The sequence below is a fragment of the Ranitomeya imitator genome, chromosome 4, assembly GCF_032444005.1.
Source record: "Ranitomeya imitator isolate aRanImi1 chromosome 4, aRanImi1.pri, whole genome shotgun sequence".
NCBI classification, from domain to species: Eukaryota; Metazoa; Chordata; class Amphibia; order Anura; family Dendrobatidae; genus Ranitomeya; species Ranitomeya imitator.
In genome coordinates, this window is record NC_091285.1 from 657141431 (window position 1) to 657285609 (window position 144179).

At 44.9% G+C, this 144179-nt stretch overlaps 1 protein-coding gene across 1 annotated transcript; it reads right to left on the reverse strand.

Annotated features, from left to right (window-relative positions):
* Positions 1 to 35813: 35813 nt before the first annotated feature.
* On the reverse strand, positions 35814 to 105809 carry DSN1 (DSN1 component of MIS12 kinetochore complex). The gene is made up of 10 exons (XM_069767047.1): positions 105747 to 105809; positions 77161 to 77394; positions 75212 to 75285; positions 73489 to 73561; positions 68666 to 68753; positions 66261 to 66323; positions 62263 to 62334; positions 51148 to 51295; positions 40155 to 40242; positions 35814 to 40061 (listed from the first exon to the last, which is right to left on the reverse strand). Exons 2-10 carry the CDS (start codon positions 77381 to 77383, stop codon positions 39994 to 39996), a joined length of 897 nt encoding a protein of 298 aa, XP_069623148.1. The 5' UTR covers positions 77384 to 77394; positions 105747 to 105809; the 3' UTR covers positions 35814 to 39993.
* Between the last annotated feature and the right edge of the window lie 38370 nt (positions 105810 to 144179).

Consider the following 144179-nt stretch of genomic DNA (forward strand, 5'->3'; position numbering starts at 1 on the left):
CTACCAACCCATTCGTCTCGGGATGATATGCCGAAGAGAGATTCAACTCAATACTGAGTAGACGACAAAGCTCTCTCCAGAATCGAGACGCAAACTGGGGACCCCGGTCACTAACAATTTTGTCTGGCATACCGTGTAGGCGAAAGATATGCTTAACGAACAAGACAGCCAACGCCCGTGCAGAAGGTAGCCATGGAAGAGGCACCAAGTGCACCATTTTGGAAAAATGGTCGGTGATCACCCAGATAATGGTGCAGTTACGAGACTTGGGTAAGCCCACCACAAAGTCCATCCCGACCATCTCCCAGGGCCTGTCCGCCACCGGCAGAGGAAAAAGCAAACCAGCTGGCCGTTGCCGAGGAGTCTTGTTCTTGGCGCAAGAGACACACGCCCGAACATACTCTGCGACATCACGAGCCATATGCGGCCACCAGTATGTCCTCGCCAGTAACTCAGATGTCCTTTTGGTACCAAAATGTCCGCCCACCCTGGACGAGTGTGCCCAAGAGAGAACCTCCGGTCGCAAACTGGATGGAACAAAGGTCTTGCCCGGGGGCACAGACTCTAGCGAAACCGGGGCCACAGTTCTCAAGCTCTCGGTGGGGACAATAAGCCGAGGCTCCTCCTCCTCCTCCGCAGATGACACAACGGAGTGAGAGAGAGCGTCGGCCCGAATGTTCTTCTCCCCAGAAAGAAAATGGAGGGTGAAATGAAACCGGGAGAAGAATAAGGACCATCTGGCCTGGCGAGAATTCAACCGCTGGGCTGTCTGCAGGTACACCAAATTTTTATGGTCTGTGAAGACCTGGAAGGGAAAACGTGCTCCCTCCAAGAGATGTCTCCACTCCGAGAAAGCCAACTTCATGGCTAGCAACTCCCTGTCCCCGATGGAATAATTCCTCTCTGCTGGTGAGAAGGTCTTGGAGAAAAAGAAGCAAGGATGCTTCCGACCTTGAGCATCCTTTTGGAAGAGGACTGCTCCAGCACCAACAGAAGAGGCATCCACCTCCATGATGAATGGCTTATCAACATCGGGACGATGTAGGATGGGAGCGCTAGCGAAGTGTGACTTTATAGAGTTAAAGGCCTTGGAGACCTCCTCAGACCAAAATTTGGGATTCACCCCCTTCTTGGTGAGGGCAACCAAGGGAGCTACCAAAGTTGAGAAGTGCGGAATGAACTGGCGATAATAATTAATGAACCCCATAAAGCGCTGCACCGCTTTAAGAGAATGGAGTTCCTGCCAGTCCATCACAGCCTGTAGTTTGGCAGGATCCATAGCCAATCCCTGGGCAGAGATGATGTAGCCCAGGAAAGGTAAGGACTCCTGCTCAAACATACACTTCTCCAACTTGGCATAGAGGGAGTTTGCCCGTAGGAGGTCGAATTGACCTCCTACGGGCAAACCACCGATTGACCAAACCGCTGCACGGCCAGCTCTACCCTCACCTACTGTATCCTCACCCATCCCTTGTAGATTGTGAGCCCTCGCGGGCAGGGTCCTCTCTCCTCCTGTACCAGTTGTGACTTGTATTTTTCAAGATTATTGTACTTGTTTTATTATGTATACCCCTCCTCACATGTAAAGCGCCATGGAATAAATGGCGCTATAATAATAAATAATAATAATAATAATAATAATAGGACAGTCATAGGGGCGATGGGGCGGAAGGATCTCCGCCGCCTTTTTGGAGAACACATCTGCATAAGACCAATACTGCTTGGGGAGAGAGGAAAGATCTGCGGGTACCTCAGTAGTAGCAGCCTGAACGCACTCCCTCTGACACCTACCCCCACAAGATTCGCCCCATCCCAGGATTCTGCCAGAGGACCACTTGATATGAGGAGAGTGGTACCGTAGCCAAGGTATTCCCAACAGGACCTCATCAATTCCCTCAGGAATGACGAGCAGAGATATAATCTCCTGATGAGATGGCGACATGGACAGAGTAAAAGGGATGGTCTGGTGTGTTATCTGTGAGGGCAGTGTCGACCCATTCACCACTCATACCGTTACTGGTTGAGCTAGCATAACCAGGGGAATTGCGTGACGTTGGGCGAAGGCAGAAGACATAAAATTGCCCTCCGCCCCAGAATCCACGCAGAGCTCTACCGAGTGGGAGAATGAGCCTATAGTAATTGTCCCCTTAAAGGACAATTTAGAGGCAAACGTCGCCGTGTCTAGTGTACCTCCACCTACTACCACTAGACGCTGACGTTTCCTCGACCGCTGAGAACATCTGGTGGCTAGATGTCCTGACTGCTGGCAAACATGACAGACCTTGAGTGCACAAGCGGTCCGGGACTTAGATCCCGCTTGTGACACTTCCCTGGCCTCATGTGACTCAGGAACCAGGGCCGGAGATTCCAGAGGTTTGGCGAAGGTAGGAGCCAGCCGAAACCTCTGCCTACACTGGGCTCGCTCTAACCTCCGCTCGTTAAAACGGAGGTCAATTCGAGTGGAGACAGTTATTAACTCCTCCAGTGTGGCAGGAACCTCCCTAGTGGCCAGAGCGTCCTTAACGTGGTCAGCCAGGCCCCTCCAAAATATGGGGATAAGAGCTTTATCCGACCAATCCAGCTCAGAAGCTAAAGTGCGGAATTGGACGGCAAAATGACTGACCAAGGAGTCACCCTGAGTTAATGCCAGCAGTTGGAGCGCAGTATCATGGGTGACTTGAGGTCCTAAAAAGACCTGTTTCAGAGTGCTCAGAAACAGTGGAGCACTCTGCACCACATGATCGCCACGCTCCCACAGCGGCGTAGCCCATTCCAACGCCCTGTCCGACATGAGAGACACTATAAATCCCACCTTAGCCCGCTCTGTGGGAAAACGTGCAGCCAGGAGCTCGAGGTGAATAGAGCACTGACTCACAAATCCCCTACAAAATTTGCTATCACTAGAAAATTTTTCTGGCAGCGGGAGGCGAGAAAATGTCGGAGCAGGGGTGGCAATGGACAGGGTTGCTGCAGCCACGCTAGCAGCCTGTACAGCAACTGCGGTAACATCCACAGCTGAGGTTGCGCTCTCAAGAGCCGCCAACCTACCCTCCAGCTGCTGGATATACCGCAAGGATTGCTGTTTGTCCGTCATTACTAGCCAGACCCTGGCGCTAGTGTAATGTTAGGGCTAGCGGAACGCACCAAATAATAAGACAGATAGAGTATGGTGCGTTCGCAGCCCGGGGTCCACCGTGCAGAGATGGAACCTGCTGCCAAGTAATGACGGACTATATGGCGGCACTCATAAGAATACACACGTGGGTTAAACTTCACCCAGCGTAAAGGAAGCGATCCTGTTGCGTCACAGGACCGCGGTACCGCACATAGAGCGCGAGCAAGTAGTCAGCGAACTCAACCCCAACTAGGATTGAAGTCCGATTAGACCCTTGCTGGCACAACACCGCAACTGGGTGTGTAAGGAAACTATATAACAATATTAAAGCACAAGAGTGCATGCGGTGCCGCACTGACGAACGCCACTAACCACCCAGGCTTGGGTAAGGAGAGCACAGAGGAAGTGCACGGCGCCGTACTGGCGATCACAGCAACTGGACGCTGTAATGTGTGATTCGTGCTGTAGGATAAGTCGGGCGCTAGATAGCAACCATACACCTTCCGCGAACAGACATTCAATAGGGTAGGGGTATCCAAGGACGACTTGCACTCACAACATACACACATTAACAATTGTACACTAGCGCATGGCCGTGCGGTCATGCGCAGTTTATATAGTTGCAGCACAGGAAGTGGCCACAGAAACTTTGCCCTTCCAAGACCTGTCAAGAGGACCAATGGAATGTGCTGCAGAGCCTGAGCACATGACCCTCGATCTCCAACGGGAGATCTTGCCCTGGGCATGCTCAGTGTGTGCAGACAAGGACTTAGTCCCAGAGAAGTCCGCTCGCTGCTGACCAGCACTGGCTTTAATGGCAGAAGCTGAAGAAGCAGCAGTAACTCTCTGTACAGAGTGAGACCGAGCAAGATGCTGGGACCGACGTCCCTGCTGAGCAGACTCCACTGCGGCTGGATAAGAATGGGAGACCGCAGCGGAGATGGCTCGAGATTCCCCCTGTGCAGAAGCGGGAACTCGAGACCTAACATTGTGTATGTTTAAAGTACATTTATTTTATGTTGACAAAAAAAAAGAATTTTTCAAATTAAAGCAAAATAATCAAGAAACCCGAAAGGGCTGAGCCCCACTAAATATTGACCCTCTTTGACAGGTCAAAAAACTTAAATTTTATTGCATTAGATTAAAATGTTAATTTAAAGAGATAATAGATTAGAAAAATTCATATTTGCCATTATTGATTTGTTTAGTATATGTTATGCAGCAATGTGTTATCTACTTGTATTAAAGATGGCGCCCAGGGTACCATTAATGGATAATGGGGTAAATATTGAATGTCTCAAATTCAACATGCAGCACATGTTCCCCAACACGTTTCACTGAAACATGAGCATCATAAGAGAATGGGACAATAGTGCTAATGTCCCATCTCCTGATGACGCCGATGCTTTGGTGAAACAAGTCGGAGGGTCGTGTTGCATGTTTGAATTTTATACATTCGATCTTCGCCTCATTATCTATTGATGGTACCCCATGGTGCTATGTTTAATACAAGAAAATTTATGATGCTGAGTCACTTCTCACAGACAAGCCGTGAGTCGGGGAAGTCAAGGAGTCGGAGGTGAGAAGCTAGTAGGGTATGTCATAAACAGAGGGGTGAGGTAAAGGCGTAATCAGGTCACATTCCAGGGTCTGAATTCCAAGAAAGTAGTGAATCAAGACAACGGGGCTAGGCAAAGGGATGGTCAACGTCAAATCCAAGGTCGGGCAACAAAGTTAAGAATATAGCTACTCAGACTACAGAGCAAACACATGCCACTGGAGCAAAGCTACAAATGGCAATGTTCCAATCATTGCCAGTCAGCCAGGTAATCACTCAGAATGGGTGACACCGGAAGGAAGCCTCACAGGCCCGGCCAGATTGGACAGCTGAGTTGTCATTCACAATACTGACAGCTCACTATGACCCTGCCTCAGATTAGGCAGCGTAGCTATCACTCACAATCCTAAAAGCTATGCCCCTGATTCTATAGGGTGGCTGAGCTGTCACTCACAGCATCATTAGGACACTGTGAGTGGTGGAATTGTGACACAATTGCTGCTGAACAAATAACAAACATAATAAATATGTATTATTTAAATTTTTTACCTCACTAAATGAACATGTTAGTCTCCTGCAATAACAGTTAAGTTTTATTGACCTGTTGGAGAAGGCTTATGTAGTGGGTCTCTGCCCTTTTAGCTTTCTTGATTATATTATTATACCCTTCCCAAGTCATTTAATTTCCATATGTGTATATTTAAAAACGCAATCGAAATTAATAGATTTCTTCGCCAATTAGGATTAACTAAGCGGAATCTAACTCCTCAAGAAGTTCTACAATCGCTACCTTCTAATGAGTTTAAGCCCAAGAAGCATTATCTACTCCCTATTTTCTTAGCGGCTGCAAAGCACCTAATCTTCATACATTGGAGACAACCCTCCCCCCCCCCCACAATTGCCAAGTGGTTAACTAAAGGTACCGTCACACTGAACGATATCGCTAGCGATCCGTGACGTTGCAGCGTCCTGGATAGCGATATCGTTGAGTTTGACAGGCAGCAGCGATCAGGATCCTGCTGTGCCATCGTTGGTCGGAGCAGAAAGTCCAGAACTTTATTTAGTCGCTGGACTCCCGCAGACATCTCTGAATCGGCGTGTGTGACGCCGATTCAGCGATGTCTTCACTGGTAACCAGGATAAATATCGGGTTACTAAGCGCAGGGCCGCGCTTAGTAACCCGATGTTTACCCTGGTTACCAGCATAAACGTAAAAAAAAAAAAACACTACATACTTACATTCCGGTGTCTGTTCCCGGCGCTGTGCTTCTCTGCACTGTGTAAGCGCCAGCTGGAAAGCAGAGCACAGCGGTGACGTCACCGCTCTGCTTTCCGGCTGGTGCTCACAGTGCAGAGAAGCACAGCGCCGGGGGACAGACACCGGAATGTAAGTATGTACTGTTTGTTTTTTTTACGTTTACGCTGGTAACCAGGGTAAACATCGGGTTACTAAGCGCGGCCCTGCGCTTAGTAACCCGATGTTTACCCTGGTTACCAGGGGACTTCTGCATCGTTGGTCGCTGGAGAGCTGTCTGTGTGACAGCTCTCCAGCGACCACACAGCGACGCTGCAGCGATCGGGATCGTTGTCTAGATCACTGCAGCGTCGCTAAATGTGACGGTACCTTAAAGTTCAAGATATCTACAGAATGGAAGACCTGTCAAGCTGGGAGTCGCGCTCACATAGTAATTTTCTATCTACTTGGCTTCCTTGGATAAATAGACCCTTTCTCGCTTCTTGATAGCCTTCGGCTTTTGTCGTACCTACACACCCCCCTCTCCCTTTCCGGGTCCTGTTTTTTTCTGCTACCGAGATTCTGCGTTCTCACAATGCTGAAGTGACAGAGCCCGACCTCAAAAATTACCTCAAATTATAACAAACATATCTAAATCAGATAGAGCTCATTACCCATTTTTTGACTTTTCTCGACTGCTTTACCTTTTGCATTCTTTACTCCTAATGTCTCATCTTTGCAGGTTTCCAAAAGATGCGAGTACGTTCTTATGGAACCTTTTTTATAATCACTAAGTTGATAATACCTGAAACTAGTTCTTTTTTATTGTTTACCTGTCTTATGGTCTCTGCCAGTACGACTTCATTGAACTGCAACCGACGCTCCATCTAGTAATAATACTTTTCTGATTTATGGAACATATGTTGATTAATTGGCTGAGCCATAACTTTCTTGTGTTGTATTTTATACAAAATTTTTCCCTAAATAAAGAATTACAAAAAAAACCTAAAAATAAACGCAATCAATTACAGAAAAATATTCACAGCATGGAGAGGAGAGAAAGAAAAGATAGAAAAGGAGGAAAGCATGTGAAGAGTAAATATATGTCAGGGAGAAGCTGTGATGCTACATAAGCTAGTGAAGATCTCGGAACCCTGAGTTCACATCCAGCCTGTATTACTGGGAGAGACGCTCCCAGAAGAGAATAATATGAAATGTAGATTAGGATGCCAACAGAATTTCAGGGTGTCTGACATCAAACAAGGAATACAGATTGTAGACTGAAATTTAGAAAGTTAGTGCAATTTTATTATGTAAAGGTCATCAATTATGTGTATAAATATTTTTTTCTTATTTCTATCTATCTATTTGCCATCCACTGAGATATAAAAAACACTCATGGCTTAGTAATTAACTGCACGTTTTCTGTTCAGTTGGGAACAGAGAACAGTAATGAGATGCTATAGGGTTATAATTATACCAAAATTAATTGGCCTCACGCACCCACTGCTGTGCTGTATGAGGATGAAAAGCACATTGGTACATGGAGAACGCTTGTTCTGCGGTGACTGAATAGCAGAAGTAATATGTATTGTTGCCAGGCTCCAATCTGCCATGGAGAAATCAGCAGTGTATAGGAAATGGCTTGGAAGAGATAATTTGGGGCTTCTTCCAGCTGGTCCCATTCCAGGACTTGTTCTTTGCAAACTGTTGTTTTATCTTGGGCAGTAATTGTCATGGCTGAACCTTTAACTGGCTATTTTATGGGGATGAAATAAGATTCGCCTTCATTTTACTATGGAGGAATACAGCTGCATTTTTTGTATTTAAAGCTTATAAGGAGAATAAAAAACGAAGACGTCTCTAAGGCAGTTGGCAGCCTTACTACTTCCAAATTTCCGACAAGTGTTTTTTTCTGATCTATAGATAGCAAGAGCGAACGGAGAATTTTCAAAGAGGGAGCTCCAAGTGCATCGGTGCACTTCGCACAAATTACACTGCATATTTTTACATTTTTTATCTCTCTAAGGTAAAATATCAGATTCCAGAGATACCATTCATCGTAATGATCAGATCCTACTCAGCTTAGATTTCCTCCAATACAGTTATCATGGCGACTGTCATAAAGACAGCAGCATTTGGAATAATTCTGATTAGATTGGGTCATTTAACCCCTTTACCCCCAAAGGCGATTTGCATGCTAATGACCGGGCCAATTGTTACAATTCTAACCACTGTCACTTTATGTGGTTAGAACTCTAGAACGCTTCAACTGATCCAGGTGATTCTGACAGTTATTTTCCTTACATTTTGTATTTCATGAAAGTGGTAAAATTTCTTTGGTATGACTTATGTTTGTTAAAAAAAAAAAAGGAAAATTTTGCAATTTTCCTACTTTGAATTTTCATGTCCTTAAATCACAGAGATATGTCACATAAAATAGTTAATAAGTGACATTTCCCATATGTCTACTTTAAATCAACACAATTTTGGAACATTTTTTGTTTCCGTTAGGAAGTTATAAGAGTTAAAATTTGACCAGCGATTTCTCAATTTTATCAACAAAATATACAAAACCATTTTTTTTTAGGGACCACATGTTAGGCATCAGAATTCTCCTGCTGTGCCGGATAGATCCCAAGCATTACCTATTACTGCGGTCTCCTATTGAGGTCCGGCTGCTGCTCAGCAAAGACATTGGTCCCAGCATCTTGCTCAGGCTCATGGTATACATTTGGCTACTGCTGGCTCTTCAGCCAAGTCTATGGTAATCAGCGATATGCAGGTGCAGCCTTCCACTCTGGAGTCTAAGTCCAAAGATCACCTTACTGAATTTTATATTTTATTTAGTGCAATCCACCAAACTTAATAGTACACTAGCGCCAGGGTCTGGCTAGTAAATGGCGGACGAGCAGTGACTCCAGCGGTATATCCAGCAGCTAGAGGGCAGGTTGTCCACTCTCGAGCGGACAACTACAGCTGTGGATCTTACCACAGTGACAGCACAAGCAGCCAGCCAAGCCGCAACTATGCTTTCTGCTGCGACACCTCTCCCATCGTTTTCTCATTACTCGCTGCCCGATAAGTTCTCAGGGGACAGCAAGACTTTCTGGGGCTTCGTAGCTGGAGTTACTGACCTCACAATTCCCATCTGAGCGGGCCAAGGTGTGATTTGTGGTGTCTCTTTTGACTGATGGCATTGAAGTGGGCTACGCCGTTATGGGAGTAAAACGATCAGGTGGTCCAGAACACCTCTCGTTTTCTGGGTGCTCTGAAACAGGTCTTTTTGGGACCTCAGATTACCCATGATGCCGCGCTCCATCCCTTGGCGTTAACCCAGGGTTCTTCCATGGTCAGTTAGTTTGCCATGCAGTTCCGGACTTTAGCTTCCGAGCTCGAGTGATCAGATAAGGTCCTTATTCTCATTTTTTGGAGGGGCCTTGCTGACCATGTAAATGATGCTTTGGTCCCTAGGGAGATTCCTACTACTCTGGAGGACACTTTATTTTTGTGTTCACTCGCATCGATCTTCGATACGCTGAGCGAAGATTAGAGCGTGTCCACTGTAGATGTAGGATTTAATTAGCCTCGAACTTCGGTAATCCTTTGAAATCTCCGGCTCTGACGAGCAATCATGTGGAACCCAAGGAGGTCTCTCGGGTGGAATCTATTTCCCGTCCCGTCTGTCCGTAACCAACCTGCTTTGTCTGTAGGCAAGCTGGCCATTACGCTAATAAGTGTCCCAGGCATCAGTGAAACGACCGCGTCTATTGGCTATCAGAGGAGGCTCACTAGACATGGTAGGCTTGTCCTCCAAGTTAACCTTTAAGGTTTCCCTGTCATATGGGCGACTTGCCTCACTGGAGATGCCTGTGTGGATTCCGGGGCTGAGGGCAATTTTTTGTCTTCTACTTTCACCCAATGGCACGCAATTCCCTTAGTGTTGCTCCCAAAGTCACCATCCGGGTGGTTAATGGGTCCATCCTTTCTACTCAAATTACTCATCAGACTATGCCTCTTACTCTCATGATGTCTCCAAAAAATCAGGAGATAATCTCTTTTCTTGTAATCTCTGAGGGCATGGATGAGCTACTTCTGTGCATACCTTAGTTTTGTCACCAATAACCCCGTATCGATTGGGCAGCAGTGAGCATACAGGAATGGAGTAGTTCATATGAGGGACATTGTCTTAAGGCCCAAGTTTTGATTGGGTCCTCTGAGGTCACAACTGACCTAACCTCCCTACCTAGGCACTACTGGCAGTATGCGGACATATTCTCCAAAAAGGCCGCAGAGACACTTCCTCCTCATTGCCCCTATGATTGCCCTATAGACCTCATTCCCGGGGCAGAGCCTCCTCGAGGGCATGTCTACCCTCTGTCTCTCTCGGAGACTGAAGCTATGTCTGAATACATCAGGGAGAATTTGGCGAGGGGGTTTATCAGGAAGTCAGTGTTCCCTGCTGGGGCTAGTTTCTTCTTTGCTGAAAAGGAAAAATAGAGAGTTACGTCTTTGCATTGACTATAGGGGTTTGAACGCAATCACTATTAGGAACAAATATCTTCTGCCATTATTCTCTGAGCTCTTCGATAGATTGTGGGTTCCAGGATATTTATGAAGTTGGACTTGCATGGGGCCTATAATCTTATTCGTATACGTCAAGGGGACGAATGGAAGACCGCCTTTAATACCCAGGACTGTCATTATGAGTACTTGGTCATGCCATTCGGTCTCTGTAATTCCCCTGCAGACTTTCAAGACTTCGTAAATCAGGAATAAACTGTAGGAGAGATCAGCGCAATAGGATCTTATCCAATGGACACAAATTTCATGTAGTTAAGATTGCACTAACCAGATAGATCTATTGGTAAAGCATATATATCTCAATGAGGATTCCAGCTGCAGCAGATCCATGGGTCCGCAAGAGACTGTACCAATATGTCTTTGTACACTTGTAGTTATGTCCTGAGGAAGAGGTAATTTGAACCTTGAAATGCGTTGAATTAAACCACTTTTGTTTATTTGAGCACCTTGACTTTTTACCATTATTGGCAGTGAGAACTAAATCCACAATATCCTCTATCTTGCCAAGACTTCTTAAATGATATATTTCGGGAATTGTTATTCACATCTGTGGTAGTATATCTAGATGACATACTCATCTATTCCCCACATGTTGACACTCACCATAATGATGTGTGTAGAGTCTTTGAGCTCTTACGCACCAATTCTCTTTTTGCCAAACTGGAGAAGTGCGTGTTTGAGCAGGAGTCCCTACCATTTCTTGGGTACATTGTTTTGGCCAAAGGTTAGCTATGGATCCTGCCAAGCTGGAATCGATGTTGAAGTGGCAGGAGCCTCATTCCCTTAAAGCGATGCAGTGCTTTATGGGTTTCATCAATTATTAAAGCCAGTTCATTCCCCACTTCTCCACATTATCAGCACCAATGGTAGCCCTCACCAAGAAGGGAGCTCCTAGGCAGTAGTCTGAGGAGGTCTCCAAGGCCTTTATCTCCCTGAAGTTCCATTTTGCTAGGGCGCCATTTCTGCATCGGCCCAATGTTGATAAGCTTTTCACCTTGGAGGTGAATGCCTCTTCCGTTGGAGCTGGGCAATCCTGCATCAAAAGGACCCTCAAGGTCAGAGGTATCCATGTTTCTTTTTCTCTAAGACCTTTTCACCAGCAAAGAGGAATTATTCCATTGGGGACAGGGAACTGCTCATCATGAAATTGGCTTTTCGGAGTGGAAACACCTCCTGGAGGGATCTCGGCATCCCTTTAAGGTCTTTACAGACCATAAAAATCTCCTATACCTTCAGACTGCCCAATGGCTGAATTCAGGCCAGGCCAGGTGGTCCTTATTATTCTCCAAGTTTAATTTTTCCATCCATTTTTTGCCCGGGGAGAATTTATGTGCCGTTGCTCTGTCCCGCTCACTAGTCTCATCCGAGGATGGAAACGAGCCATGTTTAATTGTCCCTTTGGTGAGCCTTCGAACGGTGACACCAGTGTCTCTAGAGCAGGTACCTCCGGGCAAATCTTATGTACCACCTAATCTGCAGCCGGAGGTTCTCTTGTGGGCACACACCTCCAAATTGGGTGGTCATTTTGGCATCAAAAGGACGACTGTACGTCTAGAGAGGTCTTATTGGTGGCCTCGGATGGTGCGAGACATCAAGGATTACGTGCAAGCCTGTGTCTCGTGAGCCAGGAATCGGTCCTTCAGGCAGACTCGCAGGCTTGCTCTATCCCTTGCCTGTGGCAGATAGGCCCTGGGAGATGGTTGGGATGCACTTTATAGTGGACCTGTCTAAGACCCATAATAATAATAAGGTCATTTGGGTCTTCACCGATCATTTTTCCAAAATGGTACACCTGGTTCCTCATCCTCGTATACCATCCGCATGGGCTCTGGTGGTATTGTTTGTCAAGCATGTATTCCGCCTTCGTGGGATGCCTGACAAGATTTTCAGTGACCGGGGTCCCCAGTTCACATCTCATTTCTGGAGGGAGCATTGTCATCTGCTCAGCATAGAGCTCCATTTGTCTTCTGCATATCATCCTGAGACGAATGGGCTGGTGAAGAGGACCAATCAGACACTGGTCACTTATCTACCACATTTTGTTTCTGCCAGGCATGACAATTGGATGTCTCTGCTGCCATGGGCAGTTTGCTTTAACAATGCTGTCTCCAATTCCACAGAGCAGACTCCTATTCTCCTGAACTATGGTCAGCATCCGCACGTCTCTGTGCCCATGCCCATCTCATCTTCCGACCTGACGGTGGTGGACTGGGCAGTGGAGGCTCATGACATCTTGGATCACATGAAGGATGCAATTAAAGTGTCAAAGGAGAGAATGAGGGCTTCCACTGACGTGCATCATCATCCTGCTCCAGTCTTTGCCCCGGGAGATATAGTGTGGCTGTCAGCTCGTAACATCAAGCTGCGTGTAGAGTCCACTAAATTTGCTCCCCGCTACTTTCAAGGTTCTTGAGCAGATGAATCCTGCAGTTTATCGCCTCAGTCATCCACCACACTTGAATATCACCGACACTTTTCATGTGTCTTATAAAACCCATGTATATGGCCCAGTTTTCTGCGACTCCTGCTGAGGGTTCGGATATGTCTTTGGATGATTTTGAGGTCAATGCTATTGTCGGATCCAAGGTGGTGCGTGGCAACAACATTTTTTGGTTGACTGGAAGGGTCATGGACCAGAGTATAGGACCTGGGAGCCTATTGAGCAAATTCGTGCCCGTGGTGTCCTTCGACAGCTCTTTGGTCTTCACCATAGTGGAGTTTGGAGTGTGACTGTTTGAGGTTGTGGACAGATGTTTTTTATACTGATACCAAGTTCAAACAAGTGCCATTACTACAGTTAATGAGTGGGGGACAGAGGAGCCTCTTAAAGAAGAAATTACAGGTCTGTGAGATCCAGAAATCTTGCATGTTTTTAGGTGACCAAATACTTATTTTCCACCATAATTGCCAAAATAAATCTTGCCAAATCAGACAAGGTGATTTTCTGGATTTGTTCTCTCATGTTGACTCTCATAGCTGTGGTCTACCTATGATGTCAATTACAGGCCTCTCTCATCTTTTTAAGTGGGAGAATTTGCACAATTGGTGGCTCACTAAATACTTTTTTTCCCCACTGTATTTAATTTATGATCTGTGTACAATTATGAATGTCATTTTATAGTGTATCTTGATTTTATCTAGTTTGGATCTACAACATTGTTCATTTTTATCTTATAAGTAGAGATCCCACCTCTGGACAGGCAGTATGAGAGGAGAGTCGATAGAAGGGTTTGCAATATGATACAGCTAAACTAAGTTGTGCTGCCCTCCCCACCACATAGAACTTATCTGAAAGTGGTGAGCCATCTATGCTCTATACCCAGCACGGTCTAATCATGCAGGAGGATAGACCAGGAGATCAGCTCTGTATCCTTACATCTCACACACTGAGAAACCTAAGATATGATGGAGGTGTGTTCTCTCCCTAGTATGTTGCTGCCTGCATGTCAGAGTGTTATACATATTTGTATAGGGCAATTGGAATACCCAGGAATTGATTTTTTTTTTTTAAATGACCAAACCAGGAAAATAGGAATTTAAAAAAATTAAATTACCTCTAGTCACAGAGCTCTACTGTTTATATAATATTTAAAAAAAACACATATCTGATGTAAGAACCTGCATCAATAAACAGCATGGATTTCTAAATTAAATTTCTCTTGAAAATAGCTTTGGATTTTTCCATCTGAAAAATACCCTTCAACAGCATTGTCAAGTTTTCCATGAAGCGTCTCTTTAATTATGTGTTTGCCACAACAGCTGCAGTGAAAAACAGGGATTATTTTTCATCAGCTCTTTAAAATTTGCTGTTTATTTTCATACCTTTTCCTAAAATATCTTCTACAATTTTAAATTTGATCCAATAATGCAACAAATCAAGAAGACATTTCTTTTTTTAAATCTAACTATAGCTGTCACAAATTATCATACAATATTTACATCTCTATATTTTTAAGATGCCGGCGTATTCAATATTGCTCAAAAGGAAGGATATTACACAGAATTTTTCCTACAAAAGAAATTTAGAACGCATTCATGAAGAAGTAAATAAGGGCCAGGTTTGCTGGAGCGCTCGTCCCAGAAAGGGCATATTTCAGGAGGCAAAAAGAGAGATTTATACATCACTATTTCGGGTCTATCACATCTCCACCCTCATTTCCCCTCCTCGTTCTTTCTGCTCTTGCGGCGTGTATGAGAAATTCTCCATAAAAAAAGGATATTTTTAAAACTTGGCAGTCGGAGGTAGAAAGACATAAGCCTTTAATGATCTTTGCAGAAGCTTGCAGTCAACGGATGTGCCTTTAAGTGTCTGCCAAAATTAAACTTACAAGGTCAGATACTGGCATGATCAGCAAAGCAATCATATGTGTATAGGGCGTAAAGGGTCAGCACTATGTAGACATATGAAAAATACAATTGCTCAGAGCAAAAAGCCTCAACGTGATGATTTACCGTGACCTGGAATAATAATTGAACTTTTTTTTCTTCTCGACATTCTTTCGCATTGAGTAATGAGATATGTTATTGGGTTGGATTTCTCATTCCCGCTGCAAGCTTACAACCCCTCCCCTCCGAAAATCGAAAACACCTCATCTCTATAAACGCTAGAGGAGAGCAGCAATATGGTTCGTTTGTGATTCACGCACGGCCAATAATCTACCAACCTCTTGTCACCCGTCACATAAAAAGAAGTGGAAATATTAAGAACACAGCAATTAACCGTGTGCTGTGAAGTTCATGGATGCCCACATTTTTCAAGGATTAGCTTTGCTGCTCCAGGGAAAGCAACAGCTCTTTCAGGCAAAGAAAGCTCAGAGAGTTTATTTAAGGTGCACGGTTTGTCAAAGCTGTGCACTGCATTAATAATCTAGACAACGCGTCGGCACACACACAGCTGGGAACATTGTTCTACATTTGTTTTATTGCTATGCTCAAGATCTTCAAACAGCAAGTCGCCTATGTAAGACTCACATTATGCTCTAGAAAGGACAAGGCTGGGGTTCGTAGAGGCGCTTCCCACATCATGTTTATGATATTAGAGATGAGGCTTATGTAAAAGAAAAACCTATTTGATTCAGAGGCATACACCTTTCATTGACTCTCCCTTTTACTAAATCTTTCATTGGTGTACAATGACTTCTAAAAATGAAGGGCAAACTTCACCGGTGGGGAACCTCCCTTTTCGTGATTTCCATGTTAATGCAGTTCCAATGTCATGGAATACACTTCCATTCAGGATTAAAGAGGTTATCCAGGATCTATTATTATATTTTTACTTTGTGCCTAAAAACTAACAGGCCGTTAGGATACAAAAGAGTCAAATATCAGCCTGTTGTACCCAGTGCTGGCACAGAGAAGTCACTGACCACTCCTGCCAGCGATTCAGCTTCTCCACATCATTAGAGCGGCTCTTCATCTTCCGGACTGCTGTGTCGACGGGACATGACTACCGTTGTCATGCTGATTGACAGCCATCTTTCCGCAGTTAGGCAGTAGGGAACCTGATGTCAATCAGCATGATATCAAAAGTGACGCCTCATCAACAGAGCAGAGTGAAAAAAAAGCTGTTGCTCTGTCGATGTGAAGTCAGCAGAAGCTGGTGATTCACTAGCAGCAGCGTTATGTGACCCTTCTGTGACGGAGGAGATCAGTGACAGACACAACAGGCAGGTAATTAGTAACTACCTGCCTGTTAGTGCTTGGGTACATTGTAAAAAAAAGGTGCCGGATAACCACTTAGGGTGATCTATCACAGATTATTTTATCCAGTATTTCATATTGTAAAATTGGCAAAGAACTGCAAATAACAACTACAAATAAACTTCTTTTTTGCTGCAGAAGAGTTTCCTTGAAAACTTTTTTAAATAATTAGGTTTGCCCATGCCATGAAACCTTTTTCAAATTTCAAAAAACTGACTGTCCCCAAATATAGACTAACTGTGAACAGGCGCTGGAGTCACCAACTCATATACAATCAAATAAATAAGGCAGCACACTGTAGCGTCAAAACTTGCAAACATGAAATATGAAAATTGAATTGCACTACTGCACTAGAAATATGAAAATTGAGAAAGTTTAGTGCATTTAGCGCTAACCTTTCTCAATTTTTCATATTTCGAGTGCAGTAATGCAATTCAATTTTCATTTCATGTTTGCAGGTTTTGGCGGTACAGAGTGCTGCCTTATTTATTTGGTGAAAACTTTTTAGACTTTGTCATCACAATTTTTCAGAACAGGACACATACGTGTATCCTTATAAAATGTGTGCATGGCTGCTGGGACTTGCCGTAGTGATGTGGAAAAGTTCGGAGAGCGCTGTGTTGCGTGAGGTTTGTGCACTGCCTGAAAGTCTTGGCAGCTCCTCTAGGAATCTGTGTGCATCCCGGACATTCTGGGAGCGTTGGCATGTATGAAGAACAAAGAAGAGTATCGAGGAGTTAAGATACTGGAGCCCAGTGGCTGCTAAATAGGACACTAGGACACTGGAAAAACTCAACGAGACCCTGATTTGTCATGGATCTCGACCAATTCTGAGTCCCAGTAGAATATAAATCTTCAGTTAACAATACTAAATAGTAATGAAGCCCAATATAGAAGCTGTTTCCTAGATAGAAAATATGGCCCCGATTCATCAAGACTAGTGATGAGCGAGTATACTGGTTACTCGGGTTTCTCTGAGCATGCTCTGGTGGTCTCCAAGTATTTTGGCGTGTTTGGAGTTTTAGTTTTTGTCAACGCAGCTACATGATTTGCAGCTGCTAGACAGCTTGAATACATGTGGGGATTGCCTGTTTCTTAGGGAATCCCCACATGTATTCAAGCTGTCTAGCAGTCGCAAATCATGCAGCTGCGTTGACAAAAACTAAAACTCAGAGCACGCTGAAATACTGGGAGACCAACAGAGCATGCTCAGAGAAACCTGAGTAATGAGCATACTCTCTCATCACTAATCAAGACCAATGATTATCTCACTCGTCTTGATATGTTGGTGTGTTGGAGTAGACACTCCTGATTCATTAAAAGGCGCATGGCTCCTAATGAATCATGTGAGGCATATAGTGGTATGCACTGTGCACTTCTACGTGCGCTTTACCACAAATCTTACTGTAGTCCTTGTTAGAGTAAGATTTATGGCATAGTGAGAACCACTGATCTTAATGAATTTGACAAGCGAGTCATCATGCCCTGTGTTGCCTCCGCACTGTCTCAAATACTTTTCAAAGCTTTTTTTACAAGAAGTTTTTTGACGAATTTACTCGAGAATGAGTTTGTATTTGTTTTGTCTTTTGCAAATATGTCGAAAACGGTAGGCCATAGAGTACTGCAACCCAGGTGTCAACTTTTATACTCCTTTTTGTGCTGCTATCGGGAGAAACTGTAAAGTAAAATCAGAAATAAGTGTCTATTTTTTCACTTAAAAAAATTTATGACTATATAGTAGATTTGGAGCTCCTTAGGAAAAAATGGGAACTCCAACTGCTAAATTCCCCCATAAAATAGCATTGATATTCACTTTAAAGGGAACCTGCCAGCATGTTTTTAGACCCCAAAGTAGAGCACCTGCAATGATGATTGCTCCCATACCTGTATATTATAAGTTCATGTCTCTATTGTCTCATAATTCATTGGCCAATTATGTAAATTGACTCAAGTGCAGGTGCCTAGCCTGCTCTACAGCCTTCCAGCCTCTCTCACTCTTTCTTCTGCCAGTGATTGATAGATCATTTTTCTCTATGACCCACTCACCCCAGTAAACATCTTGTGCAGGCACCATCATTCTTGGGGATGCCGCATGCGCAGTAACATTCTGACAACGTTGCGTTAATCGTATTATCCATCTGCGCATGCGCCACCCCTGGGAATAATATACATAGACTTAAAATATAAATGTATGACATAAGTCATCATTCCAGGTACTTTACTGTGACAATGTCACTTTGGTGTTTAAGACCCTAATCACAGGTTCCCTCCAAGGGTAAGTGCACGTGGCATAATAAAAATAACAATCTTTATTTATATAGCGCCAACATATTCCACAGCACTTTACAGTTTAACAGATCATACACAACAGTCACAGGTAGCAAAGTTAGGAGAGGGTGGTCAACAGTGTCGAAATCTGCAGAGAGGTCGAGAAAAATGAGCAGAGAGTGGTCACCGTTATGTCTTGCTGTCAAAAGGTCATTGGTCACTTTGATGAGTTGGTGGCATCTTTTATAAACCAATGGAAGCGCTGAGTTTTTCCTGCAGAGGATGTGTGCTGAATTTTACATCTCTCCTGACATCTTTTGTGACAGCTTTGCCTCCCGTGGTTTTATTAATTGTTTGTATCAATACTGATTAGCATCGAGGCAAAAGCCGCCAGAAGACTGATCAGGCATTCTAAGTTGACCTGCCTAAAAAGAACACTGCGTGCACATACCCTAAATATTGAATTGCTGATCATGTGCTGGTCTGAAAGGGAATCTGTCAGCAAATTTTCTCTATATAATTTGAGAGCAGCATAATATAGGGAAGAAAGCCCGATTCCAGAAATGTATCACTTACTGCTTGGTGTTGTTTTCATAGAATCCTTGTTTGTCTGATGTAGATGTAACAGATTCAAGACTTCTGGGCTAGTGTATAACCCCACCCACACCACTGACTGGCAACTCTCAGTGGACACGGGATCTTCCAATCAGTGATGGGGGCGGGGTTACACAGATTAGCTGGACTGCTCAGCATGTGAGATGTAGTCCTGGAGTGATAATCTCCTACTGATAAATTGCTGATTGTATTGACACAACAGCAGACAGTCTAACATCAATTGAATAAGACTTTCTTGCTCTATATTATGCTGTTCTCGGATTAAATAGCAAAAACCTTCTGACGGATTCCCTTTAAATGATGCAGTAAAGTACACTGGCAATTCTCATGGAAATAGTATCTATTACCAGCTCTAAACTAAAAGCCCGTATCATATAGAAAGTGGAAACTTTTTATCGTCTGCAGCAGCGTTAATATGGAAATGCCAAGGGAACGGCCCGGGAAGCTTACACGTTATTATAACTAGAAGACAAACTACCATATGGGGACCTCCGCCCTACAATAAACATTGATTATGGATATTATTCTGTATTTATCCGTGTGGAATATTTTAGGATTTGAATTATTCCCCGTTTGTATGAGAGATGATCATATTTACAGGTTCAGGTATTTCCGGATGATAAACGTAATGCAATCTGGCCCTCATACAGTTTTGTGTAATACATGCAGCATAAAGAAAGGCCGGCGCCAAGAAGCGGATGATTCTAACAAATAGGATTCTTATTGAAGGTGCGGGCGATAATACACTTTGCCCGTTGGCACTCTATGGCTGGAGGTCTATCTAGGGACACACAACAGTTCAATAATATTCATAAATAAAAATAGCGCGGACCTGAGTTCTGCCTGAATTATACTTTCATGAGAAACCGTGCTTTGTATTCCGAGGACTTAAAGATTTGTCGTTTTAACAACCTTGGCAGAAGGAACGAGACATATTCGCTTGACTTCGCTGCTCCGTATTTCTCATGGTACCTCGGGGGAAAGCAGCAGCGGCGAGCTGCACTATGTACTAAACTGTGTGCTACCATCGTACCTTTGTTTTTTCATTATTTTTATGTATTTTCTATGGAGCAGAGATGGAATATTTAAGATGAAGGGATGTATAACATTGATAAACAGGGTCCCTTTGTCCAGAAGCAGCACCACTCTTCGCCGTATGCACCGTCTATGTGCTTGAAAGTATTGGGAAGTCTACTGTATATACACCAAAATATTATACTATTACTTCCCAACATTCACTGTAGGGCTAAGTTCACACTAGGCGTTTTTGCTTAATTTTTTATGCTAATTTTCAGCTACGTTTTACATTACCAGCAAAGCTCAGAAATCTCATGCACACACATTAGTAAATTGCGCTTTGCATGTTTTTTTGGACATAGCGCAAGTCACTTCTTTTAGTGTTTTTCACCCACTGGCTTTAATGGGTGGTGAAAACAACGCTGAAAAAAACCTCACTTATCAGATTGTGCTGCGTTTTTTGTGCCAAAACTTGATTTTATGGAATTAGACTTTTTTTTTTTTCAACACTAAAATGTATCAGCATGCACAAGAGACAAATAAAAAAAAAATAATATGCCAAAACTGCAGCAAACAACGCACAAAAAATGCAAGGAACACCTGCTTTTTTTCTACAGCTTGTTTCCTGACAAGAGATCAGGTTTTACTGCAGAAAAAAAGAAAGTTGAAAAAACGCCCAGTGTGACCTTACCCTTAGGCTATGTGCACACGTTCAGGATTTCTCGCAGAAAATTCCTGAGAAAAACCGGACATTTTCTGCAAGAAAACCGCATGCGTTTTTGCCGCGGTTTTGCCGCGTTTTTTTCCGGACACTTCCCAATGCATTTTGTAGTGGGAAATCCGCAAAAAAAAAACGCAAAATTAATGAACATGCTGCGTTTTTTACCGCGATGCGTTTTTTTCACGGAAAAAAAACACATCATGTGCACAAAACATGCGGAATTCATTCTAAATGATGGGATGCATATTGTATGCGTTTTTTTGTGGTTTTATAGCGTTTTTATCAGGAAAAACAGCGAAAAAACCACGAAAAAACAGCAACGTGTGCACACAGCCTTAATGTACAGCACGGGTCAGATGCAGGCCCACTCCTTACCCAGAGAACGTCGGCTGTATTACACAGCCAGCACATGCCACCAAAAGCATCGATCTTAGCACCTCATTGATTACTCTAGCCTTTCAGATTGGTGTTTATCTATTATTGGTGTACTTTCATAAACTGTTATTTCACCCGGGTACATTGTTTTTGCAGGCTTTTAATTGTGTTTAACCTACTGCAATTGTTTTTTTTTTCTCTATATTTTTCTTATAGAATGTAAGTCCGCAAGGACAGGGTCCTCTCCCCTCTGTACCAGTCTGTCATTGTAAATTTGTTTACTGTAAACGATATCTATAACTCTGTACTTAACCCCTTTCTCATGTACAGCACCATGGAATTAATGGTGCTATATAAAAAATAAATACCGTATATACTCGAGTATAAGCATAAGAATTTTAGTCCATTTTTTTAGGCTGAAATTACCCCTCTCGGCTGATACTTGAGCCATTCCCAGGAGTCGGCAGAGGAGGGGTAGCAGCAGCTGTATAATCATACTCACCAGCTCCTGGCGTGGTCCCTGCACGTCCCAGGTTGACAGCTTCTTCCTGTAGTGAGCGGTCACATGGTACCGCTCATTACAGTAATGAATATGGACCCGACTCCACACCCATAGGGGTGGAGCCGCATATTCATTCCAGTAATGAGCAGTACCATGTGACCGCTCACTACAGGAAGAAGCTGTCAGCGCCCGGAGAACCTGGAACGTGCAGGGACCGCGCCAGGAGCTGGTGAGTACAAGGGGGGGCATTGTGCGATATTCACCTGTCCACGTTCCACCGCCGCTCCGTCTTCCGCATCCTATTTTTAAGTGCAGCAACAGCATATGGGGCAAATGTCTCTATGGAGTATCTTATGGGGCCATAATCAGCATTTGTGCAGCATTATATGGGGCAAATATCTATGTGGAGCATCTTATGGGGCCAAAATCAGCATTTGTGGAGCATTATATGGGGAAAATATCTCTATAGAGCATCTTATGAGGCCATAATCAGCATTTGTGGAGCATTATATGGAGCAAATATCTCAATAGGACATCTTATGGGGCCATAATCAGCATTTGTGGAGCATTATATGGAGCAAATATCTCAATAGGACATCTTATGGGACCATAATCAGCATTTGTGGAGCACTATATGGAGCAAATATCTCTATGGAGCATCTTATGGGGCCATAATCAGCATTTGTGGAGCATTATATGGAGCAAATATCTTAATAGGACATCTTATGGGACCATAATCAGCATTTGTGGAGCATTATATGGAGCAAATATCTCAATAGGACATCTTATGGGACCATAATCAGCATTTGTGGAGCACTATATGGGGCAAATATCTCTATGGAGCATCTTATGGGGCCATAATCAGCATTTGTGGAGCATTATATGGAGCAAATATCTTAATAGGACATCTTATGGGACCATAATCAGCATTTGTGGAGCATTATATGGAGCAAATATCTCAATAGGACATCTTATGGGACCATAATCAGCATTTGTGGAGCACTATATGGGGCAAATATCTCAATAGGGCATCTTATGGGGCCATAATCAGCATTTGTGGAGCATTATATGGAGCAAATATCTCAATAGGACATGTTATGGGACCATAATCAGCATTTGTGGAGCATTATATGGGGCAAATATCTCTATAGAGCATCTTATAGGGCCATAATCAGCATTTGTGGAGCTTTATTTGGAGCAAATATCTCAATAGGGCATCTTATGGGACCATAATCAGCATTTGTGGAGCATTATATGGGGCAAATTCTCTGGAGCATCTTATGGGGCCATAATCAGCATTTGTGGAGCATTATATGGGGAAAATATCTCTATGGAGCATCTTATGGGGCCATAATCAGCATTTGTGGAGCATTATATGGAGCAAATATCTTAATAGGACATCTTATGGGACCATAATCAGCATTTGTGGAGCATTATATGGAGCAAATATCTCAATAGGACATCTTATGGGACCATAATCAGCATTTGTGGAGCACTATATGGGGCAAATATCTCAATAGGGCATCTTATGGGGCCATAATCAGCATTTGTGGAGCATTATATGGAGCAAATATCTCAATAGGACATCTTATGGGACCATAATCAGCATTTGTGGAGCATTATATGGGGCAAATATCTCTATAGAGCATCTTATAGGGCCATAATCAGCATTTGTGGAGCTTTATTTGGAGCAAATATCTCAATAGGGCATCTTATGGGACCATAATCAGCATTTGTGGAGCATTATATGGGGCAAATATCTCTCTGGAGCATCTTATGGGGCCATAATCAGCATTTGTGGAGCATTATATGGGGAAAATATCTCTATGGAGCATCTTATGGGGCCATAATCAGCATTTGTGGAGCATTATATGGGGCAAATGTCTGTATGGAGCATCTTATGGGGTCATAATCAAGATTTGTGCAGTATTATATGGAGCATCTTATGGGGCCCATCATGAACTGTATGGAGCATTATATGGGGCTCCTGATTCAATATGGATATTCAAAAACACTTAACCTACTGATGTCTCAATTAATTTTACTTTCATTGGTATCTATTTTTATTTTTTACATTTACCGGTAGCTGCTGCATTTTCCAGTTTTTTTGTGGCAAAATTAGGGGCCTCGGCTTACACTCGAGTATATACGGTAATAATAATTATATGATTTTCAAATAAAATTGCGATTGTATTTTTTCGGGATATGCCTTTTTCTAGCATAGTTTTCTTTGCTTTTTACTATGCATTGTGCACTCCCCTCTAGTCTCTATTACATGTTGCGTCACCGGAGTTGTGCGTCAGGTAGGTTAGACCTCAGGACTCTCTGTCTGCACCACACTGGTAATAAAACCCTACGGCTGGAGTCACACATAATGGCTATAAAATCTGTCCGATTTTGTCTGCTGAGTATTGCACAAATGTTCTCTGTATGGTGATCGGTATCTCATCCATGTGTAATGCCAGGATGCTTTTTTTTCTCATCCATGTGTTGAGATGTGTTGCACACTCCGGCAAAATGAGCAAATTATTCACATAGCTCAGTTTCAAAACTGCACTAAGCAGCCCAGTAAGAGATACATTGCAGGAATCAGGGTCTCTGCCCCTATCATGCTGCGCTCAGATTCCATAGCATGCACAATGACCTGAATAAGATCTGCATAAACACGTCGGTTCTAAATGCGTAATGAAGGGTTACCTTTATAAGGATGTCTTGTTTTTAAATGCCTGGATGTGCTAATAAATGTTAATTGTTTTTATCCTACATTAGCAACCAAGTGCTGGATTTTTCTCTTTTTTGGTTGGATTTCTTCCTGGGACGCTGCACTTAAAAATGTAACTGTATTTTTAGGTGCGGAGCCTGAAGAAACGCATGGAAAAAATATAAAAAGTGCAGAATCAAAGTTTTTCTGTGCTAAAAAAAAAACACATTAAAAAAAAAAGCGGATTCAAATATTCATAAAAAAACGCATCAACAATAAAGAGGAAAACACAGCAAAAAGCAAAACACCTTGCAATACTCAGATTGTGTATTTTGATGTGGATGCCTGAATAAAACCCGCAAATAAAAACAGCGGCAGAAATAAAAAAAGAGTCTATGCTGCATGTCAATGCGGTGATTAAAGAGGATGTCCACTATTAACACGGATACCCTCTATCCATAGAATAGGTCAATGTCTAATCGGTAGGTGGTGCAACACCCCCGCTGATAAGCTGATCTCGGTGCTGGCGGCAGCCAGAAGTGCTAAGTTATGGAGCTGCTCCTTCTACTGATGGTGGACATGGCCATTGTAAGGATTCATGCTCTCCGGTAGGCATTAGGTAGTGTTCACACAGGCACTGGAATCTTGTGTCCAAACAATCTTTCCCTTTTGGTAGAAGCTTGTCTTTTTGGGGAGGCTTATTCTTTTGATGGGGCCAGAAGTGCACTCGTTGCACCCGGACTGCCAGGGCTACACCCAAACATGCCAGAATCTGCCTTTATCTTGTCATCATCTTTGGCATCCTACCAAGGATGTAGTATGCTTTCTGCGGTTCCTTCATAAGGTATGGATGGAGCTAGGACCTCTGTCCATTGATCTGGGAGCAATTTCCCTCTGTGACCCTCTAAAATAGTCAGGAAAGCCTTGACGTGGTCTTCCAGAGTTATTTTCTGCAAGGCCTCCCGCTCTGTTTCCCTCACATGGCTGCCTTCACTATAGTTGGCGAGAGGTGCTGTCTCCCTGGCCTGGACAGTTTCTGCCAAGAGAGCCATCTGCTGCTGGATCAGAGTGTTGGTTTCTTGTTGGTCCTGCTGTTGCCACTGCTGTATATTAGCCTGGACCAGTTGCTTCACAAGCTCCTCCATGCTTTAACCCTGTGTCCGTGCCAGACAGGACCAGGGAATGGTGCTGAGAGAAATCAATGTGCAGGCTCTGCATCTCGATTTCTCTCAGTGGCAAAGACAGCGCCATTCCCTGGTCCTATTGCCTGGCATCTATGTTGTGGGATACTCCTGTTTCAGGGTTCAATCCAACCTCACCAGATCGGCAGCAGTCTCTTGCAAATACATCTACATACTTCAAGACGGAGTTGAGCCTGTTTGCACAACCGCATTTGGTGAGAAATTTCCTATAGATACTCACCTTTTCAATTGACTAGCTTTCTACGCTTATATAGCACTTTTTTTATTCTTTAGGAACTTTAACACTGCTAAGACTGTGTTCGCAATTAAGTAACTGCCTTTACCCAGGACATTCAATCTTTACAATGCAATTGCCTATGCTCTTTGGGACTTCACACCCGCAGTTCATCAATTGTAGAGATTCTCGCTATCAGGTAGGCATTAGACGTTTATTTTCATTGGTTGCACAGCACCACAACAAAACCATAAACATAAATCCCTGGCCTTGTCCAGGCGCTAATTAAACCACGCGGACTACTCACACATGACTGAGCTAGTCCCAATCCGATCAAACAAGACAGATTTTGTTCATAGCAACTACTAATACTTGTGGCTCTCTGCACACGGCCTGTGCAGTCTCTTCTCAGAAAAGAATTCTGGTCTGTCTATCTTCAGCTCCAAGACACATCCAGTCTGGTCAGGTTCCTTGAACTGACTGACTAGGGTGGAACAGCTAGCTTAGTTTCATGCAGGGCTAGCCAGGTGATCTAATCATCATCAGATCTAGTATTTAACCTTAGCCTTGCTGGCTTTACTACCACATCTACTTTGTTTAAAATGTTAAATGAGGTGAAATGCGCAAAAAAAACTGTAGCGTTTATGCTACTCGGGAACATGGACTAATACTACTGTGTTGTGAATGAACTTTGTATGAGACGGACTGTACAGGACCTGGCTACATAATACGACACCCCTCCATTGAATGACAGGACACAGACGGCACATGGCCAATAGTAGCATAAGTACTAGTACACACAGACAATTATTCACAGAAATTAGTATGCATTAGAGCAAAGCAGTGCCTGTTAGGCTGCCGTCACACTAGCAGTATTTGGTCAGTATTTGTAAGCCAAAACCAGGAGTGGGTGATAAATACAGAAGTGGTGCATATGTTTCTATTATACTTTTCCTCTAATTGTTCCACTCCTGGTTTTGGCTTACAAATACTGATGTAAAATACTGACCAAATACTGCTAGTGTGACGGCAGCCTTATCAGCAAGCAGCTCCTGTACACATCCGCTATACAGAGGAGCACACAGAGCTGCACGTAGAGCAGGTCAGGTCTGCAATTTGTGAACGTGACTGGTCTGCAAAGATCAGCGCTCTTCTGCAATAAGGCTTAGGATGTAAAAAGGAAAAAAAAAATGTCACAGACCATGAAAGAAGCAGAATACATAAACAGAGTGTGAAACCCTGTGCGGAATATACATCGGAAGCCACAAAAACTTCCAACTCGGTATATTTCATGTGTCCATGTTTAATTGGTTGACTCATACACATTACTTAGCATACATTTGATTAGAAAAAATAAAAATATTACGGAGTTTTGATTGTTGTAAAAGATTTAAAAGGAAAGCCCACTATTACCCTGCAGATAAGGATATGGAGGTAATCTGCAGGATAATAGCGTTCTAAAGCTGAGCGGCCACCACACTGAAAGTTCGGCTACCGGAATGACATGAACATTAATCCTCCTGGCACCCTCGGTCTTTCAATCATAGCGACGCGGCTTCGGTCATTGCTCAGTACAGTGAGTGGCGGCTGTAACAGCGCCCAGGCACTGCCTGACAACCGGCTCTCAGGTGCATCAATAGAGTCCACTGTCAGTGTAGGGGTGCGGTTGCAGAGGCCGCTCACTAAGTACCAAGTGTAGATTGAAGCCGCACCTCTATGACAAAGCCTGATGCTACAGAGAGGATAAATGTTCATTTCCTCCGGGTAGCCGGGCTTTCAGTGTGGTGGCCACACGACATCAGAATGCTATATGGGTATGTTTCCACGGGGCGTATTGCTTGAGTTTTTGCTGCGGATTGGACGCTGTGTACATCCACATTGTCCAGATGTTACAGCATAGTGGAGGGGATTTATGAAACAAACACACAGGCGGCAGCCCTGCTTATCCGGACATGTGACGCGTCTTTATACACTGACCATGTCTATTTATTTTGCGGAGACAAATGAATAGATGATAGTACACTATAACTGAAAAACCCGACGTTTCGACCCTTTCGGGTCTTCGTAATGGGGTTACTCACAAGATGAATGTGCGTCTGGCTATTCATTTGTTTTTGGCCCTTATATTGGATATTGAATTGTTGAATAAACTTGGATTATATTTTTTGCAAACATTCTAGTCTCTGGGACTTCCAACAGTCTGTTCCACCAGCACCTCACCTCTAAGACCAGAGGGCACACCATTTTTTCCTTATTATTTCTCTTGCAGAGACGCTCAGTCTCCGCAAGATAAATAACACAGTCTATGTATAGGATGCGGTGTTTCCGCCTGTGTTCAATGAACACGGTGGAATCACCGCGCATACAAGAGGGGGCAGGGCTTTGGGAGAGTATCCACTGTGTCCAATGCGCTGCCAATACGCCCCGTGGACTCATACACAAAAGGTCTTTCACATGTCCGCGTGTCTAGTACATGTGGTGACAGCTTTCGCACACTGGAAACACTTTCACAGGTAGACCCTCTGTGCACGTCAGTTTGTTGTCCACGGACCGTGTCCGTTTAACAGCAGCACGGGCCGCAAAACGTCCTACACACATGCACATTGAGGACATTGTCAGTGTGACATGTACTGGTGCCTAGAAAACAGTACTATTAGCGCTGTTCCCCTGCGCCAGGCCAGGTTCTTAAGACCACTCTCATCATTCTCCCCTGCTATGCTGGTGATCAGGGGAGAATGTTGAGAGTTGTATTAAACTGATAACAGCCAGCGCAGGTTAACCCCATGCATAATACAGTGCGGGGATTCTAAAGGTGGCTGTCCGCAATGCCCGCGCAGGCGCAATCTGCAAGCCTGGCTGGGACGTCAGACGGCCAGAGCTTACTGCATCTGCGCAGGCGCCGGTTTTGAAATGTACACAGCGCTGAGGGGGCGGCGCCGAAAGCGCAGGAAGATTGCAGTGACGGCAGAGGAGCGGTTAGAGCTGGGGAGTGAGGACCCGCCTCCCTGGCTAGAGACAGGAATTGTGGCTAAGTATAAAAACGCATTATTTGGGGTATACTTGAACCTAAAACTAAAAGCCACCTTGTTAGAATGCAGCATTACTGCTGCACAAGGTGGCTCTTTTAGTTTATAACGGCTGGAGGGGGGTGACAGTGGCCCTTTAAGAATCATTGGAGTGAATGCAGTCTTAAAGGTAGTCTATATCATATTTATTGGGGATGTCCATTAATAAGACTTGTGGAAAAGTATTTAAATTATTGAGTACAGTATGCAATTAAGATATCCTGTAAACACCCCCCCCCCCCTTAGCATTTTTTTCTTGGGAAACAGAAGACTTGCCTCTAAAAGTTAGAGCCATAGCTATTCACCTTTTAGTCGCAAAACTAAACACAACAAACTGGAAACTAACAAAAGTACCTGTAATATCAGAATGCTAATATCAGAATGGAGTGGAAAGAGATGATTTGCATAGCTCCGCCTACTGCAAAGGATTCTGGGTAAACCTGCTATTCTTTGTATTATGCTGCTTGCAAGTACTTTCCGTTTCAGGAAAGCATCCACTATGTATTTCCTTTAAGTAGAGGGCTTTTCGGTCTCTTTCGTCCCGCTACATTTAGCCCAACATGGGTCTCTCCCTAAGGTGGCTAGCATATATGTATCGCTTGCTCACCGAGCCCCACTCCATACAGCCAACCAATTCCAGCCCTGTGCTGATGAGGGCCTGAAGCCCGAAACACGTGTCCACAGGTAGGAATTGGTTGGCTGTGTAAATTTAGAAACTAATCTGCAGCATTGCACGCTTGGCGGTTCCAAGCGCTGTGGATTAGACTGGGGTGGAAAGAGATGATTTGCATAGCTCCGCCTACTGCAAAGGATTCTGGGTAAACCTGCTATTCTTTGTATTATGCTGCTTGCAAGTACTTTCCGTTTCACAAAAGCATCCACTATGTATTTCCTTTAAGTAGAGGGCTTTTCGGTCTCTTTCGTCCCGCTACATTTAGCCCAACTTGGGTCTCTCCCTAAGGTAGCTAGCATATATGTAATATCAGAAGTAATTGATAAAGTAACATCTAATAATGCTTTTGAGAAAGCAGCCGCTATCAGGAATACAATGCATAAATATGATCTACATTGGTCACTATGGAACACGCAATACCCCACTGAGTCCCTTTAAGAATTAACCCTATATAATAATCGCCAGTTGGCACTTCCAGCTGAATCCCATAAGGCATCGCGGCAGTGTCACTTGTGCCTGCGCAAGTGACATAGACATCTCTGCTACTCCCGCACATGCGCAGTAACAGTCACAACTGCGCGCTCTACCCAAGCTAAAGCGGTAACGACGCGGCTGTTACTGCGCTTGCGTGGGGGAATAGCGGTGACGTCTATGTTTCACCGCACTCACGATGCGATAGCATCGGACATATTTCTAGTGTAATATAAGAACCAGAAACCTTATTGAATCTTATCTTTGTCAGTAAAGAATTACACAACTTTTGTAAGTTGCTTATTTTTTACAAGGACTTTGCAATTTGACTCATTAACAACTCAAGAACAACCCTTTAAAATTCACACACCAGAATATTTACATGCGGCTGTAGCTCTTTAGAAGACAAGTCCAGCAATACCTTAACCCCTTCCCGACCCATGACGCCACGTAGGCGTCATGAAAGTCGGTGCCAATCCGACCCATGACGCCTATGCGGCGTCATGGAAAGATCGCGTCCCTGCAGGCCGGGTGAAAGGGTTAACTCCCATTTCACCCGATCTGCAGGGACAGGGGGAGTGGTTGTTTAGCCCGGGGGGGTGGCTTCACCCCCTCGTGGCTACGATCGCTCTGATTGGCTGTTGAAAGTGAAACTGCCAATCAGAGCGATTTGTAATATTTCACCTATTATAACGGGTGAAATATTACAATCCAGCCATGGCCGATGCTGAAATATCATCGGCCATGGCTGGAAATACTAATGTGCCCCCACCCCACCGATCGCCCCCGCAGCCCCCCGATCTGGCCGGTACACTGCTCCGGCTCCCCTCCGTCCAGTGCTCCGCTCCCCCCGTGCTCCAATCACCCCCCCGTGCTCCAATCACCCCCCCTGCACTCCGATCCACCCCCCCGGTGCTCCGATCCACCCCCCCGGTGCTCCGTTCCACCCCCCCGTGCTCCATTCCAGCCCCCCCGTGCTCCGTTCCACCCCTCCCGCGCTCCGATTCCCCCCCCCCCGTGCTCCGATCCACCCCCCCCCGTGGTCCCCCCCCACCCCATCATATTTACCGATCCAGCCGGGGTCCCGTCCGTCTTCTCCCTGGGCGCCGCCATCTTCCAAAATGGCGGGCGCATGTGCAGTGCGCCCGCCGAATCTGCCGGCCGGCAGATTCGTTCCAAAGTGCATTTTGATCACTGAGATATAATCTATCTCAGTGATCAAAATAAAAAAAATAATAAATGACCCCCCCCCCTTTGTCACCCCCATAGGTAGGGACAATAAAAAAATAAAGAAATTTTTTTTTTCCACTAATGTTAGAATAGGGTTAGGGCTAGGGTTTCGGTATGTGCACACGTATTCTGGTCCTCTGCGGATTTTTCCGCTGCGGATTTGATAAATCCGCAGTGCTAAACCGCTGCGGATTTATGGCGGATTTACCGCGTTTTTTTCTGCGCATTTCAATGCGGTTTTACAACTGCGATTTTCTATTGGAGCAGTTGTAAAACCGCTGCGGAATCCGCACAAAAGAAGTGACATGCTGCGGAATGTAAACCGCTGCGTTTCCGTGCAGTTTTTCCGCAGCATGTGTACAGCGATTTTTGTTTCCCATAGGTTTACATTGAACTGTAAACTCATGGGAAACTGCTGCGGATCCGCAGCGTGTGCACATACCTTTAGAATTAGGCTATCTGCACACGGTGCGGATTTGGCTGCGGATTCGCAGCAGTGTTCCATCAGGTTTACAGTACCATGTAAACATATGAAAAACCAAATCCGCTGTGCCCATGGTGCGGAAAATACCGCGCGGAAACGCTGCGTTGTATTTTCCGCAGCATGTCAATTCTTTGTGCGGATTCCGCAGCGTTTTACACCTGTTCCTCAATAGGAATCCGCAGGTGAAATCCGCACAAAAAACACTGGAAATCCGCGGAAAATCCGCAGGTAAAACGCAGTGCCTTTTACCCGCGGATTTTTCAAAAATGGTGCGGAAATATCTCACACGAATCCGCAACGTGGGCACATAGCCTTAGGGTTAGGGTTGGAATTAGGGTTGTGGTTAGGGGTGTGTTGGGGTTAGGGTTGTGGTTAGGGGTGTGATTAGGGTTATGGCTACAGTTGGGATTAGAGTTAGGGGTGTGTTGGGGTTAGTGTTGGAGGTAGAATTGAGGGGTTACCACTGTTTAGGCACATCAGGGGTCTCCAAACGCAACATGGCGCCACCATTGATTCCAGCCAATCTCGTATTCAAAAAGTCAAATGGTGCTCCCTCACTTCCGAGCCCCGACGTGTGCCCAAACAGTGGTTTACCCCCACATATGAGGTACCAGCATACTCAGGACAAACTGCGCAACAATTACTGGGGTCCAATTTCTCCTGTTACCCTTGTGAATCTAAAAAAAATGCTTGCTAAAACAATTTTTGAGGAAAGAAAAATGATTTTTTATTTTCACGGCTCTGCGTTGTAAACGTCTGTGAAGCACTTGGGGGTTCAAAGTGCTCACCACATATCTAGACAAGTTCCTTGGGGGGTCTAGTTTCTAAAATGGGGTCACTTGTGGGGGTCTCTACTGTTTAGGCACACCAGGGGCTCTGCAAACGCAACGTGACACCCGTAGACCATTCCATCAAAGTCTGCATTTCAAAAGTCACTACTTCCCTTCTGAGCCCCGACGTGTGCCCAAACAGTGGTTTACCCCCACTCATGGGGTATCAGCGTATTCAGGAGAAACTGGACAACTTTTGGGGTCCAATTTCTTCTGTAACCCTTGGGAAAATAAAAAATTCTGGGCTAAATAATTATTTTTGAGGAAAGAAAACGTATTTATTATTTTCACGGCTCTGCATTATAAACTTCTATGAAGCACTTGGGGGTTCAAAGTGCTCACCACACATCTAGATAAGTTCCTTTGGGGGTCTAGTTTCCAAAATGGGGTCACTTGTGGGGGGTTTCTACTGTTAAGCCACATCAGGGGCTCTGCAAACGCAACGTGACGCCCACAGAGCATTCCATCAAAGTCTGCATTTCAAAACGTCACTACTTCACTTCCGAGCCCCGGCATGTGCCCAAACAGTGATTTACCCCCACATATGGGGTATCAGCGTACTCAGGAGAAACTGGACAACAACTTTTGGGGTCAAATTTCTCCTGTTACCCTTGGGAAAATAAAAAATTGCAGGCTTAAAGATCATTTTTGAGAAAATAATTTTTTCTTTTTATTTTCATGGCTCTGCGTTATAAACTTCTGTGAAGCACTTGGGGGTTCAAAGTCCTCACCACACATCTAGATTAGTTCCTTTGGGGGTCTAGTTTCCAAAATGGTGTCATTTCTGGGGGATCTCCAATGTTTAGGCACACAGGGGCTCTCCAAACGTGACATGGTGTCCGCTAATGATTGGAGCTAATTTTCCATTTAAAAAGCCAAATGGCGTGCCATCCCTTCCGAGCCCTGCCGTGCGCCCAAACAGTGGTTTACCCCCACATATGGGGTATCAGCATACTCAGGACAAACTGGACAACAATATTTGGGGTCCAATTTCTCCTATTATCCTTGGCAAAATAGGAAATTCCAGGCTAAAAAATCATTTTTGAGGAAAGAAAAATTATTTTTTATTTTCATGGCTCTGCGTTATAAACTTCTGTGAAGCACCTGGGGGTTTAAAGTGCTCAATATGCATCTAGATAAGTTCCTTGGGGGGTCTAGTTTCCAAAATGGGGTCACTTGTGGGGGAGCTCCAATGTTTAGGCACACAGGGGCTCTCCAAACGCGACATGGTGTCCGCTAACAATTGGAGCTAATTTTCCATTCAAAAAGTCAAATGGCGCGCCTTCCCTTCCGAGTGCCCAAACAGTGGTTTACCCCCACATATGAGGTATCGGCGTACTCGGGAGAAATTGCCCAACAAATTTTAGGATCCATTTTATCCTACTGCCCATGTGAAAATGAAAAAATTGAGGCGAAAATAATTTTTTTGTGAAAAAAAAAGTACTTTTTCATTTTTACAGATCAATTTGTGAAGCACCTGAGGGTTTAAAGTGCTCACTAGGCATCTAAATAAGTTCCTTGGGGGGTCTAGTTTCCAAAATGGGGTCACTTGTGGGGGAGCGCCAATGTTTAGGCACACAGGAGCTATCCAAACGCGACATGGTGTCCGCTAACGATGGAAATAATTTTTCATTCAAAAAGTCAAATGGCGCTCCTTCCCTTCCGAGCCTTACCATGTGCCCAAACAGTGGTTTACCCCCACATGTGAGGTATTGGTGTACTCAGGAGAAATTGCCCAACACATTTTAGGATCCATTTTATCCTGCTGCCCATGTGAAAATGAAAAAATTGAGGCTAAAAGAATTTTTTTGTGAAAAAAAAAGTACTTTTTCATTTTTACGGATCAATTTGTGAAGCACCTGGGGGTTCAAAGTGCTCACTATGCATCTAGATAAGTTCCTTGGGTGGGTCTAGTTTCCAAAATGGGGTCACTTGTGGGGGAGCTCCAATTTTTAGGCACACGGGGGCTTTCCAAACGTGACATGGTGTCCGCTAAAGAGTGGAGCCAATTTTTGATTCAAAAAGTCAAATGGCGCTCCTTCCCTTCCAAGCCCTGCCGTGCGCCCAAACAGTGGTTTACCCCCACATATGAGGTATCAGCGTACTCAGGACAAATTGGACAACAACTTTCGTGGTTCAGTTTCTCCTTTTACCATTGGGAAAATAAAAAAAATTGTTGCTAAAAGATAATTTTTGTGACTAAAAAGTTAAATGTTCATTTTTTCCTTCCATGTTGCTTCTGCTGCTGTGAAGCACCTGAAGGGTTAATAAACTTCTTGAATGTGGTTTTGAGTACCTTGAGGGGTGCAGTTTTTAGAATGGTGTCACTTTTGGGTATTTTCAGCCATATAGACCCCTCAAACTGACTTCAAATGTGAGGTGGTCCCTAAAAAAAATGGTTTTGTAAATTTCGTTGTACAAATGACAAATCGCTGGTCAAATTTTAACCCTTATAACTTCCTAACAAAAAAAAATTTTGTTTCCAAAATTGTGCTGATGTAAAGTAAACATGTGGGAAATGTTATTTATTAACTATTTTGTGTCACATATCTCTCTGGTTTAACAGAATAAAAATTCAAAATGTGAAAATTGCAACATTTTCAAAATTTTCGCCAAATTTCCGTTTTTATCACAAATAAACGCAGAATTTATTGACCTAAATTTACCACTAACATGAAGCCCAATATGTCACGAAAAAACAATCTCAGAACCGCTAGGATCCGTTGAAGCGTTCCTGAGTTATTACCTCATAAAGGGACACTGGTCAGAATTGCAAAAAACGGCAAGGTCTTTAAGGTCAAAATAGGCTGGGTCATGAAGGGGTTAACATGGCCAGACCATTCATCTGCTGCTGAGAAATCTGTGTTTGAATTGATATGCAAGTGAAGCTGAAGAGCGAAGGTAGATCAGAAGCCTCTGTCACTCCAGCTCTATTCCCCGCTGAGCACAAACTCCTCCCACTTAACAGACCTCTCGTTTATCTGGGAGTCACACAGCATAGGGGCTGTCAATCAAGCAGTAGGTGGCTCTGGGAAACAGAGCTGAAGTGACAGAGGCCTTAGATCCACCAATAGCTCTTCAGCCTCATTTTATATCAGCTTTAACTATTCAAACACTGATTTCTCAGTAATGGACTGCCATGTAGGTTTGGTTAAGTGAGGGCGTGGGAAATGAAATTCTGCTAACAGATTCACAAGTAAATTTACAGGAAGAATGATGTAGATTTCTTGGTTGATAAAATAAAGTAGTCTGGGTTGGTTTATTTTTTTACTATAAAAAAAAAAATGTTTCACCAATATCATACATTAGGTTATGTATTTAGACAAAATTCTTTTAAGTGTACATAAATCTTTAAAATATATATATTTTTTTCACATTTCATTGCCCTAATGATTACAAACAAAATCCGTGGGGGTCCCTTTCCTGACAATTACGGATTGCCTGAAACTTTCCTCAAATCCAAGAGGAGCGTGGTTCAGGAGACAGGGGCACACTGCTCCTACCGAATGACGCACATAGCCCGAAGTTTGGATACAATAGAAAGAATTGGTTATGAAGTCTATGCATTTTACAGAATGTACACCCTGCTCTGTGTGCCCACGTTCAGCTCGGACCTATGAGCGCTCCTGGGCCACGCTACTCACGGGGAAGAGGAAGGAGGTTTAAGCAACCAGTGGGAGTCTCAGGACCTGGACCCCAACCAATCAACTTGTAATCGTTAGGATGAGATGTGAAAATTTTCTTCAAAAGGTCTAGTTACTTTTTAACACAGATGTCGACTGGAGTAGAGCTATGATCAAGGCCTTCAACTTAGTAATGTTGTTGCACAGGCGATAAGTCCAACACCTTGTACAAGGTTAAGGAAATCCTGAAAACATGCACTGTTGGTGGCACTTGAGGATTGAAGTTGTGCACCCTTGACGTAGCAGTATGTCGACACATGGGGATAATATTTATTATTATTTATATAGCACCACTAATTCCATGGTGCTGTACATGAGAAAGGGGTTACATACAGGGTTATAGATATTTACAGTAAACAGGTTTACAGTGACAGACTGGTACAGAGGGGAGAGGACCCTGTCCTTGTGGACTTCCATTCTATGGGATAGTGGGAAAGAGACAGAAGGTAGGGGTGAGGTGGCAGCGGCTCTAGCGGCGGCAGCGGTGGCTTGGTAATTGTAGGCTTTCCTGAAGAGATAGGTTTTCAGGTATTTACACAGCATTAAGGAAAAATACGATGTCTAGAATTAAGGTAATTAATACCAAGACAGGTTATCAAATATGGGGTTACTCAGTTTGAGAAAAATGAAGGCTTAGGGACGATCCTACTACAATGTACAATTTATGAGGGAACAGTAGAGATCTGTATAATGAGCTTTTACATCTGGGCCTGTAACAGGGACAAAAGTTCATTTTCAATTGTATGGGCAGTGAGACTATTGATTATTTATTGCACAAGCAGTGAGTTTTGTTTATTTAACCATCTTCAGCTTGATCTTGGCCATGGCGTCTTGATGGATGAACAATCTGTTGGAAGATTGATCTTATGCAAGCCTAGATAGGTCCACCAGGGTTTTCTGTCATTATCTTCATAGTATCAAGCCATTGGGTTGCTGTTGTTCTTTCTGTTATAATGACCATGATTTGCCTTCTCCAGTGAATGTAAACATAAGAATGAATGACCTCGGGGAGATCAAAACATCCAACACCGCGGAGACACCATCACGTGTTTCTCAATGCAGTGATCCAGAACACTGCCCCCATCCCTTATGGGAAATATGCAAATGAATGTAGAAATGCCGCGGAGACACCATCACGTGTTTCTCAACGCAAGCAATAAATAGCCAGGTCTTTCACCGGGAAGGAACAACCACGGGAAGGGCAGCATCCAAAAAGGAAAACCACCTATGCCAAAACATGGTATCCATCCACAGACAGCTGTTTCGGGGTATTTGCCCCTCATTTGGATGCTGCCCTTCCCGTGGTTGTTCCATCCGGGTGAAAGACCTGGCTATTTATTGCTTGCATTGAGAAACACGTGATGGTGTCTCCGCGGCTTTTCTACATGCATTTCCATATTTCCCATAAGGTACGGGGGCAGTGTTCTGGATCACTGCGTTGAGAAACACGTGATGGTGTCTCCGCGGTGTTGGATGTTTTGATCTTCCCGCGATCATTCATTCTTATGTTTATAGTCCTTTTACTAGGCACTGCTCCTAATAGCCAGTTTCCTACTCCACACTGATGAGGGGCAAATACCCCGAAACAGTTGTCTGTGGAAGGATACCATGTTTTGGCATAGGTGGTTTTCCTTTTTGGATGCTGCCCTTCCTGTGGTTGTTCCTTCCCGGTGAAAGACCTGGCTATTTATTGCTTGCGTTGAGAAACACGTGATGGTGTTTCCGCGGCTTTTCTTCTCCAGTGAATGGACACATCATACAAAGAGGGAAAAGTAGGCAAGTCATAGCTTGATGATCTTCAAGTTGAGTGACATGTATGGCTAGATTTGTTGTTCGTATTGCCAGGCATGGTATTGATAACATCCATCTCCAGCACCACAGTATATATACAAAATATTATTCCATACTAGTTGGTTTTATTATGGAATTACTAGCTATTGAACCTGTTCTACGCCTGGGTGGTGAGCATTTTTATTGGTACATTCATACAGTGTCGTCAATAAAATGGCGCCGAAGATCACGGTTTGCGCATGATCCAACTCTGGTGCCATTTTCTTGAAGTAATCTACTACAGTGTCAAAATAGCAGTGTACGCGTATCGGCCATAGGGATAATGAGGATGGTCAGAGCGTGTCCACTGCTATGTTGACATTGTCGTAGAAGTCTTCCATAAAATGGTGCCAGTCATACTGCGATATCCACTGCCATTTTGTTGAAGACACGGCGTCTGAAAACTCGCATAGACAGTCTTCAATAAAATGGTGCCATAGTAACATAGTAAGGCCGAAAAAAGACATTTGTCCATCCAGTTCAGCCTATATTCCATCATAATAAATCCCCAGATCTACATCCTTCTACAAAACCTAATAATTGTATGATACAATATTGTTCTGCTCCAGGAAGACATCCAGGCCTCTCTTGAACCCCTCGACTGAGTTCGCCATCACCACCTCCTCAGGCAAGCAATTCCAGATTCTCACTGCCCTAACAGAATCCTCTTCTATGTTGGTGGAAAAACCTTCTCTCCTCCAGACGCAAAGAATGCCCCCTTGTGCCCGTCACCTTCCTTGGTATAACCAGATCCTCAGCGAGATATTTGTATTGTCCCCTTATATACTTATACATGGTTATTAGATCGCCCCTCAGTCGTCTTTTTTCTAGACTAAATAATCCTAATTTCGCTAATCTATCTGGGTATTGTAGTTCTCCCATCCCCTTTATTAATTTTGTTGCCCTCCTTTGTACTCTCTCTAGTTCCATTATATCCTTCCTGAGCACCGGTGCCCAAAACTGGACACAGTACTCCATGTGCGGTCTAACTAGGGATTTGTACAGAGGCAGTGCCGTATGTGTATGCGCGGACTACGACGCCACACTGAGCAGGCACCACTCATCCCAGCTTCGGCCAGAAGGAAGCATCCACCATTACATTTAAGATATGACACATTAGTTCTTATAGACCATCATATATTTTGACCTTCAAATACATTAAAGTGAAGTGATTGTCCATGTGGAATTAATGGCCATTGAATTAAATAGGGTTCTGGCCAATGTCCCTTAGAGAGGAAGTAGAATTTCCGGTCCTTATACATTGGGACCACTTTTGTTGGATACTTTCCTAGGACACCCAATAGTCCAATATATATGTTCCCCATTTGAATACATGGTGCCACTGCAGTCATTTTGGTTTTTTGTCACATTTTAGAATTTACCAATAAAGGTTATATTTTATTCCACATTCTAGTCCTCCCTTCCATATGGTATTGTATGAGTAGTGAAAGTATGGATTCTTCACTGTAAGAGAAGTGACACGATGGAACTCTCGGTCCACCCAAAGTTGTAATGGTTGATTAATTACGCAAGTTCAAGGAGGGCCGCAATTGCTTAATCGAAAATGTATTTCAGGTTATGAGTGCTAGGGATGGGAAGTTTATCCAGGGAACTAGACCGATTGCCATATCTGGAATAGAGAATTTTATACCCTCCTAAACTGGGGCAATCATTATCTGCCTCTTGAATTTTTTGCTTTCCTCTGGTTGAACATGTGAGGGTTATAGGACGGACTTGTGTCTTTTCTCAGCTTAAACATCATAATATATGTCTGTAGAAAGCACTTAAGACTAAGTACAAAAACAAATATCAATACATTTACATCATTTACTGCATATCTACAGTGAATCAAGACTTAAGCTATACAAGTCATCCTCTCAACAATGTCACCGCACAATGACAATAGATCTCCACTTCACGTTTATTTTTTGCAAACTTTCAAAAATGTTCGGACTGGAGAGTCTTCTATCGGATTAAAAGATTGGGATTCTGCAAATGAAAGCAGAAAAGTTTATATTTTTCCTTTTGACACGCAAACCTCAAGTATTCACTGTATAAACATCCAAATGACAGAAGACTTACTCAGCTGTGTCGATAACTGCTTTAAATTGGAGGTATTTTCATTTAAGAAGGAGTTTAACAAATTGATTGACTGTTGAAGATTATCCATCTGAAATACAGTAAAAATGTATAAAACCATGTAATGAATGTGCTACTGTAAGTTTAAACTAGATGATATTTTAATGTATAAGTTCCAGAAGCCATATTACAGCAATTGCAATCCCATCAAAATGGTACCCATATAAAACCTGAGGCCTATTGCCCCCCACACCCTATACACATTAGATAAGTGTCAAACTAACCCACCGATTTCAGAGGTATTGACCAACCATCGAATGTGCATGGTGGCCTACAGAAAGAGGATGTTAAGGAAGAGGTGGATTCGGGGACTTTTATACTGTAAATGGTCAATCCTTTGGCAGCAAACAATTAGGAGTTTGGCTGAGGCTCTCTCAGAACCCTGGAGCGTTTGGCTAAATCGAGCATTCCTGTGTATCGGGAAGCCAGGAAAGATCATTGGACCACCAGCTATATAATGTGTAAGGGGGCCTTAATTTCTCAAAAAATTAGACAGTCCTACAACACTCCTCTTCACGTTACAGGAAAAATTAAGATTATATTGGTCAATTACCAAAATGGTAACGGTCAAAAGCTTGATCAGCCCAAGCCCTTCAGTTTGACCATAAAAAATGTCCAGCACCCATCGTTATAAATCTGCCTAGTGTAAGAAAGGAGAAAGTATGCCAATATCCAACCATACAGATATCAACTTCTCATTTCCCCTTACCCTCCTCCAATGAGGCATAAGAATACAGCGCCCCCGGAAGAAGCTGGCGGCGAAACGCGCGTCGGGGTGAGGAGACGCCCGGTGAAGCTCTGCATCAGGTAATATACCTTCCATAAAGCAGTCTTACCTCCCCGGTATACTGAGGCTGGTTAAGAATATTACATTGGTGTTTATCACGACTCGGGGTGGTTTGGATATTCTGTTTGTGGCATTTGGATCCAGTTTTCTAGGGTCCTGGGTGTATGGAAATGCTGCTGATCTCCACCTACTTACTTTCTTTGGAGTATAGACTTTAGCTGGTATATTTTCAGCATTATTGATATAGGATCTTTTGTTATCCATTACTATGTATGAAATGCAGTTGGTTGCTATATGATTAATACCGAAGTCTATATTGATTTGTGGCGTCCCTTAGTATGGTTATTCTTGAATATATCAAAAGTTCTTTTATGTTGTATTTATTGACAATAAAAATATTTTAATCTTTGAATTTGTGGGATCTCTTCTTGGCCCCATTGTGATTTTTATGGGACTAATGTTGTTATAGCGTTTTTGAAGTGCCCTAAGTGATTGTTGGGACATTTGGTGATTTATAAGAATACAATGGACAGCCATAATACTCAACTGATTGATGGCAGATACAACGGACAATTATTTTTTTTTTTTTGCCAGGGGCTCATCTGTTTGTTTTTTTTACAACAACTGATAGTCAAGATTGCCCAACAAAGATTCTGCAACAATTCCCCCATAGCTGATGAAATGAAGGTGGCCCACTATGAATGGGCCGGTCACGGGTCTCCTGAACTATTTAATAGTCTTATAGGCATAAATGAGGCAGCAGAGTTCAGGTCAGGAGACACGCGGCCGGTCCTTCCATCAAGGTTTATCCTTAAACCACGAAACGCTGTGTGAAGCCGGCCTTAGCCAGGGAAAATAATTAGGCAATGATTACTTCTACAACCCCTGGCAAAAATTATGGAATCACCAGCCTTGGTGGATGTTCATTCAGTTGTTTAACCCCTTCATGACCAGGGGTATTTTCGTTTTTCGCTCCCCTCCTTCCCAGAGCCATAACTTTTTTACTTTTCCGTCAATATGGCCATGTGAGGGCTCATTTTTTGCGGGATGAGCCGTACTTTTGAACGATATCTTTGGTTTTAGCATGTCATGTACTAGAAAACAGGAAAAAAATTCCAAGTGTGGTGAAATTGCAAAAAAAGTGCAATCCAACAATGGGTTTTTGTTTTACTTTTTTGCTAGGTTTATTAAATGCTAAAACTGACATTTTGATTTTCCAGGTCATTATGAGTTCATAGACACCAAACATGTCGAGGATATTTTTTAACTAAGCAGTGAAAAAAAAAAACCAAACTATGCTATAAAAAAAATTGCGCCATATTCCGACACCCGTAGTGTCTCCAATTTTCTTGATCTTGGGTTGGATGAGGGCTTATTTTTTTGAGTGCCGAGCTGCCATTTTTAATTATACCATTTTGGAGCAGATACGTTCTTTTGATTGCCCGTTATTGCATTTTTATGCAATATCGCGGCAACCAAAAAAAACGTAATTCTGGCGTTTCAAATTTGTGTCGCTACGCCGTTTAGCGATCAGGTTAATCCTTTTTTTTATTGATTGGGCGATTCTGAACGCGGCGATACCAAATGTGTGTATGTTAGATTTTTTTTTATTGTTTTATTTTGAATGGGGCGAAAGGGGGACGATTGAAACTTTTATATTTTTTTTCATATTTTTTAAAACTTTTTTTACTTTTGCCATGCTTCAATAGTCTCCATGGGAGGCTTGAAGCTGGCACCACTCGATCGCCTCTGCTACGTAGGAGCGAAGCTCAGATCGCTCATATGTAGTAGAATTGTTGCATTGTTATGAGCGCCGACCACAGGGTGGTGCTCACAGCAATCTGGCATCAACAATCATAGAGGTCTTCAATAGACCTCTGGTTGTCATGCTGACGCATCGCTGACCCCCGATTGAATGACGAGGGTCAGAGATGTGCATATTTACGGCCGGAAGTGCTAGTTAAATAGTGCTGTCAGCGTTTGACAGCGGCATTTAACTAGTTAATAGCGGCGGGTGGATCGCGATTCCACCCGCCGCTATTGCGGGCACATGTCAGCTGTACAAAACAGCTCACCGCCGGAGCCCGCATCAAAGCAGGGGATCTGACCTCAGACGTACTGTCCCCTCTGAGGTCAGAAAGGGGTTAATTTTGTAGAAAAAAAAAAAGCAGATCACAGACATGGCACAAAACTAAAGTCATTTCAAATGGCAACTTTCTGGCTTTAAGAAACAGTAAAAGAAATCAAGAACAAAAAATGTGGTAGTCAGTAAATGGTTACTTTTTTAACCAAGCATAGGGGAAAAATTATGGAATCACTCAATTCTGAGGAAGAAATTACGGTAGTTTTGTGCCATGAATGTGATCTGCCTTTTCTCTACAAAATTAAACAACTGAATGAACATCCAAGGCTGGTGATTGCATAATTTTTTGCCAGGGGTTGTATATCTTAGTATGAACTTTAGCACATGCTCCAAAAAAAAAAAAAAAAACAACCCAAAATGGTTTGGCAAGAAAGAGGGCAAGTGGCAAATGACAAAATGCCAAAAAGTGTCCTTTAAATCAGTTTAATGTAAAAAGCAAAGTGAAGAAACCCCAAGGAACACAACAGGCGTTGAGAAATCTCATAAATGCTCCATTTTTGGCACTAAGTATTTTACCTTGCACAGCACATATTGCCAGAATTTTAAGCTGTTCTTCCTGACATATTAAATTATTTCTCCATTTCTGTGACTGACGCACCTGCTGCCAGCCTTCAGAAAAATGTCAACAATCTTAGATGTATAGAACAGATGGAAGCTAGATACAACACATAAAACCAAGCAAATACCGTATTTTCCGGCGTATAAGATGACTTTTTAACCCCTAAAAATTGTCCCAAAAGTCGGGGGTCGTCTTATACGCCGGGTACGGCGTGTGCAGGGAGCGATCCTGGATGGTTCCCAGGGTCTGGAGGAGAGGAGACTCTCCTTCAGGCCCTGGGATCCATATTCATGTAAAAAATAAAGAATAAAAATAAAAAATATACTCACCCTCGCCCGGACGGCTCTCAGCGCTGCTAGCGTCTGCCTCCGTTTTTAAGAATGCAGTGAGTGAAGGACCTTCGATGACGTTGCGGTGATAAAGGGGGGTTTGATTTATTATTTATAGCGGGTTTTTTATGTCTGGCAGCCATCACATGCTAAAAGATGCTTTTTATTGCAAAAAATAGTTTTAGCGTCCCCACATTTTCAGAGCTATAATTTTTCCATATTTTGGTCCACAGAGTCATGTGAGGTCTTGTTTTTTTGCGGGATGAGTTGCCGTTTTTATTGTTATCATTTTCAGGCACATGACATTTTTTGATCGCTTTTTATTACGATTTTTGGGAAGCAGAATTAACAAAGATCAGCAATTCAAGAATTTTTTTGTTGGTGGGGGGAGGGGGTTGCGTTTATACCATAATGCGTGTGCTAAAATTGATACGGCAGTTTTATTCTTTGGGTCAGTACGATTAAATTATTTTTTTTTAATGAGGTATCGCCGGGGGTCGGCACGGGAGGGGGAGCGGGGGCTGTGTAATTATACTTACCTGCTCCCGGCGCGGTCCCTGGACGTCCCTGCTTCTTCCAGCGCTGCAGCTTCTTCCTGTATTGAGTGGTCACGTGGGACTGCTCATTACAGAAATGAATATGCGGCTACACCTCCCATAGAGGTGGAGCCGCATATTCATTACTGTATATGAGCGGTAACGCTGCCCGCTCAATACAGGAAGAAGATGCAGCGCCGGGGAAGAAGCAGGGACACAGCGCCAGGAACAGGTAAGTATACGGGGAGGGGGAGCGCTGCGCTGCGCGATAGTCACCTGCTCCTCGGTCCGGGTGTCGCTCTGTCTTCAGCAGTGACGCTCAGGTCAGAGGGCACGGTGATGTAGTCAGTGCGCGCCCTCTGCTGAATGTCAGTGCCGAAGACGGAGCCGCACGAGGATCAGGTAAAAGTGTCGGGGTCCTGAGTGACGGAGAGGTGAGTATGTGATTTTTTTTTTTTTTTTTTTTTTATGGCAGCAAAAGCAAATGGGGCAAGTGGCTGTGCTGGGCATCTTATGGGGTCATAACACTTGTGCAGCATTATATGGGGCAAGTGACTATACGGAGCATCTTATGGGGCCATAACACTTGTGCAGCATTATATGGGGCAAGTGACTGTACGGAGCATCTTATGGGGCCATAACACTTGTGCAGCACTGTAAGGGGCAAGTGACTGTACTGAGCATCTTATGGGGCCATAACACTTGTGCAGCATTATATGGGGCAAGTGACTGTACGGAGCATCTTATGGGGCCATAACACTTGTGCAGCATTATATGGGGCAAGTGACTGTGCGGAGCATCTTATGGGGCCATAACACTTGTGCAGCATTATATGGGGCAAGTGACTATACGGAGCATCTTATGGGGCCATAACACTTGTGCAGCATTATATGGGGCAAGTGACTGTACGGAGCATCTTATGGGGCCATAACACTTGTGCAGCACTGTAAGGGGCAAGTGACTGTACGGAGCATCTTATGGGGCCATAACACTTGTGCAGCATTATATGGGGCAAGTGACTGTGCGGAGCATCTCTATGGGGCCATAACACTTGTGCAGCACTGTAAGGGGCAAGTGACTGTACGGAGCATCTTATGGGGCCATAACACTTGTGCAGCATTATATGGGGCAAGTGACTGTGCGGAGCATCTATATGGGGCCATAACACTTGTGCAGCACTATAAGGGGCAAGTGGCTGTGCTGAGCATCTTATGGGGTCATAACACTTGTGCAGCATTATATGGGGCAAGTGACTGTGCGGAGCATCTTATGGGGCCATAACACTTGTGCAGCATTATATGGGGCAAGTGACTGTGCGGAGCATCTCTATGGGGCCATAACACTTGTGCAGCACTGTAAGGGGCAAGTGACTGTACGGAGCATCTTATGGGGCCATAACACTTGTGCAGCATTATATGGGGCAAGTGACTGTGCGGAGCATCTTATGGGGCCATAACACTTGTGCAGCATTATATGGGGCAAGTGACTGTGCGGAGCATCTCTATGGGGCCATAACACTTGTGCAGCACTATAAGGGGCAAGTGACTGTACGGAGCATCTTATGGGGCCATAACACTTGTGCAGCATTATATGGGGCAAGTGACTGTGCGGAGCATCTATATGGGGCCATAACACTTGTGCAGCACTATAAGGGGCAAGTGGCTGTGCGGAGCATCTTATGGGGCCATAACACTTGTGCAGCATTATATGGGGCAAGTGACTGTACGGAGCATCTTATGGGGCCATAACACTTGTGCAGCATTATATGGGGCAAGTGACTGTGCGGAGCATCTATATGGGGCCATAACACTTGTGCAGCATTATATGGGTCAAGTGGCTGTGCGGAGCATCTCTATGGGGCCATAACACTTGTGCAGCATTATATGGGGCAAGTGACTGTACGGAGCATCTTATGGGGCCATAACATTTGTGCAGCACTATATGGGGCAAGTGACTGTGCGGAGCATCTTATGGGGCCATAACACTTCTGCAGCACTATATGGGGCAAGTGACTGTACGGAGCATCTTATGGGGCCATAACACTTGTGCAGCACTATATGGGGCAAGTGACTGTGCGGAGCATCTTATGGGGCCATAACACTTGTGCAGCACTATATGGGGCAAGTGACTGTACGGAGCATCTTATGGGGCCATAACACTTCTGCAGCACTATATGGGGCAAGTGACTCTGCGGAGCATCTTATGGGGCCATAACACTTGTGCAGCATTATATGGGGCAAGTGACTGTACTGAGCATCTTATGGGACCATAACACTTGTGCAGCACTATATGGGGCAAGTGACTGTGCGGAGCATCTTATGGGGCCATAACACTTGTACAGCACTATAAGGGGCAAGTGACTGTGCGGAGCATCTATATGGGGCCATAACACTTGTGCAGCACTATATGGGGCACGTGACTGTGCGGAGCATCTATATGGGGCCATAACACTTGTGCAGCATTATAAGGGGCAGTGACTGTGCAGAGCATCTTATGGGGTCATAACACTTGTGCAGCACTATAAGGGGCAAGTGACTGTGCGGAGCATCTATATGGGGCCATAACACTTGTGCAGCACTATAAGGGGCAAGTGACTGTGCGGAGCATCTATATGGGGCCATAACACTTGTGCAGCATTATAAGGGGCAGTGACTGTGCAGAGCATCTTATGGGGCCATAACACTTGTGCAGCACTATAAGGGGCAAGTGACTGTGCGGAGCATCTATATGGGGCCATAACACTTGTGCAGCACTATAAGGGGCAAGTGACTGTGCGGAGCATCTATATGGGGCCATAACACTTGTGCAGCATTATAAGGGGCAGTGACTGTGCAGAGCATCTTATGGGGTCATAACACTTGTGCAGCACTATAAGGGGCAAGTGGCTGTGCAGAGCATCTTATGGGACCATAACATTTGTGCAGCACTATATGGGGAAAATATCTCTATGGAGCATCTTATGAGGCCCTTATTACCCTTTATGCAGGATTATATGGGGCATATTTTAATATGGAGCATCTAATGGGGCCCATCAAACTTTATGGAGCATTATATGGGGCTCCTGATTCAATATGGATATTCAAAAACACTTAACCTACTGATGTCTCAATTTCACTGTTATTGGTATCTATTTTTACTTTTGACATTTACCTGTAGCTGCTGCATTTTCCACCCTAGGCTTATACTCGAGTCATTAAGTTTTCCCAGTTTTTTGTGGCAAAATTAGGGGGGTCGGCTTATACGCGGGTCGGCTTATGCTCGATTATATACGGTTTGGGCACCCCTATTAATCTTAAGCTTAATGTTTTATAAAAATTGTTTTTTGTTTTGTATATATAGAGCTAGAAGAATAGAAGAAAGGCTGTCAATTCAGCAGCGACGTAGAATAATATCACAGCAGGAGCCAACAGTGTAGAATAGATAGAATAGATAAGTACCGTATATACTCGAGTATAAGCCGAGATTTTCAGCCCAAATTTTTGGGCTGAAAGTGCCCCTCTCGGCTTATACTCGAGTCAGGGTGGGTGGCAGGGTCGGTGGGTGAGGGCGCTGAGGCATACTTACCTGCTTCCAGCGATCCTGGTGCTCCCCCTGCCGTCCCACGGTCTTCTGTGCTGCAGCTCTTCCCCTCTTCAGCGGTCACGTGGGACCGCTCATTAGAGAAATGAATAGGCGGCTCCACCTCCCATAGGGGTGGAGCCGCCTATTCATTTCTCTAATCAGCGGTAACGGTGACCGCTGATAGAGGAAGAAGCTGCGGCGCCGAAGACAGCTGTCCGGGAGAAGGAGCCGGACGCCGGTAAGTATGTCATATTTACCTGTCCCCGTTCCACACGCCGGGCGCCGCTCCATCTTCCCGGCGTCGCTCCGCTCTGACTGTTCAGGTCAGAGGGCGCGATGACGCATATAGTGTGCGCGGCGCCCTCTGCCTGGTCAGTCAGTGCGCAGAGACGCCGGGACCGGACGCTGGGAGCTGCAAGCAAGAGAGGAGAGTATGGCATTTTTTTTTTATTGCAGCGGCACAGATTTATGTGGAGCATCTATGGGGAAATATGAACGGTGCAGAGCACTATATGGCAGAGCTATGGGGCAGTATGAACGGTGCAGAGCACTATATGGCACAGCTATGGGGCAGTATGAACGGTGCAGAGCACTATATGGCACAGCTATGGGGAAATAATGATCTATTTTTATTTTTGAAATTCACCAGTAAATGCTGCATTTCCACCCTAGGCTTATACTCGAGTCAATAAGTTTTTCCAGTATTTTTGTGGCAAAATTAGGGGGGGGTCGGCTTATACTCGGGTCGGCTTATACTCGAGTATATACGGTACATAGATGTCAGTGACTTACACTGTGTGCTGAATTATTAGGCAAGTTGTATTTTGATCACATGATACTTCTTAACATGTTGTCCTACTCCAAGCTGTTCAGGCTTGAGAGCCAACTACCAATTAAGTAAAGCAGGTGATGTGCATCTCTGTAATGAGGAGTCGTGTTGTCTAATGACATCAAAACAATATATAGGGTGTGCTTAATTATTAGGCAACTTCCTTTCCTTTGGAAAAAATGGGTCAGATGAGAGATTTGACGGGCTCTGAAAAGTCCAAAATTGTGAGATGTCTTGCAGAGGGATGCAGCAGTCTTGAAATTGCCAAACTTCTGAGCGTGATCACCGAACAATCAAGTGTTTCATGGCAAATAGCCAACAGGGTCGCAAGAAGCGTGTTGGGCAAAAAGGTGCAAAATAACTGCCCATGAATTGAGGAAAATCAAGCGTGAAGCTGCCAAGATGCCATTTGCCACCAGTTTTGCCATATTTCAGAGCTGCAACGTTACTGGAGTAACAAAAAGCACAAGGTGTGCGATACTCAGGGACGTGGCCAAGGTAAGGAAGGCTGAAAAACGACCAACTTTGAACAAGAAACATAAGATAAAACGTTAAGACTGGGCCAAAAAATATCTTAAAGGGAACCTGTCACCTGAATTTGGCGGGACCGGTCATATGGGCGCAGTTTTCGGGTGTTTGATTCACCCTCTCCTTACCCACTGGCTGCATGCTGGCCGCAATATTGGATTGAAGTTCATTCTATGTCCGCCGTAGTACACGCCTGCGTAAGGCAGGAAAGGGTGAATCAAACACCCGAAAACTCCGCCCATATGACCGAAAACCGGTCCCGCCAAATTCAGGTGACAGGTTCCCTTTAAGACTGACTTTTCAAAGGTTTTATGGACTGAAATGAGGGTGACTCTTGATGGGTCAGAGGCTGGATCAGTAAAGGGCAGAGAGCTCTGCTCCGACTCAGACGCCAGCAAGGTGGATGTGGGGTACTGGTATGGGCTGGTATCATCAAAGATGAACTTGTGGGACCTTTTTGGGTTGAGGATGGAGTGAAGCTCAACTCCCAGACCTACTGCCAGTTTCTGGAAGACAACTTCTTCAAGCAGTGGTACAGGAAGAAGTCCGTATCGTTCAAGAAAAACATGATTTTCATGCAGGACAATGCTCCATTACATGCCTCCAACTACTCCACAGCGAGGCTGGCCAGTAAAGGTCTCAAAGAAGAAAAAATATTGACATGGCCCCCTTGTTCACCTGATCGGAACCCCATAGAGAACCTGTGGTCCCTCATAAAATGTGAGATCTACAGGGAGGGAAAACAGTGTCTGGGAGGCTGTGGTGGCTGCTGCACGCAATGTTCATCGTAAACAGATCAAACAACTGACAATCTATGGACGGAGGCTGCTGAGTGTCGTCATAAAGAAAGGTCGCTATATTGGTCACTAATTTTTTGGGGTTTTGTTTTTGCATGTCAGAAATGTTTATTTCTATATTTTGTGCAGTTATATTGGTTTACCTGCTGAAAATACACAAGGGAGATGGGAATATATTTGGTTTTTATTAAGTTGCCTAATAATTCTGCACAGTAATAGTCACCTGCACAAACAGATATCCTCCTAAGATAGCCAAATCTAAGAAAAACCCCACTCCAACTTCCAAAAATATTAAGCTTTCATATTTATGAGTCTTTTGGGCTGATTGAAAACAGTTGTTGATCAATAATAAAAATAATCCTCTAAAATACAACCTGCCTAATAATTCTGCACACAGTGTATACAGATTTGGTATCTACATAATCGTACTGTCCTGGAGAATCATACTGCCTGGTGAGTTTTAATGTATAGTGAACATGGTAAATCAAAACCCCAAAAAACTAATTTTGGAATTGCACTTTTTTTGTTAGCAATCTCAACGTACTTTGAATTTTTTTGTCATGCTTTCCGGAGCATTTCATCATAAAATGAACGAGGTCATTCAAAAGTACAACCCGTCCCGCAAACAAACAAAAACAAGCTTGCATAGAGTTATGCGGACAGAAAAAAAAAAAAAAAGTTATAGCTCTGAGAAAAACAAAAATAAAAAGGCAAAAAGCTCAGTCATGAAGGTGTTAAATCTGATTCTAAATCTAATACAAAAGATGTATTAACAAATAAACAATTAATATCTCTTGTTCATTTGATGGGACAACAACACTAACATTTTCAAAATGAAAAGACATTTTCTGCAAGCATGAAACATACCGCAATTTCCATGCAGTCAAATACTGCCCCCTGGCGGTGTAAAATGGCGCTGTAGTCTGGTCTGCTCTGAAGGACTGGATCTTGGGAAGATGGCAGATCAGGAACGCAGAGCGGGGGGTTGTCATTCGCCCGGATTTCTTCAAGATGACTTTTTAAGCAAGATAAGTTTTACTAAAAGTACTCTCTACTAACAAAAATATTTAAAATTATTTGAATAAACCACACAGATCTATAGGAGAAAAGTAAAACTATGCAAGACATGGCTTTTACAGTGAATATACTACACTGTCCTCTAAGGTCCCCTTTAGACGGGCCTGTGGCGGTCAATAAAAGACCACTGATCTGCTATTATAAAGCCGATGGGCTTGGTTAGGCTGCTGTCTGGAATTGTATGTGCACAGAACGATTGTTAATACACTCATTCTGTGCCCATAGAATGCCATGTTATTTGCTGCACAGGTTATTGTGCACGTAGGACGATGTGCTAATGAGAACTATTATTTTTGGCCAGTTTTGCAGTCCATTTCTGTGACAGACTTCGGAATCCTAACCGGGTGTGCTTTGTGCGCTGTCAGGATTCTCCGGAGCCAAGAGCCCACAAGGATGAGATTTGCATCTTACCAGCCACATTCCGACTAGACGTGTCAAGCCTCACGGAATACAAGTTAATGGAGTGAAGTCACGCATGTCTAGTCGGCACCATGACCTCATGTACGCCAAACACATCCTTGCTTTCACCTGACCACCCACAATGGAGAATCCTGACAGCATGCACCGTGCACACTGAGGATTTAGAAGTCTGCAGTAACATACATTGACTGCAGATTTTAATCCTGGACAACAACCCCTTTAAACAAGCTTAAAAATCATCTCCCTGACAAGTGTTTTGCCATGTGCCTTACTCACTGTCTGTTCATCTTGTGCTGCACAGGGCCAGCAGACCTTTTTTTTCTTATGATAAGTCAGGGCAAAGATGGAAGGCAGCCCTTTAATCGCATCCCACAGGGACATGCCCGGGACACCTTACCTAGTCTCCCTCTCTGTACATGGCATGGTCACTACACTCTCCTACATAAACCAATCTATTGTGTGCCAAAAAGATGCATTCTATAAGGGTCAAGAATCAATAAAACAAGTCCACAATTATAGGTCCGTACAAACATGCCGGCAATCGCCAGACGTACTGCAAACACTCATTCTTTGTGAAATAGTATTGTTTAATCCAGCATAAAAATGTAATAATAATACAATAAGTAGTTAATAATATTACAGGGGATTCATGTGTTTGTAACAATATCCGATGCAGAGAGGGCAACTTCCAGACCATAAGTAACTGACCACTAACATCCTCAGCAATCTAGAGAACAAGATCCCGGAAAGCAGAAGCCAAATAAATGCACGACACCACAAAGTGAGAATTTATAGATTTATTTCTATGGTAGTCACTAGACTGAATCTTCAAAGACCAGGGGCTGCACCTCCTTGTGCCTGAAAAGTACGCTGGCCAGAGCAATAATGGCAGCAAAGTGAAGAGGTAAAACAAGGAACCACTGGGCGCTGCTGGAAAAGACGACAGCTCATGGGCCACAAAACGTCCCGCACACATAGGACACACAGGGATGTCATCAGTGTGACGAGTACCGCTGCCCGAGACAGCTCTCATTCTTCTCTGCTCTGTCGGCGATCAGTGTGAGAATGAGGAGTTACATTCAACTGATAACAGCGACAGCAGGTGGCAGTTGATGAGACTATTACTCCCATCAGCCTACACCTGCTGCCGCTAATAACCGTGAGTGCAGGCAATGTCAGTGAGCGGCTGCTATTTTTAGTCTGGGGGGGGGGGAGAATATCCATCACCCCTTACCAGCCCCCAGCTGTCTGCTTTAGCTTGGCTGGTTGTCAAAAGACAGGTGGGCACCCACACTTTTTTTGTTGTTTTTTTTAATTGTTTAAATAATAATATTAAAAAAAAAAGTGTGGGGACCACTCTATTCATGACAACCAGCCTTGCTAACGCTGACAGCTGAGGGTAGCAGCCTGCAGCCGGTTTTGCCTGGCTGGTTATCACAAATATAGGGGAGCCCACACCGTTCTTTAAAATTTCATTATTTATAGCGCAGGTGGCGGTTGATGAATACTCCCATCACCCGCCGCCTGCTCTCAGTTTTCAGTTGAATATAACTGTCAACATTCTCCCCTGCTTGCACTGATCGCCGGCAGAGCAGGGGAAATGATGGGTGCCGTCTTCAGCACCTGACACCAACCCGACTAACAGTACCGCTGCTTCCCAGGCACGGGTACGTGCGGTACCGGTGTGGCACATGGTTGCCCCTTGTGTGTCGCAAGTATTACACACACGGCCATGGATATCACACCTACTAAAAATATCAGGATGTGTGAAACAAGCTGTGGACACATGGGGGATTGGTGGGCGCCCAGGTCCGCTAGCTGGAACCTCATGGACCAGGCATTTTCCCGCCGAACGCCCGCTCTCCTTTTAAAGTGGGCACACTACTCAGACAACACAGGGAGAGGGTAAAACTGTGCGGCAATAATTTATTGAACCACCAACACACAATAGAACAGTCCCAGCAAATACCCAAGATGGTGCAAATTACAGAGTCTCCCCCTTCCACTGACTCGCAGGGATTAGAGCTGCTTCTAGTGTCGCATACCCCCACCAGTGGCTCCCCACTTTTGAAAGGCCCCGACAGTGAGGAGGCAATGAGAAGCTTAGGAAGGTAACAGAACAGTGAGGTATGTGGCCAGGTGAACCGATTGTTCCAATCTGGATTCTTTAAAGGGCAACTGTCGCCCCCTCCAGCCGTTATAAACTAAAAGAGCCACCTTGTGCAGCAGTAATGCTGCATTCTAACAAGGTGGCTCTTTTAGTTTTTGGTTCATGTATTCCCAAAATAAAGCGTTTTGAAACTTATCCAAAATACCTGTCTTTAACCAGGGAGGCGGGTCCTCACCCCCCTGCTTGAACCGCTACTCTGCAGTCACTCAAATCTTCAGGGGCTTTCGGCACCGCCCCCTCCGCGCTGTTTTTGCTCCAAAACCGGCGCCTGCGCCGTGTACTACTGTGTTGTGCAGGCGCAGTAAGCTCTGGCCGTCTGACGTCCCAGCCAGGCTTGCAGACTGCGCCTGTACGGGCAGTGCGGCCACCCACCTCGGTAATCCCAGCCCCGCAGTGTGTTATGCATTATGCACAGTGCGGGGCTGGGATTCCTAGGCATGCGCACTGCGTGTGTCAGCCACTCACCCAGGTCCCCCCGCTGACACACACAGTGCGCATGCCCAGGAATCCCAGCCCCGCACTGTGCATAATACACTGCGGGGCAGGGATTACCAAGGTGGGTGGCCGCACTGCCCGCACAGGCGCAGTCTGCAAGCCTGGCTGGGACGTCAGACGGCCAGAGCTTACTGCGCCTGCACAACACAGTAGTACACAGAACAGGCGCCAGTTTTGAAGCGAAAACAGCGCGGAGGGGGCGGCGCCGAAAGCCCCTGAAGATTTGAGTGACGGCAGAGTAGCGGTTCAAGCTGGGGAGTGAGGACCCGCCTCCCTGGATAAAGAAAGGTATTTTGGATAAGTTTCAAAACGCTTTATTTTGGGAATACATGAACCAAAAACGAAAAGAGCCACCTTGTTAGAATGCAGCATTACTGCTGCACAAGGTGGCTCTTTTAGTTTATAACGGCCCACCCTACATCTCCTCTCTGGTATCAGTCTACCACCCTACCCGTGCCCTCCGCTCCGCTAATGACCTCAGGTTAGCATCCTCAATAATCAGAACCTCCCACTCCCGTCTCCAAGACTTTACACGTGCTGCGCCGATTCTTTGGAATGCACTACCTAGGATAATACGATTAATCCCCAATCCCCACAGTTTTAAGCGTGCCCTAAAAACTCATTTGTTCAGACTGGCCTACCGCCTCAATGCATTAACCTAACGATCCCTGTGTGGCCTATATTAAAAAAAAAAAAAATAAATAAATTAATTAACTGGTTCATGCAGCTTTACATGAACACCCAAGCCTTACACTATGGCTGGTCCGAATAACTATAGCAATTGTTACCATCCACCTCTCGTGTCTCCCCTTTTCCTCATAGTTTGTAAGCTTACGAGCAGGGCCCTCACTCCTCTTGGTATCTGTTTTGAACTGTATTTCTGTTATGCTGTAATGTCTATTGTATGTACAAGTCCCCTCTATAATTTGTAAAGCGCTGCGGAATATGTTGGCGCTATATAAATAAAAATTATTATTATTATAACGGCTGGAGGGGGCGACAGTGGCCCTTTAAGACGTCTCAGGTTTCATTGATGGTCAAAAAAGCAGTCCTGTGTTCTACCAGCCGGGTCCGTAGTACCCCAAGCTGAGATCCTGAAAAGTCACACCGACCATAAGAGAAATAGGGATTTTTGTGTACTCACCGTAAAATCCTTTTCTCCGAGCCAATCATTGAGGGACACAGGACCATGGGTGTTATGCTGCTGCCACTAGGACACCAAGTTAACTCAGAAAGATAACTCCTCCCCTGCAGTATACACCCTCTCACTGGGCAATATTCAACCAGTTCGGTATTAATTCAGTAGGAGTATTAAACATAGTTTTATTGTTTTATGTCAAAACCAAAGAAGTAATAACAAGCCGATAGGGTGGGTACTGTGTCTCCCAATGATTGACTCGGAGAAAAGGATTTTACGGTGAGTACACAAAAATCCCTATTTCTCCTACGCCTCATTGGGGGACACAGGACCATGGGACGTCCTAAAGCAGTCCCTGGGTGGGGAGCAACATAGCTGCTATTACCCCATGTACCACAAGCTAACCACTAAGGTACTACTGCCGACTGCAGAATGCGCCTGCCAAGGGCAGCGTCTGCAGAAGAAAAGGAATGAATGTGGTAATGCTTTGTAAAAGTATGCAAGCTGGACCAAGTCGCAGCTTTGCAGACCTGTTGCCTGCTGCCGAATGGCCCAAGAGGCGCCCACTGACCGAGTAGAATGGGCCGCAATCCCTGCTGGGATAAGAGCACCCTTAACACGGTAGGATTCCTGAATAGCCGATCGGATCCACTTGGCTAGAGTAGCCTTGGAAGCGGGAAAACCCTTCCGTTGTCCCTCTGGAAGCACAAACAGGACATCCGACTTGCGGAAGGAAGCCATCCTTGAGACGTACCGTCGAAGAGCCCTAACCACATCAAGAGTGTGCAGAGCTTTCTCAACTCGATGGACTGGTGCCGGACAGAATGAAGGCTGAATAATCTCTTCATTGAGGTGAAAAGTAGAGACATCCTTGGGTAGAAAAGAGTGGGAAGTCCTCAAAACTACCTTATCCGGATGAAAAATCAGAAACGGGGGTCGGCAGGAGAGGCGCGCCAACTCCAAAACTCGCCTGATTGACGTAATAGGCACTAGAAAAGCTACCTTCCAGGAAAGGAAGTTCAGAGAGACGTCCTGCAGTGGCTCGAAAGGGGCCTCCTGAAGAGCTCCAAGGACCAAATTAAGATCCCATTGATCCAAAGGCATTTTATAGGGAGGCGCCACACGTGAAACTCCCTGAATGAACGTCTTAACCGGTAATCTGGGTGCAATTTTTCATTGGAATAGAACTAACAACGCGGATACTTGTCCTTTAAGTGAGCTAAGTGCGAGACCGGACTATAGTCCTGATTGGAGAAATTCCAAAATGGAAGGAATGGAAAATACCAGAGGAGGCCGCCCATGGGCGTTGCACCATGCGAAGAAAATTCACCAGGTATGGTGAAAAAATGCGCATGGACACGGGTTTCCTAGCACTGATCATGCTAGGGGAGAATCCAGCTTGGGCTAGAATCCAGGATTCAACGGCCACGCCGTCAAAGACAGGGCCCTGGAGTTCTGGTGGTAGATCAGGCCCTGAGAGAGAAGATCCATGTGATCTGGAAGCCGCCAGGGGGTGTCGGCAACCAGCTGAACCAGTTCCGCGTACCATGCCCGGCCAGTCCGGTGCAACTAGGATCACCGGAACCCTCTCTGCCCTGATCTTCTTGATGACCTTCAGTAGCAGGGGAAAAATGTACGGGAGGCGGAATTGATGCCACGGCAGGACCAGTGCGTCTGCTCCGACGGCTCGAGGATTGAGGGACCGGGCAATGAATCGGGGGACCTTGTTGTTTAGTCTTGAAGCCATAAGGTCCACATCCAGAGTCCCCCAGCGAAGACAAATCTGGTGGAAAACTTCCGGGTGGAGATGCCATTCGCCGGAGGCGAGACCCTAGCGACTGAGGAAGTCCGCCGCCCAATTCTCCACACCTGGTATGTGAATCGCCGATATGGGCGAATGGTGGCTCTCGGCCTAACGGAGGATGTGGGTCGCTTCGAGCATGGCTGCTTTGCTGCGGGTTACCCCTTGACAGTTGATGTACGCTACCGCTGTAGCGTTGTCGGACTGGATTCTGATGGGATGACCTGCCAGGAAAAGGTGAAAACTGAGCAAGGCTAGTCTGATCGCTCGTATTTCCAGGATATCGATGGGGAGACGCGATTCCCGAGTGGATCACCAGCTCTGAGCTGTGTGGTGGTTGACTGCACCCCAGCCCAAGAGGCTGGCATCGGTGGTCACCACCAGCCAATGCACTGGGAGAAGGGACTTTTCTTGGTTCTGGGAGGACTTCAGCGTCCACCACCTGAGGGTTTGCCTGACCTGTGGAGACAGACGGTCGAGAGAAGACAAGTTCCCGTTCCATGCCGACAGCAGCGCATGTTATAAGGGACAGAGGTGGAATTGCGCAAACGGAACCGCTTCTATGGCTGCTACCATCTTCCCGAGAATGCGCATGCTTTAACGAATGGAGTGGGAAACTGGGCGGGAGAGACTCCGTGCTCCCTGCTGCAAGGCCAAGGCCTTGTCTGGAGGGAGAATGACCAGGCCACGGAAGTGTCCAGTGTCATTCCAAAAAATGAAATAAGCAGAGCCGGGATCGGAGAAGATTTTTCGAAGTTTATCTTCCAACCCAGGCGAGAAAGAGTATCCACTGTGATAGCGACGGACTCCTCGTAAGCTGGATATGATGGAGCTTTTATCAGCAGATCGTCCAGGTACGGGAGTACCACCACTCCCCGAGCATGAAGGATTGCCATGACAGCTGCCATGACCTTGGTGAAAACTCGGGGAGCGGTGGCGAGGCCGCAGGGTAAAGCCACAAACAAAGTGTTCCTCTCGAAAAGCGAAGCGAAGGAACTGTTGGTGAGGAGGGAAGATTGGGATGTGGAGGTAAGTATCCTTGATGTCCATGGATGCTAGGAACTCTCCCTTTTTCATGGACGCAATGACAGAACGGAGATTCCATTCTGAAATGTTGGATTTTTATAAAGTTGATGAGAAGTTTTAGGTCCAGTATCGGTCGCAGCGATCCATCCTTTTTTGGGACCACGAATAGGTTCGAGTAAAACCCCTTGAACCTTTGGTCTTGGGTGACCGGAATGATGACTCCGTCCCCTTGTAGTGCCCTTATGGCCTGAAGAAAAAACGTTGCCTTTGTTGTGGGAGAACTCGACTGGAAAAAACGTGTCGGAGGAAGATAACAAAAGTGTCTTGTATCCGGAGGACACCAGTTCTCTGACCCACTCGTCGTGGACAACTGAGAGCCAGGCTTGGCAGAACGAAAGCAAATGGCCGCCTACTTTGTCGATGTCCTCCGGATGTTGCAACGAGTCATTGAGTGGAAGATCTAGAGGATCTGGATCCCTTAGATCCAGACGTACTAGGTCTGGGTTTCGAGCTATGGTAAGGCCTGTACGAAACCTGGGAACCTCTGTCTCCGCGCGAGGCTCGTGCTGATCAGGGAGGAGTAGATGACCAATTGGGATTGCTGCGAAAGGGCCGGAATCGAGGTTGTTGTTGATACCGAAACGGCAGTGTAGGTTTTGTTGAGGAAGAAATTTACTTTTTCCTCTGGTTGCATCAGAAATAATTTGGTGTAACTTTTCTCCGAATAAGTGACCAGCTTAGTAGGGAAGAGATGTCAATGATTTTTTGGAAGCAGAATCTGCTCGCCAATCTCTAAGCCACAGGGCTCTTCTGATGGAGATAGCATTTGCGGCTGCCTGTGCAGCGCAATTGGCCGCATGTATTGAGGCGTTAACCACAAAGTCTCCAGCTTGTGCTATCTGGTTAGCCAGGTTGACCGCCTCTGGAGGAAGATTACTGTCGTGGACGGTGGTGGTAAGCACCTCAGCCCAAGCGACCATAGCCTTAGCCACCCCAGTGGCGGCGAAAGATGGAAGCAGTGACGCTGCAGTGGCCTCGAAGACAGAGCGAGCCAGGTAGTTAATTTGACGGCCAGTAGGGTTTTTGACGGATGAAAGATAAAGACAAAAGATAGGAGCATTTTTGAAGCGAGGTGCGATACGGCAGGATCCACGGAGGGAGACTGAAGCCAGTCCTTGATTAGTTCCTGCGCAAAAGGGTATTTGGACTCAATAGGCTTTCGACCTGTGAAACGTTTGTCGGGCCGGTCCCTATGTTTTTAGACAATGTCCTTAAATTCAGGATGAGTGACGAACACCTTTTGAACACGTTTAGTCCGTTTAAAAGACACTACATGTTCTTGAGTGGATACGGACTCCTCTTCCATCTTCAGGGTCTTGTTGACCGCTTCAAAAAGAGAATCAAGGGTCTCTGAGAAGTTGAGGAGTCCTGAACTAAAAGATGCATCAGACTCGTATTCAGAGTCCTGTGCATTGGGGTTCTCGGGAGAAGGGGAACAAGAAATTGAGCTTGCGGAAGCTGAAGGACAAGCACGGCCATGGTCAGGGGACGCGACATGAGTCAGTTTTCTGGAACCCTTAGTCTTTACTGACAGGGTACGCCACCTGCTGGTGGACAGGTCCGTACCTTCGTCAGAGTCCTCTGCGGTAGTCTGGCTTAAAGAGGGACCCCGGAGGGAATCTATTGCCTTGGCCAGGGAATCCATAGAACGTGAGAGGGAAGCGACCCACTCAGGGGGACTAGGCTCCGCAGGGTCAGAGACGGCGTTGGCGGCGGCGGATGCACACAGGTCTGATCACAATCCGCACATGACGGGGTAGTGCAAGCTCGGGGCAAGGCAGTAATGCAAGTGGCACATGAAGTGAAAAACACTGTGTGCTTTTTGTTAGCCTTCTTGGCTTCTTTAGGTTGAGACATGGTCTTAGAGATAAGGGGCCAGATAGGCAGAGTACGCGCTATAGGGCCGGGCAGACTGCAGAGAAGGGGGTTAAGCTTTTGTGGTAGAGCTTACCACGTCATGTGTCTGTGTCACCAGGGAGAATAGGACAGCAATGAGAAGTTGAAGTCCCGTCTTAACTGGGGCTGTCAGCGTTTGCGTCGTGATTCCCCACAGCAGAGTGTAGCAAGATGGCACCCGAGATTTGCAGGGTGCTTCTCGTTCTAAATGAGAAGCGCTGAGATGGTGGGCGGAGCTCCAGCGTGGGCAGAGTAATAGATTGCAGCCTAGTCCGGCTGAAAGTCGGGGGCTAAATTTCTGAAGCCTGCCGGCGATGCACGCCGGCGGCCGCGACGGAGTGTTGGGTGACCGCTGCTGGCAGCCGGCCAATGTTCCTCTCCCCAGAGACCAGGACCGCACCTTCCGACGCAGGAATTGCGAGGAAGGGGATACTCACAGCCTGCAAGCAGTACCGAGGGCGCAGCGCCTCCTTCACAGCGGTATGAGACGAATCCCTTCTTCTTCCATCGGGGGATGGAGAAAAAAAAGGTACATCCATCCATCTTCATCAGCTCTCATGGGGCACGCCATAAGGTGGGGGCCTTATGAGTGTAGTTGGGCCCAGGAGAGGGACATAAGAGTCAGACTCTATGTTCTCACTATCATGCAGGGGGGAGATCGGGACCATGAAAGGCGTGCCCCAGTCGTGACAGGAGAGGGTACGGGGAGGTATACTCCGCGTTCTCACCTGTTGATGGTTCGGGGGAGAGCAGACCCTAGAAAAGGAATCCGTCACCCCCTTCACTCCGTTAATTAAAAAATAAAAATTTACAGAAAAGTAAAAAATAAAATAAAAACGTTGGGATCTGAAAACCAGACCCAAGTGCCTCCTACAGATACCAAGCAAGAACTGGTTGAGTATTGCCCAGTGAGAGGGTGTATACTGCAAGGGAGGAGTTATCTTTCTGTGTTAACTTGGTGTCCTCCTAGTGGCAGCAGCAGAACACCCATGGTCCTGTGTCCCCCAATGAGGCGTAGGAGAAAGTCTCTTTATATAGAGGCATGTAACCTATTTTTAGATTTAGCAAGTGTCCTTCAGTCTAGCATCACAGATAAGGGGAAGAATTGTGATTAGATCAAGTAGCATTACTTGATTATTTAAACTATTTCCATGGTTTTCCCTCTCTGCTTTCAAAGTCAAACTGGCTCCATAACACAATGCATAATTATTAGCATATCAGCAAACATAATTGTTCATTGGCCATGTCTTAAGGTACCGTCACACTCAGTGACGCTGCAGCGATATAGACAACGAGCCGATCGCTGCAGCATCGCTGTTTAGGTCGCTGTAGAGACGTCAAACACAGCAACACCAGTACGATGCAGGAGAGATCCAGTGACGTAACGGCGACTCACTTATCGTTCTCGCTGGTTGTTAGCTCCATGTAAAAACATTGCTGGCATCGTTGCTTTTGCTGTCAAACATGACGATACACGCCGACCTGACGACGAAATAAAGTTCTGGACTTCTAGCTCCGACCAGCGGTATCACAGCGGGATCCTGATCACTGCTGCGTGTCAAACACAACGAGATCGCTATCCAGGACGCTACAAAGTCACGGATCGTTGTCGTTCTCGTTGCAAAGTTGCTGAGTGTGAAGGTACCTTTACTGTTTTACAAAGATAACAGAAGATAAACTGTAGGAGATTATATTAGGGGTTAATATTTGACCTACAAAAAGAGTCAATACTTCAGGCAACAGTTTATGATTCTGGGCCTACACAATTTACGTCTGGCATAATTAAGAAAAAACAATGAGACATCACACAAGCCTTAAGCAGACAAGAGGATTAAAGCCTACTTTGTGTTGGACAAAAGAAACAAGATATGCCTTGTACACTTCTCGATGCTACTTTACCTGGATAAGATGACAGCTTTCGCTTTGTAATTTTCGAGGAGCTCTACCCAGCGACTGGACTCTGTAGTGAACCTGAGAATACAGAAGGTTTAGCTAGGAGTCGATATTAAATGTCACATCAACAGGAATTACCGGCTTGATCAAAAGAACGCGACTTCAAAAGAAGTTATCTGTGTTTATAGGCAGACTGCGCTACCTGTCATTGTCTGCCGCTATGGATATGCTGTTAGGCAAGGAGAGGCTACAATCGGCAATGCAGTCACTGACTTGCCAAGTACCGAGGGGATGAAATACAGTGACGGCCACAGTGCATGAGGTCACTCAGCTATGCTGTAAAGGTTTAGTGAAGATGGCCAATTAATTGACTATTCCAGTTCTATTTCCCGTGAAGCACTTGCTGTTGCTGCCTACCCTGGTGCGCTCATGGGTTTCTTAATGTTGTTACATTCAGCAGAGTTTCCTCGAATTCCATTAATTACATTGGAAAGACTTTGAAGTTTTCCTTCTTAGATCCATTGCAGCAAAGAAAAAAAAAACAATTATCCTGACTGCTTTGCTATTCTTTCCTCAAGTAGATGTCAGAGGATTTTTACACAAATTCCTGATACACACGGAATTGTTTTTTTTTGCTACTGGCCAGTCCTGCATTTAGCGGCTGGGTTTTCTCCAACTACAGAAAGTAGGGTTGCTGCGACTACTGAGAGCAGGGTCTGTTGTGAGTACTGCAGGCAGGTTGACTTGCTCCCAGGGGAGACCACCAGCCATGATGTCAGATAATACAGCCATAAAATACGCTGCTCAAAAAAATAAAAATATGAATACTAAAATACCACATCTTAGATATCACGGAATGAAATATTCCAGTTGCAAATCTTTATTCATTATAGTGGAATGTCTGGAGAGCAATAACACATAAAATGAGCAATGTAAATATCCCATGGAGGGCTGGATTTGGAATGATACTCAAAATCAAAGTGGAAAATCAAATTACAGGCTGATCCAACTTCAGTGAAAATGCCTCAAAGCAAGGAAATGATACTCAGTAGTGTGTGTGGCCTCCACGTGCCTGTATGACCTCCCTACTGTATAACGCCTGGGCATGCTCCTGACGTGGAGGCGGATGGTCTCCTGAGAGATCTCCTCCCAGACCTGGATTAAAGCATCAGCCAACTCCTGGTAAGTATGTGGTGCAACGCGGGGTTAGTGGATGGAACGAGACCTGATGTCCCAGATGTGCTTGATTGGATTCATGTCTGGGGAATGAGTAGGCCAGTCCATAGCATCAATGCCTTCATCTTGCAGGAACTGCGGACATTTCAACTACATGAGGCCTAGAATTATTATTCATCAGAAGGAACCCAGGGTGCACTGCACCTGCAAATGGTCTCACAAGGGGTCTGAAGATCTCATCCCGGTACCTAATGGCAATCACACCTGCCTAGTACATGGAGGGCTGTGCTGCCCTCCAAGGAAATGCTCCTCACACTATTACTGACCCACTGTCAAACTGGTCATGCTGGAGGATGTTGCTAAATTCTGCTCTTACCCATTGTATCCACCTGGGACCAGATGCTATCAGCCCCAACACGTGTTTCGCGTGGGCTTCCTCAGGGGGCTGCGGCTAACTGTGTTCTTATGGCTTCTATATAGGGATTACAACCGATGTGTTTAAATCGGCGCATGCGTGATGACCGGCGCCCCGGTGGTTACAACACATCTGGTTCCAACCCAAGTGTGGGCGGGTGGAGTAAATCCTCCATTACATCAATACCTAGCCTACATTTTTGAGAGACACACAGAATGATGGCGACATGCTGGGCATGTGACTGCCCTTTTTTAAAAAAAATATTTTTGTCACTTTTTTTTTTTACTTACTACGGGACGAGATGGGTGCTTGAGGAACTGCCCTATTTTAAAATGTCCACCTCTGTTTATGCCAGAATTTTAGATGGTGTCTTTCATGTGAGTGCGCGTGCCTGGTGGGTGCTGCTGAACGGAGCATCGCCGAAGGCCTCGGCATCCCTAGTGCAGGCTGGGGGATTTCCTAAGCCCGGCCGCACTTGGGATGAGACCGATGTGGTGTAACAAATGGTCACCACGCATGCGCCGATTTAAACACATTGGTTGTAATCCCAATATAAGAGCCATAAGAACACACAGTTAGCCGCAGCCCCAGAGGAAGATCACACAAAACACGCGTTGGGGCTGGTAGCATCTGGTCCCAGGACGATGCAATGGGTAAAAGCAGAATTTTGCTTTATCTTCACAGCTTTCCCTTAAAGTGGTATACATATTATTTAGCTAGTGAATATATTTTCCTGGCATGCATCCTCAGCAAATGGTCTATGGATTGGCATTTTTTGTAACCTGGGAACAATGACTGCATGAGCACTAGCACTTTATAAATACTTGCTGCTACTTTTTGCTCCCACCCACCACAAATTTCTGGGGCCAATATGCTTTACATCTGTGTAAATCATCTATCCACTTTATCATTTTATGTGAATTCTGCGATTTAATTTTCAGTGTATTATCTTTGTAATAAACTTGATATTTTTAGGGGATAAATGTTGCTCTTTTTTCTTGCATTTTCAATACCACTGTATTGCTATACATAGGCACAATCATGCCCGTGGCTGACCTTCAAAGGAGAAACAAGATGGTGGTGACTGGTGCACTCAGCAGACCCTTGACTGCCATGGCAACACATCAGTACACCACAGCCGCATTGCAGGGGGGGCGATGCAAGCCAGGTTGCGTGCATATTAGTGCCCATTCTGTTGGCATGCAGCTGCCCCCACCCACATCAGGCTCTGTATTTATATTGTCTATCGACAGAAAGTCACAGCAATTATAATGACCTAGTGATAAAACAACAGCACACAGCTTGATAAGTGACACATCGTTGAGTATTGCGTTTTAAGGCTATGTGCACACGTTGCGGATTTTGCTGCGGATCTGCAGCCGGTTTCCATGTGTTGTACAGTACCATGTAAACCAGGGGTGTCAAACTGCATTCCTCAAGGGCTGCAAACAGGTCATGTTTTCAGGATTTCATTGTACTGCACAGGTGATAATTTAATCACCTAAACACAATGATTACAGCACTTTGTGCAAAGCTAAGGAAATCTTGAAAACACGCATGGTTTGCGGCCCTCGAGGAATGCAGTTTGACACCCCTGATGTAAACGTATGGAAAACAAAGTCTGCAGTGCACATGCTGCGGAAAAAAACGAGCGGAAACGCAGCGGTGTTTATTCCGCAGCATGTCAATTCTTTGTGTGGATTCCGCAGCGGTTTACACCTGCTCCATAATAGAAATCCGCAGGTGTAAAACTGCAGGTGGAATCCACACAAAAACAGCGGGTAATCCGCAGTGCGGTTTACCTTCGGATTTTGCAAAAACAGTGCAGAAAAATCTTCACACCAATCTGCAATGTGTGCACATAGCCTCACTCCTACCTCATACTGTCCTCAGATTACATAGCAAAAACCTGCAGACAGATTCCTTAAGTATTTGAGGAGTTCCTTTCTGGTAGTTTTGACATTATTGAGCTGTAAGCTCGAGGAATACATTTCTTTGTATGAAATATTAATGGTGCTAGCCGCAGCATTTGTTATTCAGGTTATCGATTTTATACTGGTCCTTTGATTTTGGGCAAATATAACTTCTTATACACTTTTGCTGGTGTGCAATTTTCTGTCCATCACCAACCGTATACATGGAGAAATTGTTATTGTACAGAATTTTTATCATCTTAGATTAATATCATCAGTAATATTTCTTACAACATAAGGTGTACATGGCTACAACACAGAGCTGGGGGGGGGGGGGGGGAGTGGAGTCCGGGCACAATTTCTACTAATGAAAGGCTATTTCAAGAGGAGGTGGTTGGGGGAGAAATTTGTATGCTTGGTGTAGAAAAGCAAACTGGGAGGGGAGAAAGAAAATTAAAAAAAAAAAAAAAAAAAAAAAACACAACAGAAAAAGAACTTACTTTACAATATCAGCCTTAATGTCCGCCTGATGAGTCTCAAATTGTTCTTCATTTTTCTCTGAGCTTTTGAAAGAAAAAAAAAAATGTATACATTAACTATAGTTTATGTAAAAGGCAAACATTGTATACATGTTTTTTTCATTTCATTTTTGTCCAAAACCACCTGCCAGGCTGATTTGCCAAGTACAAAGGAGAAGCCAATTACCACCTCCTCTTCTGGAGCCTCTGGTGACTAAAGGTACCGTCACACTAAGCGACGCTGCAGCGATACCGACAACGATGTCGATCGCTGCAGCGTCGCTGTTTGGTCGCTGTCACACAGACAGCTCTCCAGCGACCAACGATCCCGAAGTCCCCGGTAACCAGGGTAAACATCGGGCTACTAAGCGCAGGGCCGCGCTTAGTAACCCGATGTTTACCATGGTTACCAGCGTAAACGTTAAAAAAACAAACAGTACATACTTACATTCCGCTGTCTGTCCCCGGCGCTCTGCTTCCTGCACTGACTGAGCACAGCGGCCGGAAAGCAGAGCGGTGACGTCACCGCTCTGCTTTCCGGCTGACCGGCGCTCACAGCCAGTGCAGGAAGCAGAGCGCCGGGGACAGACAGCAGAAGGGAAGTATGTAGTGTTTGTTTTATTAACGTTTACGCTGGTAACCAGGGTAAACATCTGGTTACTAAGCGCGGCCCTGCGCTTAGTAACCCGATGTTTACCCTGGTTACCAGTGAAGACATCGCTGGATCGGTGTCACACACGCCGATTCAGCGAGGTCAGCGGGAAGTCCAGCGACGAAATAAAGTTCTGGACTTTCCTCAGCGACCAACGATCTCCCAGCAGGGGCCTGATCGTTGGTCGCTGTCACACAACGATTTCCTTAACGATATCGTTGCTACGTCACAAAAAGCAATGATATCGTTAACGCTATCGTTATGTGTGACGGTACCTTAACATATCGGGCATAGACTTCATGTGATGTTTCTCTGTCAGATAAAAAAAAAGACTGACGGAGTCCTGAGAGGTGAAAAAACTGACGTCAGCCCGCGAGAGCCAACATGACTGGCAATGATCGATAGAGCGGCAGATGTGGAAACCTTTATCTCCATAATGGAGTGGCAGTGCACATATTGTCTGCCTTCTGTACGCTCGGCCTTTTTCTCCCCCAACAGCCTAAAAAAAAAAAAAAAAAAATGAATGGGGCGGTGGTCAGGCGGCCGAGCTATTGCGGCATTCTGTAACGAGGATCGAAAATCCCTGATCAGTGTGGGTCCCGGTGAATGCGACACCCACCAATCGTCAAGTTACCACCTATCCCGGGGATAGAAAATTCCTTGTTTTTAACTGGACCACCCCTTTAATAGGAGTAAATAGGAGCCATTTTAACCACTAACATTGCAGATGACTGTTAGTAGATTGAGCGGTAAAGCAATATCGAGTTCAATGGTGGTTCCACAGTGTGACAAGTCTGTAATGCAGACACAAAAATAGCATCCATATTGAAACAAGCCTAGTATCACGACAGGGAACGATATGGTCTGATCGCATATAACCAGACTGATAACGATGTCTTCACATTGCATTTAGAGGCGCGAGTCCAGAGTGTGCCGAATCTGCGCACTAGGCGTACTGTCACTGCTGGATATGCCGCCTTGTAATTTTTCATCTACTGTCCCTTTTAAATCTTTATACCATAAACATTAAGTCCTCTTTAAAAGGTTCTTTCAAAAAAAAAAAAAAAAAAAAAAAAAAATGAATGGGGCGGTGGTCAGGCGGCCGAGCTATTGCGGCATTCTGTAACGAGGATCGAAAATCCCTGATCAGTGTGGGTCCCGGTGAATGCGACACCCACCAATCGTCAAGTTACCACCTATCCCGGGGATAGAAAATTCCTTGTTTTTAACTGGACCACCCCTTTAATAGGAGTAAATAGGAGCCATTTTAACCACTAACATTGCAGATGACTGTTAGTAGATTGAGCGGTAAAGCAATATCGAGTTCAATGGTGGTTCCACAGTGTGACAAGTCTGTAATGCAGACACAAAAATAGCATCCATATTGAAACAAGCCTAGTATCACGACAGGGAACGATATGGTCTGATCGCATATAACCAGACTGATAACGATGTCTTCACATTGCATTTAGAGGCGCGAGTCCAGAGTGTGCCGAATCTGCGCACTAGGCGTACTGTCACTGCTGGATATGCCGCCTTGTAATTTTTCATCTACTGTCCCTTTTAAATCTTTATACCATAAACATTAAGTCCTCTTTAAAAGGTTCTTTCAAAAAAAAAAAAAAAAAAAAAAAAAAAAAAAAAAAAAAAAAGGATTGTGCAAAGCAAACTGCTCTGATAAGTTTTTAAACATGTCCAAAATTTGCCCACTGTATCGAAATGTCTCGGCATTCACCTGGTCAACTTCTCCGTACATCTATGAAAAGTTCCACGATGGTGCAATCGTTCTAGAAAACATTTAAACTTTTCATTCCCTGACATGGCTGAAAGATGAAAAACACACTGGGTTAATATTTGCATGCTTCAGATCAATAATCATTACTGAAGGTTCAGCAATCTTGCCTGCTTGTACGTACCAGAGTCAACCGTTCATAGGCAGGAATCTCATCTATGCACGGCACATATTGTAAGCCTCGCCACATGTATAGTCTGAAAACTCTACATTTACATTCACTAACTTCTACATTCAATACTCTCCCATGATCATTAAAAACATAATAGAAGAGGGGAACCACTGTACTATTTTTAAAAGTCTAATCATGATGGAAATATGGATCTTCATAGCCGCTTGCCTGTTTTAAATAGTGGTAAAAGTTCAAAAGTGGACATATTTTTATCGTTTATTCTCGCTGCTCCCTTGGGTGTGTTTTTTTGGGCGGTAATGCATTAAACGGTTCTAGAAATATGAGCCTTTGAAATTTAGCATTTAATTTTATGGTCCTTATCGAGGGAGTGGTGATAACATGTCAATAATGCCTAAAGTCAACACCCCAAGAGAATCTAGTGAGGTTTTTTTTTTTTTAAAATAAAAAGACCATTCACAAGTATGAGCATGCTAAACTGAGCACATCATGGAATAGCAGCTGTAGAGCAGAGCAAAACAGTTTTTATTTTTTTATTTCTCTTCATTGCAGTGATATTAGCTTGCAATGTTTAGGTTATAGGTCAACTTGGCATTACTAGAGATTAGTCTCGGGGGAGGGGCTTATACTTTTTCCCCCTGAATGAGGTTAACCAATTGTAAGCAGACAGCATCTTATAAGTGAGAAAAGAACATGGCCTTCTCTAGGCAATGAGCTATGCAGCTAAAGTGTAAAGATAAACAGAGCAGAGTCATTTATAATTAAAAATACTTCTAGACAGTCAGGGTGGGGGGAGGGGGAGAGGAGATCTGGCAGTGTTTATAATGATACATACAGTTGTGCTCCAAAGTTTACGTACCCCGGCAGAATTTTTGCTTTCTTGGCTTTTTTTCAGAGACCATGAATGGTAACAAAAAAAAAAAACCCTTTCTCCACTCATGGCTAGTGGTTGGGTGAAGCCATTTATTGTCAAACTACGGTTTTTGCTTTTTAAATCATAATGACAACCCAAGATATCCAAACGACCCTGATCTAAAGTATACATACCCCATTTCTTAATACAGTGTATTGCCACCTCCAACATCAATGGCAGCTTGAAGTCTTTCGTGGTAGTTGTGGATGAGGTTCTTGATTTTCTCAGATGGTAAGGCTGCTCACTCTTCTTGGCAAAAAGCCTCCAGTTCCTGTATATTCCTGTGTGCTAGCCACCTTAGGGAGAGACCCAAGTTGGGCTGGGCGTTCTAGCATGAACTATGCTCTTGAGATCTCCTCAGAGTGGCGCAATGATATTGAGGCCAAGAGACTGAGATGGCCATTCCAGAACCTTCACTTTGTTCTGCTGTAGTAAATGACAGGTCGACTTGGCCTTGTGTTTTGGATCATTGTCATGTTGGAATATCCAAGTACGTCCCATGCGCAGCTTCCGGGCTGATGAGCGCAAATTTGCTGATAACGTGCTTCATTCATTTTTCCTTCAACTTTGACCAAATTTCCTGTGCCTCTGTAGCTCACACATCACCAAAACATCAGTGATCCACTTCTGTGCTTTACAGTAGGAATGGTGTTCCTTTCATCATAGGCCTTGTTGTCCTCTCTCCAAATGTAATGTTTATGGTGGTGGCCAAAAAGTTCAATTTTGGCCTCATCACTCCACATTACCTTGTTCCAGATGTTTTAAGGCTTGTCATTGTGCTGTTTTGCGTATTGTAGGTGAGATACTTTAAGGAATTTGCGCAGTAATGGCTTTCTTCTGGCGACTCGACCATGCAGCCCATTTTTTTTCAAGTGCCTCTTTATTGTGCATCTTGAAACAGCCACACCGCTATTTTTCAGAGAGCCTTGTATTTCAGCTGATGTTATTTGTGGGTTTTTCTTTGCATCCTGAACAATTTTCCTGGCAGTTGTGGATGCCATTTTTTGTTGGACTACCTGATGGTGGTTTTGGTTTTACAGCGCCCCTGATTTTTCCATTTGTTAATCACAGTTTGAACACTGCTGACTGGCATTATCAATTCCTTGGATATCTTTTTGTCTCCCATTCCTGTTTTATACAGTTCAACTACCTTTTCCCGTAGATCCGTTGAGAATTTTTTTGCTTTCCCCCATGACTCACAATCCAGAAACGTCAGTGGCTGGATGAAAGATGCAAGAGTCTGTCTGGATACAAGAAACTCATCTTTTATGCACACACACTGATTACAAGCAAACAGATCAAAGGTGAGGATGTTACCTTTAATAGCCATTCAAACAAATTTGTGTCAACTTCTATGCATGTTATCAGGCCAAAATCACCAGGGTTTGTAAACTTTTGATCAGGGTCACTTGCATGTTTCAGGTTGTCATAATGATTTAAAAAAAGAAAATACAGTAGTTTGACAATAAATGGCTTCACCCAACCACAAACCATGAGTGGAGAAAAGGTTTTGGTGTTATATCATTCATATTCTCTGAAAAAAGGCCAAGAAAGCAAAAATTCTGCTGGGATATGTAAACTTTGGAGCCCAACTGTAACTCGGTTGTATCACTACACAGTAGATGCATGATATTAGAGAAAAGGGAATGTTCTTTTCTCCCCAGCAAGACACTGTCTGCTTATGATTGGCCAACCTCATGCAGGGGAAGAAGTGCATACCCCCAGAGACAAATCCCTGGTAACATCCAGTTGAACTATAACTTTATAAGCTAATATCTCCACAACAAAGAAATTAAAAAATGAAACCACCTTTTGCATTTCAGCTCTGCAGTCACTATTCCATGATGTGACCAGTTTAACATGCTAAAACTGATGAAAAGTCATCTTTAAACAATTTTATTTAATGAGCCCAATTAATAACATATGGACAAAAGGGAGCCCTGTTTTGCTTCGATGCAAATTACCTATTTATTTGGCCAGCCTTAAGGTACCGTCACACTCAGCAACTTTGCAACGAGAACGACAACGATCCGTGACGTTGCAGCGTCCTGGATAGTGATCTCGTTGTGTTTGACACGCAGCAGCGATCTGGATCCCGCTGTGCCATCGCTGGTCGGAGCTAGAAGTCCAGAACTTTATTTCGTCGTCAGGTCGGCGTGTACGAGGGGCGATCCAAAAGAAATGATAATCGGTTATTTCTATTGCACACAGAAATTAAAATAAAATGTTTTCTTCTCTCTTAGGTACCCACTAGTCCAGGAAAAAAAAATCACTTAAATAGACCACGATTCCCGGGAGCTACATTCATTTGAATATGAACTGCCGAGGAGTGAACATCAAAATGGAAAAAAACGAGCTCAGAGCTGTCATCAAATACCTCTGCTTGAAAAAAATGACTACCAAAGACATACACAGCGACTTGGTGGAAACATTGGGGGACTCTTCTCCTCCATATTCCACAGTTGCATGCTGGGCCAAGGAATTTAAGCTGGGAAAAACATCGACGGAAGATGAACATCGTGAAGGACGCCCATCCACAACCCTCAATGAAGAAAACGTGAAAAAAGTTGAAGAAGTTGTATTGGCAGATCGAAGAGTGACTATCAGGCATGTAGCTGAGGTCACAGGGATCTCATATGGCAGTATTCAACGAATCCTTGCAAAAGAATTGCATATGAGAAAGGTCTCCGCGCGTTGGGTGCCAAAAATGTTAACTGACAAGCAAAAGAAGAAACGAGTTGACATTTCAATAGCAAATCTAGAAAAGTTCCAAGCAGACAAGGAAAATTTTTTGTCACGTTTTTTGACCATGGACAAGACCTGGATCCACCACTTTGATCCCGAAACTAAACAACAATCGATGATGTGGAAACGAGCCGACGTACCGACGCCGAAGAAATTCAAAGTGTCAAGCTCAGCAGGGAAGGTTATGGCGTCCTTTTTTTGGGACGCTGAAGAAATTATTATGGTGGACTATTTGGAGAAGGGAGCCACTATTACGGGCTCCTACTACGCAGAATAAATAAGAAGATTGTGGGAGGCTATCAAGGAGAAAAGGCGCGGCAAACTGCGGGCTGGAGTGCTGTTTCACCAAGATAACGCGCCGGCTCACAAAGCTGCAGTTGCCATGGCTACCATTCAAGAAGCGGGCTTTGAACGGGTGGAACACCCCCCCCTATTGGCCAGATCTAGCCCCCAGTGACTTCTTTCTCTTTCCTCGGCTCAAGGAACACCTCCGGGGCAAGAAATTTGATGACAATAGCAACGTGATTACCGCTGTTGGGAATTTTTTTGAGGGTCAAGATCAAGAATTTTTTCTAAGGGAATTCTAAGTTTAGAAAAGAGATGGACTAAATGTATAGACTTGTTAGGAGACTATGTAAAAAAAAAAAAAATTTTTGATTATCATTACTTTTGGATCGCCCCTCGTATTGTCATGTTTGACATCAAAAGCAACGACGCCAGCAACGTTTTACATGGAGCTAACAACCAGTGAGAACGATAAGTGAGTCGCCGTTACTTCACAGGATCGCTCCTGCATCGTTCTGGAGTTGCTGTGTTTGACGTCTCTACAGCGATCGGCTCGTTGTCTATATCGCTGCAGCGCCGCTGAGTGTGACGGTACCTTTACAGGACCACTCTAAAGCCAGGCTCCTATTAAAAAGGTTAACTGCTTGCTAGTGTTTTCCTATTAGAGCTACTTTAAGGAACACAAATACTCACCACTGACGTTGAAAGATTCTGCACTGAATGCATCGGCATGAGAGAGAGAAGTTTCTAATTTACGAAGGGAGAACTTTATAAGATAAAAACAGAGAGAAGGGGTACAAAATTTTAATCAGATGTACCTAAGTGTATATACACAGTGCTCAGCATAAATGAGTACACTCCAACAGATTTGTCAGAAAACCTTTCATTTTCCTTTCAAAAGTAACTTCTATATGGGATACCATAATATGTTGCAAAAAATGAGTACACCCAAAAAAAGTATTAGGAGACAAGCTACAGTTTAGACTACAAAATTCATCCACAGGTAAGGCTAATTATGTATTACATGGTGAAAGCCACAAGAAAATCAGAAAAGCTTTACGTATTGATCAGAATACTGGAGGAAGTGAAACAAAAATGGAACAAAGATGGAACTGGAACCCTCTCACAGAGATGTCCTGGCCGTCCATGGAAATTAACACTTAAACAGTAGCGTCTTCTGTTAAGAAGGGTTGGGGTGAGTAGTGAGGTTGGGAGTAAGGTGAGAAGTTATCTAAAGTAGGAGAAAGCCAAACCGGGGTGAGTGTTTCTTGTGACACAATAGGGCTTACTACCTAAAGCTCATGTGCAAAAAAAGCCACCTACAATTTGCCAAGGCCCATGCAGAAATACATAAAGACTACAGGGAATTTATATTCTGGAGTAATGAACATGAACATGTTTCTGGAACTGATGGCTTCAAAACAGTAATGTGGCATCAAGTTGAGGAGAACAAAAAAAAAAAAAAATGCATGGTGCCTTCAGTGACACATGGTGGCCTCAGAGTCCTTACGGAGGGCTGTATGAGCTGCTGGTGTCGGGAGCTACATTTCACTGACAGTATCATGAATTCACAGATGTACTGCTCCATAATGAAAAGAGAATCCAGCACTCTGTGCCCTTGGTAGACAAGCACTTTTCCAACATGACAATGATCCATAACACACATCTAAGGACAATGGTGCATTTTTGTTGAACAAGGACCAAGTGTCTCCTGATCTGAACCCAACTGAAACACTTATGCAGAATTATGTGGAGAAAAGTTGTCATCTCTCTGCATCCAGCAGCAAGGCTCGTTCTTGAAGAATGGAAAAAGACAGATATTGCAATATGTCGCCAACTTTTTCATTCAATGCCTAGAAGACTTGGTGCTGTCTTAAAAATCATGGTGGTCATTTAAAATACCAGATGTAGTTGTTTTTGAAGTGGGGTGTACTTATTTTTGCACCAACCAATTTAGCAAACCTGAAGATTTACTTCAGCGAATGGGATTGAGCTACAATATCAGAGGCACACACGGTTTTTGGGCAGCTGTAGACGTGTTTTCTATTCCTATGAATGACCTAAGAATTCCAAAGAGCTTTATGACTAAAGAACAGCCCACAGACACACGCAGCCGTCCAAACGTTGAAGCCTGCTGCTCCATTTTAAGATACCATCAGTCTTGACTTTTACCAACATTGACCAATAGATAAAACTTTATGCTCCTTACCCCCCAAAATATAAAATTTTTAATTTTTTTCTTCGTCAAGATTTAAGGGTTAGTCATATTTTCAGCTGCACCATACACTATTCCGGTTCCATAAAACAAACCAGGACAATGCCCCCAAAACGACCGAAAGTCAAACGTGCCCTCATTTGCAAAATCTACGTTATCTAATAAAAGATTCACTATCCTGGAGCTGAAGGCATTACATACCTCAAAGCAGGACTGCAGCAGCTCAGACAATCGCTGACTTTCTGGTAATTCCAAACTGATGGCTTCACTAAGCTCTTAAAAGAGAAAAATATAGTAATATTTCAGTAAGCAATGATTTTATATTTTCACTCTAAGGTCTTAAGGGAGTGGCAATATAGGATTTCTAAAAACATAAATAAAGTAAGGAGTTAAATTAAATAAAGAAAACATACTTAAGTCTTCAATCTTCCATTGCTCCAGAGGCGTTACGGCGTTTTCCGCTGGTATCTGCTAACCTCCTGCCGCGATCACATGCAATGCATTACTTACATGACTGCTGCAACCGATCGGTGGTCTCAGCAGTGATGCAGTCATCTATGGAAAGTGATCACTGAGTGGCAGCAGCAGTCATGTACAAAATGTATGGCACTTGATTACGACCTGCCAGAAGCAAGTAGAGAACGGACGCTGGATTGAAGAGTAAGGCTGTGTTCACATGTTGCGTTTTTGCTTTTTTTTTTTTGCTGTGTTTTTTTACATTCTAAAGTTTAGTGCATAAAAAAAAATTATCTGATTCAACTTTATCAAATATTTGCACTATCCATTAATTGATGAAAAATGCTAAAAAAAAAAAAAAAAAAACACCACCACCACAGAAAGAAGTGACATGCTGCATTTTGCAAAAAAAGCAGCTCTTTGACAAAACAGTCAGGAAGAAGAGAAAAAAGTTTGCATGAGAAAAATCTGCACCAAAAACACAAGTAAAAAATGTAGCAAAAACGGGCCTTTTTTAGCTGCATTTTCCCTAACAAGATATGCAGAAATTTCTTCAAATACTTAATATACACATACCCACAACTGAGGGGAATCATGACAGTGGGCAAATGTCACACAGAATGTGGAAATATATATAGCTCAGAAAGCCCCTCTAAGTATAGAAGGAGCTGACAATTTAACAATTTATTCATGCATTTCCAAAAGGGATAACAGAGGAATGACCTACATTTTTTTTTCTGATAAAAAGTACTCCAGGTTTGATATTTTGTAAAAATATAAACATTTACTAAAACCAATGTATGTTAGAGGAGACAACATGTCCTCTTTAAAGATGATGTTTGGTCTAAAAGAAACAAGGATTTGCAGTTGTCTGCGGTGGGAATGGCGGTCAAGAATGCAATATGCATACTCCCGGGCAAAACCAGCCGAGTGGGTGCAGTCTCACTCAACACTTGCCGCAATCCACTAGGTGGGTTCTGCCCAGCGCTAGGAGGATCCACAAGTCTGCAGTCACACAGAATGACTACAGACTTTTCATTTTAGACCAACCATCCCTTTTAAACATCAGCATCCTTGTATGCAGTAGAAACTCCCGCTCAGATGCTGAAGTCACCGACTGGCTGCCGCGTTGTTGACAGGACATGAGTGCTGCGGGCAATATTAGTCATCGGGAGCAATATTGGACCAGGGACGAAGCGTAAAGCGTGGCTGCTTGTTTCCTATTGCCTAACAAAATGCATCCAAGGATCAGGATTTCTCAAAAGGGGGCTACCCCTGTACAAACAAGGAGATGTACACTACAGTTTATTTCTGATTTTTAAAAAGTGGCCGTGGTGGTGCTAAATTAAAAAAAAAAAAAAAAAAAAAAAAAAAAAAAAAAAGCACCTAATAGAACGCCGCTCTTCTGTACTGCTGGGTGTAGCCCTCGCACGTTTCTTCTTCTCATGGGGTGAGCGTCAGGTGACTACTGCAGCCAATATGCATATGCTGATTGGCTGCAGTGGTTCAAGTTCTGAAAAAGCCAGAATAAAGAACTAGAGGACTGTTAGCTTAGAAATCCTGCCGAAACAAACAAACTGTAGTGTCTGACCCCATTAACCTAAAGTTACATAAAACTGCACCCAAATAAGAATATTCAAAACAGCTGACATAATATTTTAATAGACTATGCCGACAGAGGCACCAATCCTGACCTGTGGCATTGTGGTAGATTGGAGGCAATGTCCTACGTTTCTTGCCAACAGATCTCCTTAAAGATTTTCTTCTTTCCCGGGGGCTGGGGAGGATCTCTTTAAAGGACAAATTTTCAGGACTATTTCTCTGTCTCTTTGCTGGGCTTGTTACAGAAGCAGATGGGGAAGTGGAGGAACTCTTCCTTGGACTTGATCTAGTGGGGGAGACATGAGTGGTCTCCATTTTCTCTTCACCTATAACAAACATGAAAAGTAAACCAACAAAAATTTGATGCATCCTCAGAATATTAAGAAACCGTCATCACTGTGGATACATATACCCAACATTTACAAGCGAAATCATTGGATGTCTACACACACAAAAAAATCTGATACTAAAATTACAGCACTCCTATAGGTTACGTCAACACATTGTGTTTATGCAGCATTTTATTTTTTTACCATCAGCCAAAACCTACTCTCCGGGAAGTAAAGATGCTGCTCAGCGTTATATCAGTGGTTTCTTTTTGATGCGGATTACTTGTCTGATTTGGCTACAATACATGTTTAATCGTTCGAAACATACATAATCCTCTACGAGGTATATTGAGAGGATAAGAAGTGAAATGAACGATATTTGGAGATTAAAAAATAACTGTTTATTAATACAATTGTTAAAAACAGGGGGCGGGGGGATGGGGAATATATGAGACAAAATAGGGACCTCCAAATGGTAACGGGAGAGATGAGCCAACAATCATCTAATAAGAATATTCAGTATAATGAGGTAGATTAATTGTTACATGAGAGGAGTCCCCTCCAAAACAGAACATATAAAATCTCAAACGTGCACAAGTGTGACTGCCAATTATTGTGGCTGATGGAAAAAAGCAGGCAAAAAATACTTTTTCTCTTCCCTTACTTAAAGCTAATCTCTATTGTCAATTATAAGGATAAGAATAAAGGGTGCATAACAGGGAAAAACGACTTCTGTAGAGGAGTTGGAGGCCAGTGCCCTGGGATCATGTGACGCGTCGGGAGAGCACAGCCACACGTCCCCTCGCTGTTACATGATCCCAGGGCACTGGCCTCCAACTCCTCTACAGAACCATCCAGGTAACATAACTTTCATTACATTCCCTCCGTGCTTATCTCTATCATAGCCTGCACATGAGGATCCTTACTACCAGCTTCTGAGTAGCTGCAATTATATAGCACCCAGCTAGTTGAGATATTTAGGAAATTCCCTCCCTGTGTACGCACCCTTTATTCTTATCCTTATAATTGACAATAGAGATTAGCTTTAACCCCTTCATGACTCAGCCTATTTTGACCTTAAAGACCTTGCCGTTTTTTGCAATTCTGACCAGTGTCCCTTTATGAGGTAATAACTCAGGAACGCTTCAACGGATCCTAGCGGTTCTGAGACTGTTTTTTCGTGACATATTGGGCTTCATGATCGTGGTAAATTTAGGTCAATAAATTATGCGTTTATTTGTGATAAAAACGGAAATTTGGCGAAAATTTTGAAAATGTCGCAATTTTCACATTTTGAATTTTTATTCTGTTAAACCAGAGAGTTATGTGACACAAAATAGTTAATAAATAACATTTCCCACACGTCTACTTTACATCAGCACAATTTTGGAAACATAATGTTTTTTTGCTAGGAAGTTATAAGGGTTAAAATTTGACCAGCGATTTCTCATTTTTACAACGAAATTTACAAAACCATTTTTTTTAGGGACCACCTCACATTTGAAGTCAGTTTGAGGGGTCTATATGGCTGAAAATACCCAAAAGTGACACCATTCTAAAAACTGCACCCCTCAAGGTACTCAAAACCACATTCCAGAAGTTTATTAACCCTTCAGGTGCTTCACAGCAGCAGAAGCAACATGGAAGGAAAAAATAAACATTTAACTTTTTAGTCACAAAAATTATCTTTTAGCAACAATTTTTTTTATTTTCCCAATGGTAAAAGGAGAAATTGAACCACGTACATTGTTGTCCAATTTGTCCTGAGTACGCTGATACCTCATATGTGGGGGTAAACCACTGTTTGGGCGCACGGCAGGGCTTGGAAGGGAAGGAGCGCCATTTGACTTTTTGAATCAAAAATTGGCTCCACTCTTTAGCGGACACCATGTCACGTTTGGAGAGCCCCCGTGTGCCTAAAAATTGGAGCTCCCCCACAAGTGACCCCATTTTGGAAACTAGACACCCCAAGGAACTTATCTAGATGCATAGCGAGCACTTTGAACCCCCAGGTGCTTCACAAATTGATCCGTAAAAATGAAAAAGTACTTTTTTTTTTTTTCACAAAAAAATTCTTTTAGCCTCAATTTTTTCATTTTCACATTGATAACAGGATAAAATGGATCCTAAAATTTGTTGGGCAATTTCTCCTGAGTACACTGATACCTCATATGTGGGGGTAAACCACTGTTTGGGCACATGGTAAGGCTCGGAAGGGAAGGAGCGCCATTTGACTTTTTGAATGAAAAATTATCTCCATCGTTAGCGGACACCATGTCGCGTTTGGAAAGCTCCTGTGTGCCTAAACATTGGCGCTCCCCCACAAGTGACCCCATTTTGGAAACTAGACGCCCCAAGGAACTTATTTAGATGCCTAGTGAGCACTTTAAACCCCCAGGTGCTTCACAAATTGATCTGTAAAAATGAAAAAGTACTTTTTTTTCACAAAAAAATTCTTTTCGCCTCAATTTTTTCATTATCACATGGGCAATGGGATAAAATGGATCATAAAATTTGTTGGGCAATTTCTCCCGAGTAGGCCGATACCTCATATGTGGGGGTAAACCACTGTTTGGGCACTCGGCAGGGCTCGGAAGGGAAGGCGCGCCATTTGACTTTTTGAATGGAAAATTAGCTCCAATTGTTAGCGGACACCATGTCGCGTTTGGAGAGCCCCTGTGTGCCTAAACATTGGAACTCCCCCACAAGTGACCCCATTTTGGAAACTAGACCCCCCAAGGAACTTATCTAGATGCATATTGAGCACTTTAAACCCCCAGGTGCTTCACAGAAGTTTATAACGCAGAGCCATGAAAATAAAAAATAAGTTTTCTTTCCTCAAAAATGATTTTTTAGCCTGGAATTTCCTATTTTGCCAAGGGTAATAGGAGAAATTGGACCCCAAATGTTGTTGTACAGTTTGTCCTGAGTACGCTGATACCCCATATGTGGGGGTAAACCACTGTTTGGGCGCACGACAGGGCTCGGAAGGGAAGGCACGCCATTTGGCTTTTTAAATGGAAAATTAGCTCCAATCATTAGCGGACACCATGTCACGTTTGGAGAGCCCCTGTGTGCCTAAACATTGGAGATCCCCCAGAAATGACCCCATTTTGGAAACTAGTCCACCAAAGGAACTAATCTAGATGTGTGGTGAGGACTTTGAACCCCCAAGTGCTTCACAGAAGTTTATAACGCAGAGCCATGAAAAAAAAAAAAAAAAAAAAAAATATTTTCTCAAAAATGATCTTTTAGCCTGCAATTTTTTATTTTCCCAAGGGTATCAGGAGAAATTTGACCCCAAAAGTTGAACCCCCAAGTGCTTCACAGACGTTTACAACGTAGAGCCGTGAAAATAATAAATCATTTTTCTTTCCTCAAAAATGATGTTTTAGCAAGCATTTTTTTATTTTCACAAGGGTAGCAGGAGAAATTGGACCCCAGTAATTGTTGCGCAGTTTCTCCTGAGTACGCTGATACCCCATATGTGGGGTAAACCACTGTTTGGGCACATGCCGGGGCTCGGAAGTGAAGTAGTGACGTTTTGAAATGCAGACTTTGATGGAATGCTCTGTGGGCGTCACGTTGCGTTTGCAGAGCCCCTGATGTGGCTTAACAGTAGAAACCCCCCACAAGTGACCCCATTTTGGAAACTAGACCCCGAAAGGAACTTATCTAGATGTGTGGTGAGCACTTTGAACCCCCAAGTGCTTCATAGAAGTATATAATGCAGAGCCGTGAAAATAATAAATACGTTTTCTTTCCTCAAAAATAATTATTTAGCCCAGAATTTTTTATTTTCCCAAGGGTTACAGGAGAAATTGGACCCCAAAAGTTGTTGTTCAGTTTCTCCTGAGTACGCTGATACCCCATGTGTGGAGGTAAACCACTGTTTGGGCACACGTCGGGGCTCAGAAGGGAAGTAGTGACTTTTGAAATGCAGACTTTGATGGAATGGTCTGCGGGCGTCACGTTTGCAGAGCCCCATGTGTGCCTAAACAGTAGAAACCCCCACAAGTGACCCCATTTTGGAAACTAGACCCCCCAAGGAACTTATCTAGATATGTGGTGAGCACTTTGAACCCCCAAGTGCTTCACAGACGTTTACAACGTAGAGCCGTGAAAATAATAAATCATTTTTCTTTCCTCAAAAATGATGTTTTAGCAAGCAATTTTTTATTTTCACAAGGGTAGCAGGAGAAATTGGACCCCAGTAATTGTTGCGCAGTTTATCCTGAGTATGCTGGTACCCCATATGTGGGGGTAAACCACTGTTTGGGCACACGTCAGGGCTCGGAATTGAGGGAGCACCATTTGACTTTTTGAATACGAGATTGGCTGTAATCAATGGTGGCGCCATGTTGCGTTTGGAGACCCCTGATGTGCCTAAACAGTGGTAACCCCTCAATTCTACCTCCAACACTAACCCCCCCCACACCCCTAACCCTAATCCCAACTGTAGCCATAACCCTAATCACACCCATAACCACAACCCTAATTCCAACCCTAACCCTAAGGCTATGTGCCCACGTTGCGGATTCGTGTGAGATTTTTCAGCATCATTTTTGAAAAATCCGCGGGTAAAAGGCACTGCGTTTTACCTGCGGATTTTCCGCGGATTCCAGTGTTTTTTGTGCGGATTTCACCTGCGGATTCCTATTGAGGAACAGGTGTAAAACGCTGCGGAATCCGCACAAAGAATTGACATGCTGCGGAAAATACAACGCAGCGTTTCCGCGCGGTATTTTCCGCACCATGGGCACAGCGGATTTGGTTTCCATATGTTTACATGGTACTGTACACCTGATGGAACACTGCTGCGAATCCGCAGCGGCCAATCCACTGCGGATCCGCAGCCAAATCCACACAGTGTGCACATAGCCTAATTCTAAAGATATGTGCACACGCTGCGGAAAACGCTGCGGATCCGCAGCAGTTTCCCATGAGTTTACAGTTCAATGTAAACCTATGGGAAACAAAAATCGCTGTACACATGCTGCGGAAAAACTGCACGGAATCGCAGCGGCTTACATTCCGCAGCATGTCACTTCTTTGTGCGGATTCCGCAGCGGTTTTACAACTGCTCAAATAGAAAATCGCAGTTGTAAAACCGCAGTGAAATGCGCAGGAAAAACGCGGTAAATCCGCCATAAATCCGCAGCGGTTTAGCACTGCGGATTTATCAAATCCGCAGCGGAAAAATCCGCAGAGGACCAGAATACGTGTGCACATACCGAAACCCTACACCTAACCCTACCCCATTCTAATATTAGTGGAAAAAAAAAAATCTTTATTTTTTTATTGTCCCTACCTATGGGGGTGACAAAGGGGGGGGGGGGGTCATTATTTTTTTTATTTTGATCACTGTGATAGATTATATCTCAGTGATCAAAATGCACTTTGGAACGAATCTGCCGGCCGGCAGATTCGGCGGGCGCACTGCGCATGCGCCCGCCATTTTGGAAGATGGCGGCGCCCGGCAGGATCGGTAAGTATGATGGGGTGGGGGGGGAATCGGAGCATGGGGGGGGTGGATCGGAGCGCGGGAGGGGTGGAACGGAGCACGGGGGGGTAGAACGGAGCACCAGGGGGGTGGAACGGAGCATGGGGGGGTGGAACGGAGCACGGGGGGGGGTGGAACGGAGAACGGAGGGGGGTGGATCGGAGTGCAGGGGGGGTGATTGGAGCACGGGGGGGTGATTGAAGCACGGGGGGAGCGGACAAGAGCACGGGGGGAGCGGAGCACAGGACAGAGGGGAGCCGGAGCAGTGTACCGGACAGATCGGGGGGCGATCGGTGGGGTGGGGGCACATTAGTATTTCCAGCCATGGCCGATGATACTGCAGCATCGGCCATGGCTGGATTGTAATATTTCACCAGTTATAATAGGTGAAATATTACAAATCGCTCTGATTGGCTGTTGAAATTGAAACTGCCAATCAGAGCGATCGTAGCCACGAGGGGGTGAAGCCACCCCCCCTGGTCTAAACTACCACTCCCCCTGTCTCTGCAGATCGGGTGAAATCGGAGTTAACCCTTTCACCCGATCTGCAGGGACGCGATCTTTCCATGACGCCACATAGGCGTCATGGGTCGGATTGGCACCGACTTTCATGACGCCTACGTGGCGTCAAAGGTCGGGAAGGGGTTAAGTAAGGGAAGAGAAAAAGTATTTTTTGCCTGCTTTTTTCCGTCAGCCACAATAATTGGCAGTCACACTTGTGCACGTCTAAGATTTTATATGTTCTGTTTTGGAGGGGACTCCTCTCATGTAACAATTAATCTACCTCATTATACTGAATATTCTTATTAGATGATTGTTGGCTCATCTCTCCCGTTACCATTTGGAGGTCCCCATTTTGTCTCATATAATCCCCATCCCCCCGCCCCGTTTTTAACAATTGTATTAATAAACAGTTATTTTTTAATCTCCAAATATCGTTCATTTCACTTCTTATCCTCTCAATATACCTCGTAGAGGATTATGTATGTTTCTATGTATCTTGTGGAGTGACCTATTGAACCACAAAAACTAACTAGGACTTTTGATAATGGATGTTTAATAGTTCGTTTTATTCACCAAAAAGATATAAAAACGCCTAATTGAGTTTTCGCGCTCATTTTCTAGGGGTGGAAAAACGACGAAAACAAAAAAAAAATAAAAAATTCCAATTAAATTACATTTAAAGAAATGGAGTGTGTGATTCTGTTCTGTAGTTTTTGCAGCTATTTTATAATTCTTGATGACCGAGGTTCGTTTTATAGGGACTCCTCCTTTGTTCTTTGGCACCTATTGTGGGCTATTATAAAGCAACGAGTGACCTCGTGGGCTTAAATGGACTCTGAAGAGAATTATCATCTGAATGTCATAAGGAAGTTATTTTTTTTATCTAGTTCTAGAAACTTGCACCTGCACTTTAGATGTACCGATAATTCTGTATTTTCTGAGGTCCTGTGATTTCTTCATATTCGTGTGCATATCCAATTGTTGGAACATATGTGCATTTATATATCCATTAATGAATACATATATTTTGTTAGGTGGATTATAGTTTAATGTGGGGTACATATACAGTGAGGCAAAAAAGTATTTAGTCAGTCAGCAATAGTGCAAGTTCGAGGGAGATTATCAGTGGTCTTCTATGTCTTCCATTTTCTAATTATTGCTCCCACTGTTGATTTCTTCACTCCAAGCTGGTTGGCTATTGCAGATTCAGTCTTCCCAGCCTGGTGCAGGGCTACAATTTTGTTTCTGGTGTCCTTTGACAGCTCTTTGGTCTTCACCATAGTGGAGTTTGGAGTCAGACTGTTTGAGGGTGTGCACAGGTGTCTTTTTATACTGATAACAAGTTTAAACAGGTGCCATTACTACAGGTAATGAGTGGAGGAAAGAGGAGACTCTTAAAGAAGAAGTTACAGGTCTGTGAGAGCCAGAAATCTTGATTGTTTGTTTCTGACCAAATACTTATTTTCCACCATAATATGCAAATAAAATGTTAAAAAAACAGACAATGTGATTTTCTGGATTTTTTTTTCTCAGTTTGTCTCCCATAGTTGAGGTCTACCTATGATGTAAATTACAGACGCCTCTCATCTTTTTAAGTGGTGGAACTTGCACTATTGCTGACTGACTAAATACTTTTTTGCCCCACTGTACATGTATTTATATTTAGCGGTTCTATAGTGTAGGTAGCCATTTAGCATTTTCATATCACTGTTGGTTTTAGTGTTATGTGTATTATCCCTCATTGTTTACTTATGCTGTCCCAGCTTAAATATAGGGACTGATTCTTGCCACTAATTTATTCAGTTACACTTGTATATGAGGTATGATTCTACTATTCTACTACCGGGTGTAATAGATCTCATTATACCCCCTTTTTCACTGTATACTAGTGTATATTCACTTTTGTAATTTACACCGTTACATGATTTATTATAGCACTGTCACTTTAACCACTTCCCGACCTTTGACGCCACGTAGGCGTCATGAAAGTCGGTGCCAATCCGATCTGTGACGCCTATGTGGCGTCATGGAAACATCGCGTCCCTGCAGATCGGGTGAAAGGGTTAACTCCCATTTCACCCGATCTGCAGGGACAGGGGGAGTGGTAGTTTAGACCAGGGGGGGTGGCTTCACCCCCCCCCCCCCCCGTGGCTACGATCGCTCTGATTGGCAGTTTCACTTTCAACAGCCAATCACAGCAATTTGTAATATTTCACCTATTATAACTGGTGAAATATTACAATCCAGCCATGGCCGATGCTGCAATATCATCGGCCATGGCTGGAAACACTAATGTGCCCCCACCCCACCGATCGCCCCCCCAAGCCACAGATCTGTCCGGTACACTGCTCCGGCTCCCCTCCGTCCTGTGCTCCGCTCCCCCCGTGCTCCAATCACCCCCCCGTGCTCTGATCCAACCCCCCTGCACTCCGATCCACCCCCCTGCGCTCCGATCCACCCCCCCGTGCTCCGATCCACCCCACCCCATCATACTTACCGCTCCTCCCGGGGTCCGTCCGTCTTCTCCCTGGGCGCCGCCATCTTCCAAAATGGCGGGCGCATGCGCAGTGCGCCCGCTGAATCTGCCGGCCGGCAGATTCGTTCCAAAGTGCATTTTGATCACTGAGATATAACCTATCACAGTGATCAAAATAAAAAAAAATAGTAAATGACCCCCCCCCCCCCCTTTGTCATCCCCATAGGTAGGGACAATAAAAAAAGTAGGAATTAGTCCTACCGGTAAGTATGTTTCCAGGAGTCCATCATGACAGCACCACCAGGAGGTTGTCCTTCTTATCCTTGATAGGGGCAGGAAACACAGGAGAGGTTAAATAGCCCCTTCCCACCTCCACCCCTCAGTGATTTTTCAAGTACCACACCAGGATGGATGCAACTCTATTTTACTGAAATTCCTTCTACAGATGTTTACATCACATATCAGACAGGAACTCAAGGGAGGGTATATAAGGGGTGCTGTCATGATGGACTCCTGGAAACATACTTACCGGTAGGACTAATTCCTACTTTCCAGGACATCCCTCCTGACAGCACCACCAGGAGGAATACCAAATAACTCCTTAATTTTTTAGGGCGGGATTACAGCCTGGAGGACTTTCCTCCCAAATGTAGTCTGTTGATTCACAGTTACGTCTAACTTATAATGTCTACAAAAGGTATTTGACCTCGACCATGTTGCAGCTCTGCATATTTGGTCCATAGAAGCCCCAGCGCTTTCTGCCCATGAGGCCGAGATTGCTCTCAACGAATGCCTTCTGGAGGAGTTCTTCCTGCCGAGATGTAAGCTGCCGTGATGGTAGATTTAATCCATCTTGCTAGAGTAGCTTTGGATGCTTTCTTCCCTTTATTCTTCCCGGTCATCTGAACGAAGAGGTTAGAGTCGATTCTCCAACTATCTGTGATCTCTAGATAGTGTAGAATTGTCCTTTTTACATCCAAAGCGTGAAGAGAACACTCTTTCATTAGAGAAGTTCTGGCAGAATGTAGGCAAAACAATTCCTTGACTTCTGTGGAAGTCCGAAACCACTTTAGGAAGGAACCCGGGATCTAATTTAAGGATGATACAGTCATCCAGGACCTTTAAGTATGGATGTTTAATAGAGAAAGATTGGATCTCACCAACGCGTCGTGCTGACGTTATTGCCACCAGGAAGAGAGCTTTAAGGGTTATGGCTCTCAGGTTTGCTTGAGCTCGTGGCTCATATGGTTCCTTACAGAGTTTATTCAAGACCAGGTTTAGATCCCAGGGAGGCACTGTACTGCAAATTGTAGGCCTAAGTCTCTGAATGGCCTTGACAAACCTCACTATCCATGGATGAGAGGCTAGCTGGACGTCATAGAAGGAACGGAGGGCTGAGATCTGTACCTTCAGAGTACTAGGCCTCAGTCCTTTATCAAACCCCAGCTGGAGAAAATCTAGAATTTTCGGAATATCCGGACCGTGAGAGACCGATACGGGAACTGGACTTAGAGCAGAACTTTTTCCATATCTTCCTGTATATTGCAGAAGTTACAGGTTTTCTACTATTTTGAATGGTAGCAATGACTGGCTCTCAGCCCTTTTGATCTTAGGATCTCTTTTTCAGGATCCATGCTGCTAACTGTAGTAGGCCCGGGTTCTGATGGACTAGGGGCCCTTGAGACAAAAGGTCCGGTACGACTGGTAGATGGATTGGATCTTCCCAGGACATCTTCTTTAGTAGAGAAAACCAGCTCCTTTTGGGCCAGTAAGGGGCTATTAACCCCTATCTGACCTCGGACGGGATAGTACGTCCGAGGTGAGATCCCCTGCTTTGATGCAGGGCTCCGCGGTGAGCCCGCACCAAAGTCGGGACATGTCAGCTGTTTTGAACAGCCGACATGTGCCCGTAATAGGCGCGGGCAGAATCGCGATCTGCCCGCACCTATTAACTAGTTAAATGCCGCTGTTAAACGCAGACAGCGGCATTTAACTACCGCATCCGGCCGGGCGGCCGGAAATGACGTCATCGCTGACCCCCATCACATGATCGGGGGTCGGCGATGCGTCTCCATTGTAACCATAGAGGTCCTTGAGACCTCTATGGTTACTGATCGCCGGTGGCTGTGAGCGCCACCCTGTGGTCGGCGCTCACAGCACACCTCCATTTCTGCTACATAGCAGCGAACAGCAGATCGCTGCTATGTAGCAGAGGCGATCGTGCTGTGCCTGCTTCTAGCCTCCCATGGAGGCTATTGAAGCATGGCAAAAGTAAAAAAAAAAAAGTTGAAAAAAATGTTAAAAAAATAAAAAAAAATATAAAAGTTTAAATCACGCCCCTTTCGCCCCAATCAAAATAAATCAATAAAAAAAAATATCAAATCTACACATATTTGGTATCGCCGCGCTCAGAATCGCCCGATCTATCAATTAAAAAAAAGCATTAACCTGATCGCTAAACAGCGTAGCGGGAAAAAAATTCAAAACGCCAGAATTACGTTTTTTTGGTCGCCGCGACATTGCATTAAAATGCAATAACGGGCGATCAAAAGAACGTATCTGCACCGAAATGCTATAATTAAAAACATCATCTCGGCACGCAAAAAATAAGCCCTCAACCGACCCCAGATCACGAAAAATGGAGACGCTACGGGTGTCGGAAAATGGCGCAATTTTGTTTTTGTTTTTTTAGCAAAGTTTGGAATTTTATTTCACCACTTAGATAAAAAATAACCTAGTCATGTTAGGTGTCTATGAACTTGTACTGACCTGGAGAATCATAATGGCAGGTCAGTTTTAGCATTTAGTGAACCTAGCAAAAAAGCCAAACAAAAAACCAGTGTGGGATTGCACTTTTTTTGCAATTTCACCGCACTTGGAATTTTTTTCCCGTTTTCTAGTACACGACATGCTAAAACCAATGATGTCGTTCAAAAGTACAACTCGTCCCGCAAAAAATAAGCCCTCACATGGCCAAATTGACGGAAAAATAAAAAAGTTATGGCTCTGGGAAGGAGGGGAGTGAAAAACGAACACGGAAAAACGAAAAATCCCAAGGTCATGAAGGGGTTAAGATAACTGATGTCTGGCTCTCCTGAATCTTCCTCAGTACTCTCGGTATTAGGGCCAATGGAGGAAAAGCGTAAGCCAATTTCATGTCCCAGTTCTGAGCCAGTGCATCTATTCCTGATGGCCTGTCTCCTGGGTTTAGTGAGAAGAATTTTCCTGTTTTTGCGTTCTTCCTTGAGGCGAATAGATCTACTTCCGGGAAGCCCCAACGTTGGGTTATTTGGAGGAAGATTTCTTCATTTAAGGACCATTCTGTGGGACATAATTTCTGTCTGCTTAGGAAGTCGGCTACCTGGTTTTGGGTTCCCTTCAGGTGAACCGCCGTTATCGACCTGACTGTCTGTTCTGCCCAAGAGAATATCGTGCCTGATAGATCTTGTAGGTGATGATGCTTTGGACCTCCTTGGTGCAGTAGAAAGGCTACTGTTGTTGAGTTGTCTGAGAAAATACGGATGTGTCGGTCTATTAACTTTCCCTGGAATGCCTTTAAGGCCACCCAGACTGCCCTGAGTTCTCTGTAATTTGAGGACCTGCTTTGCACGGATATAGGCCAAGTTCCCTGGGAGTAACTCTCTTCTATGTGGGCTCCCCAGCCGCTGTGACTTGCATCTGTAGTGATGTTTATACACAGAGATGTTCTCCAAGGCCTTCCTTTTTCTAGATTTCTGGTTATGATCCACCATGTCAGTGAATTCTTTGTATCTAGTGACAGATGTATTTTGTTGTCCAGGGTTACGTCTCTGCCATCCCAAAGTGAGAGGATTTCTTTCTGCAGGGGTCTTGAGTGATATTGGCTCCACTGGACGCTGGAAATGCAAGAGGTCATCAAGCCCAATACCCGCATGGCCTTCCTTATGGATGTTAGTTTTTGCTTTTGAAATTTTTGAATTTCTTTTTTGAATGACTCCTGCTTGTGATGTGGGAGGTACGTATGTTCCTGAACCGAGTCTAGGATTACCCCGAGAAAGGATTTCTTTGTTTCGGGTTTGAGGTTTGACTTTTTGAAGTTTATAAGCCATCCTAGCTCTTCCAGGAGTGAAATAGTTGTTGATAAGTCCTCTTCCATCTGTTGTGGAGAGTCTGCTATTAGCAGGATGTCGTCGAGATAGGGGACGGTGAGTATTCCTTTCTCCCTCAAGAACGCCATCACCTCTGCCATGAGTTTGGTGAAAACTTTGGGAGCAGACAAGATGCCGAATGGCAGGAATGTGAACTGATAGTGTAGAATTTGGCCCTGGTCTTTTATGGCGAATCTGAGGTACAGTTGGTGTGAGACGGAGATGGTAATAGGCGCTTTTTAGATCTAATGTGCTCATTACTGATCCTTCCTGGATCAGAGGTATTGCAGTTTTGAGGGATTCCATTTTGAATCGTTTGTAAGCAACTGACCGATTTAGGGGTTTCAGTTTTATAATAGTACGAAATTCTCCGCTTGGTTTTTTTTATGGAGAACAGACTCAAATAGTGTCCTCTGAACCTCTGAGCATGGGGTACCGGAATGACGGCTTTTATCTGGATAAGTTCTTGAATATCCTTTAGAAGTCTCTGCTGAACCGATAAAGACTGGGTCTGAGTTAGGCAAAACCTTTTGGGAGGTGTTTGGTTGAACTCTATTTTGTACCCATGTTCTATCAAACTTAGGATCCATGGGTTCTGAGTGATGTTTTGCCAACCCTGTAGGAAGTGTTGAAGCCTTCCACCCACTAAGTTGGCGACATTGTTTATTAGTTCTTGATCTCTGGTCCTGAAAGGCACTCCTGCCTCTACCACCCTTCGGGAAGCTGCACGCCCAGAGACGCGGCGCACTCGCCGGCACGGCGCGCCTCCCCGAGACGCGCCCCGATGACGCGGCGCGCCCCCCTGAGCACCGACCAGGACGCTTTCCGCAGGCCCAACCCGGCGCGCTCCTTGCGTGGGTTGGGAGGATCAACGCTGGTATGCGGGTGCAGCGAGAAGGTGCAGAGCCCTCTGAAGAGGGATGCACCAGAATCAGGAGCATAGCTCAACCGGCGCTGAGGGACCTCCAGCGGTATCAGCGCCAACATGCGGAGTCCTGCTCCGCCTGCTCAGAGCCCTCGGGATGAGACCGCTCCGGGAGCCCTGCTCAACCGGATATCCGGAATCTTCAGCACGGTAAGCCGTGCCACACTCCTCTGCGTCTGTCCCTGATAGGGACAGGAAAAACACTGAGGGGTGGAGGTGGGGAGGGGCTATTTAACCTCTTCTGTGTTTCCTGTCCCTATCAAGGATAAGAAGGACAACCTCCTGGTGGTGCTGTCAGGAGGGACGTCCTGGAAATAAAGATTTTTTTTCCCACTAAGGTTAGAATAGGGTTAGGGTATGTGCACACGTATTCTGGTCCTCTGCGGATTTTTCCGCTGCGGATTTCATAAATCCGCAGTGCTAAACCGTGGCGGATTTATCGCGGTTTTTCTGCACATTTCACTGCAGTTTTACAACTGCGATTTTCTATTGGAGCAGTTGTAAAACTGCTGCGGAATCCGCAGAAAGTGACATGCTGCGGAATGTAAACCGCTGCGTTTCCGTGCAGGTTTTCTGCAGCATGTGTACAGCGATTTTTGTTTCCCATAGGTTTACATTGAACTGTAAACTCATGGGAAACTGCTGCGGATCCGCAGCATTTTCCGCAGAGTGTGCACATACCTTTAGAATTAGTCTATGTGCACACGGTGCGGATCTGGCTGCGGATCCGCAGCAGTGTTCCATCAGGTTTACAGTACCATGTAAACCTATGGAAAACCAAATCCGCTGTGCCCATGGTGCGGAAAATACCGCGCGTAAACGCTGTCAATTCTTTGTGCGGATTCCGCAGCGTTTTACACCTGTTCCTCAATAGGAATCCACAGGTGAAATCCGCACAAAAAAACACTAGAAATCCGCGGTAAATCCGCAGGTAAAACGCAGTGCCTTTTACCCGTAGATTTTTCAAAAATGATGCTGAAAAATCTCACACGAATCCGCAATGTGGGCACATAGCCTTAGGGTTAGGGTTGGGTTGGAATTAGGGTTGTGATATGGCTACAGTTGGGATTAGTGTTGGAGGTAGAATTGAGGGGTTTCCACTGTTTAGGCACATCAGGGGTCTCCAAACGCAACATGGCGCCACCATTGATTACAGCCAATCTTGTATTCAAAAAGTCAAATGGTGCTCCCTCACTTCCGAGCCCCGACGTGCGCCAAAACAGTGGTTTACCCCCACATATGGGGTACCAGCATACTCAGGACAAACTGCGCAACAATTACTGGGGTCCAATTTCTCCTGTTACCCTTGTGAAAATAAAAAATTGCTTGCTAAAACATCATTTTTGAGGAAAGAAAAATGATTTTTTATTTTCACGGCTCTGCGTTGTAAACGTCTGTGAAGCACTTGGGGGTTCAAAGTGCTCACCACATATCTAGATAAGTTCCTTGGGGGGTCTAGTTTCCAAAATGGGATCACTTGTGGGGGGTTTCTACTGTTTAGGCACACATGGGGCTCTGCAAACGCAACGTGACGCCCGCAGACCATTCCATCAAAGTCTGCATTTCAAAAGTCACTACTTCCCTTCTGAGCCCCGATGTGTGCCCAAACAGTTGTTTACCCCCACACATGGGGTATCAGCGTACTCAGGAGAAACTGGACAACAACATTTGGGAAAGAAAAAGCAACGAAGATCAGCTCACCTCCTCTCAGGCCAAGCGCACGGATCATGCAGTGCAGCAAGTAGTTTGAAGGAAAAAGCAGAAGTCCAGCGCGGGTGCTGTCCATAAAAAATACCTTTTATTCCATATTCGTTAAAAGCACATAAATCCAAAGTCCATCTTCATATCCATAGACACAAAAACGGGTGATTCATACCAGTGACAGTCACAGGCTTAAAGTGCATTAAAATCATACGCGTTTCAACGGTCGTGCCGCCTTACTCATTGTGATAAAAATAAAATGAAAGAGGGCTGCCATATAGGACTAGGCCCATTAGGTTACACCCCCTGATCTTGCAGACAACAGAAACAGGGTAACACCTACAGGTAGTTAATGAGTTTAGCCTGAAATTTGCATGTACAAATACTATGCTTAAGGCAGGAGAAAGAGAGAGGGGAAAAAAAAAAAAAAAAAAAAGTCTATGGACTTTTATATGGACGTTATTTATACAAGAATTATAACTTATCATTCATAATAATTCATAAGATCCTGCCGGATATTCATGCCTAGGGGGGCTCTGGACTTAAGTTGATACATCCACCATATCTCTCTGTTGGTTATTTTTCTTTTTATATCTCCCCCTCGGAATGGAGCTTTAACCCTTTCAATCCCGCGGACCTCCAATGAGCTGACATCCCCATTGTGTTTATGGATGAAGTGTTTGGATGCAGCAGAGCTCTTATGGGTGATTTTATTCACTGCATCAGACAAGTGCCTCCTTATTCTCACTTTCAGGGGACCCCCTGTGCACCCCACATATTGCTGCTCACAGGTGGTGCAATTAATCAGATACACCACATTGGAGGTGTTGCAGTTAATGTAGTGGTTAATTTTGTAGGTCTTTTTGGTGACATGAGTGGAATTCCTTACTGTTCACCATGTATTTACAGCAGGTGCAGATATTGTGCCCACACTTGTATGTGCCTTTAGTACTGAGCCAGTTTTTTTTCTCTTTTAACCTTTTGTCTTCACTAACAAAGAGGCTGGGGGATAAGATGTTGTTCAGACTAGGGGCTTTTTTTTAGCAACATTTGGGGTCCAATTTCTCCTGTAACCCTTGGGAAAATAAAAAATTCTGGGCTAAATAATTATTTTTGAGGAAAGAAAACGTATTTATTATTTTCACGGCTCTGCATTATAAACTTCTGTGAAGCACTTGGGGGTTCAAAGTGCTCACCACACATCTAGCTAAGTTCCTTTCGGGGTCTAGTTTCCAAACTGGGGTCACTTATGGGGGGTTTCTACTGTTTACCCACATCAAAGTCTCTGCAAACGCAACGTGATGCCCGCAGAGCATTCCATCAAAGTCTGCATTTCAAAACGTCACTACTTCCGAGCCCTGCCGTGCGCCCAAACAGTGGTTTACCCCCACATATGGGGTATCAGCATACTCAGGACAAACTGGACAACAACATTTGGGGTCCAATTTCTCCTATTACCCTTGGCAAAATAGGAAATTACAGGCTAAAAAATCATTTTTGAGGAAAGAAAAATTATTTTTTATTTTCATGGCTCTGCATTATAAACTTCTGTGAAGCACTTGGGGGTTTAAAGTGCTCACTAGGCATCTAGATAAGTTCCTTGGGGGGTCTAGTTTCCAAAATGAGGTCACTTGTGGGGGAGCTCCAATGTTTAGGCACACAGGGGCTCTCCAAACGCGACATGGTGTCCGCTGACGATGGAGATAATTTTTCATTTAAAAAGTCAAATGGCGCTCCTTCCCTTCCGAGCTTTACCATGTGCCCAAACAGTGGTTTACCCCCACATGTGAGGTATCAGTGTACTCAGGAGAAATTGCCCAACAAATTATAGGATCCATTTTATCCTATTGCCCATGTGAAAATGAAAAAATTGAGGCTAAAAGAATTTTTACGGATCAATTTGTGAAGCACCTGGAGGTTCAAAGTGCTCACTATGCATCTAGATAAGTTCCTTGGGGTGTCTAGTTTCCAAAATGGGGTCACTTGTGGGGGGAGCTCAATTTTTTAGGCACACGGGGGCTCTCCAAACGTGACATGGTGTCCGCTAAAGAGTGGAGCCAATGTTTCATTCAAAAAGTCAAATGGCGCTCCTTCCCTTCCAAGCCCTGCCGTGCGCCCAAACAGTGGTTTACCCCCACATATGAGGTATCAGCATACTCAGGACAAATTGGTCAACAACCTTCGTGGTTCAGTTTCTCCTTTTACCATTGGGAAAATAAAAAAATTGTTGCTAAAAGAATTTTTGTGACTAAAAAGTTAAATGTTCATTTTTTCCTTCCATGTTGCTTCTGCTGCTGTGAAGCACCTGAAGGGTTAATAAACTTCTGGAATGTGGTTTTGAGTACCTTGAGGGGTGCAGTTTTTAGAATGGTGTCACTTTTGGGTATTTTCAGCCATATAGACCCCTCAAACTCACTTCAAATGTGAGGTGGTCCCTAAAAAAAATGGTTTTGTAAATATCGTTGTAAAAATGAGAAATCGCTGGTCAAAATTTAACCCTTATAACTTCCTAGCAAAAAAAAATGTTTCCAAAATTGTGCTGATGTAAAGTATACATGTGGGAAATGTTATTTATTAACTATTTTGTGTCACATAACTCTCTGGTTTAACAGAATAAAAATTAAAAATGTGAAAATTGCGAAATTTTCGCCAAATTTCCGTTTTTATCACAAATAAACGCAGAATTTATTGACCTAAATTTACCACTAACATGAAGCCCAATATGTCACGAAAAAACAGTCTCAGAACCGCTAGGATCCGTTGAAGCGTTCCTGAGTTATTACCTCATAAAGGGACACTGGTCAGAATTGCAAAAAACGGCCAGGTCATTAAGGTCAAAATAGGCTGGGTCATGAAGGGGTTAAATCATAATGAATAATAATTTGCCTCGCTATTAATCTTCAGGATATATGCAGTCCAATGTACCCATAGCGGCCCTCTAACCGCTTAAATACCGTATATACTCGAGTATAAGCCGACCCGCAGATAAGCCGAGACCCCTAATTTTGCCACAAAAAAAACTGGGAAAACTTAATGACTCGCGTATAAGCCTAGGATGGAAAATGCAGCAGCTACTGATAAATGTCAAAAACAAAAATAGGTACCAATAAATGTAAAATTAATTGAGCAGTATGTTAAGTGTTTTTGAATATCCATATTGAATCAGAAGCCCCATATAATGCTCCATACAGTTCATGATGGGCCCCATAAGCTGCTCCATACAAAAAACGCTCCAGATAATGCTCCAGTTTAAGAAGGGGCCCCATAATATACTCCATATTAAAATATGCCCCATATAATGCTGCACAAATGCTGATTATGGCCCCATAAGATGCTCCATAGACACATTTGCCCCATATAATGCTGCACAAATGCTGATTATGGCCCCATAAGATGCTCCATAGACACAGTTACCCCCGTATAATGCTGCACAAATGCTGATTATGGCCCCATAAGATGCTCCAGAGGTATTTGCCCCATATAACGCTGCACATGGCCCAATAAGATGCTCCACAGAGATATTTGCCCTATATGCGGTTGTTGCGATTTAAAAATTAAATAATTAAAAAAAAAAAAAAATCACATACTCACCTCTCGTCGCTCAGGCCCCCGGCACTTGCTATATTTCTTCCCAGTCCTCCTCACTGACGCTCAGGCAGAGGGTGGCGCACACACTAATCGCGTCCTCTGACCTGAGCATCAGTGCAGAGGACGCAGAAGACACAGCGGCGCTGACGGTGGAACGAGGAACAGGTCAATATAGCGCACTGCCCCCGCAATACTCACTTGCTCCTGGCGCGGTCCCTGGTTCTCCGGGCGCTGACAGCTTCTTCCTGTATTGAGTTGTCACTGTTACCGCTCATTAGTAATGAATATGCGGCTCCACCCCTATGGGAGTGGGGTCCATATTCATTACTGTAATGAGCGGTACCATGTTCTAGCAGCAGACACATCTCTAATAATAATCATAAGCTGATAACCAGCATAAGGTCAGAAAATCAATCTATTTAAAGCAAATAACCCTTAATTTCTCTATGATGACACAGATAAAACATTAAATTTATTAAATCCAAAGCCAACATCCGCTGTTAGGCAGGAATTGGTAAAAGGCTTCATCAGTAGGGTAATCTTAGAGTGCACGGTTGTGTGTTTCTGTTGAGGAGACTTTCACTGGAACAACGGTCATCTGATAAGTCTCTAATAATTAAACCTGCAGATAAGGGTGGGGCGACGGTAATCATGGACAGAACTGACTACCTTGATGAAGTGTTCAGACAACTGGGTGACACCACAGTATACAAGGCTATACCGTATAACCCTTTGAACCAGTTAGTCCAATAAATTGCGCCCATCGTAGATTTCCACTTCCAAACAGGTACCATCGACAATAAAATGAGGGATTTCCTCATTAAAAGTGACCCTATCACCCCCATATTCTACATCTTACCCAAGATACATAAAAGATTAGTCAAACCACCTGGCCGGCCCATCGTATCTTTAACTGATTCGGTACTGTCACCACTATCCATGGTGCTGGAAAAGATTCTAACGCCATTAATCAAGACCACCCGCTCTTTTTTGCTTGATACTAATGATTTTATTCAAGTTATTAGATCTTTGGGCCCCATAGCCCCCCTCTTCCCTTTTGATCACCTGGGATGTCAACAGCTTGTACACCTCAATAATACATGAAAAGGGTTTAGCAGCCACAGATAGACTCCTGAGCGAAAACAATATAGATATCAAAATCCGTCACTTCTGTGCCGACCTTCTGGGCTTGGTACTTAAAGAAAACTATTTCATGTTTCAGGATACTTTTTATGCCCAGCAACAAGGCACCGCGATGGGCGCGAACGTTGCGCCCCCTTACGCTGTAGCATACATGGCGTCTTTTGAAAACGACTTTGTGTACAATCATCCCTTATTCACGACTCACTGTAGGGTTTGGCGGAGATATATCGATGATATATTTTGCATTTGGGACGGTCCGATCGAATCACTTTTGTCTTTCGACCAACATCTTAACAGTATCTGGCCCGAACTCAAGTTTACCATGCAGCATGACACACATAGGATTAGCTTTTTGGACACCTTGATATACAAGGAGAGGGAGGGGGTTCTAGCAATAGACATATTTACAAAACCCACGGATCGTAACGGACTGTTGCACTTTACAAGTTGCCACCCACCCTCCGTTAAGAATTCCATCCCTAAATCACAATTCCATAGGGTGGAAAGGATTGTCTCCGATGGTAACATCAAAAAAAACTAGACTTACCGAGATGGAACACAAATTCACTAACAGGGGCTATCCCCGTGGGGTACTGACGGACGCCAAAAGGAACCTGTTGAATAATAAACCCAAGGAAAGTCCAAAAAGAATCCCCTTCGTGTCCACTTTCCACCCCTTCTCTAGCCTAGTACAATCTACCATAAGGAGACACTGGAACATTCTGACAAAAAGTTATCCTAAAATTCCTGAGTTCAAAGTACCCTTCCTGTCATGTTTTAAGCGAGCTAGGAACCTTAAGGACAGGTTAGTCAAGGCAGATGTTGGCCCAGGCACATTGGTCCCGAAGCAAACTTTTCTACAAACACAGAAACGCGGTACATTTCCCTGCTTAAATTGCCTTCAGTGCAGTAACGTACAAAAGGGTCCCTCGGTTTTTCACCCACAAACTGGCAAGGCCATCCCGATAAAAGGCTTTTACACCTGTGAGTCGACACACGTGGTCTATCTTATCAAATGCCCTTGTGGTTTGGCATATGTGGGTGAGACCACACAAACAGTGAGGGATAGAGTGGCCCAACATAAATCTACCATACGATGTAGTAAGACGCACCTCCCCCTTCCACATCATTTCTCGGTGATGAATCACAGTATCTCCCAACTCCGGTTCCAGGTTCTGGAACAGGTTGACATCCCTAGAAGAGGCCAGAATCGTACTAAGATGCTTCAAAGAAGGGAAGCATACTGGATATACACGTTGCAGACCCTAGAACCAAAGGGATTAAATAGGGACTATGACGTCTCAGCTTTTTTGTAATATTATGTGGACGATGTTAGTACATTTGTGAGGTTTTATTGACCTTGTTTAATTGTTTTTGTCCTGTTTTTAACTGTGTTATGTCCCTTCCCCCACAGAACCGGTAACTGCACCTCTCGCACCGAGCACTGGCCTTACCTCACACGGTATAGTATATATGCACAATGCCATGACTGATATAGAGTGTTATCCTTATCTCTATATCTTATCCCTGTGACCACCTATAAGGGTCCTGTTTTCTTTCACATGATTTCCCTTATGCAGAGTGTTCTTATACTTTTCCTCAGCCCTGCCTATCCATCTGTCTCGAGTCCCTTCACTCTTGATCCTCTTCTCCGTGACCCGCCCGGCGCTGCGATCCTGCCTACACAATCTGTCTCTCATCCCCGTTTGGGCTTTTGCCCGTTTGCGCAAGCGCCGTAGGCTCCGGTCACCTCCCTGGCTCCTCTGAGCCGTCTGCTCCCTTGCGCATGCGCTACTCTCCCGGTCACGTGCCCCTATGACGCGGCCGGTCAGGTGACCGTGGGGCAGAGCGCACTTATACCCGGAAGTGCCTCTGCCGGTCACCAGTCCCGGGAGCTACGCTATCCCAGCAACACTGCGCCGGTGCGCCCCAAGGTTCCAGGTATGAGCTCCAGCTTCAGCGCGTCGCTCCTGTTTGCGCTTCCCTTGACTTCATGACCGACCCCTGTTTTCTCCTCCCTTGCCTGCAGTGCTTCGGCTCTTGCGAGTTCCTCGCCTTTCTATAGCGCTCTTCCTCCTCACCTCCGGACCCCAGGTAACAGTGGCTGCATCATGATATCCTCTTCCCCTATTGCTTCACAGCCAGCTCCTTATGAGGGGTTTGTTCTCCTCTTTTTTGGTTCCCAGGCGCTCTCTCCTCCCAGACCCTATCTGACGCTGGCACCCTGTTTGGGCCCATTTGTAGTCAGTGTGTCTTCCAGGTATTATTGTGGGGCTTCTGGTGGCGCATTGTCTGGGGTGTATATGCTGCACTCTCATACCCATTTGTCATGTTACATTACGTACAGGCTCTAGGTGGTCACATATAAGGGCTGTCTTTTGACAACTTATGGCAGTTTACAGGGCCTTATGCCCGGGTGCTTCACACGGCACTATGGTATCTATATATATATATTCATATGTTCATGTTTTAATATAATGTTCTTGTATTTTAGGCAGTCTCACCTTGCACCTTGTCTCTGTGACCCCGCACTTCGGGAGGTCACTTCATAGTCTATATCCTTTTTTTCTGGGGATGATCTACTTGCCTCTCATACAGCTATGCCCTAGACAAGGACTCATCACCATCACTGTACTAATTTTCTCCTTAATACGTCCTCAGCTGTACAATTTCTCCTATATTAGGCTCACGACTCACGTAACACCAGGCCGGATTCGTTATGACCGCCACTGTCGTCTATCGTATTACGAGTGATGTATTTAATAATTTTGACCAGAATGTATCATGTTCATATTTGTACTGTGCATCATGCAATTTTTTCTAAAAAAACCTTTCTTGTTTTTTCTGTATATATATTCCAGTATTCTCAAACGGTTTCTGATGAAGGTCTTGTGATTAGACCGAAAACGTTTAAATTTGAACTGGATGCACCTAATAAACGAATTGTTCACTTCTTTTCATGAAAATATTCTCCTGAGTGCCAATTAATTTATTGCTTACAGTTTGACGGGTTGGATACCTAACTTGTGCACCACCAACAAGCCCTGAGTGCCGTGCTTTCCTATTGCTATCTGTTGAGGAGAGCCATAAGATCAAATACTTAATTAGCCCCAAGACATAAGAGATTGAGAGAAGCGACCCATAACGTGTATTGTTTGATCTTACATAAGTTTTTTTTAGATGAAAGTAAGACACTAAAGATGGCTGCCATTTCCTGTATCAGAGAGCCATGTGGCTGCCTGGCTGGTATCCAAGATGACATATCATGATTAAGGGTGCCCTGTCACCTGAAACGCGTAGTGTTTTTATTGTATTGTGCTGATGTTTCATCCTCTGCTTCTGATATGAAGTGAATAAAGTATCAAGTTTACTTTTCACGCCTCGTCGAGCTGGAATTTCTTTTTTTCTTATCCAAGATGACGCCCACCCTGGTGACCTCATGGATCCACCCACAGTGACGCCCACCTTGATGACCTCATGGACCAACCCACCTTGATGACATCATGGATCCACCCATGGACTTGCTCATTGCCCAACCCACTAACCAATGGAATGCATCCGATCACTCCCATTTTAGAGCTAACCGAGCCCCCTTACAGGGGATATATAAATCTGTGTCTTGCCTGAATAAAGTCTCTTTTCCCTTGCAGCTGGGCCATAGATTGATCATGGAGAGTTTACATATGACTGTGTGTTGTTATATGTTTATTTCTTTGGTGCGCACCTGATCAATATCCATTAGGCCAGGAGTAGGCAACTTAAGTGAAGTGAACATTTTATTATTATTTGTTCACCCTAACATTTCTATGTGTATATCTGTTTGTAGTTGTCTCATGGTCTTATATTTGAATTTAATAAATTTAATGTTTTATCTGTGTCATCATAGAGAAATTAAGGGTTATTTGCTTTAAATAAATTTCAGCAGACATCTCTACAACAACTATTAAGAGGAGACTTTGTGTAGCAGGCCTTCATGGTAAAACAGCTGCTAGGAAACCACTGCTAAGGACAGGCAACAAGCAGAAGAGACTTGGTTGGGCTAAAAAACACAAGGAACGGACATTAGACCAGTGGAAATCTGTGCTTTGGTCTGATGAGTCCAAATTTGAGATCTTTTGTTCCAACCACCGTGTCTTTGTGCGACGCAGAAAAGGTGAACGGATGGACTCTGCATGCCTGGTTCCCACCGTGAAGCATGGAGGAGGTGTGATGGTGTGGGGTGCTTTGCTGGTGAGACTGTTGGGGATTTACTCAAAATTGAAGGCATACTGATCCAGCATGGCTACCACAGCATCTTGCAGCGGCATGCTATTCCATCCAGTTTTGGTTTAGGCTACTTTCACACTAGCGTCGGATTCGGCCCGTCGCAGTGCGTCGGGCCGAGATTCCGACGCTAGCGTTGGATGCACTGCACAACAGGTGCAGCGGATGCATTTCTCCGGCGCATCTGCTGCCCCATTGTGAGATGCGGAGAGGTGGGGGCGGAGTTCCGGCCGCGCATGCGCGGTCGGAAAAAGCGGTCCGTCGTCAGCAAAAAACGTTAAGTTTAACGTTTTTTGCTCCCGGCGGTCCGCCACAACACGGCGCAACCGTGTGTCAATACGTCGGTAATGTTACTCTATGTGGCAAAAACGCATCCTGCAAACAACTTTGCAGGATGCGTTTTACCCCTAAACGACGCATTGCGACGTATTAAAAAAAGCGCCAGTGTGAAAGTAGCCTTAGTTGGACCATCATTTATTTTTCAACAGGACAATGACCCCAAACATACCACCAGGTTGTGTAAGAGCTATTTAACCAAGAAGGAGAGTGATAGGGTGCTACGCCAGATGACCTGGCCTCCACAGTCACCAGGCCTGAACCCAATCGACATATTTTTAGCTGTTTCACACTTTTTTGTTAGGTATATAATTCCACATGTGGTAATTCATAGTTTTGATGCCTTCAGTGTGAATGTACAATTTTAATAGTCATGAAAATACAGAAAAATCTTTAAACGAGAAGGTGTGTCCAAACTTTTGGTCTGTACTGTACATCCTGGAAAAAAAAAAAAAAAGGTGGGCGAATGCGCAGTGCGCCCGCCGAGATCTGCCGGCTTGTACCCAGCAACAATAGGACATTTTTCTTATTGGTTACTTTTGATCACTGTGAGACCCTAACCCCACCCATCAGCGCCCATGTCACATGACCACGGATCGCTGAAGGGTTGGCATGACAACCCGGGGTCTGCAGCAGACACCTGTTGTCGTCATTGCCGGATTGCTATGAGTGTTGCCCAGCAGTCGTCACTCATAGCGAGTGCTACATAGAGCAGGAGTGCAGCACTGCTCTATGTAAGAACAAGCGATCGGACAATTGCAGCTTCTAATCTCCCATGGAGACAATTGAAGAAAGTGAAAAGCAAGAAAAAAAAAGTTTTTAAAAATATGAAAAAAAATATATAAGTTTAAATCACACAGCATTAAAAAACAAACAAAACACATCTGGTATCGCTGCGTTCAGAATCAGCCAATCAAGATATAGAAAGAATTAATCTGATCAGTAAATGGCATAGCGAAAAAAAAAAGTCAAAACACCAGAATTAGGCCATGTTCACACGTTCCTGATTTCCCTGCTGTTTTTTCTGCACTAAAAACCGCAGCTCTTGGCAGAAAACGCAGGTGCGTTTTTTGGTGCTTTTTGGTGCGTTTTTTGATGCATTTTTTGATGCGTTTTTTAGTGCAGTTTCTGTGTGTTTTCTAGGAAGTTTTTTTTAGGGTTAAAATGGCTGAAAATACCCTAACCCTACCCATAACCCTACCACTAACTGTAGTGGGGGAAAAAAAAATTATTTTTATTTTATTATTGTTACTACCTATGGGGGTGATAAAGGGGGGGTGGGGGCATTTACCTTTTTTTTTATTTTGATCACTGTGCGGTTATCACAGTGATTAAAATGTGCCTGGAACGAATCTGCCGGCCGGCAGATTTGGCGGGCGCACTGCGCATGCGCCTGCCATTTTGGAACATGGCGGCGCCCAGGGAGAAGACGGCCGGCCGGACACCGGGAGGCCCGGTAAGTATAAGGGGGGGGAGATTAGGGCATGGGGGGGGGGGGAGATTAGGGCATGGGGGGGGGGGCGTCGGAGCACGGGGGGTGGCATCGGAGCATGGGGGGGTGGGATTGGAGCACGGGGGGGGGGGGGGGGCAGCCACACTGCAGCGGTTCTGCACCACAAACCGCAGAAAACCCGCAGATATTTTTTTCGTCTGCGGGTTTTACTGCGGGTTTGACCTCACAATGGAGGTCAATGGGTGCAGAACCGCTGCAGTTCCGCAAAAAGAAGTGACTTGGTACTTCTTTTTTACCGCAGCTATTCAGCGTGGCTTTTTTGGGGATTTTCCGCAATGTGGGCACAGCAGTTTCTGTTTTCCATAGGGTACATTGTAATGTACCCTGCATGGAAAACAGCTGCGAACCCGCAGCGGGAAAATCGCGGCGGTTCCGCATTAAAAAAAGGATGGTGTGAACATGGCCTTTTTTTTTTTTTTGGTGGCCGCAACATTGCATTAACATACAATCTTTTGATCGTCTGCTATTGCACTTACACCAAAATGGTATCAAGAAAAAACGTCAGCTCTGCGCGCAAAAAATAAGCCCTCACCTAGCCCCGGAGCACAAAAAAGCGAGATGTTGTTAGTCTCAGAAAATTACGCAATTTTTTTTTAAAACTTTGGATTTTTTTCAGACCACCAAAATAAAAAAAGAACCTAGACATGTTTGGAGTCTACAAACTTGTAATGCCCTGGAGAATCATAATGGCAGGTCAGTTTTAGCATTTGGCGAACATGGTATAAAAAAAAAAGTGGTGTAATTGCACTTTTTTTTTTGCAATTTCACCGCACTTGGATTTTTTTTTCCCGTTCATGATATGGTAAAATCAATGGTGTCATTCATAAGTACAACTTAGCCTATGTGCACACGCTGTGGATTTTGCTGTGGATCCGCAGCGGTTTTGACACTGCGGATTCGCAGCTGTTTTCCATGAGTTTACAGTACCCTGTAAACCTATGGAAAACAAAATCCGCAGTGCACATGCTGCGGGAAAAAAACGCGCGGAAATGTTGCATTGCTTATTCCACAGCATGTCACTTCTTTGTGCGGATTCCGCTGCTGTTTACACCTGCTCTGTAATAGGAATCCGCAGGTGTAAAACCGCAGGTGGAATCCGCACAAAAACTGCGGTAATTCCGCAGTAAATCTACAGGTAATCCGCAGTGCGGTTTACCTGCGGATTTACAAATACAGGTGCGGAAAAATCCACAGAGATCCCACCTACGTGTGCACATACCCTTATCCCACAAAAGGCAAGCCCTCACATGGCCATATTGGCAGAAAAGCTGAAGAGAAAAAAAAGTTATGGATCTGTGAAGCAATAAAACAAAACGGCCAGGGGTTTACTACTAGGACAACCCCTTCTTGATCAAAATATTTGGCCCCGATAAAAACCTATACTCACCTCCAGCACAGCTCCCGCGGTGTCGGCACTCACTTTCCCGAGCTGTTGTTGTGACACCGGCACCCAATCAGCGCTGGCATCACTGTCCACGCCTTCGGACAAATCGAACATGAAGAGGAAATCTGGGCTGCAGCTGATCTCAGACTTCCTCTTCATGGTCAAGACTAGTGGACAACTTCTGGAAAAACGATCACTACCAAAAGGGAACGCTGCAACTTGTAAGGCTACGTTCACATTTGCACCGCTCCCGGCTGCGTCGGACGCAGCCGCGGTGACGCACACGCCATGCGCCCCTATATTTAACATGGGGGCGCATGGACATGCGTTGCATTTGCGTTTTGCGACGCATGCGTCGCTGCAGCGCATGCGTCAGGGCGCAGGGAACGCAGCATGATGCAGTTTTTCCTGCGGCCGAAACCATGCAAAAAGCGACGCATGCGTCGCAAAACGCAGCGTTTGTGCATGCGTTCATATTTGCGTTGTGCGTTGCGTCGCCGACGCAGCGCCGCACAACGCAAATGTGAACGTAGCCTAAGCAACCGAACATGTACAATGGACACTTTAAGCACATCAGTGTTTGGCTCAAACAGCTGGAAAATAAGGTCGATCCCAATGGTCTCCAATCTGTGACTCTCCTGTTCCCCCTCACTACAAATCCCAGCATGTCCCAATAACGACTGGCTAAGCGTTGCAGCAGTGAAACTTCTGGGCTGCCACAGCTCGGAGTTCACGGACAGTCTCCTTCCCTGGAAGCTTCATGCCGGGAGTTTTACAACTATGTGGAAGGTAAACACTCATGTATGAAAACTACTACTAAAAGCATCCGCAGAGCGAACAATTCAAGGGCAGTAGCAGGGAGACAACGCACAGACTACATACATACCCGCCTCACCGCCCGGCGCCGAGGACTCTCTCTGCGTGTACCCGGAAGTAACTAACTGTAATGTACCGCTCACTCACAGCCAATAGCAGCAGCCGCTTTCAAAAACTGTCCAATAGCGCTTCAGCTCATAAAGTCTGCCTCAGCGCCGGCGTAGTAACAGAGGAATGATGTGATTGGTCGAGAGACAGAGGATATTTAGGCGCGCATTTTTTTTTCAAGACGACGATGACGGGCGTCAGTTGCGGTATCGCTGGTCAGACGCTGTGACAGGAATAAAGCAGTGTGCGACCAATGGCCGGAGCAGGGAGCGTGGTGGGCACTGAAGTAACATAGTGTGCAGACATAAGGCTCGTTATTACATGTGCTCTTGTTTCGTGTCACTTTTTCTAGTTTATTTTTTAAAGAGAACATGTGATGTAAAAAAGAAAAAAAATGCTATTAACTTGCAGATATGGGGTTAATCTGCAGGTTAATAGCATTCGAAACCTGACTGGCAGTGGCACTTTGAGCCTGGGGGTTCAGCACTGGGGGTGATGCTGGCGCAGGTTCAGGCACTGTGTGTAGAGACAGTGAACTGCCTATGCAGCATCGATAGTAAAAAGATATGTTAAAAACAAAAAAAATCACAGTATTCTCACCTTCTGGCGTCCCGCACAGCGTTACCGATGGTCCCGGCAGCTGCCGTTCCCAGTAATGCCTTGCGTGCAATCACCCGATGACGTTGTGGTCTCGCGAGACCGCTACGTCATCAGAGGTCATTGTAACGCAAGGCATTACTGGTAACACCAGCTGCCGGGAGCATCGGTAATGCTGTGCGCGGGATGCCGAAAGGTGAGAATATTGTGGGGTTTTTTTTCAAATTAACGGGTTGTGTATGCGTTTTCACAGAGGAAAACCGCTGCGAAGGCGCATACACACCAGGTACACATAGCCTCGACGGGTCCTTCAGAAAAACAGGCCCAGTGCACCCGTTTTTTACAATCTGCACAGGATCCGTCATTTCAACATTTTGACGGATCCTGTGCAAATTGTAAAAACGAAAGTGTGAAAAAGGCCTAACAGGCATGTGACCACAAGTACGCAATTTGCATATTACTGGCCACATTCAGTACTCTAGACTGTTTCTGATCTTGCTTAGGCTAGTTTCGCATTTGCGGATGGGTCCGCAGCGTGTCTTCTGCTAACGCAGCGTTTTTTATCCGCATCAGCTTACGCATGATGGAAAAAAACCGCTGCGTTTATGCTTTTTATGCGCATACGTTCGATAGGAAAACGATATTCCAGGTGAATTTCCTTGACACGAGCCACGCCCAATGGGCGTGTCTCATGAAATTTCTGTATATAGACTCTTGTGCAAATGCAAGCGAACAAATGTCCTTACGTTCCTATGCGTTCCCATAGACTGTAATGCGTTGTTTTGACGAACTCCTTCCGCAAGTTTCCGCATGCTTATGGTGGCAGAATTTTGATGCCTTACAAATTGCAGCATGGTGCGTTAGCCGCGCCCCGCCGCACACCACGAAACGACGATGCGTAAGCAAACACATATACCTGCGTCCACAATGTTAAAGATATGAAATCAAGACGCATGTGGATGTATGCGTCAGAAACCCTGCAGACACAACTGCAAAGGTGAAATCAGCCTAAATAATCATTTTTATATAGTGCCACATATTCCGCAGCACTATACAATTAGAGTAGAGATGGTCGAACCCGAATACTAATGTTCAGCGTCCTTATGGAACACCTATTGTTTGGGCACGGACACCGAACTCGGACTTCACCAGGAAGTCAGTGTAGCTGGTTGGGTTCGGCTGCTTGAACACCCGGTGTTTGTTGCAACGTCCTGTGCATGACAGTGCGGAAAACACCGCTTCTGATTGGCAGTAAAATCATCACTGCCGGTCAGAGCCACAGTTCCTATGCTGTCAAAAGACCGCATGAGCTCACAGTTGTGATCGGAGGTATAAAGTTTACCTCTGGTCATTAGTGTTGGCTGATGCCTCTAATAACAGCGAGAGCAGGAGCGGCTGATGGGAGTAATCATCTGGCTCATGCACTGTAAATAAGATAAATAAAAAAAAAGTGAGTTCCACTGTATTTTTGATAACCAGCCAGGCAAAACTCACATCTGGGTGCTGCAAACCTCAGCTGTCAGCTTCAGCAAGGCTGGTTATCAAGAATAGAGGGGTCCCCACGTTGTATGTTTTAACCACTTAACAACTGCCGATGCGCCTTTTAACGGCGGTAGTTAAGGGTACTTAAACCACGTCGCTGTAGAAAAAGTGCATAGCACTCCCCAGAGTCAAATTTTCTCTGTGGTCTCGGCTGCTGGGGGTAGCCGAGACCCCAGAGAACATGATTCGGGTTGGCTTTTACCGACCCCGGTTTTGCGATCGCCGTTATTTACCGTATAATGGCAAACAAAAAAAAATTCTGATGTGCAATTCAATTTCTCTCTCCTCTGATAAAATCGCACATCAGAGGAGTGAGAAATAGGGTCTCCAATTCCCCTCCCCCAATCCCCACCCCCCCCGGGACCTACCAGTTCTACTCGGTCCTCCAGCTTCTCTCCCACGGGTGCCGCAATCTTCTCCTGGGAAGAAAATGCACCCGCCGAGATCTGGCCGGCACCTGGCATATCCTGCCGAGACCCCAAAGAACATGAATCGGGTCGGTTTTTACTGACCCCGGTTTTGCATAACCGCAAAAAAAGTCCGATGTGCCATTTAATTTCTCTCTCCTCTGATGTAATCGCACATCAGAGGAGAGAGAAATGGGGTCCCCATCACCTACCTCCCGGTGCTCCTCGGCCCTCCTGCTTAACCCGCACCCCCCCCCCATGGGCGCTGCCATCTTTTTCCGGGAAGAAATTGGCGGGCGCATGCACAGTGCGCCCGCCGAGATCTGCTGGCCGGCAACAATAGGAAGATTTTTCCTATTGGGTCATTTTGGTCACTGTGATAGACCTTATCACAGTCATCAAAATAAAAAGAAATAGTAAATAAACCCCTCATTTATCACCTCCATAGTTAGGGAAAAATAATAAAATAAAGAAAATGTATTTATTTACATTTTCAAGTTAGGGTTACAGTTGGGCTAAAATGAGTTGGGCTAAAGTTAGTGTTGACTAAAGTTAGAGTTTGGGTTAGGGTTCAAATTATGGTTCGGGTTGAGATTAGGGTTGGGGTTAGGGTTGGGATTAAGGTTAGGAGTGTGTTGGGGTTAGGGTTAGGGATATGTTGGCGTTAAGGTTGTGGTTAGGGTTGTTGGGATTAGGGTTATGAGTGTGTTTGGCTTAGGGTTGTGGTTAGGGGTGAGTTAGGCTATGTGCGCACGTTCAGGTTTTTTTCGTGTTTTTTCGCGCTAAAAACGCTATAAAAACTCATTAAAAACGCATATATTGTGCATTCTATCATTTAGAATGCATTCTGCATGTTTTGTACACATGGATGTGTTTTTTTTCCACGAAAAAACGCATTGCGGTAAAAAAATGAGCATGTTCATTATTTTTGCGGAATTTCTGCGTTTTTCCCGCAATTCTATGCATTTGAGAAAAAACGCACAAAAAAACGCTGTAAAATCGCGGTAACGCATGCGGATTTCTGGCAGAAATGTCCGGTTTTTGTCAGGAAAATTTTTGCAAGAAATCCTGACGTGTGCACATACCCTTAGGGTTGGGATTAGGGTTACGGGTGTGTAGGGGTTAGGGTTGGAGTAAGAATTGGGGGGTTTCCACTGTTTAGGTACATCAGGGGGTCTCCAAACGTAACATGGCTCCACCATTGATTCCAGCGTTCAAAAAGTCAAATGGTGCTCCCTCCCTTCTGAGCTCTGCCGTGCACCCAAACAGTGGTTTACCCCAACATATGGGGCATCAGTGTACTCGGAACAAATTGGACAACAACTTCTGGGGTCCAGTTTCTCCTGTTATCCTTGGGGAAAATAAAAAAAATTGGGGGCTAAACATTTGTGGAAAAAAATGATTTTTTATTTTCACGACTCTACATTATTAACTTCTGTGAAGCACTTGGGGGTTCATAGTGCTCAGGACACATCTAGATAAGCTCCATGGGGGTCTAGTTTCCAAAATGGGGTCCCTTGTGGGGGGTTTCTGTTAGGTACATCAGGAGCTCTGCAAACGCAACATGATTCCAGCAGACCATTCCTTCAAAGTCTGCATTTTAAAACGTCACTACTTCATTTCCGAGCCCTGATGTGTGCCCAAACAGTGGTCCCTCAGGACAAACTGGTCAACAACTTTTGGGGTACAATTTCTCCTGTTACCCTTAATAATCTTTATTTTTATAATTTTTATATAGTGCTAACATATTCCACAGCCCTATCTGTATGTCTTTGGAATGTGGGAGGAAACCCTTGTGAAAATAAAAAAAATTGCAGGCTAAAAAGATCATATTTGAGGGAAAAAATCATTTCCAGGATGTCCCTCCTGACAGCACCAACAAGAGGTTATCCTTCTTATCCTTGATGGGGAACAGGAACACACAAGAGGTTAAAAGGCACCTCCCTCCACCAACCTCTGTGTTTTTCCTGTCGTTATAAGGGATGGACGCAGAAGAGGTTTTACCTTCCTCTAGGAGTGGGAGCTCCGATGCCGGACGCAGGGGGATCGGGCAGGGATCCTCGTCATCTTCCCTCCTTTCTCCGTCCGGAGGCTGACACCCCTATCATCAAATGGTCCCTTAGCTTGGTCCATGCCGGCGGTGGACCCTGAAGTGAGCCACTTCCCCTCCCGAGGGGCTCTCGACTCGCACGACGTGTCCAGAGTGCATTTCAATGCACAGAAGAGTTCCGGTTTCGAGGTGGACGTGCACCCTCTAGCGGCCAGCGTGCGTTCCACTGTGGAACGCCGCGTTTCCGGACAATTTTTTTTAAAAACGGTGCCAATTTCTTGGTATCAGAGTGGAACCGCCTTTTTTCTATTCGCCACGACAGCACCCACTAGAGAGAGAGGGGATCCGCCCCTAGGAACAGGAAACCTACAGAGAGATAAAAGGGGCGGCCCCCCCTCGCTCCTCAGTTGGTTTCCTGTTCCTAGAAGGGAACCCACAGAGAAAACTCTATGGCTAAGAAGAGGAAGGCCTGCCTGGGCTACCGCCTGTACCGACTCTGCTGAGCGACAGGGGTCCCAGAGCAGGTGGACAGTGTCGGGGGAATGTTCCTGCGGGCTCCCCCCTCATCTGGTGCGGCTGACAGGGAAGCCTGAAGGTGCCAACGGTCTCCCTGCTGGGACACCGTTGGGTAAGTGCTAATGAATGCACGGCGCAGTGTGGATACCTGCGGTAATGCCCTCCTAAGTGGAGCTGAGCAGCGGTGCGGCGTCCCTGGGCGGAATCTTCCCTCCGTTCCCTCCAGAGGTAAGAGGCGACATGGTGTGGGAAGCAGCGCTTAGGGCGCTTCCGGTATGCAGCAGACGCGGGCGCATGCGCAGTAGCGTCGGCGTCCCATGGAAGGAAGCTTGAACTTCCGGGGTCGCGGTGTCAGAGGACCATTTCCGGGGGAACCGCCATATTAGATTCCCCCATGCGATCCCAGTGTCCGGACGCCGGACTTGTGAGTAAAAAAAAAAAAAAAAAAATTTTAGGAGGGGATGTATGCAGGAGTGGCTACACTATAAAGGTCAGGATTAGAAGTGCAGTCAGTGTGCATTATGTCGTCCCAAGAGGAGGTCCGTGTGCACTCCATGGAAGAGCCACTAGTACCTAGTAGCGAAACCAGGAAAAAGAGCAGTGGACACTCTAAGATAAGTGACTCCACTGATAAATCGGGAAGGAAATCGTCCCGTTCCACATCCCAAACTAAGGCAACCCCGCAGCCGGTAAAATTAATACGCTGGGTGAGTGTACACTTAGCTTCACTGAAGCATATATTGATTCCTTTGCTTGTATTATTCTAGGCAAAGAGGACGGGGAAGAGTAAGCACAAACAATGTGCTATATGTACCGAACCCCTGCCTGACTCCTATACTAAGAGTCTATGTCAGGCATGTATAGATAACACCTTACGGCAGGAGGAATCGGTGAAAATGAATGAGATACGGCTCATAATTCGGGAAGAACTTCAGTCGTTAGGGGGCGGTTCTTCCTCGATTAATATCGAGAAAAAGAAAAGAAGAGTATCCTCACCTAGAGCTGACACGTCAGCAGAGAGTGGGGAGGTCGACTCTGATGTCTCTCAACTGTCTGATTCTTCAGGGGAAGAAGACTTTGTTTGCTTTCCAACTGAAGGCATAAACAACTTGGTTAAATCGGTGAGAAATACGATGGGGGTATCTGAGTCAAAAGAACCCCAAACACCACAGGAAATCATGTTTGCTGGTCTTTCCCAACGGAAAGGCCACGTGTTTCCAATAAACCAGGCCATAAAGGACCTCGTTAAGAAGGAATGGGGTAAAGGTCAAAAAGGGTTGGTACCAATACCCTGTAAGAGGCGCTACCCCTTTGATGACGAAGATTTGAGTACATGGACCAAAATACCAAAGGTCGATGCTGCAGTTGCATCTACATCTCGCCGGTTCTCCTTGCCCGTGGAAGATGCAGGTTCCTTATCAGATTCCATGGACCGAAAATCAGATGCGCTCCTTAAAAAATCGTGGGAGGCCTGTGTCACGGCATTCAAACCGGCAATTGCAGCCACATGTACTGGCAGGTCAATGTTAGTCTGGCTGGATCAGCTGGAGCAAAATATTAAAAATGGTGTATCCAGGGAGAAGTTACGAGCATCTATCCCTTTGATCAAAGGTGCGGCTGCCTTTATATCGGATGCCTCTATTGACTCCCTACGACTGGCGGCCAGAACAGCTAATATCTCCAATACGGCTAGGCGGGCTTTATGGCTAAAAAACTGGAAAGGAGATGCCCAATCTAGATCCAAATTATGTGCCATACCCTGTCAGGGTGAGTACCTGTTTGGAACAGTCCTTGACAATATACTCACGAAGGCAGGTGAAAGGAAAAAAGGATTCCCTAATCCCTTTGTTCCATCTTACAGAAGGGCCTTCAGGAAGCCACCATTCGGAAAGAAGGGAAGCTTCAGAGACAGATGGAACAATAAGGATTTTAAACAAAAAGGAAACCTGTTTAATAAACGTCCATTCAAGCCAGCCGACAAATTCCAGTAATTATATTCCTCCAGTGGGTGGAAGATTAAAACAGTTTAGGCAACAATGGGAAGAGATAACAATAAATACTTGGGCCATTAAATTAATATCTTCAGGCCTCACATTAGACTTTATTAGAACTCCACCGGACTCCTTCCTCCTTACCACCTTAAGATCCAGGCCTCAGCAAGAGGCGCTTGAAACAGAGGTTAAAACCCTCCTACGCAAACAAGTCCTAGTGGAAGTCCCATCTTCCCAGATGGGGAGGGGATTTTATTCTCCCTTGTTTCTGATTAGTAAGCCGGATGGCTCTTTCAGAACCATAATTAATTTAAGAAAGCTGAACTCCTTTATAAGGCCTAAAACATTCAAAATGGAATCCATTCGTTCAGCCATAAAGAATCTATTTCCAAACTGTTACATGGTAGTATTGGATCTTAAGGATGCTTACTATCATATTCCTATACATCATTTATTCCAGCAGTTCCTTCGGGTAGCAGTCTGTATAGAGGGACAAATTCGTCATTTTCAATATAAGGCGATGCCCTTCGGATTATCCATGGCCCCAAGGGTTTTCACAAAATTGCTATTGGAAGTTATGTCTTTCCTAAGAGTAAAAGATACTTTAGTCATTCCATATCTAGATGACCTATTGATTGTGGGTAAAGACCCCCTACAGTGTGAGCAGAGGTTACGGGAAGTAGTGATTTCCTTACAATCCCTGGGGTGGCTGGTTAATTGGGAAAAATCTAGACTCCAGCCTGTTAAGTGTCAGAAATTCCTGGGGCTCCTTCTAGATTCAGCTGACCAGATTTGTAAGCTGCCTGAGGATAAGAAATTCTCCATAGTTGATAAGGTATCCTTAGCAATAGAAAATCGTAGTATGTCACTCAGACAGAGCATGTCATTACTAGGTTCTCTGACATCGTGTATTCCTGCGGTCCAGTGGGCTCAGGCTCATACTAGGCTTCTACAAAAATTTATATTAGAGGAAGACATCAAGAATAGAGGCTGTCTGGATAGAACAGTTTATCTAACAACGGAAGTATTACACTCCCTTAAGTGGTGGTTAAATCAGAAAAACCTTTCAAGGGGGGTTCTCTGGGTAATTTCCCCCTCTAGTATAGTGACCACAGATGCTGGTCCTAAAGGCTGGGGGGCACATTTTAAGGATCAGTGGGTTCAGGATCTTTGGTCTAGTTCGGAACTGGATAGTTCTTCGAATGTCAAAGAGTTGAGGGCGATATATTATTCCCTACTTCACTTTCTTCCTCAGCTCAGCGGCTCTCACACAAGAGTGTTCTCCGACAACACCACGGCAGTAGCTTACTTAAACCATCAAGGAGGTACGCGGTCGGACAGACTCAGGGAGCTGGCATCAGACATCATGGAATTAGCCGAAGGTCATCTGCTATCACTATCAGCAGTTCACATCAGGGGCACAGACAACTTTCGTGCCGATTTTCTGAGCCGTCACACCCTCCATCAAGGGGAATGGATGCTAAACAGAAAAATTTTCAAAATGATAACAGCGCAATGGGGTGTTCCTCAAATAGACTTGTTTGCCACAAGAGCCAACCGACAGGTCAGGGCGTTTGCCTCTCTAAACAGGGAGGACAAGCCGGACATACTCGATGCCCTCCAAGTACCCTGGACTTTCGACCTGGCATATGCTTTTCCTCCATGGAATCTACTACCTTTGGTAATAAGAAAAATAAGGGAAGAAGGAGCAAGAATTCTATTAATAGCCCCATTCTGGCCCAAAAGGCCATGGTTCTCATGGCTGAGGGCGATGTCAGTGTCGGACCCGTGGGTTCTGCCTCAATCCAAGGACCTGCTCTCTCAGGGTCCGTTCCTTCATCCTCAGGCAAAGGGCATGAATTTAACTGCATGGAGTTTGAAAGGCAGTTACTAAATCTCAGGGGGTTTTCTAGTGGGTTAATAGATACTCTTATGAAGAGCAGAAAACCTTCAACTACCAGGATTTATGTTAGAATTTGGAGGAAATTCCTTCAATTCCATACTACACAACTTTCCGCTGATATTCCTATATTTCCAATATTGGAATTTCTACAAAAAGGTCTGGAATTAGGTCTTTCAGTAAGCACTCTGAAAGTACAGGTGTCAGCCTTAGGAGCTCTTTTTAATTTTGATGTAGCAGGTAATAAATGGATATCTCGGTTTATATCTGCCTGTGAGAGATCGAGACCAATTAGCATACCTCGGGTCCCTCAGTGGGATCTATCGATAGTCCTAAATGCATTGACTCAATCACCTTTTGAGCCTCTCCATGCAGCCTCACTAAAAAATATTTCTTTAAAAACGGTATTATTAGTGGCATTAGTTTCTGCCAGAAGAGTAAGTGATCTTCATGCTTTATCTATAGATCCTCCCTTTTTTGTGGTAACATCAGATAGGATACTTTTAAAAACAGATCCTTGTTATCTCCCTAAGGTGGCTTCTACCTTTCATAGATCCCAGGAGATCCTGTTACCTACCTTTTTATGAGAACCACTCAACTCCAGAAGAAGAAAGACTTCACACCCTAGACGTAAAAAGGACTGTCTTAGCCTATTTAGAGAGAACTAGGGACTGGAGGAAGAGTAGGGCTCTCTTTGTGTCTTTTCAGGGTAAAACCAAGGGTGCCGGAGTCACAAAGAACACATTATCTCGCTGGATCAGAGAGGCAATAATCTTGGCGTATAAGGCTGGAGGGAAAGATCCTCCAATGCATGTGGGAGCGCACTCTACAAGAGCCTTGTCGACTTCCTGGGCAGAAAGGGCAAATGTGCCAATAGACCTTATATGTAAGGCTGCAACTTGGTCTTCACCGAATACCTTCTATAAGCATTATAGATTAGATCTATCCTCTGCTTCTGATCTAACTTTTGGTGTATCGGTCCTTGACTCAGTAAACCCACCCAGTCTATAGTCTCTGCAATTCTCTCTAGTGGGTGCTGTCGTGGCGAATAGAAAATACCGGATTACGTACCGGTAATGCTCTTTTATAGAGCCCACGACAGCACCCGTTCACATCCCTCCCTTTTCTGTATATAGTTGCACATGGTGCTTTTTTGGTGAGGTGTAAATATTAGAAGATATAGTATGAGGTTGTAAATATGTATATATATGTACATACCCGAACCTGTTAACTAAAACCTGGCGGCGGTTCCTCCTATTCTCTGTAAAACAACTGAGGAGCGAGGGGGGGCCGCCCCTTTTATCTCTCTGTAGGTTTCCTGTTCCTAGGGGCGGATCCCCTCTCTCTCTAGTGGGTGCTGTCGTGGGCTCTATAAAAGAGCATTACCGGTACGTAATCCGGTATTTCCTGACAATTTAGATGGAAGACAGGTGAGACTATTTAAGGCATGGCAGGGGGTGGAAGTTGATTTTCAGTGCATCAGGTCAGCCAGATATGGAAGGACAATCCGTTAACCGGTCTGATACTCCTACTGAGACGCCAGTACAAGTGAGTGTCTAGGACTTTGTGCCTTACTCTGCCTCTCTGTCTTCTGGCCACAACCAGTTAGAGGGGGTATAATTAATAGTATATTCCTTTGTTCCATTATAGCACAAGGAAACCCCTAAAAAGACCATGGCTACATCTGCGCCTAAAAAGAGCTTCCTCTTCCTCAAGTGTGCCATGTGTAGCGAAAAATTACCTCACACATACGGGAAACCATTATGCCCAGAGTGCATTGCGAAAGTGGTCAAAGATGATGAACACTCCTCTTTTATGTTCGACATAAGGACCATAATAAAGGAGGAGGTTCAAAGTACTGTCAGTTTGCTGCTCCACATCCCTCCCGAGTAGGCCCTAGACCAAAGAGACCACGGTGGGAGATGGAGTCCAGTTCTGAAGGAGAGGAGGCCTCAATCGACTCTGATGCGGAACAGGAGGAAAGTGAGGAATTTGTGCTGGGCCTCCCAGAAGAAAGGAAAAAATATCTCTTTTCCTGGGAAGATACAGACACTTTGTAGTCGGCTGTCAGGAATGCTATGGGAGTAAGCGATAAGGGTCTGCCTCCTTCCTCAGTACAGGATCAAATGTTTGGCGGCTTGAGATGCCGTACGAATAAAGGATTTCCTGTCAATATGCACATTAAAGCTATTATTCTAGAGGAGTGAGAGGAGGTGGATAAAAAAACTCTATCCCACGAAGCTTTAGGACACGTCTCCCATTTGAGTTTGAGGACATTAAATTATGGGAAGAAACCCCAAAAGTTGATATCCCAATAGCCAGGGTAGCAAAGAAAACTGCTATCCCCTTTGACGACTCTTCATGCGTTAAAGATCCTATGGATAGGAAGGCGGAGGGTCGTCTAAAGAAGTCATGGGAATTTTCAGCTGCTACAATTGAGGAGAACATAGCCTCAAACTCGATAGCCAGGTCCATGAATATATGGTTGGAGGACTTAGAGGCTCATCTATATATACTTAATTGCCTAAGGGGTACTTCCGTCTGTTTGTCTAACGTCCGTAGCGAAATCCTGGGTTGCTGATTGGACGCGGCCGGCAGCGAAATTGGGGCGGGATTTAAATGCCACTTCACTTTTTACTATTGATGCTGCCTATGCAGCATTAATAGTAAAAACATAGAATGTTAAAAATTATAAAAAAAAAACCCAAAACATTATATTCTCACCTTCCACAGTCCGCCGCAGCCTTTCCCGCTCCTCGCGCTCCGGTCTCAAGAATGCATTGGGGCAATGACTCGAGATCACGAGATTAAAAAAGCAAGCACATCTGCATTCTATCAGACAATGTTACTACAGTCTCATTCCTCAGGCATCTAGGACGCCTGAGACACCACTGTCTACAAGCAGTCGCACAAAAGATCTTCCCTTAAGCAGAGAAGATGGTGCTCTCGGTGACGGCAATACGTTTGAAAGGCTCCCAAAACGTTGTCGCAGATTTACTCAGCTGAGAAACAATCCAGCAGTCAAAGTGGGAGCTGAACTGGGAAGAATACGGTCGCATAAAACGCCGATGGGGTACTCCCCGAGTAGACTTGTTCGCCACAAGGAAAAATTCAAAGACTAGGAAATTCTTTTCTCTAAATCAGGGAGACAGACCAACAGGGGTGGATGCCCTATCTCACAAGTGGAACATGGGCCTGGCATATGCTTTTCTCCCCTTTCCTCTAATCCCAGTAGTTCTGCAGAAAGTCCAAGAAGATCAGGCCACAGTCATCATGATAGTACCCTTTTGGCCCAGAAGAAGTTGGTTTCCCCTTCCCAGAAAGATGACAATAGACGACCCTATCATCCTTTCACAGAGACATGATCTGCTTTTTCAGGGACCAATTCACCATTCCCAAAGTGAAGTTCCTGCAACTATCTGCCTGGATCCTGAGCGGGAAAAGCTGAAGTTAGGGGACTCTGAGGCAGTCATAATGACTACTCAGAGTAGTAGCAAACCAATGACTTCGGCCATATATGCGAAAATATGGAAACAATTCTGTTCAGTTTCCTGAAGCGACGATAGATCTCTCTAATCCTGACATTCCCAAAATATGGTATGTCAGGATATAGTACTCTTAAAGTACAAATCTCAGCCTTAAGTGACTTGGGACACCTATCCCGCCCTTCCTGCGCCTCTTCGTGGGGCAAAGCAGGGCGGTGAAGTGCATTGGGGTCCTCCTGTAGCTCCCCGGCTCTCTCCTCCCTCCTCGCTGCTGCCGGAGGCCGCACACCGGAAGTGACGTGCCCGAACTTCCGGTTTCGTCTCCATGCGCTAGAACGCGCGCGCCAGCCGGCGTCCTGATCCTGCGGCAGCCATGATGGGTGTTGCTGACATCACCCCCTACGGACCCTAGGGAGGAGGAGGAGCACTAAATTCGCTGGCGACCTCGATGCATATATATTCCTGGTCATGGGAAGTCTTCAGGTAAGGCCTCTATGTCCCTCTGTGACTGGTGACTGACCCTATGGATGGCGACAAACCCCTGCCCTCTGCTTCTGCAGAGCCCAGCGTTCACCCTCCTACTGTAAGTAGTGGATGAGGTCCCTTGCTGTCCAGTTATTTATGAAGTGACTTAGTCCACCTTATTCAGTCACCATTACAGCACTACGAGAGAGGGGATCTGCCCTTCAGGGACAGGAAACCTACAGACATAAAAGGGCGGTACCTTTCTCCCGCATCAGTTGGTTTCCTGTCCCTGACAGCGGAACCTCTTCAGGCAGGCCTTGAGAAGAATGTCGAAGATCAGAAGATATCCCACTCCTGACAGGCCGGTGCAGGTAGCGAGGGTCCCCTACCTCGGTCTGATCAGGATGTTGGAAGCACCACACAGCAGGGGAACTGTCTGGTGTTGGTGACAGCAGGGGGAAGCAGCCTTGGATAGAAGGGACTGTCTTCCGATGTGGTCCACAGTCACGTGTACCTGGTAAGTATGGGGGTCTTTTTTCTTGGTGGCCGTGTCTGCTGGGGCCTCTGGGGTCTGTCCGCAGCCTGCTGGGAGCATGTGCGTCGGTCCGGGAGATGCAGGCATCCTTGGTCGCGCGTCGGCTCGCAAGGCCGCGGTCGCGACCGGAAGGGGTGTATCCTGATGATGCGGCTGGGCGGCACGGCCTGATGACGCGGCGTGGCATGTGCAGTAGCGCCTTTCCGGCTGATGGCGGCGCTGCAGCGTCCTAGCCGAGCTTGGTCCCAGGGGGGAGCAGTGATTTTGCTGGTCGGCAGCGGGGCGCGGCCCTGGGAGAGGAGAGCAGACCCTATTAGCGCTTGGTACCGGACACACCACCTGGAGATCCTGCTGACCCCATCCGGGGGCGGTACCCTGGGGCCATACTTTAAGCGATGTACGAGGGATGCAAGGTGTTCCTGACCATAGTCATGATGGAATCGCCAGAAGGAGCACCGCAGCTGGACAAACAGCAGCAGCAACTTCAGGAGTCGGAAGAGCCTCAGGTGATCTCCCAGCGGCGCTCTAGGGGCAGTAGTCGCGCTGGTGGAGCTAAAGGGGCTCAGAAGTCAAAGCCGAATAAGTCCTCAAGCCGTAAAGAATCACCGGCTAGGAAGGACCCCCCCAACTGGGCTGGGTAAGTGATCTACGTGAAAGTTCGCTTACTGATAATTGTCCCACCTTATATTTCCTCTTTCCTTACTAGGGGAGGAAGTGTTTTACTAAAGCCAAACATAGGGAGTGTGCCGAATGTGCAGAGCCACTTCCAGATGGGCATAAAAGGAGATTATGTAGATCCTGCATACAACACTTAATTGAGGAGGAGGCCCCTGACCTTACTTCTACGCTAAGAGAGATGGTTAGGCAAGAAGTCAGAGGTTCCATGAAGTCCAGGTCTCATAAAACGGATGCCAAAAAGAGGAAGGAAGTTACATCCCCAGTCTTAGATATAGATTCGGACTCGGGTGAACGGAGCTCAGATTCCCTCCCATCCTCTTCCTGTCAGGGGATATGGAATCTAGCCGGGCCTGTCTGTCACTTGATAGGATTAACCACCTGGTCAAAGCGGGTCAACAACACAATGGGGATTGAGGAGACCCAGTCAGAATGCTCCATTCAGGACATAATGTTCAAGGGTATAGATCGGAAATCCCGAAGATCTTTTCCAGTAGTGGATAAGATAAAGACGCTGATTTCAAGAGGATGGAAGAAACCCAAAAAGAAGGGGTCGCTTCCACCAGCGTTCAAAAGGAGGTATCCTTTCGAGGAGGAAGCATCATCCTCATGGGACAATGTCCCGAAACTGGATGCGGCAGTGGCCAAGGCGTGCAAAAAAACCTCTCTTCCATTTGAGGATTTAGGAAATCTAAAGTACCCACTGGATAGGAAAGCTGACGTTTTCCTTAACCCCTTCCCGACCTTTGACGCCACGTAGGCGTCATGAAAGTCGGTGCCTATCCGACCCATGACGCCTATGTGGCGTCGTGGAAAGATCGCGTCCCTGCAGATTGGGTGAAAGGGTTAACTCCCATTTCACCCGATCTGCAGGGACAGGGGGAGTGGTAGTATAGCCCAGGGGGGGTGGCTTCACCCCCCCATGGCTACGATCGCTCTGATTGGCAGTTTCACTTTCAACAGCCAATCAGAGCGATTTGTAATATTTCACCTATTAAAACTGGTGAAATATTACAATCCAGCCATGGCCGATGCTGCAGTATCATCGGCCATAGCTGGAAACACTTATGTGCCCCCACCACACCGATCGCCCCCCCAAGCCACCGATCTGTCCGGTACACTGCTCCGGCTCCCCTCCGTCCTGTGCTCCGCTCCCCCCGTGCTCTTGTCCGCTCACCCCCGTGCTCCAATCACCCACCCGTGCTCCAATCACTCCCCCTGCACTCCGATCCACCCCCCCGTGCACCGTTCCACCCCCGTGCTCCATTCCACCCCCCGTGCTCCGTTTACCCCCCCCGTGCTCCGTTCCACCCCCCCATGCTCCGATAACCCCCCTCCCGTGCTCCTTCCCCCCCACCCCATCATACTTACCGATCCTGCCGGGGTCCGTCCGTCTTCTCCCTGGGCGCCGCCATCTTCCAAAATGGCGGGCGCATGCGCAGTGCGCCCGCCGAATTTGCCGGCCGGCAGATTCGTTCCAAAGTGCATTTTGATCACTGAGATATAATCTATCACAGTGATCAAAATAAAAAAAATAATAAATGACCCCCCCCCTTTGTCACCCCATAGGTAGGGACAATAAAAAAATAAAGAATTTTTTTTTTCCACTAATGTTAGGGTTAGGGCTAGGGTTAGGGCTAGGGTTAGGGTTTCGGTATGTGCACACGTATTCTGGTCCTCTGCGGATTTTTCCGCTGCGGATTTGATAAATCCGCAGTGCTAAACCGCTGCGGATTTATGGCGGATTTACCGCGTTTTTTCTGCGCATTTCACTGCGGTTTTACAACTGCGATTTTCTGTTGGAGCAGTTGTAAAACCGCCGCGGAATCCGCAGAAAGAAGTGACATGCTGCGGAATGTAAACCGCTGCGTTTCCGTGCAGTTTTTCTGCAGCATGTGTACAGCGATTTTTGTTTCCCATAGGTTTACATTGAACTCTAAACTCATGGGAAACTGCTGCGGATCCGCAGCGTGTACACATACCTTTAGAATTAGGCTATGTGCACACGGTGCGGATTTGGCTGCGGATCCGCAGCGGATTGGCCGCTGCGGATTCGCAGCAGTGTTCCATCAGGTTTACAGTTCCATGTAAACATATGGAAAACCAAATCCGCTGTGCCCATGGTGCGGAAAATACCGCACGGAAACGCTGCGTTGTATTTTCCGCAGCATGTCAATTCTTTGTGCGGATTCCGCAGCGTTTTACACCTGTTCCTCAATAGGAATCCGCAGGTGAAATCCGCACAAAAAACACTGAAAATCCGCAGGTAAAACGTAGTGCCTTTTACCTGCGGATTTTTCAAAAATGATGCTGAAAAATCTCACAAGAATCCGCAACGTGGGCACATAGCCTTAGGGTTAGGGTTGGAATTAGGGTTGTGGTTAGGGTTAGGGGTGTGTTGGGGTTAGGGTTGTGGTTAGGGGTGTGTTGGGGATAGGGTTGGAATTAGGGTTGTGGCTACAGTTGGGATTAGGGTTAGGGGTGTGGGGGGGTTAGTGTTGGAGGTAGAATTGAGGGGTTACCACTGTTTAGGCACATCAGGGGTCTCCAAATGCAACATGGCGCCACCATTGATTCCAGCCAATCTTGTATTCAAAAAGTCAAATGGTGCTCCCTCAATTCCGAGCCCCGACGTGTGCCCAAACAGTGGTTTACCCCCACATATGGGGTACCAGCATACTCAGGATAAACTGCGCAACAATTACTGGGGTCCAATTTCTCCTGTTACCCTTGTGAAAATAAAAAAAATGCTTGCTAAAACATCATTTTTGAGGAAAGAAAAATGATTTTTTATTTTCACGGCTCTGCGTTGTAAACGTCTGTGAAGCACTTGGGGCTTCAAAGTGCTCACCACATATCTAGATACGTTCCTTGGTGGGTCTAGTTTCCAAAATGGGGTCACTTGTGGGGGGTTTCTACTGTTTAGCCACATCAGGGGCTCTGCAAACGCAACGTGACGCCCACAGAGCATTCCATCAAAGTCTGCATTTCAAAACGTCACTACTTCACTTCCGAGCCCCGGCATGTGCCCAAACAGTGGTTTACCCCCACATATGGGGTATCAGCGTACTCAGGAGAAACTGGACAACAACTTTTGGGGTCAAATTTCTCCCGTTACCCTTGGGAAAATAAAAAATTGCAGGCTAAAAGATCATTTTTGAGAAAATAATTTTTTTATTTTCATGGCTCTGCGTTATAAACTTCTGTGAAGCACTTGGGGGTTCAAAGTCCTCACCACACATCTAGATTAGTTCCTTTGGGGGTCTAGTTTCCAAAATGGGGTCATTTGTGGGGGATCTCCAATGTTTAGGCACACAGGGGCTCTCCAAACGTGACATGGTGTCCGCTAATGATTGGAGCTAATTTTCCATTTAAAAAGCCAAATGGCGTGCCTTCCCTTCCGAGCCCTGCCGTGCGCCCAAACAGTGGTTTACCCCCACATATGGGGTATCGGCATACTCAGGACAAACTGGACAACAACATTTGGGGTCCAATTTCTCCTATTACCCTTGGCAAAATAGGAAATTCCAGGCTAAAAAATCATTTTTGAGGAAAGAAAAATTATTTTTTATTTTCATGGCTCTGCGTTATAAACTTCTGTGAAGCACCTGGGGGTTTAAAGTGCTCAATATGCATCTAGATAAGTTTCTTGGGGGGTCTAGTTTCCAAAATGGGGTCACTTGTGGGGGAGCTCCAATGTTTAGGCACACAGGGGCTCTCCAAACGCGACATGGTGTCCGCTAACAATTGGAGCTAATTTTCCATTCAAAAAGTCAAAAGGCGCGCATTCCCTTCCGAGCCCTGCCGTGTGCCCAAACAGTGGTTCACCCCCACATATGAGGTATCGGCGTACTCGGGAGAAATTGCCCAACAAATTTTATGATCCATTTTATCCTATTGCCCATGTGAAAATGAAAAAATTGAGGCGAAAATAATTTTTTTGTGAAAAAAAAAAAAGTACTTTTTCATTTTTACAGATCAATTTGTAAAGCACCTGAGGGTTTAAAGTGCTCACTAGGCATCTAGATAAGTTTCTTGGGGGGTCTAGTTTCCAAAATGGGGTCACTTGTGGGGGAGCGCCAAAGTTTAGGCACACAGGGGCTCTCCAAACGTGACATGGTGTCCGCTAAAGAGTGGAGCCAATTTTTCATTCAAAAAGTCAAATGGCGCTCCTTCCCTTCCAAGCCCTGCCGTGCGCCCAAATAGTGTTTACCCCCACATATGAGGTATCAGCGTACTCAGGACAAATTGGACAACAACTTTCGTGGTTCAGTTTCTCCTTTTACCATTGGGAAAATAAAAAAATTGTTGCTAAAAGATAATTTTTGTGACTAAAAAGTTAAATGTTCATTTTTTCCTTCCATGTTGCTTCTGCTACTGTGAAGTACCTGAAGGGTTAATAAACTTCTTGAATGTGGTTTTGAGTACCTTGAGGGGTGCATTTTTTAGAATGGTGTCACTTTTGGGTATTTTCAGCCATATAGACCCCTCAAACTGACTTCAAATGTGAGGTGGTCCCTAAAAAAAAAAGATTTTGTAAATTTCGTTGTAAAAATGAGAAATCGCTGGTCAAATTTTAACCCTTATAACTTCCTAGCAAAAAAAAATGTTGTTTCCAAAATTGTGCTGATGTAAAGGTTACATGTGGGAAATGTTATTTATTAACTATTTTGTGTCACAACTCTCTGGTTTAACAGAATAAAAATTCAAAATGTGAAAATTGCGAAATGTTCAAAATTTTCGCCAAATTTCCGTTTTTATCACAAATAAACGCAGAATTTATTGACCTAAATTTACCACTAACATGAAGCCCAATATGTCACGAAAAAACAGTCTCAGAACCGCTAGGATCCGTTGAAGCGTTCCTGAGTTATTACCTCATAAAGGTACACTGGTCAGAATTGCAAAAAACGGCAAGGTCTTTAAGGTCAAAATAGGCTGGGTCATGAAGGGGTTAACGGCGCTTGGGAAACATCGCAGGATCCCTGAGGCCAGCAATTGCAGCCACTTGCACAGCTCGGTCGTTGATGGTGTGGCTGGGCCACGTAGAGGATCTACTCAAAGATAAAGTTCCCAGAAATGAGATCTTATCTTCCATGCCTATAATTCAGGATGCAGCAGCTTTCCTTTCGGACGCGTCGTCGGATTGTGTTAAACTGGCCGCCAGATCTTCAGCCTTATCTAACGCGGCCCGGAGAGCGCTGTGGATAAAATGTTGGCCAGGGGACTTGCAGGCCAGATCAAAGCTCTGTAGCAGTCTCTGTGAAGGAGCTCATTTGTTTGGACCGGTTATGGATGAACTATTAGAAAAGGCGTGGGATAATAAAAAGCGATTTCCTTTCTTAGGAAGACCCTTTTATAGACGGGATTACAACAGAGGATGGTCTAACTGCAGAAGGTCAAACAGAGATTCAAACAAAGAGTCAACCAGATATGAAAGCAACAAGAGAAGAGGTAGAGGATATATGTTTAACTCCTCTTGGGACTTTAAAAAACCACAATGACTGGCGGACCAGGTGGGGGGTAGGCTTTTAGCCTTCTACCCGGCCTGGATACAAATCACCAATAGCCCATGGATTCTAAATATTATTGAAGCGGGTCTGAGGTTCGAATTCCATCATGTTCCTCAGGTCAAATTTAAATTGACACCCATCCGTTCTTCCTCTGCAGAACAATTGGCACTGGAGTCGGAAGTTCAGAACCCTTTTTTGTTGAAGTTCCTGATCAGGGTGCCCACGGAAGAAAGAGGTAAGAGGTTCTATTCCCCTTTGTTTCTTGTCAAAAAACCTGACGGATCATTTCGTACCATTATCAACTTAAAAGGCCTGAACAATTTTTTGTTGGTTCCATCCTTCAAAATGGAGTCTGTAAAGACGGCAATAAAGCTTCTCTTTAACAATTGCTTCATGGTTGTCTTAGACCTTAACCCCTTTCTGACATTAGACGTACTATCCCGTCGAGGTGGGGTGGGCCTGTATGACCACCGACGGGATAGTACATCATATGCGATCGGCCGCGCTCACGGGGGAAGCGCGGCCGATCGCGGCCGGGTGTCAGCTGCCTATCGCAGCTGACATCCGGCACTATGTGCCAGGAGCGGTCACGGACCGCCCCCGGCACATTAACCCCCGACACACCGCGATCAAACATGACCGCGGTGTGCCGGCGGTACAGAGAAGCATCACGCAGGGAGGGGGGCTCCCTGCGGGCTTCCCTGAGACCCCCGCAGCAACGCGATGTGATCGCGTTGCTGCGAGGGTCTCCTTACCTCCCTCCCTGTAGCAGGCCCGGATCCAAGATGGCCACGGCATCCGGGTCCTGCAGGGAGGGAGGTGGCTTACCAAGTGCCTGCTCAGAGCAGGCGCTTGGTAAGCCTGCAGTTCTGTAAGGCAGATCGCTGATCTGACAGAGTGCTGTGCAAACTGTCAGATCAGCGATCTGTGATGTCCCCCCCTGGGACAAAGTAAAAAAGTAAAAAAAAATTTTTCCAAATGTGTTAAAAAAAAAAAATTCCTAATTAATGAAAAAAATATATATTATTCCCATAAATACATTTTTTTTATCTAAATAAAAAAAAAAAAAAACAATAAAAGTACACCTATTTTGTATCGCCGCATCCGTAACGGCCCGACCTATAAAACTGGCCCACTAGTTAACCCCTTCAGTAAACACCGTAAGAAAAAAGAGGCAAAAAACAACGCTTTATCATACCGCCGAACAAAAAGTGGAATAACGCGATCAAAAAGACAGATATAAATAACCATGGTACCGCTGAAAACATCATCTTGTCCCGCAAAAAACGAGCTGCCATACAGTATCATCAGCAAAAAAATAAAAGTTATAGTCCTCAGAATAAAGCGATGCAAAAATAATTATTTTTTCTATAAAATAGTTTTTATCGTATAAAAGCGCCAAAACATAAAAAAATGATATAAATGAGGTGTCGCTGTAATCGTACTGACCCGAAGAATAAAACTGCTTTATCCATTTTGCCAAACGCGGAACGTTATTAACGCCTCCCCCAAAAGAAATTCATGAATAGCTGGTTTTTGATCATTCTGCCTCACAAAAATCGGATTAAAAAGCGATCAAAAATTGTTACATGCCCGAAAATGTTACCAATAAAAACGTCAACTCGTCCCGCAAAAAACAAGACCTCACATGACTCTGTGGACCAAATTAAAAAAATGTATTTATTTCCATTTTCCCATTAGGGCTAGGGTTAGGGTTGGGGCTAGGGTTAAGGCTACAGTTAGGGTTGGGGCTAAAGTTAGGGTTGGGGCTAAAGTTAGGGTTGGGGCTAAAGTTATGGTTAGGGTTTAGATTACATTTACGGTTGGGAATAGGGTTGGGGTTAGGGGTGTGTCAGGGTTAGAGGTGTGGTTAGGGTTACTGTTGGGATTAGGGTTAGGGGTGTGTTTGGATTAGGGTTTCAGTTATAATTGGGGGTTTCCACTGTTTAGGCACATCAGGGGCTCTCCAAACGCGACATGGCGTCCGATCTCAATTCCAGCCAATTCTGCGTTGAAAAAGTAAAACAGTGTGCCTTCCCTTCCAAGCTCTCCCGTGTGCCCAAACAGGGGTTTACCCCAACATATGGGGTTTCAACGTACTCAGGACAAATAGGACAACAAATTTTGGGGTCCAATTTCTCCTGTTACCCTTGGGAAAATACAAAACTGGGGGCTAAAAAATAATTTTTGTGGGGAAAAAATTTTGTTTATTTTTACGGCTCTGCATTATAAACTTCTGTGAAGCACTTGGTGGGTCAAAGTGCTCACCACACCTCTAGATAAGTTCCTTAGGGGGTCTACTTTCCAAAAAGGTATCACTTGTGGGGGGTTTCAATGTATAGGCACATCAGTGGCTCTCCAAACGCAACATGGTGTCCCATCTCGATTCCAGTCAATTTTGCATTGAAAAGTCAAATGGCGCTCATTCGCTTCCGAGCTCTGTCATGCGCCCAGTGGTTTACCCCCACATATGGGGTATCTGTGTACTTTAGGACAAATTGTAAAACAACTTTTGGGGTCCATTTTCTCCTGTTACCCTTGGTAAAATAAAACAAATTGGAGCTGAAGTAAATTTTTTGTGAAAAAAAGTTAAATGTTCATTTTTATTTAAACATTCCAAAAATTCCTGTGAAGCACCAGAAGGGTTAATAAACTTCTTGAATATTTGAGCACCTTGAGAGGTGCAGCTTTTAGAATGGTGTCACACTTGGGTATTTTCTATCATATAAACCCCTCAAAATGACTTCAAATGAGATGTGGTCCCTAAAAAAAAAAATGGTGTAAAAATGAGAAATTGCGGGTCAACTTTTAACCCTTATAACTCCCTAACAAAAAAAAATTTTGGTTCCAAAATTGTGGTGATGTAAAGTAGACGTGGGAAATGTTACTTATTACGTATTTTGTGTGACATATCTCTGATTTAATTGCATAAAAATTCAAAGTTGTAAAATTGCGAAATTTTCCAAATTTTCGCCAAATTTTCGTGGTAATATCAAAGAAATTTTACCACTATCATGAAGTACAATGTCACGAGAAAACAATATCAGAATCACTGGGATCCGTTGAAGCGTTCCAGAGTTATAACCTCATAAAGGGACAGTGGTCAGAATTAAGAAGTAAAAATTGGCCCGGTCATTAACGTGCAAACCGCCCTTGGGGGTAAAGGGGGTAAAGACGCCTATTATCATGTCCCAATACACGTAGATCATGAAAAATTTCTTAGGGTGGCGGTTTCACTTGCTGGCACAGTAGAACACTTTCAATATTGAGCACTTCCCTTTGGAGTTGCGGTCGCACCCAGTCTATTTCCAAAAATCATGGTAGAGGTTATGGCGCATCTTCATGAACAGAACATATTACTAATTCCCTAGCTAATTGATTTATTGATTGTGGGACATTCAGAGTCACATTGCAAAGATCAATTAGAGAAGGTGATAGCGGTGTTGCACAGGTTAGGATGGATTATTCTCAAAAAATCTCGTTTACAGCCCTTAAAAACACAGGAATTTCTGGGTCTGGTCATAGACTCTAGTCAGCAGGAATGTCGCCTGCCAGATTCAAAAGTGGTTAGTATCCAACAGCTAGCCACCAGGAATGATTAGCAATCCTTTAGTCTCCGTAAGAGGTGCGATGTCACTCTTGGGTTCACTTACATCATGTATTCCGGCGGTTCTCTGGGCTCAATATCACACCAGAACGCTACAATGGGACGTCCTACATAATTCTTGTCGACTAGGAGCTCATCTTGACAGCAAATTTTCACTATCTACTGAATCTATTCATTCACTAAATTGGTGGACACACATTCCAAATTTACGTAGAGGGGTTCCCTGGACAAATCATGTAACTAGGATAATAACTACAGATGCTAGCCCCAATGGATGGGGGGCACACTTGGAGAATAATTGGGTCCAGAGACTATGGTCCCAGTCTGAACAAGACTCATCTTCCAATCTAAAAGAATTGTTAGCGGTAGAATGCGCTTTAAATAGTTTTCTTATACCCCTACAGGGTCGACACGTCAGGCTATTCTCAGACAACCAGGTAACCGTAGCCTACATTATTCATCAAGGAGGTACGCGGTCCGGTTCATTAACCCCTTCCCGACCTTTGACGCATACGCTGCGTCATGAAAGTCGGTGCCATTCCGACCCATGACGCAGCATATGCGTCATGGAAAGATCGCGTCCCTGCAGATCGGGTGAAAGGGTTAACTCCCATTTCACCCGATCTGCAGGGACAGGGGGAGTGGTAGTTTAGCCCAGGGGGGGTGGCTTCACCCCCTCGTGGCTACGATCGCTCTGATTGGCTGTTGAAAGTGAAACTGCCACTCAGAGCGATTTGTAATATTTCACCTAAAAAAATGGTGAAATATTACAATCCAGCCATGGCCGATGCTGCAATATCATCGGCCATGGCTGGACACACTAATGTGCACCCACCCCACTCCTCCGATCGCCCCCCCCAGCCCCCCGATCTGTGGTCTGCTCCCCTCGGTCCTGTGCTCCGCTCCCCCGTCCTCCTGCCCGCTCCCCCCGTGCTCCAATCACACCCCCCGTGCTCCAATCAAACCCCCCGCACTCCGATCCCCCCCGCACAGCGATCCCCCCCGCACAGCGATCCCCCCCGTGCTCTGATCCACCCGCCCGCACAGCGATCCCCCACTCCGTGCTCCAATCCACCCCCCCGTGCTCCGACGCCCCCCCGTGCCCTGATCTCCCCCCCCTTATACTTACCTGGCCTCCCGGGGACCGTCCGTCTTCTTTCCTGGGCGCCGCCATCTTCCAAAATGGCGGGCGCATATGCAGTGCGCCCGCCGAATCTGCCGGCCGGCAGATTCGTTCCAGAGTGAATTTTGATCACTGAGATAGGTTATATCTCAGTGATCAAAATAAAAAAAAAGAGTAAATGATCCCCCCCCCCCCTTTGTCACCCCCATAGGTAAGGACAATAAAAAAAATAAAAAAATTTTTTTTTTCCACTAAGGTTGGGGTAAGAACTAGGGTTAGGGGCAGGGTTAGGGTTAGGGGTAGGGTTAGGGTTAGGGTTTCGGTATGTGCACACGTATTCTGGTCCTCTGCGGATTTTTCCGCTCCGGATTTGATAAATCCGCAGTGCTAAACCGCTGCGGATTTATGGCGGATTTACCATGTTTTTTCTGCGCATTTCAATGCGGTTTTACAACAGCGATTTTCTATTTGAGCAGTTGTAAAACCGCTGCGGAATCCGCAGAAAGAAGTGACATGCTGCGGAATGTAAACCGCTGCGTTTCCGTGCAGTTTTTCTGCAGCATGTGTACAGCGATTTTTGTTTTCCATAGGTTTGCATTGAACTGTAAACTCATGGGAAACTGCTGCGGATCCGCAGCGTTTTCCGCAGCGTGTGCACATACCTTTAGAATTAGGCTATGTGCACACGGTGCGGATTGGCCGCTGCGGATCCGCAGCAGAGTTCCATCAGGTTTACAGTACCATGTAAACATATGGAAAGCCAAATCCGCTGTGCCCATGGTGCGGAAAATACCGCGCGGGAACGCTGCGTTGTATTTTCCGCAGCATGTCAATTCTTTGTGCGGATTCCGCAGCGTTTTACACCTGTTCCTCAATAGGAATCCGCAGGTGAAATCCGCACAAAAAACACTGGAAATCCGCGGTAAATCAACAGGTAAAACGCAGTGCCTTTTACCTGCGGATTTTTCAAAAATGGTGCTGAAAAATCTCATACGAATCCGCAACGTTGGCACATAGCCTTAGGGCTAGGGTTGGGTTGGAATTAGGGTTGTGGTTAGGGTTAGGGGTGTGTTGGGGTTACGGGTGTGTTGGGGTTAGGGTTGTGATTAGGGTTACGGCTACAGTTGGGATAAGGGTTAGGGGTGTGTTGGAGTTAGAATTGAGGGGTTTCCACTGTTTAGGCACATCAGGGGGTCTCCAAACGCAACATGGCGCCACCATTGATTCCAGCCAATCTTGTATTCAAAAAGTCAAATGGTGCTCCCTCACTTCCGAGCCCCGACGTGCACCCAAACAATGGTTTACCCCCACATATGGGGTACCAGCATACTCAGGACAAACTGCGCAACAATTACTGGGGTCCAATTTCTCCTGTTACCCTTGTGAAAATAAAGAAATGCTTGCTAAAACATCATTTTTGAGGAAAGAAAAATGATTTTTTATTTTCACGGCTCTGCGTTGTAAACGTCTGTGAAGCACTTGGGGGTTCAAAGTGCTCACCACATATCTAGATACGTTCCTTGGGGGGTCTAGTTTCTAAAATGGGGTCACTTGTGGGGGGTTTCTACTGTTTAGGCACACCAGGGGCTCTGCAAACGCAATGTGACGCCCGCAGACCATTCCATCAAAGTCTGCATTTCAAAAGTCACTACTTCCCTTCTGAGCCCCGACGTGTGCCCAAACAGTGGTTTACCCCCACACATGGGGTATCGGCGTACTCAGGAGAAACTGGACAACAACTTTTGGGGTCCAATTTCTCCTGTAACCCTTGGGAAAATAAAAAATTCTGGGCTAAATAATTATTTTTGAGGAAAGAAAACGTATTTATTATTTTCACGGCTCTGCATTATAAACTTCTATGAAGCACTTGGGGGTTCAAAGTGCTCACCACACATCTAGATAAGTTCCTTTCGGGGTCTAGTTTCCAAAATGGGGTCACTTGTGGGATATTTCTACTGTTTAGGCACATCAGGGGCTCTGCAAACGCAACGTAACGCCCGCAGAGCATTCCATCAAAGTCTGCATTTCAAAACGTCACTACTTCAATTCCGAGCCCCGGCATGTGCCCAAACAGTAGTTTACCCCCATATATGGGGTATCACCGTACTCAGGAGAAACTGGACAACAAATATTGGGGTCAAATTTCTCCTGTTACCCTTGGGAAAATTAAAAAATTCTGGGCTAAATAATTATTTTTGAGGAAAGAAAACGTATTTATTATTTTCACGGCTCTGCATTATAAACTTCTATGAAGCACTTGGGGGTTCAAAGTGCTCACCACACATCTAGATAAGTTCCTTTCGGGGTCTAGTTTCCAAAATGGGGTCACTTGTGGGGGGTTTCTACTGTTAAGCCACATCAGGGGCTCTGCAAACGCAACGTGACGCCCACAGAGCATTCCATCAAAGTCTGCATTTCAAAACGTCACTACTTCACTTCCGAGCCCCGGCATGTGCCCAAACAGTGGTTTACCCCCACATATGGGGTATCAACGTACTCAGGAGAAACTGGACAACAACTTTTGGGGTCAAATTTCTCCTGTTACCCTTTGTAAAATAAGAAATTGCAGGCTAAAAGATCATTTTTGAGAAAATAATTTTTTTTTTTATTTTCATGGCTCTGCGTTATAAATTTCTGTGAAGCACCTGGGGGTTCAAAGTGCTCACTATGCATCTAGATAAGTTCCTTGGGGCGTCTAGTTTCCAAAATGGGGTCATTTGTGGGGGAGCTCCAATTTTTAGGCACACGGGGGCTCTCCAAACGTGACATGGTGTCCGCTAAAGAGTGGAGCCAATTTTTGATTCAAAAAGTCAAATGGCGCTCCTTCCCTTCCAAGCCCTGCCGTGCGCCCAAACAGTGGTTTACCCCCACATATGAGGTATCAGCGTACTCAGGACAAATTGGACACCAACTTTCTTGGTTCAGTTTCTCCTTTTACCATTGGGAAAATAAAAAAATTGTTGCTAAAAGATAATTTTTGTGACTAAAAAGTTAAATGTTCATTTTTTCCTTCCATGTTGCTTCTGCTGCTGTGAAGCACCTGAAGGGTTAATAAACTTTTTGAATGTGGTTTTGAGTACCTTGAGGGGTGCAGTTTTTAGAATGGTGTCACTTTTGGGTATTTTCAGCCATATAGACCCCTCAAACTGACTTCAAATGTGAGGTGGTCCCTAAAAAAAATGGTTTTGTAAATTTCGTTGTAAAAATGACAAATCGCTGGTCAAATTTTAACCCTTATAACTTCCTAACAAAAAATAAATTTTGTTTCCAAAATTGTGCTGATGTAAAGTAAACATGTGGGAAATGTTATTTATTAACTATTTTGTGTCACATATCTCTCTGGTTTAACAGAATAAAAATTCAAAATGTGAAAATTGCGAAATTTTCAAAATTTTCGCCAAATTTCCGTTTTTATCACAAATAAACGCAGAATTTATTGACCTAAATTTACCACTAACATGAAGCCCAATATGTCACGAAAAAACAATCTCAGAACCGCTAGGATCCGTTGAAGCGTTCCTGAGTTATTACCTCATAAAGGGACACTGGTCAGAATTGCAAAAAACGGCAAGGTCTTTAAGGTCAAAATAGGCTGGGTCATGAAGGGGTTAATGGAGGTCGCGGATCATAGTTTTCAGATGGCCAAGAATCCCCTTCTTTCTCTTACGGCTCTTCACATAAAGGGAAAGCTCAATACCATGGCCGACTATCTAAGCTGCAATAAACTCAGACAGGGGGATTGGTCACTAAATCCGACCAGCTTCAATCAGATCGTACAATTATGGGGATGTCCAGCAATAGATCTTTTTGCCAACCGAGGAAACAAAAAATTACACCAATTCTGCTCCTTAAATCCAAGAGACAACCCGTATGCGGTGAACGCTCTTCTAATCTCATGGCACTTCAGTCTCGCCTATGCTTTTCCCCCTCTAGACTTAATTCCAATAGTTCTGAGGAAGATACGGGAAGACAGGGCCCAGGTAATCCTGATAGCCCCTTTCTGGCCCAGGAGATCGTGGTTTCCTTGGCTAAGGAAGATGTCTATCACTCAACCATGGATTCTCCCAGAATTACCAGATCTCCTCTCCCAGGGCCCAATTCTCCATCCACGAGTAGCCAATTTATACCTAGCAGCGTGGAATTTGAGAGGTCATTACTAAGGGGGAAGGGGTTCTCGAGATCTTGTAAATACACTTCTAAACCGTAGAAAACCCTCTACGACAAACATCTATGTCTGGATTTGGAAAAAAAATCCTATCAATTTCAGGAGCACAAATTGACCAGAGACCTTGTATTAATCAAATTCTAGAATTTTTACAAAAGGGTCTAGAAATGGGCTTAGCCACAAGCACTCTGAGTTCAAGTGTCGACTCTGGGGGCGCTATACAATTCTAACTTGGCCAGCAATCACTGGATATCCAGGTTCTTCAGGGCAGTTACTAGATCCAGACCAGTCATTAAACAAAACATAGTTCCATGGGACCTAAATCTTGTATTCTCGGCTTTAACGCAAGCCCCGTTTGAACCTATTGATACTATCCCAATAAAAATCCTGTAGATTAAAACAGCCCTCTTAGTTGCACTCACGTCTGCAAGAAGGGTTAGTGATCTACAGGCACTATCTAGACAACCGCCATACATGCAGTTTAGGGAGGATAGAGTTATGAAACTTGATCCCCTTTATCTTCCAAAAGTTGCCTTAAAATTTCATAGGTTACAAGAGGTGGTCCTACCTTCATTTTGTTCTAATCCCACTAATGATATGGAACATAAGTTTCATTCCTTAGATGTAAGAAGATGTCTCCTTAAATATATTTCAGTTACAAATACCTGGAAAAAAGATAACTCCTTATTTATATCTTACCAGGGAGTTAGAAAGGGTCTTAGAGTATCTAAAAACACACTAGCCAGATGGATCAGGGAGGTGATCTCTCGCTTATACAGCAGGTGGTATGGAGATCCCAGAAGGAATAAAAGCTCACTCCACTCGAGCTGTGGCAACGTCCTGGGCGGAGAGATCAGAGGTGTCGATTGAAGACATGTAAGGCGGCCACATGGTCTTCTCCATCTACTTTTCTTAGACACTATAGACTAGATCTGGGTAGCTCCTCCGACCTCACGTTTGGGAGAAAGGTACTTGAGGCTGTTATCCCTCCCTAATCTTTCCTTACTTCTCTGAAAGTCTCTCGTAGTGCTGTCATGGCGACTGAATAAATACGTAGGCTACTTACCGGTAGCAGTGTTTTTTCAGGAGCCCATGACGGCACCCTTATATTCCCTGCCCTATTCTTTCTCGGATGGCTCAGCACTTTCGTTTTTCCTTTAAAATTCTACGTTCACTCACATGATGAATTGTACCAAAGTTTATGCTGTATCTGTGTTACTAACCAAGGGGGTCCTCTCATGCTCTGGAACCAACTGATGCAGGAGAGAGGTACCGCCCTTTTATGTCTGTAGGTTTCCTGTCCCTGAACGACGGATCCCCTCTCTCGTAGTGCTGTCATGGTGTTATGAACAGGTAATTCAGAACCACAATGGACATTGAATTTCAGAGCACACAAAGTGACCTGACAATAACCAAAAACAAAGGACGAGCTCTGAGACGTGGGAACTCTGCTGACCGCAATCCCTAATCCTAACACACCACACTAGAGGTAGCCGTGGATTGCGCCTAACGCTCCCTATGCAACTCGGCACAGCCTGAGAAACTAACTAGCCCTGAAGATAGAAAAATAAGCCTACCTTGCCTCAGAGAAATTCCCCAAAGGAAAAGGCAGCCCCCCACATATAATGACTGTGAGTAAGATGAAAATACAAACACAGAGATGAAATAGATTTAGCAAAGTGAGGCCCGACTTACTGAATAGACCGAGGATAGGAAAGATAGCTTTGCGGTCTACACAAAAACCTACAAACAACCACGCAGAGGGGCAAAAAGACCCTCCGCACCGACTAACGATACGGAGGTGCTCCCTCTGCGTCTCAGAGCTTCCAGCAAGCAAGAAAAACCAATAAAGCAAGCTGGACAGAAAAAAAAGCAAGCAAAAATAACACAACCAAAACTTAGCTTATGCAGGATAGACAGGCCACAGGAACGATCCAGGAGGAAGCAAGACCAATACTAGAACATTGACTGGAGGCCAGGATCAAAGCACCAGGTGGAGTTAAATGGAGCAGCACCTAACGACTTAACCTCATCACCTGAGGAAGGAAACTCAGAAGCCGCAGTACCACTCTCATCCACCAAAGGAAGCTCATAGACAGAACCAGCCGAAGTACCACTCTAGACCACAGGAGGGAGCTTGGCCACAGAATTCACAACACATGGGCTCCTGAAAAAACACTGCTACCGATAAGTAGCCTACGTATTTTCTCTCTCTTTTTAGGGAGACAAGGTCCCTGCCCCTAGAAAGGATAAGATGCCCAGCCGCAAGTGTGGTGTCCAAGCTTCCCTCCACTTATGAGAAAAAACTCTGCCAACCATGCACGGATGAAGTGCTGCATAGTGAACAGCTCTCTCTTCTGGACAGCATCAGAACCCTCATCAGACAGGAGGTTCAGTCCTCTATGGCGGCCCTGTCTCAGGCCCCGACACCACAGCCCCCTCCTCCTAAGAAAAGGAAGATTGCTCCTATTGATTCTGACTCGGGCGAAATCCATACCTCGGGTTCAGAGGACATTTGGGAGAATGAGGATTCTACTTCCACCCCTAAATCTGATAATAACAAATATCTCTTCTCTTCCGAAGATATGTAAGAGCTAATTTCCATGGTGAGGGGCACCATGGGGGTGGAGGAGGAGGTAGCGAGCCACTCCGTTCAGGATGATATGTTTGGAGGGTTAAAGCCTAAGACCCTTAAGGGGTTCCCTATACAAGAAAATATTGAAAATCTTGTCCTTCGAGTGGGGCCTACCTGAGAAAGGTTTGAATGTCCCATCAGAATTAAAGAATCGTTTCCCTCTTGATGGGGACTATTCTTTATGGGAAATGCCTAAAGTAGATGTACAGGTGTCCAGGGTAACCAAAAAAACTGCTCTACCCTTTGAGGATTCCTCTCGGCTCAAAGATCCCATGGATCGAAAAATCGAGGGCTTACTAAGGAAATCCTGGGACACATCTACTAATCTACTGAAAACAAATGTGGCCTCTACATGTGTTGCCAGATCCCTATTTCTCTGGTTACATACCTTAGAAAATCACCTTTCTCGGGGGACATCAAGGGAGGAGATTCTAAATTCCCTACCACTTCTTCAGAAGGCAACAGCGTTCCGGAGAGGGTCACTATTCTCATCTATTTTGGTTAAAAAGCCCTCTGGGAAACACCGGGTTATCATAAACCTGAAACCCCTAAATCAGGTGATCAAATATCAAAGATTCAAAATGGAATCAATCAGATCAGCAATCCCGCTGATTGGTCAGGACTGGGTAATGGCTATGTTAGATCTGAGAGACGCATACTATCATGTGTCGATACATCCCGACCACCGGAAGTTCCTCAGATTTGCAGTGGCCCAAAACCATCGAGCCAGCCATTATCAATTCAATGTCCTTCCATTCGGAGTCTCGTCAGCTCCACGGGTCTTTACCAAGATCATGTCAGAAGCAGTGGTCTTCATCCGACAAAAAGGGATCTGTATCATCCCGTACCTAGACTATTTTCTTATCACTCCATCCATTCCTCTTCTGAATCAGGATGTGACAAAGGTCCTGGATATTCTGAAATCACTGGGGTGGATTCCGAACTTGGAGAAGTCTGACCTCCATCCTTCTTCGAGGAAAAAAATTCCTAGGAGTTCTTCTGGACTCGAGGAAAAGAATGTCCTTCTTACCCAGGGACCGTCAAGTCGATCTCGTCCACAGGATCTCCAGGTTCAGGAGTCAGAGGACTCTAACCTTAAAAGACTCGATGTCAATCCTGGGTTCATTGACGTCTTGCATCCAAGCAGTCTCCTGGGCCCAGGCCCTCACGAGTCCTTCAGTCCCACATCCTGATGCATTCAAAAGGACGCCAGAATGCATTAACCAGGAGGATTCCTCTTCCCACTCACGTAAAATCCACCCTCTCATGGTGGCTGAACTCCCAGAACCTTCAACGAGGAGTCAACTGGGATCAAATTCCTCTGAAGGTGCTCACAACAGATGCAATCCAGAGAGGTTGGGGCGCAATGATAGAAGGTTCCCACTTCCAGGGGTTGTGGCCCCCAAACATCAGGTCCAGATCCTCAAATCTGAAGGAACTAAAAGCGGTGGAGGAGGCGCTAAAAGCCGCATCTGTCCTCATCCAAGGTCACCATGTACGTGTAATGTCCGACAACACGACTCCAGTGGCCTACCTCCGACACCAGGGAGGCATGAAATACACCAGCCTGAAGTTATCCGCTGCAGGGATTTTTTCCTGGGCAAAAAAACACCTGTCCATCTCTGCAGTGCACATAAAGGGATCGGACAATGCTCAGGCAGACTTCCTTTGCAGGAAAGATTTCCATCCAGGAGAATGGTCTCTAAACCAAGAGGTATTCCTATCCCTGGTCCGGAGATGGGGAAGTCCCAATGTGGATCTGTTTCCCAACAGTCAGAACACGAAGTCGAGCACTTTCTTCTCCCTCAACCCCTCAAGCGAAGCACAGGGACTGGATGGCTTCTCCCATCCTTGGAAATTTGCTCTGGCATACGCCTTCCCTCCAATTCCTTTACCAAGAACCTTACAAATGATCCGGGCAGACCGAATCACAATGATTCTGGTAGCACCGATGTGGCCAGGAAGAAGCTGGTACGGCGCATTAATGAACATCTCTCTGGAAGGCCCAATACTTCTACCTCAGATAGTCGACCTTCAGCAGGGACCCCTGCTACACACACTTACACAGACTGAAACTGGCGGCCTGGTTACTGAGGCTGAGATTCTGAGAGCCAGAGGTCTCTCAGATGACGTAATTCAACCCCTACAAAAAAGTAGGAAACCAATAACGAACGCCATCTATGGTAAAGTTTGGAAAAGAATTTCATCCTGGTGTTTCCCAAACAAACCTAATAAATTCCATCCCAATATCGCACAAATATTAGAATTTCTCCAGAAGGGACTGGAGTTAGAGCTCTTGCCTAGCACCCTAAAAGTTCAGGTGTATGCACTGGGTTCCTTTTTTGATCAGGATTAAGCAGGCCACCGTTGGGTTAGACGTTTCATGACATCTGCAACTAGGATTCGCCCTAGGCTCCATGTCCAGACCCCTCCTTGGGATTTGAACCTTGTACTAAATAGTCTGACCGGGGAGCCCTTATCAGCCATCAGCTTAAAAATCCTGACCCTCAAGACTGTCTTCCTAGTAGCAATCACTACCGCTAGGCGTATAGGAGAGCTACTGGCCTTGTCAGTACAGGAGCCATTCTTAACCATAACCATGGATAGCATAATCCTTAAGCTAGACCCTTCCTTTATGCCTAAGGTGGTCTCAGACTTCCACAGAAGTCAGGATATCGTTCTACCCTCATTCTGTCCAAATCCCTCTAATCCAAAGGAGGAAGTCTTTCACACCCTGGATGTTCGCAGGGTGGTCCTCTTCTACCTCCAACAAACGGAAGGTTGGAGGATAGACAAAAACCTATTCGTCCAGTTCTCAGGACGGAATAAAGGCAAAAAAGCAGCTAAAAGTATGATCGCTAACTGGATCAAACAGGCCATTTGTCCTGCATATTCATCCCGGAAGCTTGCACCCCCGGCATCGCTGAAAGCTCACTCCACCCATTCAGTCTCGACTTCCTGGGCAGAAAGAGGGAACGCATCGTCTGAGCAGATATGCAGAGCTGCCACCTGGTTGTCAGTCCATACATTCACCAGGCATTACAGGCTAAATTTCAATAGGGACCTATCGTTTGGCAGACGCGTTCTGCAGGCAGTCGTCCCTCCCTAAAGAAATTAGCTGTTGGTATCACTCCGATACTGCTGTCGTGAAAGGTGACTGGAGAAAATAGAATTAGACTTACCACGACAGCACTAATTTCCCTCCCTATCTGATATTATTATTGGATGATTCCTGCACTTAAGTGGTAACTATACATGCTACTGTGTCCAGAAAAAACACTGGTGGTTGCAGGGAGGGGTATTTAACCTTTGTTTCCTGTCCCCTATTAGGGCGGGGAGACCTCCTCCGATACTGCTGTCGTGGAAGGTTCCTAGAAACCGAATTACTGGTAAGTCTAATTCTATTTTTGGACTACCCAATAGCGTCCCATCCTTGGATTGAGCGTTTTATTAAAGCCACAAGCAGATTACTAGCCACAATTGGGGCCTATGTCCCTCCATGGGATTTGAACATTGTCCTAAACGGTCTGTGCAAACCTCCATATGAACCAATGGAAAATTCGGACATTAAATCTCTCTCCCATCAAGCTGCTTTCCTTGTGGCCATAGCTACGGCCAGAAGAATTGGGGAAATTTCCTTTTCCATAAAAAGCCAATACCTAAAAATCCTAGAAGACTGCATTATTCTGAGATTAGACCCTGCCTTTCTTCCAAAGGTAGCATCCTCCTTTCACATGAGCCAGGAAATAGTTTTTCCTTAATTTTGTCAAAATTACAAGAATGATCAGAAGTCTTTTCACTCTCTAGATGTCAGAAGGATAGTCCTCCGATACTTGGAGGTCACAAAGGGTTGGTGAGTAGACGCCAATCTGTTTGTACAATTTTGGGGGAAAAATAAGGGGAAAAAACATCGAAGGCACAAGAGTAATGAGTTTTTGGTGCACAGCTAATGACTTAATATGCTAATGCAGGGGTGCAGATCAGTGGTCATAAATAGTAATCAAAAAGAAGAGAACCAGGGATTCAAGCTTCAGGAGGCTAATTTGCATATTCCAGGTGCCTTCTGGGAGAAGCGAAGTCTCCCTAAGCTAGAAGATCGTTGGGTACAGCCGGGACCAGCTGCTTCGAAAGCATCACCAAACCGCCGAATTTTTGCCTGTAGGACATTATTGCAAGAGAGCTTGGCTGAGTAGATTACACAAGAAGGAAAACACACAGCAAGTCAGCAGGATCTAGGAGCAACATGGCAGATGTGACAACCTACATGGTGAGCTGCAGCATGTGCTACATGTTCACAGATCGACCAGAAGAAGAATCCAATTTCACCTGTCAGAAGTGTAGACTAGTGGCCCTTTTAGAAGAAAAGGTGCGGGGTCTGGAAGAAAGAATAGCAACTTTGAAACTCATCAAAGAGAATGAAGACTTTCTAGACAGAACAGAAGCATCTCTACTGGTCACAGAAGGTGCAAAAAGTGTCAGAGAACCTCCAAAAGCAGATGAGTGGAAGCATGTGACCAAAAGAAGCAAGAAGACTATGGAGAAATCACCAACCACACAACTGAAGAACCGATATCAAATCTTTGTAGAGGATGAAGATGGCACACCTAAGAATGAAGCAATACCAGCAAGCAAAAAAGAAAAGGGCACACAGCAACAAGTGACAGCAAAAAGTACAGCCAAGAAGCAACGAAGAGTGGTGGTGGTGGGAGACTCACTACTGAGAGGCACCGAAGCAGCCATCTGCAGACCGGACATAACTGCAAGAGAAGTATGCTGCCTTCCAGGTGCGATGATCAAGGATGTGACCGATAGGATACCAAAGCTCTTCAGCTCCAAGGACGTCCACCCATTTCTTCTGATACATGTTGGCACCAATGACACGGCAAGGAAGGACCTACCGACAATCTGCAAGGACTTTGAAGAGTTGGGGAAGAAAGTAAAGGAACTGGATGCACAGGTAGTTTTTTCTTCTATCCTTCCAGTAGACGGGCATGGCACCAGGAGATGGAACAGGATCCTTGATACAAACAACTGGCTAAGACGATGGTGCAGACAACAAGGATTTGGATTCCTGGACCACGGTGTGAATTACTGGTATGATGGACTCCTCGCCAGAGACGGACTACACCTCAACAAACCTGGGAAACACACATTCGCCAGAAGACTCGCTACACTCATCAGGAGGGCGTTAAACTAGAAGAAGAGGGGACGGGAAGAAAAACATTAGACTCGAACAAAGACGACCCAGGAAAACATACTCAGAAGGGAGGTAAGAACATTTCTAAAACAATCCACAGTGAGGAGATTGGAACTAAACAAAATCCTCTAAACTGCATGCTCGCAAACGCCAGAAGCCTGACAAACAAGATGGAAGAACTAGAAGCAGAAATATCTACAGGTAACTTTGACATAGTGGGAATAACCGAGACATGGTTAGATGAAAGCTATGACTGGGCAGTTAACTTACAGGGTTACAGTCTGTTTAGAAAGGATCGTAAAAATCGGAGAGGAGGAGGGGTTTGTCTCTATGTAAAGTCTTGTCTAAAGTCCACTTTAAGGGAGGATATTAGCGAAGGGAATGAGGATGTCGAGTCCATATGGGTTGAAATTCATGGAGGGAAAAATGGTAACAAAATTCTCATTGGGGTCTGTTACAAACCCCCAAATATAACAGAAAGCATGGAAAGTCTACTTCTAAAGCAGATAGATGAAGCTGCAACCCATAATGAGGTCCTGGTTATGGGGGACTTTAACTACCCGGATATTAACTGGGAAACAGAAACCTGTGAAACCCATAAAGGCAACAGGTTTCTGCTAATAACCAAGAAAAATTATCTTTCACAATTGGTGCAGAATCCAACCAGAGGAGCAGCACTTTTAGACCTAATACTATCTAATAGACCTGACAGAATAACAAATCTGCAGGTGGTTGGGCATTTAGGAAATAGCGACCACAATATTGTGCAGTTTCACCTGTCTTTCACTAGGGGGACTTGTCAGGGAGTCACAAAAACATTGAACTTTAGGAAGGCAAAGTTTGAACAGCTTAGAGATGCCCTTAATCTGGTAGACTGGGACAATATCCTCAGAAATGAGAATACAGATAATAAATGGGAAATGTTTAAGAACATCCTAAATAGGCAGTGTAAGCGGTTTATACCTTGTGGGAATAAAAGGACTAGAAATAGGAAAAACCCAATGTGGCTAAACAAAGAAGTAAGACAGGCAATTAACAGTAAAAAGAAAGCATTTGCACTACTAAAGCAGGATGGCACCATTGAAGCTCTAAAAAACTATAGGGAGAAAAATACTTTATCTAAAAAACTAATTAAAGCTGCCAAAAAGGAAACAGAGAAGCACATTGCTAAGGAGAGTAAAACTAATCCCAAACTGTTCTTCAACTATATCAATAGTAAAAGAATAAAAACTGAAAATGTAGGCCCCTTAAAAAATAGTGAGGAAAGAATGGTTGTAGATGACGAGGAAAAAGCTAACATATTAAACACCTTCTTCTCCACGGTATTCACGGTGGAAAATGAAATGCTAAGTGAAATCCCAAGAAACAATGAAAACCCTATATTAAGGGTCACCAATCTAACCCAAGAAGAGGTGCGAAACCGGCTAAATAAGATTAAAATAGATAAATCTCCGGGTCCGGATGGCATACACCCACGAGTACTAAGAGAACTAAGTAATGTAATAGATAAACCATTATTTCTTATTTTTAGTGACTCTATAGCGACAGGGTCTGTTCCGCAGGACTGGCGCATAGCAAATGTGGTGCCAATATTCAAAAAGGGCTCTAAAAGTGAACCTGGAAATTATAGGCCAGTAAGTCTAACCTCTATTGTTGGTAAAATATTTGAAGGGTTTCTGAGGGATGTTATTCTGGATTATCTCAATGAGAATAACTGTTTAACTCCATATCAGCATGGGTTTATGAGAAATCGCTCCTGTCAAACCAATCTAATCAGTTTTTATGAAGAGGTAAGCTATAGACTGGACCACGGTGAGTCATTGGACGTGGTATATCTCAATTTTTCCAAAGCGTTTGATACCGTGCCGCACAAGAGGTTGGTACACAAAATGAGAATGCTTGGTCTGGGGGAAAATGTGTGTAAATGGGTTAGTAACTGGCTTAGTGATAGAAAGCAGAGGGTGGTTATAAATGGTATAGTCTCTAACTGGG

Coding starts and splice junctions, on each gene's coding strand:
- DSN1 (XM_069767047.1), bottom strand. CDS start 77,383: ATGGAGACCACTCATGTCTCCCCCACTAGATCAAGTCCAAGGAAGAGT. Junction 75,286..77,160: donor AATCTACCACAATGCCACAG/GTCAGGATTGGT, acceptor TTCTCTTTTAAG/AGCTTAGTGAAGCCATCAGT. Junction 62,335..66,260: donor ATTAAGGCTGATATTGTAAA/GTAAGTTCTTTT, acceptor CTGTATTCTCAG/GTTCACTACAGAGTCCAGTC.